We start from the raw sequence: 144179 nt of genomic DNA, 5'->3' as shown, positions 1-144179 counted from the left end.
TCTTGGATAGAATGTAATTGTCAGATGTAGAAGTAACTTCAGGTGTGCCCCAGGGAGGTGATTTGCGATCCTTGCTGTTCATGTTGTATATTAGTAACCTTGAATACAATTTTAATAGTAGCCTCAGACTTGTTACACATGATGCAGTTATCTGTAATGAATTACTGTTTGAAAGAAGCTGCATAAATATTCAGCCAGATGTTGTTAAGATTTCGAAGTGGTACAAAGGTTGCCAACTCACTTTCAATGTTCAAAAATGTAAAATTGTGTACTTCACAAAAAATTACAATACCCTATGACTATAACATCAGTGAGTCAAATTTGGAATTGGACAACTCATACAAATATCTGGGTGTAACACTTTGTAGGGATCTGGAATGGAATGATTACATAGGCTCAGTCATGGGTAAAGCAGGTGATTTATTGGCAGAATACTGGGGAAATGCAATCAGTCTACAAACAAGATTGCTTACAAATCATTCATGCAACTGGTTTCAGAATATTGCTCGAATTTTGCACAGAACATAATTTAATCATCACAAAAACTTGTTTGAAGAATCATGAAAGAAGGCTGTAGATGTGGAAGAGACCTGGAGACACCAGAAGGTTTTAGATTGATTACACACTATGTGGTCAAAAGTGTCCGGACACCCCCAGAAACATATGTTTTTCATATTATGTGCAATGTGCTGCCACCTACTGCCAGGGACTCCAAATCAGCAAACTCAGTAGTCATTACACATCGTGAGAAACCAGAATGGGGTGTTCCACAGAACTCACGGACATCAAATGTGGTCAGGTGATTGGGTGTCACTTGTGTCATACGTCTGTATGCAAGATTTCCACACTCCTAAACATCCCTAGATGCACTATGTCCTATGTAATAGTGAAGTGTAAACATGGACACATACAGCACGGAAGCATACAGGCCGACCTCATCTGTTAACTGACAGAGACCACCAACAGTTGAAGAGGGTCGTAACGTGTAACAGGCAGACATCTATCCAGACCATCACAGGAATTCCAAACAGCATCAGGATCCACTGCAAGTACTATGACAGGCTGGAGGTGAGAAAATTTGGGTTTGATGGTCGAGCGGCTGCTCATAAGCCACACATCACACCAGTAAATGCCAAACGATGCCTCACTTGGTGTAGGGAGTGTAAACATTGTACAATTTGAGCAGTGGAAAAAGTTGTGCGGAGTGACAAATCACAGTATACAATGTGGTGATCTGATGGCAGGGTGAGGGTACAATAAATGCCAGTGTGTGTAGTGCCAACAGTAAAATTTGGAGGCGGTGGTGTTATGGTGTGATCGTGTTTTTCATGGAGGGGGCTTGCACTCCTTGTTGTTTTGTGTGTCACTATCACAGCACAGGCCTACATTGATGTTTCAAGCACCTTCTTGCTTACCACTGTTGAAAAACAATTCGGGGATGGTGACTGCATCTTTCAACATGATCGAGTGCCTGTTCATAATACACGGCCTGTGGCGGAGTGGTTACATGACAATAACATCCCTGTAATGGACTGGCCTGCACAGAGTCCTGACCTGAATCCTATAGAACACCTTTGGGATGTTTTGGAACGCCGACTTCGTGCCAAGTCTCACCAACTGACATCGATATGTCTCCTGGCAGCACTATGTGAAGAATGGGCTACCATTCCTGAAGAAACCTTCCAGCACCTGACTGAATGTATGCCTGTGAGAGGGGAAGCTGTCATCAAGGCTAAGGGTGGGCCAACAGCATATTGAATTCCAACATTACTGATCGAGGGCGCCACAAACTTGGAAGTCATTTTCAGCTAGGTGTCCGGATACTTTTGATCACATAGTGTATAATAGTAAGACAGGATAGGTGTGGACTCTCACCACAATTGATTTGTTATGAACTGTAGATAAATACTGAAGAAACTGCAAAAAGGATAAGTTAAAAGAACCACAGGTTGTAGAGAGTTCCAGAGGAATCATTAAGCAATGGCTGACAAGAACACGAGAAATCAATACAGTAGAAGATGAACAAGTAGCTTTAAGAGATGAAATTGTACAGGCAGCAGAAGGTCAAATACATAGAAAGACAAAGCTTAGTACAAACCCTTGGATGACACAGGAGATACTGAATTTAACTGATGAAAGCAGAAACTATAAAAATTCAGCAAATGAGGCAAGTGAAAGGGAACACCCATTGACTAAAAACTGAGATTGACAAGAAGTAGGAAAAGGCTAAACAGTGATGGCCAGAGGAAAATGGCATTTGGAAGTGCGGGAATTTTTGAATCAAAGGATTACTGAACGATGGATCGGTCGCACTGGACCAAATGATTCAGCCTTACATTACTGGCCTCCAGGGTCACTGTTATGTGATTATTTCTTGTGAAGGTTTATAAAAGACTCTCTTTATGTGCTCGCATTACCAACTACAATGAATGAACAGAGACTTCGCATAACAGCAGCTGTGGAAGCTGAACCAACCCAAAACATGCTCACTGCAATGTGGGAACAGTTTGAATACTGCACTGACATATACTGTGTGTTTTACGGGGGCATATTTAACACCTATGAAAAGGTATGAAAAAACTTTTTGAGTTTCCTGTTCATCAAAAAACAAAATGTAGTGTGAGGAGGGCTATGTGAGAGGTGTTCAATAAATTCGAAAGTAAAGTTCTATCTACTGACTTGGCAGAAAATCCTAAGAAATTTCGGTAGGCGGATAAAAACAAAATGTCCAGACACTCTGTGACCGAAATGGTACTGAAACAGAGGATGACAGACTAAAGGCTGAAATACTAAATGTCTTTTTCCAAAGCTATTCCACAGAGGAAGACTGCACAGTAGCTTCCTCTCTAGATTGTTGCACAGATGACAAAATGGTAGATATCGAAATAGACGACAGAGGGACAGAGAAACAATAAAAATTGCTCAAAAGACGAAAGGTCGCTGGACCTGATGGGATACCAGTTCGATTTTACACAGAGTACGTGAAGGAACTTGCCCCCCTTCTTGCTGTGGTGTACCGTAGGTCTCTAGAAGAGCGTAGCATTTCAAAGGATTGGAAAAGGGCACAGGTGATCCCCGTTTTCAAGAAGGGACATCGAACAGATGTGCAGAACTATAGACCTATATCTCTAACGTCGATCAGTTGTAGAATTTTGGAACACATATTATGTTCGAGCATAATGACTTTCCTGGAGACTAGAAATCTACTCTGTAGGAATCTGCACGGGCTTCGAAAAAGACGGTCGTGTGAAACCCAGCTCGCACTATTCGTCCACGAGACTCAGAGGGCCATAGACACAGGTTCCCAGGTAGATGCCGTGTTTCTTGACTTCCGCAAGGCGTTCGATACAGTTCCCCACAGTCGTTTACTGAACAAAGTAAGAGCATATGGATTATCAGACCAATTGTGTGATTGGATTGAAGAGTTCCTAGATAACAGAACGCAGCATGTCATTCTCAATGGACAGAAGTCTTCCGAAGTAAGAGTGATTTCAGGTGTGCCGCAGGGGAGTGTCGTAGGACCGTTGCTATTCACAATATACATAGATGACCTTGTGGATAACATTGAAAGTTCACTGAGGCTTTTTGCAGATGATGCTGTGGTACATAGAGAGGTTGTAACAATGGAAAATTGTACTGAAATGCAGGAGCATCTGCAGCGAATTGACACATGGTGCAGGGAATGGCTATTGAATCTCAATGTAGACAAGTGCTGCAAATTCATAGAAAGAAAGATCCTTTGTCATTTAACTACAATATAGCAGGTCAGCAACTGGAAGTTAATTCCAGAAATTATTTGGGAGTAGGCATTAGGAGTGATTTAAAATGGAATGATCATATAAAGTTGATTGTCGGTAAAGCAGATACCAGACTGAGATTCATTGGAAGAATCCTGAGGAAATGCAATCTGAAAACATAGGAAGCAGGTTACAGTATGCTTGTTTGCCCACTGCTCGAATACTGCTCAGCAGTGTGGGATCCGTACCAGATAGGGTTGATAGAAGAGATAGAGAAGATCCAACGGAGAGCAGCATGCTTCGTTACAGGATCATTTAGTAATCGCGAAAGCATTACAGAGATGATAGATAAACTCCAGTGGAAGACTCTGCAGTAGCTCGGTACAGGCTTTTTTTGAAGTTTCGAGAACGTACATTCACCAAGGAGTCAAGCAGTAGTACATTACTCCCTCCTACGTATATCTCGCAAAGAGACCATGAGGATAAAATCAGAGCGATTAGAGGCCACACAGAGGCATACCGACAATCTTTCTTTCCATGAACAATATGAGACTGGAATAGAAGGGAGAACCAATAGAGATACTCAAAATACTCTCCGCCACACACCGTCAGGTGGCTTGCGGAGTATGGATGTAGATGTAGATTCACTGTGTATGTTTATTAGTTTCAGAAATATAGACATGCCAAATCAGATGATTCTTTTTGGTACTCCCTGTACAATGAAGATGCCATTGTCATTCAGCCACACAGTAGACTAGCATGCCCCTGGGAAAAATTATGGCTGTAGTTCCCCTTGCTTTCAGTCAATTGCAGTACCAGAACAGCAAGACCATTTTGGTTGATGTTACAAGGCCAGATCAGTCAATCATCTAGATTGTTGTCCCTGCAACTGCTGGAAAGGCTGCTGCCCTTTTTCAGGAATGACACATTTGTGTGGTCTCTTAACAGATACTCCTCTGTTATGGTTGCATCTACAGTACGGCTATCTGTATCACTGAGGCACCCAAGCCACCTCACAAACAGTAAGGTCCACAGTTCATGGGGGTGGGGGATGGGGTGGTGGAGTCTTTTCTACAACAAAAAATTACCTGATAATGCCAGTAAACAAATTTAAAACTAGTTTTGTGAAATGAGAGAAGAGTAAAGGATTTTACTCCGATTAAGAGATCTTTGAGGGTGGGAAAAGTTGTCCACATTATTTGTGAGAATGTATTATAAATAAACGACATATATTATTATATAAACATGTACATCAGATTGTGTAACATCATTTTATTACTCTCTCAAGAGTTTATTGTTATTTATATTTTTGATTATGTATTGTCTTTGACATTCTTTTTACTATGTAGTGGATTATCTCATTATTGCTCTATTACATAATTATTTATTGTTGTTGTCATTTACATAATAAGCAGTGTATCTATCCTGTGTTATTCACGTGTACTTAGTGACATTTGCTTATGTTCTTTTAATATTATTACTTTATTTAACTTCGACAACACTAATCGCTTATAAAGATGAATAAAGCATGTGTATTGCTATGTGTTACTTCCTGAAGCAGAATTAAACAAATCTATCAATTATATTTACCAGATTATGTACACCATGTGCACGTAGGACACAGACAGTAAATGAAACCTTATGTTGCTAGTAAAGTAGTTGGTTTTTCCTAACATACTGTTGGTGTGTTTTCTATTCAAAATGTATATATTGTTGCACAGCAGATCTGATTCCCAGGTGCACATATAAATTTTCAAAATTATCACTTGGAACAAATGGCTGAGAACAGAGTGTGGCTCATACCATGTGTCACAATCAGAATCTGGAGCACACAAAGAGTGCCAGTGCCTCAGAAGGCAGCACCACTCTCAGTTCACTGGCACGTTGAGCTGAGCTGTAAGTGAGAGCGCAAACGGCGCAGCGTGACGGCACCTGATACGTCATTTGGCGTGCCTTACGATACAGAATAATGGCACGTAACATTCTAGCTCAGCCACACCACGGCATCCTAGTACTGACGGAAGGTGTGAAGGCAGGGAAAACTGACAATAACTGAGGCACCACAAAGAGACAAGACTGCTGACACCTCAGGTTAATGACGCCAGATGACCACATCGCATGCCTTGTGCGATGTTTCGGCTAGTTCTTAAATTCTCTCTTCGCTGGTCTTCAGCTCCAAGCAGTTTGTGAACCCCCTGATTCATTGCTAAACTCTCATTACGTTTGTCGAAGAATTCTGTTAATGTCCAAAACAGAACTCAGCAACTCTGATTCCTATGAAGACTTTTATTATACCTGATCTGAATTTGATCAGTTTTGTACATCTCGTATGAACCGACTCCAATCTTCCAAAGCAAAAAACCAGAGTATATACATCAGCATTTACATTATTAATCTTCTGGTTACTTGTATTCCATGAAATCATGTTTCGTGCAGAAGATTCTCTGCCGCCGTCAATCACTCCGCACGTCGTGACATCAATCACAACTTTTGTGTTCCTGGGGGAGCACAAAGCTCATGCGGAAAGCCTCAGAAAGATAACAAAACACACAAAATGAGGCACGCTCCTTATCAAATCCTCCCACAAAGTAATTAGAGTTTAAACCTCTCTACAATTTTTCTATGTTCACTTATATTCAAAATTCGTATGAGATTTCCCTCTCAATCAACAAAATGATTTATTTTAAAAACTGTGGCCACAAAACATCATCAGGGAAATAACATACCTTCACGTATGCCAGCTTAATAATCCCCATTCAAGAAACCTGAGTCTCCATCTCAGTGTCTGGTCACCCTGTCTGCTTCTCTGATTCTGACAGAATGACTGTATTTCTAGAAGGTGTACAACTTTGCTTCCGCTGTTTCTTTCCGAACACTTGAGGCTTTAATGAAACAAATTGTTTACACATGTATCATTCAAAGTATTTTCCATCGTTTGCCACTACTTTCTCCCATCTTTCGGGGAGTGTATAAATCCCATGTCGAAAAAATTGTTCATCTTTTGAAGCGATCCAATTTGTGACTTCTCCATGAGATCGGAACTGTTGGTCAGCCAGGCCATGCGCCATTGATCTACACAGGTGACAGTCAGAGGGAGCAACATCTGGAGAATACAGCAGGTGGGGTAGGACTTTCGATTTTAACGTTTCCCAAATCACTTCATCGTGCCTCTCACTGTATTGTGGCCATTTTACTTTTAATGCTCTGCTCAAATGCAGTAATTGCATCCGACAATGAGTACCTGTGATTGTTTCACTTGGTTTTAACACCTCATAGTACACAACACCAAGCTGGTCCCACCTAATGCAGAGCATGATCTTGGAACCGTGAATATTTAGTTTGGCTGTCAATGAAAGGGATATCCCCATGATTTTTTGGGTTAGGGTTATCGTAATGAACCCATTTTTGTCCCTGGTCACAATGTGATGTAGAAATCCCTTTTGTTTTTGCCTCTGAACCAACTGTTTACAAACGCCATTCAATGTCTCTTGGTTTCAGCTCACACGGGACCCAAGTTCCTTCTTTCTGAATCATGCCCATAGCCTTGAGACATTTTGAAATTGTTTTCTGTGTCGCTCCCACTAATAGTATCAATTCTTCTTGACTTTGATGTGAGTCTTCACTCGGCAATGTCTCCGATTCCGCATCTTCGAAAACATTCTCTCTTCCACAACTGTGCCAGTCTATGACATTAAAATCACCATTCTTGAAGCATTGAAACCCCTCATGACACATTCTTTCACTAACAGCGTCCTTACCATATGTACTTGAGAGCATTTGGTGAGACTCAGCCGCCGTTTTCTTCATATTGAAACAAAACAGTAAAACCTCCAGCAAATGACGAGAATTAGGCTCGTAAACTGACATTTTCAATCAAGAACAACTTTATGATGCATACACAAATCGACTAATGTTTGAATGAGGTTATGTTGACCGAGGTCCAAGCCAACTGCCTGATGTCTGCGGTCTGTTTCTTTCGACCGCTACGTGCCGTTGCCGCCACCTATCGGCAAATGGTGGAAGCAAAGTTGTACACCTTGTAGTTACAGGGTAAGTTGGTCGGCGAGTCATGATGTGCTGCCTGTGTGAAAATTTCGACTCTGAGCTTGCAGCCAGTTCACTGCGACAGGACTTAGCCACTGACAGCTGACACTACTGTCTGGTCACATCCCTGACTGATTAGAGAAAGGTGGGGCTTTCTCTTGTGAAGAGCTGTCCCAAGTGATTCCAAGGCACTGCCTTCAACCTGTCAGGCGAGGCACCTCCTTTGGCTGTAGGCAGTGCCGCCCACTGGGGTCGTGAGCATCCGCCTTCGTGACATCTGCCATCCACAGTATGGTGTTAGTACACACCTAAACACATTTTGGAGAGTGCTGGGGCCCACTGCACTCCCTACTGCTGAGTTGCTGTAGGATCATGCCCTGCAGACTCCCTGTCCGGCTACCTGGATGTCAAGCTCAATACACACAGCCTCCAGAAAGTTTCATTCACAATCCTCGTTTTGCACGAGTGTGTGACTTAGTGTGCCTTTGCCATGCTGCAAAAGACAATCCGTGTTGTAATATCATGAACTACTACTACTACTACTACTACTATGTGATCAGGCCCAGTGGACCGTATGCATCTACAAATTTTCTCCTCCACTGTATTCTGTCCATTGCTGCTATCTGCCATCCGTTCACATCTATTGACGCTTGGATTAAATCTTCATGGAGTCCGTCCCTCCAACGCTTCTTGGGTCTCGCTGGCGGTCTCTTTCCTGTAGGTGTGAAATCCAGGAGCTTCCGAGGCCATCTGTGATCCTCCATCCGGGCCACATGGCCGGCCCACTGCATTCGTTTGGCTTTGACAGTTCCTGCTATGTTGGGCTGCTGATATAGTTCCTCAACCTCTCGGTTGTATCTGATCCTCCATTCCCCTGCATCCAGAACCAGACCGAAGATCTTCCGAAGCACTTTTCTCTCAAAAACAAGAACTTATGGAAGTCCTGTTTCCGGATACTCCATGTCTCAAAGCCATATAGAACAACAGGCTGGATCAGGGTTTTGTACAGTCGAATCTTGAACTGTCTGGAAAGATATTTGGACCGAAGCAGTTGTGCTAGGCTGTGGTAAGATCAGTTTCCTGCTTGTATTCTGGCATTGATATCTGCTTCACATGACGAGTTCTCAGTGAAAAGTGCCCCTAGGTATTTGAATTCTTGCACTCTCTTGTAGGACTGGTCCCCAACCTGCAGTGATTGTAGATGATCAGCAGTCTGACAATGACCACGCGTCATAACGAGGTACTCTGTCTTGGCTCCGTTTATGTTTAGCCCAAATTTGCTGGCAACCTCCTTTAGTGCTTTGGTCATTTGCTCCAACTCCTCTTCCGACCTAGAGAGTAAACAGGTGTTGTCTGCATAGGCTAAGTATGTCAGTCTCTTTCCTTCGATTTCAGTCCCTTCGTTCTCTTGGAAGGTCTCGCGTACGATCTTCTCGAGGGCAAAGTTGAACAGCATAGGGGACAACCCATCTCCCTGCCTAAGTCCTGTCACAATTTCAAACTAGTCAGTTACGCGATTTCCCATCTTCACCTTTGCACGTGTTTCGTTCAGACAGATCTTTATCAGATTGATGTGTTTCTCTGCTATGCCAAACTCCCTTAAACAGCTGAGCAGGCTCTTGTGATGTATGCAATCATAGGCCTTCTTAAAATCAACGAACAAAACTTGCAAATCTTTACCATATTCACCCAGTTTCTCAGTGAGCTGCCAGAGACTGAAGATGTGATCTGCTGTTGACCGTCCTGGCCGGAAACCTCCCTCGTACTCCCCAATCACCGATTCTGCCACTGGCTGAATTCTATGTATGAGGCAAGTGGACAGGATCTTATAGCATACGTTAAGCAGGGCAATTCCTCAATAGTTGTCACATTTCAGTTTGTCGCCCTTCTTATGTATTGGACAAATCAGAGCTGCTTTCCATTCTCCTGGTAGTTCTTCTTTGGTCCATATTGCCTGTACCAGTCGGTGTATTTTTTCTGCAAGTTTCTCTCCTCCTGCCAGGATATCATGAACAAAATATGTATTTTGAGACAGTGCTGTTCAACTGATGCCTTTGGGCACGTGACAGCCACCCTCACTGACTTCCCAATGATGATGATGATGATGATGATGATTGGTTTGTGAGGCACTCAAATGCACAGTTATCAGCGCCTGTACAAATACCCAACCTTTGCTCAGTCCAATCTCGCCACTTTCATGAATGCTGATGAAATGATGAGGACAACACAAACACCCAGACATCTCCTGACAGGTGAAAATCCCTGACCCTGCCAGGAATTGAACACGGGAACCCATGCTCGGGAAGCGAGAACGCAACCGAGAGACCACGAGTTGCGGACCCGACTCCCCGAGCTTGACAACCTTCACCTGTAACATCATCACCACCACCACCACCACCTCACCTGATGAGCCTCCCCTAAAAACTAAACTAAACTCCTCCCGAACAGGCCATGAAGGCCCAACAGTACTGACCATCCTCAGATCATAGGTGTCACTGGATGTGGATATGGAGGGGCATGTGGTCAATCAAGTAGCTCCTCAGTTTGCCTCACAAGGGCTGAGTGCACCCCGCTTGCCAACAGCGCTCGGCAGACCGGATGGTCACCCATCCATGTGCTAGCCCAGCCCCGCAGCGCTTAACTTCAGTGATCTGACAGGAACCGGTGTTACCACTGCGGCAAGGCCGTTGGCGATGAGCCTCCACACCCGCTACAAACCTGAACCAGAGAGGTGAGCACTAAAATAGTCAGAACATGGTCATGCCATTAACTGTTTACAGATCCTAAAATGTTTTATTTCATTAAAGCAGTTCTCACGTTGTGACATTCCCCTGCTTTATCCCTTCATTGATAGTCTTCAGTGTCGATGTACTGCACTGTTATACTGGTTGAGGGGGGGGGGGGGGGGGGGGGAAGTTCAACACTGTACTACTGTAAATGATGTAGTAGTTGCACAGTTGCGTTTCACAGTTCTTTACTTTCACTGTTCACAACCCACAATATTACACAGTTACCTGGCCAGTTCACTATCGGCAAATTTTGATAAGCCTCATTAATAGATTGCACGAAAACGTCAGTATACTGCTACAATAGTTTGCTGTTGAATATCTATGAGCAGTAAAGACCTAGCCTCACAGTTCGAGTAGAATAATAAGGTACGTGTGACACTACTTCTCAAGTAAATTGAACAGACATTATTACACATTCACCAATTACACTATAAAGACGGAACTAAAGTTATGCATCAGCCAAGAGCTTTTTAGCTACAATGGACTGGGAGCGAAAGGCTATTTACAATTTGTACAGAAACCAGATGGCAGTTATAAAGAGTCGAGGGACATGAAAGGGAAGCAGTGGTTGGGAAGGGAGTGAGACAGGGGTGTAGTCTATCCCCGATGTTATTCAATCTGTATATTGAGCAAGCAGTGAAGGAAACAAAAGAAAAATTCGGAGTAGGTATTAAAGTCCATGGAGAATGACATCGTAATTCTGTCAGAGACAGCAAAGAACTTGGAAGACCAGTTGAACGGAATGGATAGTGTCTTGAAAGGAGGATATAAGATGACCATCAACAAAAGCAAAACGAGGATAATGGAATGTAGTCGAATAAAGTCGGGTGATGCTGAGGGAATTAGATTAGGAAGTGAGACACTTAAAGTAGTAAAGGCGTTGTGCTATTTGGGGAGCAAAATAACTGATGATGGTCGAAGTAGAGAGGATATAAAATGTAGACTGGCAAAGGCAAGGAAAGAGTTTCTGAAGAAGAGAAGTTTGTTACATCGAGTATAGATTTAAGTGTCAGGAAGTCATTTCTGAAAGTATTTGTATGGGGTATAGCCATGTATGGAGGTGAATCATGGACGATAAATAGTTTGGACAAGAAGAGAATAGAAGCTTTCGAAATGTGGTGCTACAGAAGAATGCTGCAGATTAGATGGGTAGATCACATAACTAATGAGGAAGTATTGAATCGGATTGGGGAGAAGAGAAGTTTGTGGCACAACTTGACCAGAAGAAGGTATCAGTTGGTAGGACATGTTCTGAGGCATCAAGGGATCACCAATTTAGTATTGGAGGGCAGCGTGGAGGGTAAAAATCGTAGAGGGAGACCAAGAGATGACTACACTAAGCAGATTCAGAAGGATGTAGGTTGCAGTAGGTACTGGGAGATGAAGAAGCTTGCACAGTATAGAGTAGCATGGAGAGCTGCATCAAACCAGTCTCAGGACTGAAGACCACAACAACAATGGACTGGGGCCCAAAGTTTTGCTTCTATCCTAGGGTTGAGATCTCATATAAAAGAGGTGAATAATTGAAATGGGTTTGCTCATTTAATAATAAGTGGTTTTTTTGTGGTTTTAGGGAGCACAACTACAATGGTCATTAGCGCCCTGATAATAGGTGTGGGGATATACACATCTGTTGCTGAATTTCTAAAATTTCTAATTGGTTGAGTTTGGCCCCCTTTCCTCAGTGTGTAGGACTTTTACATCTATTGTGTATTTGTGGTTATTGTTCAGGCAATGTTCTGCAAAGGCTGAATCAGTTTTCTTCAATCTCCAGTTTCTGTGGTGTTCTTTAAGCCTGGTACAGACTGACCTCCCCCTCTGTCTAATGTAGCAAGGCTGGCACTCACAACATGTGATTTTATAAACCCCACTTTTTGTGACAGCTGGTTTGGCTTTTGCATTGAATGAGAAACTACTTGTTGTCTGACGAACACAGAAAAACATAGAGAAACCCTTTGCCTGCAAGATGTTAATTGATGAAAGAATAAAATATAAAAATGTAGTGAATGAAGCAGGCAAAAAGGAATACAAACATATCAAAAATGAGATCGACAGGAAGTGCAAAATGGCTAAGCAGGGATGGCTAGAGGACAAATGTAAGGATGTAAAGGCTTATCTCACTAGGGTTAAGATAGATACTGCCTACAGGAAAATTAAAGAGACCTTTGGAGAAAAGAGAACCACTTGTATGAATATTAAGAGCTCAGGTAGAAACCCAGTTCTAAGCAAACAAGGGAAAGCAGGAAGGTGAAAGGAGTTCATAGGAGGTCTATACAAGGGCGATGTACTTGAGGACAATATTATGGAAATGGAAGAGGGTGTAGATGAAGATGAAATGGGAGATACGATACTGTGTGAAGAATTTGATAGAGCACTGAAAGACCTGAGTCGAAACAAAGCCCCGGGAGTAGACAACATTCCATTGGGACTACTGACGGCCTTGGGAAGCCAGTCCTGACAAAACTCTACCATCTGATGAGCAAGATGTATGAGACAGGCGAAATACCCTCAGACTTCAAGAAGAATATAATAATTCCAATCCGAAAGAAAGCAGGTGCTAACAGATGTGAAAATTACCGAAATATCAGTTTAATAAGCCACGGCTGCAAAATACTAACGCGAATTCTTTACAGACGAATGGAAAAACTAGTCGAAGCAGACCTCAGGGAAGATAAGTTTGGATTCCGTAGAAATGTTGGAACACGTGAGGCAATACTGACCCTATGACTTACCTTAGAAGCTAGATTAAGGAAAGGCAAACATACGTTTCTAGCATTTGTAGGCTTGGAGAAAGCTTTTGACAATGTTGACTGGAATACTGTCTTTCAAATTCTGAAGATGGCAGGGGTAAAATACAGGGAGCAAAAGGCTATTTACAATTTGTACAGAAACCAGATGGCAGTCATACGAATGGAGGGGCATGAAAGGGAAGCAGTGGTTGGGAAGGGAGTGAGACAGGGTTGTAGCCTCTCCCCGAGGTTATTCAATCTGTATATTGAGCAAGTAGTGAAGGAAACAAAAGAAAAATTCGGATTAGGTATTAAAATCCAAGGAGAAGAAATAAAAACTTTGATGTTCGCCGATGACATTGTAATTCTGTCAAAGACAGCAAAGGACTTAGAAGAGCAGTTGAACGGAATGGACAGTGTCTTGAAAGGAGAATATAAGATGAACATCAACAAAAGCAAAATGAGGATAATGGAGTGTAGTCAAATTAAGTTGGGTGATGCTGAGGAAATTACATTAGGAAATGAGACACTTAAATTAGTAAAGGAGTTTTGCTGTTTGGAGAGCAAAATAACTGATGATGGTCGAAGTAGAGAGGATATAAAATGTAGACTGGCAATGGCAAAGAAAGCGTTTCTGAAGAAGAGAAATTTGCTAACATCGAGTATAGATTTAAGTGTCAGGAAGTTGTTTCTGAAAGTATTTTATGGAGCGTAGCCATGTATGGAAGTGAAACATGCACGATAAATAGTTTGGACAAGAAGAGAATAGAAGCTTTAGAAATGTGGTGCTACAGAAGAATGCTGAAGATTAGATGGGTAGATCACATAACTAATGAGGTACTGAATAGAATCAGGGAGAAGAGGAGTTTGTGGCACAGCTTGACAAGAAGATGGGATCGGTTGGTAGGGCTTGTTCTGAGGCATCAAGGGCTCTCCAATTTAGTATTGGAGGGCAGCGTGGAGGGTAAAAATCGTTGAGGGAGACCAAGAGATGAATACACTAAACAGATTCAGAAGGATGTAGGTTGCAGTACGTACTGGGAGATGAAGAAGCTTGCACAGGATAGAGTAGCATGGAGAGCTGCATCAAACCAGTCTCAGGACTGAAGACCACAGTAACAACAACATCTGTACCAACACAAATGTTTTACCAGTGGTTCTCTCTTCAAAAAATCAGTCTCTTAATTGTCCATGAACATTTCTGCCAGTAAGGCGGATGAAGGTGAGCTCATTGCCAGTCCATCTGCTTGCTGATAACAGCTCTCTCGGAAGCAGAAATAATTTTTATTTAAACAATATTCCACTGTACTAACAATGCTTAGCTGCTCTTCTGGATTTATGTTGTGTGAATACAATGATTGTGGTACATCTGTACAGCCTTTCACTGGAATACATGTGAACAAGCTATGCACGTCAAGAGAGACTAATGTTGCATTTGTTGGAACCTTAACATCTGTTAGCTTGTTAACTAAATCTAAACTGTTGTTAATGCTATATTTCCCTTTGAGGTTTATAAATCCTTCCCAAAAACTTAGCTTAAATTTCACTAATCAGAATAAATGTAGGGTTTTCACATCAGCATACAGCATGAGGTTAGTACCAAATAATAAACACAAAGTAGTACAGGTCATCAAAAACTTCAAATGAAAAATGTCAGCTGGCGTAGGTATGTCACTTACAACGAGTATTGGTTTGGAAATTGCAAAGCCATTGGCTCATATTGTTGATGTGTCATTCATTGACAGCATGTTCCCTGAAAGATTAAAAATATCAAAAGTGATACCTTTATTCAAGGGTGGAAATATGCTTAAAGTTGAAAATTACTGACACATTTCACTTCTCGCAGAATTATCTAAAGTGACTGAGATATTAATGAAACAATAAATCGGCAAGTAGTTAGGCAACCACAGTGTACTGGATAATAGCCAACATAGCTTTCAAACTGGCAGAAGTACAGGAAGAGCAATAATGATTACACTGACGAAAGTTAGTAATTTAGATAACAACAATAGTGTTATCGGATTTAATTTAGATCTTTCTAAAGCTTTCAATACAGTCACTGATGAAATCCTTTTACATAAGCTGGATGGAATGGGGATGAAAAGAACAGAAAAGTAGTGGATTCAATCACATTTGCAAAACAGATGACAGATTGCGTAGCTCCTATCAGCTCATGCTAATCATACAATCAAATTAGTATCTGAGGCAAGAAAAGTCGAAACAGGTGTACCATGATTGTGTTAAGTTCCCTACTGTTCCTTATTTATATAAATGATATACACACCTCAGACATTGTTGTCAAGATCACGTTGTTTACAGACAACACTAGTGTAATATTGAGTGAAGATTCAAGAACCTCTGTCCGCTGCAATTGATTAAGTCCTTAAGCCCTTGGATTCATGGTTCAATGTCAACAGGGTAATCCTAAATGTGAAGAAAACAAATGAAATACAGTTTGCAAAAATGAGTCAAAACTAAGATATCTACCTGGTATTGAATGGAAAAAGAGGTAGAAAGAGAACAGCGCACAAATTTTTTAGGAATGCATGTTGACTAAAACATAAACTGGAAAGACTATGTAAATAATCTTTCACAGAAACTCAGATCTGCATGTTTTGCTCTGAGAATTATTTCTAAAGTTTGCTCCCCAGACGTTGCTGTAATGGCTAATTTTGGTTACTTCTGGCCACTTTTAGCTTGCAGAATAGCTTTCTGGGGTAAAATTAATAGGCAGTTAAATGAATTTTCACGTTACAGAAAAGGGCTATTAGAATATTGTCACACAGCTCAGCTAGGACTCACTGCAAGCACCCATTTCTTTTCTGTTCCATTCATCCCCAACACATCCAGCTTATCTAAAAGGATTTCATCACTGACCGCATTGAAAGCTTCAAAATGATCTAAATTAGCTCTGATAACACTATGAACCATGAACCATGGACCTTGCCGTTGGTGGGGAGGCTTGCGTGCCTCAGCGATACAGATGGCTGTACCGTAGGTGCAACCACAACGGAGGGGTATCTGTTGAGAGGTCAGACAAACGTGTGGTTCCTGAAGAGGGGCAGCAGCCTTTTCAGTAGTTGCAGGAGCAACAGTCTGGATGATTGACTGATCTGGCCTTGCAACATTAACCAAAACGGCCTTGCTGTGCTGGTACTGCGAACGGCTGAAAGCAAGGGGAAACTACAGCCGTAATTTTTCCCGAGGACATGCAGCTTTACTGTATGATTAAATGATGATGGCATCCTCTTGGGTAAAATATTCCGGAGGTAAAATAGTCCCCCATTCGGATCTCTGGGCGGGGACTACTCAGGAGGATGTCGTTATCAGGAGAAAGAAAACTGGCGTTCTACGGATCGGAGCGTGGAATGTCAGATCCCTTAATCGGGCAGGTAGGTTAGAAAATTTAAAAAGAGAAATGGATAGGTTAAAGTTAGGTATAGTGGGAATTGGTGAAGTTCGGTGGCAGGAGGAACAAGACTTCTGGTCAGGTGACTACAGGGTTATAAACACAAAATCAAATAGGGGTAATGCAGGAGTAGGTTTAATAATGAATAGGAAAATAGGAATGCGGGTAAGCTACTACAAACAGCATAGTGAACACATTATTGTGGCCAAGATAGATACGAAGCCCACACCTACTACATTAGTACAAGTTTATATGCCAACTAGCTCTGCAGATGATGAAGAAATTGAAGAAATGTACGATGAAATTATTCAGATAGTGAAGGGAGACGAAAATTTAATAGTAATGGGTGACTGGAATTCGAGTGTAGGAAAAGGGAGAGAAGGAAACATAGTAGGTGAATATGGATTGGGGCTAAGAAATGAAAGAGGAAGCCGCCTAGTAGAATTTTGCACAGAGCACAACTTAATCATAGGTAACACTTGGTTTAAGAATCATGAAAGAAGGTTGTATAAGTGGAAGAACCCTGGAGATACTAAAATGTATCAGATAGATTATATAATGGTAAGACAGAGATTTAGGAACCAGGTTTTATGTTGTAAGACATTTCCAGGGGCAGATGTGGACTCTGACCACAATCTATTGGTTATGACCTGTAGATTAAATCTGAAGAAACTGCAAAAATGTGGGAAATTAAGGAGATGGAACCTGGATAAACTGAAAGAACCAGAGGTTGTACAGAGTTTCAGGGAGAGCATAAGGGAACATTTGACAGGAATAGGGGAAAGAAATACAGTAGAAGAAGAATGGGTAGCTCTGAGGGATGAAGTAGTGAAGGCAGCAGAGGATAAAGTAGGTACAAAGACGAGGGCTGCTAGAAATCCTTGGGTAACAGAAGAAATATTGAATTTAATTGATGAAAGGAGAAAATATAAAAATGCAGTAAATGAAGCAGGCAAAAAGGAATACAAACGTCTCAAAAATGAGATCGACAGGAAGTGCAAAATGGCTAAACAGGGATGGCTAGAGGACAAATGTAAGGATGTAGAAGCTTATCTCACTAGGGGTAAGATAGATACTGCCTACAGGAAAATTAAAGAGACCTTTGGAGAGAAGAGAACCACGTGTATGAATATCAAGAGCTCAGATGGCAACCCAGTTCTAAGCATAGAAGGGAAGGCAGAAAGGTGGAAGGAGTATATAGAAGGTTTATACAAGGGCGATGTACTTGAGGACAATATTATGGAAATGGAAGAGGATGTAGATGAAGGCGAAATGGGAGATACGATACTGCGTGAAGATTTGACAGAGCACTGAAAGACCTGAGTCGAAACAAGGCCCCCGGAGTAGACAACATTCCATTAGAACTACTGATGGCCTTGGGAGAACCAGTCCTGACAAAACTCTACCAGCTGGTGAGCAAGATGTATGAGACAGGCGAAATACCCTCAGACTTCAAGAAGAATATAATAATTCCAATCCCAAAGAAAGCAGGTGCTGACAGATGTGAAAATTACCGAACTATCAGTTTAATAAGCCACGGCTGCAAAATACTAACGCGAATTCTTTACAGACAAATGGAAAAACTGGTAGATGCGGATCTCGGGGAGGATCAGTTTGGATTCCGTTGAAATGTTGGAACACATGAGGCAATACTGACCTTACGATTTATCTTAGAAGAAAGATTAAGAAAAGGCAAACCTACGTTTCTAGCATTTGTAGACTTAGAGAAAGCTTTTGACAATGTTGACTGGAATACTCTTTTTCAAATTTTAAAGGTGGCAGGGGTAAAATACAGTGAGCGAAAGGCTATTTATAATTTGTACAGAAACCAGATGGCAGTCGTAAGAGTTGAGGGGCATGAAAGGGAAGCAGTGGTTGTGAAAGGAGTGAGACAGGGTTGTAGCCTCTCCCTGATGTTATTCAATCTGTATATTGAGCAAGCAGTAAAGGAAACAAAAGAAAAATTTGGAGTAGGTATTAAAATTCATGGAGACGAAGTAAAAAACTTTGAGGTTTGCCGATGACATTGTAATTCTGTCAAAGACAGCAAAGGACTTAGAAGAGCAGTTGAACGGAATGGACAGTGTCTTGAAAGGAGGATATAAGATGAACATTAACAAAAGCAAAACGAGGATAATGGAATGTAGTCAAATTAAATCAGGTGATGCTGAGGGAATTAGATTAGGAAATGAGACACTTAAAGTAGTAAAGGAGTTTTGCTATTTAGGAAGTAAAATAACTGATAATGGTCGAAGTAGAGAGGATATAAAATGTAGATGGCAATGGCAAGGAAAGCGTTTCTGAAGAAGAGAAATTTGTTAACATCGAATATAGATTTATGTATCAGGAAGTCGTTTCTGAAAGTATTTGTTTGGAGTGTAGCCATGTATGGAAGTGAAACATGGACGATAAATGGTTTGGACAAGAAGAGAATAGAAGCTTTAGAAATGTGGTACTACAGAAGAATACTGAAGATAAGGTGGATAGATCACGTAACTAATGAGGAGGTATTGAATAGGATTGGGGAGAAGAGAAGTTTGTGGCACAACTTGACTAGAAGAAGGGATTGGTTGGTAGGACATGTTTTGAGGCATCCAGGGATCACAAATTTAGCATTGGAGGGCAGCGTGGAGGGTAAAAATCATAGAGGGAGACCGAGAGATGAGTACACTAAGCAGATTCAGAAGGATGTAGGTTGCAGTAGGTCCTGGGAGATGAAGCAGCTTGCACAGGATAGAGTAGCATGGAGAGCTGCATCAAACCAGTCTCAGGACTGAAGACAACAACAACAACAACATTACTATTGTTGTTATCTAAACTACTAACTGTTTTGTTAGTGTAATCATTTATTGCTCTTCCTGTACTTCTACCTGTTCGAAAGCTATGTCGGTTATTATCCAGTATGCTGTGGTTGCCTAACTACTTGCCGATTTATTGTTTCATTAACCTCTCAGTTACTTTAGATAATTCTAGGAGAAGTGAAATGGGTCAGTAATTTTCAACTTAAAAGTATGCTGTGGTTGCCTAACTACTTGCCGATTTATTGTTTCATTAACCTCTCAGTTACTTTAGATAATTCTAGGAGAAGTGAAATGGGTCAGTAATTTTCAACTTAAAAGTATATTTCCAGCCTTGAATAAAGGTATCATTTTGATATTTTTAATCTTTCAGGGAACAAGCCATCAATGAATGAGACATCAACAACGTGAGCCAAGGGCTTTGCAATTTGCTAAGCAATACTCATTGTAAGTGACACATATACACCAGCTCACATTTTTCATTTGAGGTTTTTGATGATCTTTACTACTTAAAGTTTATTTGTTGGTAGTAATCTCACATTGTATGCTGGTATGAAAACCCTAAGTTTATCCTGATTAGTGAAATTTAAGCTAAGTTTTTGGGAAGCATTTATAAAGTAAACATTTATGTAATTATGCACGTCTTTTTCTGATAATATTGATATCATCATATTTGTACGAGTAATTTTCTGCTCTTCACGTATCTTCCCTGTTTCTCTTTTTACAGTAACTCACACAGATTTTGATTTGCTGTCCAACATTCTTATTACTTTAATCATTTCAAAGCATATTTGCCTTTGCAATTACCTATCTGTATATTTTCCTATAAGTCTTTACATATTCAATAAACTGGGGATCTGTGGCTCTTTTAATTTGAGAACTGAGAATTTTGAAATCCTGCAAGAAATCTTAATGTCGTGTATATCTGTTTTACCAATTTTTTTAAGAATAATTGTTTGCGTGTAGTCTTCCTATCTGGAGTTTACTGACTTAAGATTAAATGAATGCTTAAAAATAGAGAATAAATGAGCGTACATAGAAAATGTGAAAGTGCGCCAAATGAAGTGCATATGACTGCATAAGAATTTATTTTTTTCTCTTTTCTTTATTTTAATTTATTTGTTTTTTTTTTTTTTTCTTTTAATGCGACAAAAGTTGTGTTGTTGGTGTTCCCTCCTTGTACATACACAAACGTGTGACGAAGATAAGAGGTAGAGTCTGTGACCTGCTAACCAACTCTGATGACCGCAGTTGTAACGAGGCTCCTCATCAGGGACCCTGAACGTTGATGAGAGCACGACCGTTCTGAGAGTCAGGACATCTTGAATTGCTGAAAAGAGCATTTCAGCTCACTCATAAATCATAGTTCTACTGTTACCAATGACTTTTTTGAACACATCCCACACTATCCAACACAACCTAGTGTGGCAGTCCCACCGATATTTCATGAATTCGGCAAGGCTCTAGATAGCATGAAACCATGAAAGACACCCTGACCTGACAGCATTCCCCTCGAGATCATTAAAGTGGTGGCTTGTCTCTAAAAACCCGACTTTTCTCCCTGTTTCTTCTAATGTGGGAAACCTTAAGGTACCAGCTGACAGGAACTCCACAATTAGTCACCATCCTCTAAAAATGTTGGTTGGTTTGTTGGTTTAAAAGAGAGGGGAGGGGGGAGGGAGGGACCAAACTATGATGTCATTAGGCCCTTGTTCCGAAGGAAACGATGCCACAAGGGTGCGAAAAAGACAATGAGACTTCAAACATAAAACAGAATGAAAGGAAAAACCACAACAGTGACTGAAGGGCAACAAACACTGAAATGGACAAAAGGGGACAAGAAAACCACAAAGACACAAGAAACAGGTAGAAGAGGTTACAACAAGAAAGCAGGTTACCGTGGCTGGCTGACCATTGGTATAAAAAGGAAAAGCCAGTCACTCTGCACTCCACCCTGAAAGCACTACGGTGGAGGGCACACAGGGACAAAGGACATGTGCTAAAACTTAGAGCAAATGATAAAACTCACCCTCACAAATAAAACGTAAATCTAAAGCTGCTGTTGAGACATTGTCACCCAACACCGAAGGTAGAGTGCTGTTAAAAGTCCACCGCAGGGTGGCTAAAAGTGGGTAGTCCAGCAAGAGATGAACGACCGTCATTTGTGAGCCACAGGGACACTAAGGTGGGTCCTTGCGACGGGGGAGGCACCCGTGCATCAGCCATGTATGGCCAATGCAAAGCTGGCGGAAAACCACAGAGTTCCTGCAAGGAGCGTGCACAGAAGTCTTCCACACATTCATAGTTTCCTTAATGGGACGCAGCTTGCTGTGCGTACTGTTATGCCATTCCATCTCTCAAAGCAGCAAAACCTTGCAGCACTGAACTCAGGTCAGTTTCAGTGAAGCTGATCTCCATAAGTAGTTTCCACGTAGCCTGTTTGGCCAGCCTGTCGGCACGTTCGTTGCCTGGAATTCCGACGTGACCAGGGGTCCAGACAAACAACACTGAATGACTGGACTGTTCCAGGGCATAGATGGACTTCTGGATGGTCGCTACAAATGGATGACGAGGGCAGCACTGGTCGATAGCTTCTAGGCTGCTCAAGGAGTCAGTACACAGGAGAAATGACTCACCTGGGCACGAGCGGATGTGCTCAAGAGCACGAGATATGGCTGCCAGCTCTGCAGTGAAAACACTGCAGCCATCTGGTAAGGAGTGCTGTTCTGTATGTCCTCCATGAACATAGGCAACTCCAACGTGACTGTCAGCCATCGAGCTATTGGTGTAAACCACTTCTTGGCCCAGGTACATATCAAGAATTGAGAAGAAGTGACAGCGGAGAGTCGCAGGGTTAACTGAGTCCTTAGTGCCATGTGAATGGTCCAGGCGAAGCCACGGCCTAGGTGTACACCATGGATGTATAGATGGCAAAGACAATGACTCCAATTGGAGAGAAGGGATCACACACGAACTCAATTGTAAGCCCTGACCTAGGCTGCCGATGAGGAAGATGAACCACTGTGGGTGGGAAATGGAGACGGTAATTGGAAATTCAGACGTGCAACGTAACTGGAGAGCAATTTCGCATGCCCAACCTGCAATGGAGGGACTCTGGCCTCCGCTAGGACACTGGTCACTGGACTCGTCTTATAAGCTCCTGTCGCTAGGTGAACTCCACAGTGGTGCACTGGGTCGAGTAAACACAATGCTGAGGGTGCCGCCAAACCATAAACCAGATTCCCATAGCCAAGGCGAAATTGAACAAGGGTTCTGTATAGCTGCAGCAGCATAGAGCGATCTGCACACCAGTTGGTGTTGCTCAGGCAGCAGAGGGCACTGAGGTGCTGCCAGCACTTCCGTTAAGTTGACAGAGGTGAGGAAGCCAAGTCACTTGGGCTTCAAAAACCAGTCCTAACAAGGGAACCTCCCCATCGCACCCCTCACAGGTTTAGTTATAAGTTGGCACAGTGGATAGGCCTTGAAAAACTGAACACAGATCAATCGAGAAAACAGGAAGAAGTTGTGTGGAACTATGAAAAAAAATAACCAAAATACACAAACTTAGTAGTCCATGCAGAAGATAGGCAACATCAAGGGTATAGAGAGCTCAGGAGTGCCGTGGTTCCGTGGTTAGCGTGAGCAGCTGCGGAACGAGAGGTCCTTGGTTCAGGTCTTCCCTCCAGTGAAAAGTTTACATTCTTTATTTTCGCAAATTTATGATCTGTCCATTCGTTCATTGACCTCTCTGTTCACTGTAATAAGTTTAGTGTCTGTCTTTTGCGACCGCATCGCAAAACCGTGCGATTAGTAGACGAAAGGATGTACCTCTCCAATGGGAACCGAAAACATTTGATCGCAAGGTCATAGGTCAACCGACTCCTTCACAGGAAAATGCGTATGATATATTCTACACGACAATGGTGATGGCATGTGAGTCACATGACAGGAATATTTTGTCGACCCACCTAACTTGTACACTTGGCGAATGGATAAAAAGATTCTTCTACCTTGCCCGATTTAGGTTTTCTTATGGATGTGATAATCACTCCCAAAAAAGTTCACATAAACTGAAAATAAAAAATTAAAATTTTCTCTCAAGGGAAGACCTGAACTGAGGACCTCCCATTCCGCAGCTGCTCACGCTAACCACGGGACCACGGCACTCCTACACTCACTTTATCCTTGATGTTGCGCATGGCATGGCATGATGTTGCGCATGGACTACTCAGTTTGTATATTTTGCTTATTTTTTTCATAGTTCCACACAACTTCTTCCTGTTTTCTCGATTGATCAGTGTTAAGTTTTTCAAGGCCTATCCACTGTGCCAACTTAAAAACTAAATCTGAGGGGGGTGCAATGGGGAGGTTCCCTTGTAAGAATCGATATGTCTCCACTACGGTGTGTGGATCGTCATTAAGGTAAAGTTCTGGTTCCGGATGAGCGGTACGATGCCGACAGAACTGCATAACACACGACTTTGTGGCCGAAAACTGGAAACTGTGGGTTAGAGCCCATGACTGTGCCTTGTGGATGGCTCCCTGTAGGCACTGCTCAGCAGTGCGAAATACAGTCTGCATACAGAGAAGGTGAGACGGAGAGCCCTACAAATGATGTGAGACCATTAATGACCAGTAAATGTGGGGGGAACTATGGGAGGCACTAACTTGGACACGGAAAGTACAAAGTCACACAAAATTCTGGATAAAAATCGGGAGCGAGCCTCGGAGACCCCACTCGTATAATGTGGCAAGGATATGATGTTGCCAGGCCGTGTCATACGCTTTTCGTAAATCGACAACGACGGCAACCAAGTGTTGCCGTCTGGATAAGGCTGTCTGGATGGCAGACTCGAGGGACACAAGTTTATCAGTGGTAGAGTGACCCTGGCGGAAGCCGTCCTGACATGGAGCCAGTAGTCCACGTGACTCCTGGACCCAACCCAACCACCGACACACCATACATTCCAGCAGCCTACAAAGAACGTTGGTCAGGCTGGTGGGCTGATAGCTATCCATATCAAGCGGGTTTTTACCAGGTTTAAGCACGGGAATGATGGTACTCTCCCATCATTGCGATGGAAAGACGCCATCGCACCAGATCCAGTTGAAGATGATGATGATGATATGTCACTTGTATTCAGATGAGAGATATTTAATCATTTGACTGTGGATCTGATCTGGCCCAGGAGCTATGTCAGGGCAATGTGCAAGGGCACTGAGGAGCTCCCACTCTGTAAATGGGGCATTATATGGTTCACTGTGGCATGTAGCGAATGAGAGGACTTTCGTTTCCATCCACTGTTTGAGGGTGAGAAAGGCTGGGGGATAGTTCTCTGATGCAGAGGCTCGAGCACAGTGCTCAGCAATTGCATTTGCGTTTGTAGATAACATGCCATTGATGTTAATGCCAGGGACATCTGTTGGGGTCTGGTACCCCAAAAGATGTCTGATCTTCGCCCAGACTTGGGAAGGTGACGTATGGCACCCAATGGTAAATACGTATCTCTCCCAACACTCTTGCTTCCATCCTTTGATAAGTTGGCGAATGCGGGCACGGAGCAGTTTTAACCACCAAGGGACTGCCTTCTGTCGGGGGCACCCTAAAGAGTGAAGGATCACGTTTTCTGCCGCAGAAAGGATTGTTGTAGTCACTTGCCCAACCATGACATTGATGTTACTGTGTGGGGGAGAATCAACAGTGGCCACAGAGGTGCAAGTTTCCTAGACTGCCTTGTTTAAAGCCCATCTGGACAGGCGTCCTTGGGCCTGACGCCAGGGCAGTGACAGAAAGATGGGAAGTGGTCACTACCACACAGGTCGACATGTGCTCTCCAGTGGATATATGGGAGAAGTCCTGGGCTACAAATGGATAAATCAATGGCTGAGTAACTACCACGAGCCACACTGAAATGTGTGGCGGTCCCAGTATTTAAGAAGCAGAGTTCGAACGGAGACAGTAAAGTTTCAATATATCTGCCTTGGCCAGTAAGTACGGTGCCACCCCACAAGGGATTATGGGCGGTAAAATCTCCCAAAAGTACGAAAGGTTTAGGAAGTTGATCAATCAGTGCAGCTAATACATTCAGGGGTACTGCACCATCTGGAGGAAGATATACATTGCAGACAGTTATTTCCTGTGTCGTCCTTATTCTGACAGCCACAGCTTCAAGAGGGGTTTGAAGGGGCACAGTTTCACTACAGACTGAGTTTAGGACATAAACGCAAACTCCACCAGACACTCGATTATAGTCGCTACGGTTCCTGTAATATCCCTTATAACTTGGAGGGCAGGGGTCCACATTGCTGAGAACCAGGTTCCCTGGAGGGCAATCCAGATAGCAGGTGTAGAGCTTAACAGTTGCCGTAGCTCAGCCAGGTGGTGGGTAAAACCGCCGCAATTCCACTGGAGGAGAACGTCATCGTGAGACTGGGAAGGCATGGAACATTCAATGACGCAGTTTATGCCTCAGAGTCACCTGTTGCGACCTATTTATTGCCTGAGCAGTCTATATCCATTGTGTCTGAGGGTATGGCGAGATCTAGGTCCTCAGCGGACACCAGAGTTTCCACCTTATCCCCAAATGCAGAGCTTGTAGGTTGCGGTGGTGTGGGTGCCACCGCAATTTCCTGGGTCTTAGTGTAATGGATCTGGGAGATGTGTTATTTTCTACCGGATTTGTTGATACCAAATCTAATGGGGAGGTTGTAAATGTTTTCTTATATTTTTGTCAGAATATTTTTTTTGTAAATTGTAATTTGCCTTATTTTATGCTAATTTGCTTATATGTTTGAGAGTGACAGCATATTGATTCATATTAGTAGATGTGAGGAAGAATATCAAAGAGACTGGTTACAAGTGGAAGCTTGTGTGTTGTGTTAAATGTCTTTGACACTGGAGTCATCTTTGACCCGTAGTCAGTCGGCAGTGAACTATCGATGTGTGTGACGGTGGAACAATGTGCAGGTCGCCGTTATAATAATTTGCAAGTGAACAGGAAAAATGAATTATGTTACTACTTTTTTATATAAACATCAAGAAGGGAGCACGTTCAGAGAAATGGTATTTGAAGCACCAAAAATGAGGCAAACACATTGAACCAGGTCATTTCTGCAGCCGATGAAACAGCATTGTGGAATCATACTTTCACTAGACGACTGAAGCCAACACAGAAAGGTCAAATATCATCTTCTAAACATTTCACAGAAAAGTGAGTACTGTCATGAAATATGCTCAATTCAAGTACATAAAAATAGTGAGCATATTTCATTAGGCATCTTCTTTTTGGATTTGTCTTGATGCTCCTTGGGTTTCTGGTTTCTGTGGCTGGGAGGACTTCACTGATTCAGTCTCTGGGAATGAGGATGATCGTGAAGCCCTACGACCAGCTGCTTTTGGGCACTTCAGTCCCTGGCAGGCGTCATCTTTCCCATTAACTGAAACCTGGGAGGGGAGTGACCCAGAGGACCCCTTCCTGGCAACAGGAGCCAAAGGAGACTTATGCTTCTCCGGCTGAGGGTGGGGACTTGTGTCCCTGATGGTTGGGGAGGGGGGGGGGGGGGGGAGGGCAGTGCTCCTGAGGTAGGTGGAGCAGGAGCAACAGAGGGGGGGGGGGGGGTGCCCCCCACCATCAAGAGGGCAGGTGTAGCCTTCTGGCTCTGAGAGTTGACCAGAATTCGCGGAACTGATGGGGCTACAACTGTTCTCGTAGTGGCGGCGTATGAGATTGTCGTAGCCACCGCATGTAGGCGCTCATATTTTCTCTTAGCCTCAGTGTAGGTCAGTTGGTCCAGGGTCTTGTATTCCATGACTTTCCTCTCTTTCTGTAAAACCTTGCAGTCTGCTGAGCAAGGTGAATGACGCTCTCCACAGTTGACACAGATGGGAGGCAGGGCACATGGATTATTGGGATGTGATGCACGTCCACAATCTTGACATGTGGTGCTGGAAGTACAGCGGGAAGACATATGGCCAAATGTCCAGCACTTGAAGTACCGCATTGGGGGAGGGATATAAGGCTTGACATCACAGCGGTAGACCTTCTTGGGTAATTTATCACACTCGAATACCAAGATGAAGGCACTGGTGGCAACCTGATTATCCCTGACCCAGATGGACACTCTGCACGAAATGAACACTTTGGCACTCTAAATTGGCATGCAGCTCGTCATCAGACTGCAAAAGACAGTCCCTGTGGAAGATAATAACCTGGACCATATTTAAGCTCTTATGTGGTGTGATGGTAACAGAAACATCCCCCAACTTGTTACCAGTGAATAAATTCCGTGACTGGGCAGAGGACACTGTTTTTATCAAGAATGAACCAGATCACATTTTGGACAAGCCCTCCACCTTCTCAAAGTTGTCCTCTAAACGTTCTACAAAAAAATGTGGTTTCATCGAAACAAAGAAGTCCCCATCAGTTCTCGTACATACAAGGTATGAGGGTGAATAAGGTTTGCTGCCATCCTTAGCCTGGCGTTCTTCCCACGGTGTGGCCAGGGAGGGAAATGTTTTAGGGTTATACTTTCTTGTATATGTACTGAGACTTGGAAATTTAGAGACTGCTGGTGTTTGATCACCAGCAAGACATGATGTGGTACGCTTCATCACGCGTCATCCGCTCTGATGCCACCCACTCCGACCAGGGACCCTCCCCAAGTGCACCACCCAGCTGCAGCAAAGGCCACCTGGCAGGATGGCCATTGCTGGGAGTCCGGATGCTCCAGGATTACAGGCATCTACTCCTTCACATAAGTGGGGAGTTAACGGTGCAGGCTTCAGCAGAGCGATCCCTGTGTTGTCAGGGGGCTACAGCCAACAGGGTACATGGCAGCCCCACCAGAACCGACTGGCTACCATGCTGGATATGAGGTGCAAAGAAGTCCGTGCTCATCGTCGGTACAAAAAGTGACATTGCATAGTGCATGGTGGAAAATGTACCCCGGAAGGCGTATTCGCTCAAAAGATGGAGAATGTGTTGGACTGCAGTGCAACGACGAGAAAGTGTTGTTTTGTAGGGCGGGCAACCACAGCCAAACTTCGACATTTTTTCAACTTTTGCCGCAGTGGCTGTATGAATGATTTGCGACCGGTTTCACACCACTTATCCGTGCATCCTCAAGCAATCTGTACAAAAAACAATATAATAAGAGCTCATATAAACTATACAATCCCCCATTTATGAGGTGTAAATTAAACTTTTAAATAGCCAGTTTTCTGAATAAACAAGAAAGTACTCATATACGCTATTTGTAACATAGTAACGTTGAGCATTGCCCTGAAGCCACTCCCCACCATCCACGTCCAATATACCGTATTTGGTGAAAGTGATAGTTAAAATTTAGAAATGGATCTTAAAAAAAAATTTTAATCATGGGAGCGGCAATGACCTAGAAAATAAAAATAAAATACGATGCTGATAAAAATCCCCTAAATACGAACAATGAAGTGCGGGACATTAGCATGAACAAACAGCAGAAATAAGGTCATGTAAACATATCAGAACATACCGGGCAAGTTGAGAGGAGCCGTGCAGCAGTGCACACAGCCTGACTGACCGGCTGAAACCTGGAAAGCGCTCACGCAGTAGTGCAAGAATCGCCAGAGGCCGGATGATGTGTACAAGGTGTGAAGAGTGGGGGGTACTGAACATTTGATACACAATTCCTTATGCCTATTTTTTTTAAATAGTCTAACACCATACTGGGTGGCCAATATAAAAAATGGGCAGTTAGTTAAAACCATAAGAATAATAAATGCGGTGGTTCTGAATGCGTAAGACCCTGAGTACGCATAAAAATATATTGGACAGAACCAACTAACAAGTAAAGCTACCTCATTAAGTAATCAAAATTTTCTAAAAGACCCTTGAGCCTCAGATCAGTCTGGGAATTACATGAGGAACAATGGGATTTCTTCAGAACTCTGAAGATTTCTACCTCTTCCAAAACATTAAGAGTGTTGCCTTTACTTTCCAAGTGTAACACCCGCTTGTTGTTCTGGATTCCAGTGATATGGTGACCCGCTTCCCACAAATGCGCACTTACGGCTGATTTTAAGCCAGGTTGCTAATGTGCTCCTTAAAGCTGGTTTCAAAACTTCTTCCTGTCTGGCCTATGTGCTCCACATCACAGTCATCACAGGTGATACTATATACCCCCGACGACTTGAAACTATTCCATGTTGCAGCCTCCTTGTGCCTGAATTTCTGTCCATCATTTTTGGGAATATAAAAGGCAGGATTTATTCCCTTGGAACTTAAGCATTTTCCGATTCTGCTTGAAATGTTACCATAGAAATGTACCCTGTGGAATTTACGCCCAATAGCTAATCTGCTATTTGCTGGCTGTAGGGAAGTGAATGTACCGGGTGTGAGTGGGGTGTTATGATTCATGTTTATCTTCCGTAATACACCCTTGTTAATCTTTCTAACAAATCTGAGTCGTATCCATTTGAAAAGGCGATAAACTGTATTAATTTAAATTCCCGATCCCTGTCTTCTTGAGATAATGGGACCGTATGCATCCTGTTGGGTTGTTTTGGGGGAGAGAAATCACGGAAAACCTAAATCAGGATGGCTGGATGCGGGATTGAACAGTCGTCCTTCCGAATGCGAGTCCAGTGTGCTAACCACTGCACCACTTTGCTCGGTAGCATCCTGTGTAGTAAAGCCCTGAATATGGGCTTTTTGAATTGCAAAGTGTGATTTTTCTTTCAAGTTTCACTAATTATTTTGTGGAGAAAAATAGTGGTAGACCATTAGAGGAGATAGAAGAGGTATTGCAACTTCTCAAATTGGTATTAGGTTATAACTATTTTAAATTTGGGGATAGTACATACATCAAAAAACAGGGCTTGGCAATGGCATCTCCTCTGTCTTACTGCCTTGCCAACATTTTTATGATGTTTTTTGAGGATAATATGATGGTCGACTTCAGCAGGTACTCTGAAAGGATAATTTTTTGGGCTACATATGTGGATGACATAATTTTGCTGTATAACGGTTCTTTCCAGGATTGTAACGCTTTCCTGGGTGAACTAAACAAAATACACGAGAGGATCCAATTTACTAGGGAACAGAGCATTAATGGCACCCTTCCCTTCCTAGATCTATTGTTCGAAATCAATGGGAACTCGGTTAATTTTGATATTTTCTGGAAGCCCACCACTTCTGACGTCACGATACATAGATCTTGTAATCATTCTTTGCAATTCAAAAAGACCACAATCACTACACAGGATGCATACGGTCCATTATCTCAAGACACCAGGAATCGGGAATTTAAAGTAATACAGTTTATCGCCTTTTCCAATGGATACAACACGGATTTTGTTGGAAAGATTAACAGGGGTATTACAAAAGATGAACATGAAACATAACACCCCTCTCACACCCAGAACTCTCACTTCCCTACAGCCAGCAAATGGCAGATTAGCTGTTGTTGTTGTTATTGTCTTCAGTCCTGAGACTGGTTTGATGCAGCTCTCCATGCTACTCTATCCTGTGCAAGCTGCTTCATCTCCCAGTACCTACTGCAACCTACATCCTTCTGAATCTGCTTAGTGTACTCATCTCTCGGTCTCCCTCTACGATTTTTACCCTCCACGCTGCCCTCCAATGCTAAATTTGTGATCCCTTGTTGCCTCAAAACATGTCCTACCAACCGATCCCTTCTTCTAGTCAAGTTGTGCCACAAACTTCTCTTCTCCCCAATCCTATTCAATACCTCCTCATTAGTTACGTGATCTATCCACCTTATCTTCAGTATTCTTCTGTAGCACCACATTTCGAAAGCTTCTATTATCTTCTTGTCCAAACTAGTTATCGTCCATGTTTCACTTCCATACATGGCTACACTCCAAACAAATACTTTCAGAAACGACTTCCTGATACATAAATCTATATTCGATGTTAACAAATTTCTCTTCTTCAGAAACGCTTTCCTTGCCATTGCCAGTCTACATTTTATATCCTCTCTACTTCGACCATCATCAGTTATTTTACTTCCTAAATAGCAAAACTCCTTTACTACTTTAAGTGTCTCATTTCCTAATCTAATTCCCTCAGCATCACCCGATTTAATTTGACTACATTCCATTATCCTCGTTTTGTTTTTGTTAATGTTCATCTTATATCCTCCTTTCAAGACACTGTCCATTCCGTTCAACTGCTCTTCCAAGTCCTTTGCCGTCTCTGACAGAATTACAATGTCATCGGCGAACCTCAAAGTTTTTTCCTTCGTCTCCATGAATTTTAATACCTACTCCAAATTTTTCTTTTGTTTCCTTTACTGCTTGCTCAATATACAGATTGAGTAACATCGGGGAGAGGCTACAACCCTGTCTCACTCCTTTCCCAACCACTGCTTCCCTTTCATGCCCCTCGACTCTTATTACTGCCATCTGGTTTCTGTACAAATTATAAATAGCCTTTCGCTCCCTGTATTTTACCCCTGCCACCTTTAGAATTTGAAAAAGAGTGTTCCAGTCAACATTGTCAAAAGCTTTCTCTAAGTCTACAAATGCTAGAAACGTAGGTTTGCCTTTTCTTAATCTTTCTTCTAAGATAAGTCGTAAGGTCAGTATTGCCTCTCGTGTTCCAACATTTCGACGGAATCCAAACTGATCCTCCCCGAGGTCTGCATCTACCAGTTTTTCCATTCGTCTGTAAAGAATTCGCGTTAGTATTTTGCAGCCGTGGCTTATTAAACTGATAGTTCGGTAATTTTCACATCTGTCAGCACCTGCTTTCTTTGGGATTGGAATTATTATATTCTTCTTGAAGTCTGAGGGTATTTCGCCTGTCTCATACATCTTGCTCACCAGCTGGTAGAGTTTTGTCATGACTGGCTCTCCCAAGGCCGTAAGTAGTTCTAATGGAATGTTGTCTACTCCGGGGGCCTTGTTTCGACTCAGGTCTTTCAGTGCTCTGTCAAACTCTTCACGCAGTATCGTATCTCCCATTTCGTCTTCATCTACATCCTCTTCTATTTCCATAATATTGTCCTCAAGTACATCGCTCTTGTATAAACCTTCTATATACTCCTTCCACCTTTCTGCCTTCCCTTCTTTGCTTAGAACTGGGCTGCCATCTGAGCTCTTGATATTCATACACGTGGTTCTCTTCTCTCCAAAGGTCTCTTTAATTTTCCTGTAGGCAGTATCTATCTTACCCCTAGTGAGATAAGCTTCTACATCCTTACATTTGTCCTCTAGCCATCCCTGTTTAGCCATTTTGCACTTCCTGTCGATCTCATTTTTGAGACGTTTGTATTCCTTTTTGCCTGCTTCATTTACTGCATTTTTATATTTTCTCCTTTCATCAATTAAATTCAATATTTCTTCTGTTACCCAAGGATTTCTAGCAGCCCTCGTCTTTGTACCTACTTTATCCTCTGCTGCCTTCACTACTACATCCCTCAGAGCTACCCATTCTTCTTCTACTGTATTTCTTTCCCCTATTCCTGTCAATTGTTCCCTTATGCTCTTTCTGAAACTCTGTACAACCTCTGGTTCTTTCAGTTTATCCAGGTCCCATCTCCTTAATTTCCCACATTTTTGCAGTTTCTTCAGTTTTACTCTACAGGTCATAACCAATAGATTGTGGTCAGAGTCCACATCTGCCCCTGGAAATGTCTTACAACTTAAAACCTGGTTCCTAAATCTCTGTCTTACCATTATATAATCTATCTGATACCTTTTAGTATCTCCAGGATTCTTCCACGTATACAACCTTCTTTCATGATTCTTAAACCAAGTGTTAGCTATGATTAAGTTGTGCTCTGTGCAAAATTCTACTAGGCGGCTTCCTCTTTCATTTCTTAGCCCCAATCCATATTCACCTACTATGTTTCCTTCTCTCCCTTTTCCTACACTCGAATTCCAGTCACCCATTACTATTAAATTTTCGTCTCCCTTCACTATCTGAATGATTTCTTTTATTTCATCGTACATTTCTTCAATTTCTTCATCATCTGCAGAGCTAGTTGGCATATAAACTTGTACTACTGTAGTAGGTGTGGGCTTCGTATCTATCTTGGCCACAATAATGCGTTCACTATGCTGTTCGTAGTAGCTTACCCGCATTCCTATTTTCCTATTCATTATTAAACCTACTCCTGCATTACCCCTATTTGATTTTGTGTTTATAACCCTGTAGTCACCTGACCAGAAGTCTTGTTCCTCCTGCCACCGAACTTCACTAATTCCCACTATATCTAACTTTAACCTATCCATTTCCCTTTTTAAATTTTCTAACCTACCTGCCCGATTAAGGGATCTGACATTCCACGCTCCGATCCGTAGAACGGCAGCTATTGGGCATAAATTCCACAGGATACCTTTCTAGGGTAACATTTCAAGCAGAATCGGCAAATGCTTAAGTTCCAAGGCAATAAATCTGGCCTTTTATATTCCTAAAGCAATGGACAGAAGTCCAGGCACAAGGAGGCTGCAACATGGAATAGTTTCAAGTCGTCGGGGGTTTATAGTATCATCTGTGATGGCTGTAATGTGGAGTACATAGGACAGACAAGAAGAAGTTTCGAGACCAGCTTCAAGGAGCACATCAGCGACCCAGGCTCAAACCCGGCCACGGGTGTGCATTTACAGGAAACGGGTCACCATATCACCGGTATCCAGAACAACATGCGGGTGTTACACTTGGAAAGTAAGGGCAACCCTTAATGTTTTGGAAGAAGTAGAAATCTTCAGAGTTCTGAAGAAATCGCCTCACTCCTCTCTTAAAGCCCAGACCGATCTGAGGCACAAGGATCTTTTAGAAAATTTTGATTACTTAAACAGGTAGTTTTACCCCTATAACTTGTTAATAGGTTCTGTCCAATATATTTTTATGTGTACTCAGGGCCTTACGCATTCAAAACCACAACATTTATTATTCTTATGGTTTTAACTAACTGCCCATTTTTTTTATGTCGGACACCTAATATGGTATGAGACGTTTTAAAAAAAAATAGACATAAGGAATTGTGTATCAAATGTTCAGCACCCCCCACTTCTCACACACTGTTCATGTCATCCAGCCTCTGGCAAATTCTCGCACCATTGCACGAGTGCTTTCCGGGTTTCTGCCAGTCAATCAGGCCGTGTCCACTGCCGTGCGGCTCCTCAACTTGCACGGTATGTTCTGATATGTTTATATGGCCCTAATTCCACTGTTTGTTCATGCTAATGTCCCGCTCTTCGTCATTTGTTTAGGGGAGTTTTATCAGCATCGTATTTTATTTTTACTTTCTAGGTCATTGCTGCTCCTGTCCATTAAAAAAAAAATTTTAAAGACATCTCTAAATTTTAACTATGGCTTTCACCAGATGACAGCATATTGGACGTGATTGGTGGGGAGTGGCTAGAGGGCAATGTTCAATGTTACAAATAGCATATGTGAGTACTTTCTTGTTTTTTCAAAAAACTGACTATTTAATAGTTTAATTTGCACCTCAGAAATGGGGGTTTGAATAGTTATATGAGCTCTTATTATATTATTTTTTGTACAGATTGGCCGAGAATGCGCTGATACGTGGTGCGAAACTGGTTGCAGATTTAATGAAAATCATTCATACGGCCAGGGTGGAATTTTCTTTGGAGAAATCACGAGAAAGTGGGCTAAAGATCTTGAGGCACGATGGACATTATGCACCATGTAAGGTGCCCTTCCCCTTCTTTGGGAAAATTTAGAAAAATGGAGGTCAAACCCTACAGAGGAGCATCACATAAAGGCCAAAACGTGTAAGACTCCTTTTAGACGCCTCTTATGACAGGCAGCATTACCTTGGGCCTCTGCTAATCCCGGGACCTGTAGGGGTTTTTTAAGAAGGAGACCGAAGCATGTGTGGTAGCTACCATGACATATTCTTGCTCTCTGTGACTGGTAAATTTTTTGCTAGAATTTTGTCGAATCGCCTCCAGACTCTTTCCAAGATGTAGTTCCTCAATCTTAGAGTAGATTTCGCCCCTCCAGAGGAACTGTTGATATATTCTTCTGTGCATAACCAACTGCTGTAGAAGTGCCATAAGTTTTTATTATTTGTGTTCTATGACCTAGAAATGGCCTTTGATACAGTGCCCAGGAAAGTTATGTGGAAGGTCTGAAAGCGTTTTGGCTACCCTGAACAGTTTGTTAAACTGGTCCAAGCTTTCCACGTTGAATACCAGAATGAAACATCTGACAAATTTCCTAACACTAATGGGCCCAAACAAGAATGTGCCCTTCTGCCAACATTGCTTGCTCTGCTCCTAGCAGCCATTCTTTATGAGACATCATCTGTAATCAATGCAGGAGTAGAACTCAAACACAGATTTGATGGAGTGATATTGAATCAGTCCAGACTACCCTAAAAGGTTCACAAGCCTCATTCAGGTGACTGAATTACAGTGCACTGATGACACTGCTTCTCCAACTTACACACTCGCAAAGCTGCAGTTGTCTGTAAATTGCTTCAGTACTGCATATAAACAGCTTGGCCTCACTATCAACATCCAAAAAACAAAGATACTAGCACAGTCCGCACCTGGGAACTGCCTCTCCAGATCTCAATAGCTCTTTTTCCAGCACACCTTTGGAACAAGTACATCACTTCCTCTATCTAAAAAGTATATTATCAACCAATTGCTTGTCAGAAAAAGAAAAGAGAACAGGATTAATGTCACATATATTGCTTTTGGATGTCTCCTACATCGGGTCTTCCTGAGTAAAGATGCGACACTAAGCACCAAACTGATGGTGTATCAAGCAGTTGTTATCTCTACCCTGATCTATGGCTGTGAAACAGGGATTGTAATGATCTTAAGAAGCTAGAAAGCTTCAACCAACGGAAGCTTAGATACTTTATGAATATCAAATGGGATGACTCTGTATCAAACACTATGGTTCTTGAGATGCATAGTGTACAAGCCACCATTATTGGTCACCAACTCAGATGGACTGGGTATATCCAGCAGGCGAGAAACAAAAGACCTCCTCGAAAACTTTTATATGGTGAAGTGGGTACAGGTAGAAGGCCCCGCAGTGTTCCTCTGAAGTACTACAAGGACCAACTCAAGAAGAACATAAAGAGTCTAAACAATGACCCAAGTAATTGCTGCACCACAGCAGATTGTGAAAAATGGTGCACAATTACTTCAGCTGCTGTCTTACAATTTGAGCAGGAACGTCAGAGGCAGGGAAACGAGAAACAACAGATATGCAAGCTTTGCACGGCCCTGCCACACCCTTCACCTGCTATTGTGTGTCATGTGGTGGCATGTTCCATGCCAGGATTGGTCTGCTAAGCTATCATAGGCATCTCCATACCTGAACTGCCATGTAACAACAGAAATTCAGGAGAAAAATGAAAACTCCAATGCAAGTACCAGCCAACAATGACAAATACTCGCATATGGGCTCTCCATACGGAACAACCCACACTCAAAGACAAGTGAGCCACTTTGATGCTATTCTTTATAATACACTGCCAACATACATAAACAGGCTGGAGATGGAAATGGCTTTTCGATCAGAGTTAAAATTATTTCTTGTTCAGAAGAGTTTGTATAATGTAAATGAATAAGTTGGCTTATAGGATTACTAGACCCTGATTCATCACTGGGTACTTTTGATTCTGTTAACTGATGTACCATCAGCACTACGTTTGATTTTGCGAAGAATGTTTCTGCTGTTGGTATTCCATTTTCTCTGTTTGAGATGCAATGCAGGTTATATAGGCAGCAGTGCTCCAAATTACCTGAGAAAGGATCTGATGCTAACCTAATTCTGATGGTTATAGTATTGGCAAGTTTTTGTATGCTTGTACTTTACACATTTTAGCACTGCTATATAATGTGCTTTTGTTTTTTATTTTTTGAAGAATGTTTTGAATCAAAGTGTCATGTTTTACCTACGTCATTCACTGACTCATTGTGCATTTTCAAACAAAGGAAACTCGAAGTTGGAATATCAACAGTATTAGGAAAAGGATAGATCGCTACTCACTGAAAGATGGCCCACTGAGCTGCAGATATGCATAAAGAAGAGTGTTACACATTATAGCTTTCGGCCAAAACCTTCTTCAGCAAAGAAATGGAACTGCCAGTAGTAGTGAGTTTTGGTATGCTGGAGAAGTCTTTGGCTGAAAGCTACAATATGCAACTGTCTTTTCGTTTTCCTTGTCTGGGGTCATCTTTATGGTGAGTAGCGATCCATCCTTTCCTTCAATTATTGTGCATTTTGGGCTTTTCTGCAGTTTTATGTAATCTGTTCTCATGTTCTCACTTTTTCAGTATTGTTTTTATTTTGAATTTTTTTTTTTTCATTTATTTACTGATTGTGCATGTTGCACACTCAGTGTAGAAGAGGTATTTTGTTATTCCCCTTGCAATCACATACCGAGTGAGGAGACAGACTCCAGTCTTAATGTACTGTACTCACATTCAGGACTGAGATTTATCCCCGTCCGCTAATCCTGACTTGGGTTTTCCGTGGTTTCCCCTTGTCACTAAGGTGAATGATTTATTACACCACGGCAGATTTACTACCCTACCCTACTTTGTAAATGTTTTATTTGTATTTATTATTTCTGTATGTTTCTGAAATGTCTCATATTACTGTACCAAATGAACTATGGACGAATATATAAATAAATCTAAAATTCTCATCTGGTACTGTATCTTTCACTTGCCCTATACTACTGGTAGAACACTTGTGTCAGCTACAGATTGAAATAAGAACAACAAATTCTACATCTACCTGATTTGCGTTATAGTACGAGTTTTTCCTTGTGTCAGTTTGTCATCACGAGCAGTAATTTCAGATAGGGTCAATATTCCACTGTATCCAAGCAACTCAGCCTGCATGCAAAAGGTGCATTAATGCTAATGGCTGAAATAAGTGTTACTGACGAATAAGGCTGTAGCTGTGTTTGTTACCGTATTATAAAGTACTTCGAGTGTAACAATATTTCATTTTATAGAAGGGACACGATCATAATTTCATGGAGAAACGGCGGAAATGAAACAGCTACTTCAAAACACTCTATACGGAATTCGTGTATAGCTACCATTACGCGATTCCATTGCCTCTTTTACAGCTACGCAATTTTCTGCCTTACAACACAACGCATGGAAAGTGTTCTGACATATTAGTATTTTATCCCATGTAGTTATGAAATTGCATGCTTCAGTCGGCAACCGGACTATAACGATATATAAAGGATAAAAAGTGATAACAATTCTTCCGTGCGAGAATAATAAGCTTAGAAGTGTCGCCGAGACTACCGCAACTCGCACAAATCGCATCGACCACAAACAAAATCTTTTAAATTATCTTTCTCCGTGTACTCCAACAACAAACCACCGAAATATGATTGTAACTGAACGGAATATTCACTTTCGAAATTCCAATACAATTAGAATAATAACAATCAGAATGCAATTATTTTACTTTTCTTTTTAAACAATAAACGTAAAGTCAAAGATAGCACTAATCATTGAACCTCCTTGGTGCTTATCGTTCAATTAGCATTCTTGTGCATTGCCTAATTCACTTAATTATCCTTTTAGTACATAATAAATATTAACGTTCTTATAACGCAAAAAGTAAAATAAATTATAAACAACACCCAGAATCGTATCCAGCATGAGTACTAAATTTAAAATGCCACAGTAGACTAAACAATCCAAAGTTATTATTTACAAACTCCATGAAACCTTTGACCCGAAAAGATCTATTTGTAAATACTCGGTAGGCTTGTTTGCTTTCCGAACCGTGGTGGTGTTCGGTGCTCTAGCGTTACTGATTTGAAAAAAGGGGTTAAGTAGGTGGCAGTGCTCTGAATCACCGTTTCGTCAAAAGTTTACGTATCTGGGAATGGTATACTTGGAGGTTAAACTGTTCGTTTTGAGGGAGATACAGCCTCATGAGGAGTTCTTCTGGTCATTGAGGAAGAAATTCGTCGAGAACGTAAAAAACAAAATAAAACACCTGCAGGAAGCCTTTTCATTAACTTACACACCCCGTGCTTTGTTTTGTAAGAAAGGATGGATCGGAAGATCATCGTTTACGAAAGTTTAGTAATATTGAGACAAAAATAATCCCTGTTCCCATTTCCCACTCGATGTACTTACCTGTTGTTTATTTTTAAAGTATTTCAATAAGTGTGTAGTAGTTGAATCTAGAGCACTGTAGTTATTTTGAATGCTGCAAGTAGGTTACACTTTTCCTATACATCGTTGTTTGTTGGTGGAATGATTATTCGATTTTTAAATTTACATCGGGTGTATTTTTAATCTTGCGGTCTGGCGCTATATACCTTCTTGATCTGTAACAACTTGTTCTGCAAGGAAAAACAACAACAACACATTTCAAAGGTGGGTAAACACATCAATTATTAATGCTTCTTATCAGTTGAGTGGATAGATTCTAGAATGTTGTGTTTAACCTTCATAGTAACAGAAATTTAACTATCAAGTCCTACCTTACTCTCTTGAAAAGTAAATAAACAAGCAGGCAAGCCTGACTTCAAATTTTTCGACAGATGACACGTATTTAGATCTACACTCTTGCTCAAAATGACCACTATCCAAAATCTTCATATATCTCTATCTGCCCTTAAAATTTCAAATCCTGAAATAATGCCCTTATGATTTCTTTCAATTTTCTCTGCACATATTTGATATGCTGTATGTCTTTCCCCTGTACGCAATGCATTTTCTGCAGAACACAGATATCCTGGAAACGAAGTATATCTGAAACAACAGAATATTTGAGAAAGAGATTTCTCTTCCTTGTGCTTCACTATTGATGTAAGCATTATGTCTCAAATTGCAGTTGACATCATCTTTTCATTATGAAACTAGGATAAGCAAGCAAATAGTGGTAACAGAGACTAGTGGGAATACAAAGTGATGCTCTATGTGCGAATTTCCTGTGTATCCAGATGATAATACACTAATGAGGCCTCAGCATGTTGTCCAAAAAGCTCAGTTCGCCCTGCTTTGCACTAGGAAATCTCTCTCACTGTGTTGACCTACAGGCAAGTTTGGCAGCATACTGTGCCTTGCAGTTAAGGTGAAAATGTGTTTGCTCTGCATAAGCGTGCAACGAGAGTATTGTGTAAAGATGATGATAAAATGTCTTTGCTTTAATGACTTCCATCCCACCTCGCGTATCATATCTGTTACACTCTGCCCCCTATTATGTGATAATACAAAATGAGCTGCCCTTTTTTGCACTCTTTCGATGTGTAGGCAAGTCTTGCAGTGGGGGCAGTCACAGGAGTGGGAGACGTAGGGTAAGGAGAGGGGTGCAGAAGGAGTATATGGTCTGACAAGGAGATTGGGAAAGTGACAAAAAGTTATTTTAGGTGTGGTGGGCAAAGTCTCAGAAAGAATTAACCTCATTTCAGGGCATAATTTTTGGAGGTCGTAGCCTTGTCCAAATAGCTGATTAATACATTCCAGACCATAGTAATACTGGGTGGCAAGTGGTGTGCTCCTAACTTGTTTATCGGAGGGATCCGCAGTACGTACCAGCATTGGATGTGATGGTCTGGGAAATCTGCTTTTGAACTAGGCTGGTGGTGTAATTATGTCCACTGGAGGCTGAGGAGAGAATGGAGGTGTATTACTGTAAATTGTCTGCATCTGAAGAAATATGGTGCCTCAAATGCATGGGAGGACACATTTGACATGGAAAGGATGGGAACTGTCAAAATGTTTGTGGGCGTAATGTGAACAGAAGTGTAGCTGACCTTTGTTGAGGATGAGATCAACAGCGAGGTAACTGGTCACGTGAAATATAATTGGGAGAAGTATTTAGAAACTGTATTTAGAGATTCCTTTTCCTTCATCCCTCTTCTTCTCCTTCTGCCGGAAAAAAAGTAGCCACTGACTCTGAAGGCTTGCAGATGTTATTAATGTTCATATGTGTGTGTTCTCCTGCTGCCATTTAGTGAGTAATAAAAGAACGATTGTGGTCCATATGAAGCTGGAAGACGGTTTATAATAAGTTGCCAAACAATCTAATGCAATTCCAGATAAATCTCTTTAAGGCAAACTGAAACAATTGTTAACTGAAAGATGTTCATACTTATTTAAAGATTTCTGAGCTACATTATTGACAAATGTACTTTAGTATACTGCACTGCAATATATAAATGGTGGTAAATGTTTATATAACATTGTATAAAGTGCTACTGTATACAATATATTCACGTACATGGCATGATATTGTTAGAAAAAAAAAAAAATTACAATTTCCAAAACTATCAAGTTACTATGAACAAATAAAGATTATTAAGGGAGGAGCAGCAGTGGCTTTTTCAAAGTAATTTAAAGGTAATTATCATAATTTTTTTATAGTTTTACTGGATCAGCACTAGTCATAGTCTGTTGTCAGAATACTTCACAGAAGTAGTTAGCACTGGTTGCTTCCACCTACTAATGTATAATTTCACTAATTTTAATCCCTGAAGGTCCTCCTCCTTGATGGTGTTGATGGAACACAGTATGGATTGGCTTCAGAGCAGACAGTCATCATAGTGTTACACAAGTTTCTACAATCAATAATTACACTACTGGCCATTTAATTGCTACATCACGAAGATGACATGCTACAGACACGAAATTTAACCAACAAGAAGAAGATGCTGTGATATGCAAATCATTAGCTTTTCAGAGTATTCACACAAGGTTGACACCGGTGGCGACACCTAGAACGTGCTGACATGAGGAAAGTTTCCAACCGATTTCTCATACACAAACAGCAGTTGACTGGCGGTGTCTGGTGAAATGTTGTTGTGATGCCTCATGCAAGGAGGAAAAATGTGTACCATCACGTTTCTACCTTTGATAAAGGTCAGATTGTAGCATATCGCGATTGCAGTTTATTATATTGTGACATTACTACTCGTGTTGGTTGAGATCCAATGACTGTTAGCAGAATATGGAACTGGTGGGTTAAGAAGGGTAATACGGAACGCTGTGCTGGATCCCAACAGCCTCCATCACTAGCAGGCCACATGACAGGCATCTTATCCGCATGGCTGTAACGGGTCAAGTCTCAGTCCCTGAGTAAACGGATGGGGATGTTTGCAAGACAACCACCATCTGCACGAACAGTTTGACGACGTTTGCAGCAGCATGGACTATCAGCTCGGAGACCATGGATGCAGTTACCCTTGACGCTGCATGACAGACCTGCGATGGTTTACTCGACGACGAACCTGGGTACACGAATTGCAAAACTTCATTTTTTCGGATGAATCCAGGTTCTGTTAACAGCATCATGATGATCGCATCCGTGTTTGGCGACATCGTGGTGAACAGAGATTGGAAGCTTGTATTCGTCATCACCATACTGGCGTATCACCCAGCCTGATGGTATGGAGTGCCATTGGTTACGCGTCTTGGTCACCTCTTGTTCGCATTGATGGCACATTGAACAGTGGATGTTACATTTCAGATGTGTTACGACCCGTGGCTCTACCCTTCATTCGATCCCTGCGAAACCCTACATTTCAGCAGGATAATGCACGACCGCATGTTGCAGGTCCTGTACGGGCCTTTCTGGATACAGAAAATGTTTGACTGCTGCCCTGGGCAGCACCTTCTCCAGATCTCTCACCAATTGAAAACGTCTGGTCAATGGTGGCCGAGCAACTGGCTCGTCACAATACGCCAGTCACTACTCTTGATGAACTGTGGTATCTTGTTGAAGCTGCATGGGCAGCTGTACCTGTACACGCCATCAAAGCTCTGTTTGACTCAATGGCCAGGTGTATCGAGGCCATTATTACAGCCAGAGGTGGTTGTTCTGGGTACTGATTTTTCAGGATCTATGCACCCAAACTGCGTGAAAATGTAATCACATGTCAGTTATAGAATAATATATTTGTCCAATGAATACCCATCATCTGCATTTCTTTTTGGTGTAGCAATTTTAATGGCCAGTAGTGTATATGTAGTTGCAATCCAAAGAGATGCGATGAAATTCGCCTAGAGGCTAGCATACATGGGGCAACATATATAATAACAATAAATATGTTATGACAGCTTAAAGTCAATCCTTACCTCTCTCTCTCTCTCTCTCTCTCTCTCTCCCCCCTCTGTCTCACACTCTAATGACAGATAAAATTAAAAAATTAAACAAACTCCCAAGTCTCTCCAGGAAGTTGGAGTTATCATAACAGAAAATCGCGCCTCCTTCCATCTTCTAACATAAAGTATCACTTTCTCCACTCTGTAAATTAACTACAATACCCTTCCGCACTTTACCTCCTGATGCAAAGATTGTATCTCTCCACTATCTACCATTCCATGTAGCACTTGCAATGTCTTCCTCAATGCTGTTTTTAAACTCTCTTTCTTTCTCTCTTCACGGTCCGCACTTGTCACCCACACTACTGCCGCTCATCAGACTAACTACATCTGCCCGCACTCCCCAATGCTGTCATAATACTTTTTGACTTTTTACAAAACTGGAGCAACACTTTTACCAGTATAAAACACATACAACTGATGTCCTGTGGCCAATATTGTTCCATAATTACTCTGGCATCACAAAGCCTCCGTAGCAAGCATTACTGTGTGCAGGTTAACTTTACTGTTTGCTCTTGTACCTGATTACGTAGGTAGGCATGCCTTCTGATTTTATTATAATATTTTACTGCACAATACACACCTCTTTCAGCGGGGACCTTTACTCTCCCTATGGCCAAAATTCATCTGCTATGTGTACCAAGTTTACCCCATTTTGCAGGTAAGGGGGTAGCTTACTAAACCCTTGTTGGACCAGTATTTCAACACTTGCATATTGCTCACTAGTCTGAGATCTGTACCAGATAAGATTGGTAGAGGAAATACAAAAGATCCAAAGAAGAGTACTATTTTCATTCCAGGTTCATTAAATAAGTACACTAGTGTCAGAGAGATACTCATCTAACTCTGGTAGTAGACACTAAAAGAGAGGTGTTGTGCATCACGTTGTAGTTTACTGCTAAAACTCCGAAGGTATGTTTTTCGCCGGCCGCTGTGGCAGAGAGGTTCTAGGCTCTCCAGTCCGGAACCGTGCTGCTGCTGCAGTTGCAGGTTCCAATCCTGCCTCTGGCATGGTTGTGTGTGATGTCCTTAGGTTAGTTAGGTTTAAGTAGTTCTAAGTCTAGGGGACTGATGACCTCAGATGTTAAGTCCCTTAGTGCATAGAGCCATTTGAATTTGTATGTTTTCCTATGAGAGTCAACCAATATATCACATCCTTCTATGTATATCTCGCTAAAAGAAAAGGGTTAAGTTTCAATGGAACAGAAAGGACTCTCCACTACACACTATGATGTGGCTTGCGGAGTATGGATTTAGATGTAAGAATTCTTCCATCACTAACACTTTTATTCTAAACGTGCCTCTGTCAATTGTTCATTATCATCTTTTGTTTTTTCTATGAATCTTTATTGACCCTTTTGTCAAAGATATTGGAGTACCTGTTTGGTTAATGTGTTGTCATAAATTCCAGGTAAATGGCCAGATATGACACTCTTTCATATTTTACTTCCTGATACACTATGTGATCACAAGTATTCGGACACCCTCAAAAACATATTTTTTTCATATTAGGTGCATTGTGCTGCCACCTACTGCCAGGTACTCCATATCAGTGACTTCAGCAGTCATTAGACATTGTGAGAGAGCAAAATGGGACACTCCGCGGAACTCACAGACTTTGCACATGGTCAGGTGATTGGGTGTCACTTATGTCATACGTCTGTACGCGAGATTTCCACACTCCTAAACGTCCCTAGGTCCACTGTTTCCAATGTGATAGTGAAGTGGAAATGTGAAGGGACACATACAGTACAAAACCGTACAGGTTGACCTTGTCTGTTGACTGACAGAGACTACCAACAGTTGAAGAGGCTCGTAATGTCTAATAGGCAGACATCAATCCAGACCGTCATACAGAAATTTCAAATTGCATCAGGATCCACTGCAAGTACGATGACAATTAGGCGGGAGGTGAGAAAAACTTGGATTTGATGGTTAAGTGGCTGCTCATAATCCACACATCATGCTGGTAAATGCCAAACGATGCCTTGCTTGGTGTAAGAAGTGTAAACATTGGACAATTGAACAGTGGAAATACATTGTGTGGAGTGACAAATCACAGTACACAATGTGGTGATCTGGTGGCAGGGTGTGGGATTGTGAAAGGCCGGTGAATGTCATCTGCCAGAGTCAACAGTAAAATTCAGAGGCGGTGATTTTATGGTGTGGTTGTGTTTTTCATTGAAGGACACTTGCACCCCTTGATGTTTTGTGTGGCACTATCAGAGCACAGGCCTACATTGATGTTATAAGCACCTTGCTTCCAACTATTGAAGAGCAATTTGGGGATTGTGAATGCATCTTTCAACACAATCGAGCAGCTGTTCATAATGCATGGCCTGTGGTGAAGTGGTTGCATGATGATAACACCCCTGTAATGGACTGTTGTGCACAGAGTCCTGACCTGAATCTAGAACACCTTTGGGATGTTTTGGAATGCCAACTTCATGCCAGGCATCACCAACCGACATCGATACCGCTCCTCAGTGAAGTCTACATCTACATCTACATGACTACTCTGCAATTCACATTTAAGTGCTTGGCAGAGGGTTCATCGAACCACAATCATACTATCTCTCTACCATTCCACTCCCTAAGAGCGCGCGGGAAAAACAAACACCTAAACCTTTCTGTTCGAGCTCTGATTTCTCGTATTTTATTTTTATGATCATTCCTACCTATGTAGGTTGGGCTCAACAAAATATTTTCGCATTCGGAAGAGAAAGTTGGTGACTGAAATTTCGTAAAAAGATGTTGCCGCCACGAAAAACGTCTTTGCTGTAACGACTTCCATCCCAATTCGCGTATCATATCTGCCACACTCTCTCCCCTATTACATGATAATACAAAACGAGCTGCCATTTTTTGCACCCTTTTGATGTCCTCCGTCAATCCCACCTGGTAAGGCTCCCACACCATGCACCAATATTCTAACAGAGGACGAACGAGTGTAGTGTAAGCTGTCTCTTTAGTGGACTTGTTGCATCTTCTAAGTGTCCTGCCAATGAAACGTAACCTTTGGCTCGCCTTCCCCACAATATTATGTATGTGGTCTTTCCAACTGAAGTTGTTCGTAATTTTAACACCCAGGTACTTAGTTGAATTGGCAGCCTTGAGAATTGTACTATTTATCGAGTAATCGAATTCCAACGGATTTCTTTTGGAACTCATGTGGATCACCTCACACTTTTCGTTATTTAGCGTTAAGTGCCACCTGCCACACCATGCAGCAGTCTTTTCTAAATCGCTTTGCAACTGATACTGGTCTTCGGATGACCTTACTAGACAGTAAATTACAGCATCATCTGCGAACAACCTAAGAGAACTGCTCAGATTGTCACCCAGGTCATTTATATAGATCAGGAACAGCAGAGGTCCCAGGACACTTCCCTGGGGTACACCTGATATCACTTCAGTTTTCCTCTAAGGATGGGCCAACACGATATTGAATTCCAGTGTTACCGACGGAGGGCACCAGCAACTTGTCATTGTCAGCCAGGTGTCTGGATACTTTTGATCACGTATTGTACATTCCAACATTGTGTCTTAATTTCCAGGAGCCAGTTTTGTGTAGTGGATCCAGTATTTTTCTTATAATTCTTCTCTCCACTGTTTCTAGATTACCAAATTTGTAATTCAGTATCACGCAGTAACAGGAATATAGCCGCTGTGGTTTCAACAGTGTATTGTCATGCTTTACTTAATCTTGTTAAATAAGCATTCCTCACCATATTGTCTTGTGGAGCATTCCTCTTTAGAAAAATTTGTAAAACCAATTCTTTAATTATTTTTCCTAAATATATATTTTCTTTTTCTTTTCTTAATTTGATCTATGTTTGTTACTAAACATTTTGCAGACAGTTTACATGCAACTCTGTGCTTTCTCCCCAGTCATTACTGTATTATTACTCAGTGCATATATTTATTATTCATTTAATCCATTTGACATGATTCATGGTTGAATAGTAATGTCACCATGTCATTGTGGGATAAAAAAATAAATACATAAGTAGATTTTATTTCATTTAGATAAAATTATGGTAAAACCCTTTTAATTGTGACTGGTTTCAGACATGTGTTAATCTTCAGAAACTACAGTGACAAAACGAGAAAAGAAATCATCACATTACCTGTTAATGGAATTGACAAAAAATTTCTAAAAAGTAGGGTCTTAAGGTAGACATTTTCACTATTTTCTCTATTGTTCCTGAAGATGGACAATGTATGGCACAAACCACTCACAACTGAAAATATGTTATTACTGTTGGCTCTAAAACAAATGAAAAGAATGGTTAGTATACATACACATGCATAAGGTGGTAGTATGTACAAATAAATAACTTGTAAATTTGTAAGTCTGTATCACTGTGAACATTGTGCAACGAGTGGCAGTTGATCTCCTTAAAGCAGTGTGCAGATAGGATGTGCACATGAAGTGACATATACCATGATTTGTTTCCCATGATGAATTTTTCTCTTTCAGGCAATATATCTGCAGGTTCCCTTGGACATAATAGAGAAAATGAAAATCAGTTTTGAGTCTGATTCTGGAAGAAGCCAGACAGGAAGCTACCCCCTGTGGTCACTGCTAATTGAATCAGCCGGTTGCAAATACAGCAGCAAAATGGCATTTCTGCAATGGACATAATGTGAGTAGAAAACCATTTTTAAAATATATTGTAATTTGAGGCATATAAACCTCTGTTCAGAAAGTAACGAGATGAAACTGAAAGAGAAAATTACAACCTACAACCACAGTCTTAAAGTCACCTTGTGGTGTGTAGTGAAGGGTATCTCTGATACCACTCTTAATTCCACCATTCCCTGTCCCATTCGCAGATCGTTCATGGGAAGAACGACTGTTGAGCTCCAGTTTTCTCGGTTATTGTTCTGGAAGGTTTACCTTGAAGTGTGCAATCTCAGAATTTTAACAGCAAACCTTTCTGTAATGTATAGTGCCTCTATTGTGGCATCTACTACTGGGATTGGAAGAGCATCAGTGTAATACTTCACTGTCTACTAAATGAACCTCTGACAAAACATGCTGCCCTGCTTTCAAAATTCTATACTTTTCCTTTGATATTATCTATGTAGGATCCCAAACTGATGGGCAGTATTCAAGAATCACACAAATAAAAGTTCTGTAACCTTGAATTTGCAGATGAATTATGATTTTTAAGAATGCTTGCAGTAAATGCCAATCTGGCATCCACTTTGTTGTTGTTACTGTATATTTGTTTAGAGTGCTCAGCATCACGGTCTTTGGTGCCCTTACAATTACCACAGGAGACGAGTAGGGTTAAAACATATAAAGTAGAGATGTGCTAAAGAGTTATATAAGATAAGACTTGCTGTCATGCACTCATCGTCACATTAGCACACACGGTCGCTGCTAACAGTACAAAATTGAAACCCAGTACATATGGACCATTACAATATATTTACTAGACCATAAATACCATGGAAAAGCAAGTCAAGAACAAATGGTCACCAATTAATTAATAAATTGATATTCAAACTTTTTGATTGTTACATTTTTTTTGGACATCTTTTGTCAATTGTGTAATCAAAAAGGGATAGTTTATTCTATTCACTCATGTTTACTGCCCTTCCAATTAAAATATTTGTGGACGTTGTTGTTGTCTTCAGTCCTGAGACTGGTTTGATGCAGCTCTCCATGCTACTCTATCCTGTGCAAGTCTCTTATCTCCCAGTACCTACTGCAGCCTACATCCTTCTGAATCTGCTTAGTGTATTCATCTCTTGGAAATTACCAAGATATCATTTTAACAAATTATGGTTGGAAAATACTCACAAGAATTCTTTACAGAATAATTGAAAAAACTGGTAGAAGCTGACCTCAGTGAAGATCAGTTTTGATTCTAGGGAAATGTAGGAACATGTGAGGCAATGCTTAACCTACAACTTATCTTAGAAACATGTTAAGCAAAGGGAAACCTATGTTTATAGCATTTGCAGGCTTAGAGAAATCTTTTGACAATGGTGACTGGAATACCCTCTTTAAAATTCTGAGGATAGCAGAGATAAAATAATGAGCAAAATGCTATTTACCACTTGTGCAGAAACCAGATGGCAGTTATATGAGTGAAGGGGCGTGAAAGGGAAGCAGTGGTTGAGAGGGGCGGGCGTGAGACAGGGTTGCAGCATATCGCCTATGTTATTCAATGTTTACACTGTGCAAGCAGTAGAGGAAACAAAGGAAAAATTTGGAGTAGGAATCAAATTTCAGAGAGAAGAAATAAAAGCTTTGAGGTTTGCTGATGATGATGTAATTCTTTCAGAGGCAGCAAAACACTTAGGAGATCAGTTGAAATGAATGGATAGTGTCTTGAAAGGAGGATGTATGATGAACATCAACAAAAGTAAAACAAGGACAATGAAATGTAGTTGAATTAAGTCAGGTGTTGCTGAGAGAATTAGATTAGGATACGAGGCACTTAAAGTAGTAGATGAGTTTTGCTGTATGGTCAACAAAATAACGAATGAGGGCTCAATTGGAGAGTATATAAAATGTAGAATGTAAATGACAATAAATGCATTTCTGAAGAAGATAAATTTGTTAACATCGAGTATAGATTTAAGTGTCAGGAAGTCGTTTCTGAAAGTATTTGTATGGAGTGTAGCCATGTATGGAAGTGAAACATGGTCGATAAATTGTTTGGACAAGAAGAGAATAGAAGCTTTTGAAATGTGGTCCTACAGAAGAATGCTGGAGATTAGATGGGTAGATCACATAACTAATGACATGATACTGAATAGAAATGGGGAGAAAAGAACTTTGTGCACAAGCTAACTAGGAGTGATTGGCTGATAAGATTAGCTGGTAAGACACGTTCTGTAACATCAAGGAATCACCTAGTTAATATTTTGATATAAACATTGTAGAGGGAGCCCAAGAGATGAATACAGTAAGCAGATTGAGAAGGATGTAAGTTGCAGTAGTTATTTAGAGGTGAAGAGGTGTGCACAAGGTAGAGGAGCATAAAACCAGTCATTGAACTAAAGACCACAACAACATAACTGTTTGTCCCAAAATTGCAAGCAGAATGTCTATCCCATGCATTGCGCCTGCCCCTAACCATGTGTTTCTCCCAGGGGCCCACCAATACATCTGCATGAAGTACGGTGGTCAGTTTGTCTTCTCCAATATTACATTGAGATTTCCAATGTCTGCATCCTTGAAACAATGTTTGTTTTTGCAAACAGATGATGCGTGTGTTTGAAATACTGTGTTACATAACTGGTAATCTGGTAGCATTAGTGTGGCATTTCTATTCATCGATCCGTCCTGTGCCCTCTTACATCATCATTCACAGATCAGGTTCAAGGATGAGCTGCTATCTGCAGATATGCTGTCCAGTTGCCCGATTTAGCAGACCTGTGGTATCACACCACAAAGTTCGGTAGCCGGAACATTGCATATTGAGTGGACTAACTCGTGGCTCAAAACTCTAAGGTTAGGTTTTTCCTTTCTATAATATACTACAAATCCCAGGAGAGGAGAAAAGAGTAGTTACTGTGAAGAAATGCTACTCCTTTCTTCACTCCATTTTAGTTTTCTACATCTTTTATTTTCTGACTTGTCTGTTTTTTGCGATCATCCCTCCCTCCTGTGTTTCATACAATGCACTTAGCTTTTCACTCTTATTAACTCGTGGGCGATGTCTTAGTAGTAATCTCTGTGCTGCATATTACCCTGTCTTCCACCTTTAAGCTCTCAGGTTTTCAAATCTCGACCGGTGCAATCCCCAACAATCAGTCTTTCCTTCTCATACCATTTGGTAATTCTCCCCTGACCTGGGTTTCTGGGTGACTTTCCTGAAATGTACCTGTTTCCGTAAACCGATTCAGTCCTTTTCCTTCACCCCTCTTCCTTACCCTGCAACTCCTGTGTGTGTGTGTGTGTGTGTGTGTGTGTGTGTGTTTTCTGCTTGGTGAGCAGATGTTTTATCTATTCATTTACATTATAGTATCAATAATTGGTTATTTTTGTTGTGTAATTTATGTCAAGGATATAGTACGGTAGTTTTGTGGATGTGCCTTTTTCCAAAATCTGGACACGTTTTTTTTGTTTGAGGGATCTAAGATAGGTTATAGTTAGAAGAGGGGCAAACTCAGCTGCAATTCAGTATAGAATCTGACAGAGATTCCACCGGGGCCTGTAGCTTCGTTCGGTTTAAACAATCCCAGCTGCTTCTCAGCACCACTGACACTAATACTTATTTCATTCATCTTTTCAGTGGTACAAGGAATAAACTGGGACAATTCTTCCTGGTTTTCCTTTGTAAAGGAACATTTGCAAACAGAGTTAATCATTTCAACTTGTGCTTTGTTACTCTCAATTTCACTTCCTGTCTCATTCGAAGGGACTGGACTCTTAACTTTCGTGCCACTAACAGCCTTTACGTATGACCAGAATTTCTTTGGGTTCTGTGAAAGATCACATGACAATATTCTCAATATTCTGCTACGGTAGTCATTGAGGGCATCAGCCATTGCTCTCTTGACAGCCAAACACGTTTCATCTATAGTCCTACACTTTGCTTTACACCTGTTATGCAGCAATCTGTTTCTTTAGAAGTTTCTTTACAGTGACTATATACCATGGAGGTTCCCTCTATATGCTCTTTCCCTGTGCTGAACGTTTCAAGTTCCTCATTGAGATATGACACTACTGATTTTTTATCTAGTTTACTGAACATGTATATTTTTGTTTTAGTTGTCCTTTGTACTTTGGTAATCATTGTTGCCACAACCATGTCGTGGTCACTGATACCAGTTTCGATGTGGACATCCTCTAAGAGGTCAGGTCTATTTGTCGCCATTAGATCCAGTATATTTCTATCGTGAGTGGGGTCCCTAACTATCTGTTCTAGGTAGTTTTCAGAGAAGGCATTTAGTAAAGCTTCACAGGATGTCTTATCACGCCGACCATTACAAAACTCTTATTTTCCACTTGATTTTTGGATGATTACTGTCTGATTGGGGATATGATGTTCAAGTGATCTGAAGTTTTCTCTAAAGTGTATGGTTACATCAGGAGATGAGTCTGGTGTGTAACAGAAGGATCCAGTTATCATTTTATATCCACCCCTGACACCGAGTCTTGTCCAAACAATCTCATACGTGGCTTCAATTTCTATCTTGTCTACCGGAACAAATACACCACCTTCATTTCCCATTTGCCTGTCCTTGCCATATACACTTAAATTTTCTCAAAAAATCTCACTGCTATCAATTTAAAGTTTCAACCAGCTTCCTGTACCAAGTATTATCTGAGTTTCACTGCTTTTCAGGAGTGCTTCAAACTCTGGCACTTTGTTGGGAATGCTTCAGCAGTTAACCATTGGAATTTTAATACTCTCAGCTGTGAGAGGCATTTCTTTTGATGTTACACTGGTACTTCTCAGTGTCATACAGCTGTTGTTATCTGGATTGGATGGACAGCCGCCTAATCTAAAAAATCTCTGTGGGCACCCCACACACTGTCAGCTATCTGAGTAGCAGCCTCTGATGTGTAGTGCAGACCTGACATATTTAGGGGGACCCTACAATCCTCAACTCCGTTGTTGAATTGTGTTATAGAAACTGTAAAAACTAAATCTTAACTGTGATTTAGCATTGATTTGTTTCTTACAAGTTCAGTACGTGAAAGATTGTATATTTTACACTTAGTATCGTTCACTACCAAGATAGTGTCATCAGCAAACAAAAATATTTTGGAACCAACTGTCATATTAGGAGGCTTATAATTTATATGAGAGGCACTGACAATTATGAAGGCGTAAAGTACAGAAACTTTGAGAAAAATAGATGTTCGTAAATATCAAATTTATAGAGACACACCACTACTAAAAGAGGTCTGAATTTTTTTTTTTAACCAAGTCTGCACATCCTATACTGACTATGAAAAAATTAATGTACCCACTATATGTTATGAAATATTACTTAATATTTAAGATTATATTTATTGTTAATGTTAGTTCACTAAATTTCCATTTGTAGGCTAGTAACAATAGCGTCATTTGCATTTGTAGAGTATGTAATTAATGTGAAACCTGAATAAGAACATAAAGAACAGATAGTAAAAACACCACACACACACACACACACACACACACACACACACACACACACACACAATTATGACCTATTACAACAGTTCATGATACTCGTCATCATCATTTTCATTTCATTAAGGACTTTCTGGTCCTTGAGGTTCAGCAACCGATGTTGTTGTGGTCTTCAGTCCAGAGACTGGTTTCATGCAGCTCTCCATGCTTCTCTATCCTGTGCAAGCTTCTTCATCTCCCATTACATAATGTGACCTACATCCTTCTGAATCTGACCTACGTCCTTCTGAATCTGCTTAGTGTATTCATCTCTTGGTCTCCCTTTATGGTTTTTACCCTCCATGCTACCCTCCAGTACTAAACTGGTGATCCGTTGATGCCTCAGAACATGCCCTACCACCCGATCGCTTCTTCTAGTCAAGTTGTGCGACAAATTTCTCTTCTGTCCAATTCTATTCTATACCTCCTCATTAGTTATGTGATCTATCCTTCTAATCTTCAGAATTCTTCTGTAGCACCACATTTAAAAAGCTTCTATTCTCTTCTTGTCTAAACGGTTTATCGTCCATGTTTTGCTTCCATACATGGCTACACTCCACACAAATACTTTCAGAAATGACTTCCTGACACTTAAATACTCGATGTTAACAAATTTCTCTTCTTTAGAAACGCTTTCCTTGCCATTGCCAGTCTACATTTTATATCCTCTCTACTTCGACCATCACTTATTTTGCTCCCCAAGTAGCAAAACTCCTTTACTACTGTAAGTGTCTCCTCAGCATCACACGACTTAATTCGACTACATTCCATTATCCTCGTTTTGCTTTTGTTGATGTTCATCTTATACCCTCCTTTCAATTCACAGTCCATTCTGTTCAACTGCTCTTCCAGGTCTTTTACTGTCTCTGACAGAATTACAATGTCTTTGGCAAACCTCAAAGTTTTTATTTCTTCTCCATCGATTGTAATTCCTACTCCAAATTTTTGTTTCCTTTACTGCTTGCTCAATATACAGATTGACTAACATTGGGGATAGGCAACAACACTGTCTCATTCCTTCCCAACCACTGCTTCCCTTTCATGCCCCTCGACTCTTATAACTGCCATCTGGTTTCTCTACAAATTGTAAATAGCCTTTTGCTCCCTGTATTTGACCCCTGCCACCTTCAGAATTTGAAAGAGAGTATTCAAGTCAACATTGTCAAAAACTTTCTCTAAGTCTACAAATGCTAGAAACGTAGGTTTGCCTTTCCTTAATCTATCTTCTAAGATACGTCGTAGGGTCAGTACTGACTTATGTGTTCTAACAGTCCTACCGAATCCAAACTGATCTTCTCCAAGGTCAGCTTCTACCAGTTTTTCCATTCATCTGTAAAGAATTCGCGTTAGTATTTTGCAGCCGAACTGATAGTTCGGTAATTTTCAAAAGTAATCATACATTGTGAGACGAGACAGTCAGTTCCTTCATGGAAAAATGTTTGCAGTTGCCTGCAGAACAATGACTGTACCCAGGTGTGCACCTCTTCATCTGAAGCAAACCAACGGTCATGAATGTTTTTCTTTAGGGCTCCAAAAATATGGAAACTGCATGGGGAGAGATCAGGACTGCACAGATGATGTGTTAGGGCTTTCTAGCATTTCTTCTGCAGTTGTTGTTGTTGATGTGGTCTTCAGTCCTTAGACTGGTTTGATGCAGCTCTCCATGCTACTCTATCTTGTGCAAGCCTCTTCTTCATCTCCCAGTACCTACTGCAGTCTACATCGTTCTGAATCTGCTTAGTGAATTCATCTCTTGGTCTCCCTCTACGATTTTTACCCTCCATGCTGCCCTCCAATGCTAAATTTGTGATCCGTTGATGCCTCAGAACATGTCCTACCAACCGGCCCCTTCTTCTTGTTAAGTTGTGCCACAAACTCCTCTTCTCCCCTATTCTATTCAGTACCTCCTCATTACTTATGTGATCTATCCATCTTATCTTCAGCATTCTTCTGTAGCACCACATTTCGAAAGCTTCTACTCTGCTCTTGTCCAAACTAGTTATCATCCACATTTCACTTCCATACATGGCTACAGTCCATACAAATACTTTCAGAAACGACTTCCTGACACTTAAATCTATACTCGATGTTAACAAATTCCTCTTCTTCAGAAACGCTTTCCTTGCCATTGCCAGTCTACATTTTATATCTTCTCTACTTCGACCATCATCAGTTATTTTGCTCCCCAAATAGCAAAACTCCTTTACTACTTTAAGTGTCTCATTTCCTAATCAATTCCCTCAGCATCATCTGACTTAATTCAACTACATTCCATTATCCTCGTTTTGCTTTTGTTGATGTTCATTTTATATCCTCCTTTCAAGACACTGTCCATTCCGTTCAACTGCTCTTCCAAGTCCTTTGCTGTCTTTAGCAGAATTACAATGTCATTGGCGAACCTCAAAGTTTTTATTTCTTCTCCATGGATTTTAATACATACTCCGAATTTTTCTTTTGTTTCCTTTACTGCTTGCTCAATATACAGATTGAATAACATCGGGGATAGGCTACATCCCTGTCTCACTCCCTTCCTAACCACTGCTTCCCTTCCATGCCCCTCGACTCTTCATAACTGCCATATGCTTTCTGTACAAATTGTAAATAGCCTTTCACTCCCTGTGTTTACCCCTGCCACCTTTAGAATTTGAAAGAGAGTATTCCAATCAACATTCTCAAAAGATTTCTCTAAATCTATAAATGCTAGAAACGTATGTTTGCCTTTCCTTAACCTTTCTTCTAAGGTAAGTCGTAAGGTCAGTATTTCCTCACATGTTCTAACATTTCTATGGAATCCAAACTGATCTTCCCCGAGGTCGGCTTCTACCAGTTTTTCCATTCGTCTGTAAATAATTTGCGTTAGTATTTTGCAGCTGTGACTTATTAAACTGATAGTTCGGTAATTTTCACATCTGTCAACACCTGCTTTCTTTGGGATTGGAATTATTATATTCTTCTTGAAGTCTGAGGGTATTTCGCCTGTCTCATACATCTTGCTTGCCAGATGGTAGAGTTGATCATGACTGGCTCTCCCAAGGCTGTCATTACTAAGCATATTTGGGATGTAATTCTTCATGCTTTCCCGGCGATCTGTTGACATCTTGGATATTCGGAAATCCAGCCGGATTTTCGCGTCGTTCTCGCACGATATTTCAACATCGTGCCTCACTGTCTTCTTCAGGTGCTACCTGAGAGTCTCAGGTAGCACCTGAAGAAGACAGTGAGGCACGATGTTGAAATATCGTGCGAGAACGACGCGAACATCCGGCTGGATTCCCGAATATCCAAGATGTCATATTTGGGATGCATTGCAATGTGCTGTTCAGAGATCTTCACACCCTTGTACTCTTACGGATTTATGAACAGCCCTGCAGGGTTCATGGTGTCAGTTTCCTCCTGCACAACTTTAGACACTAAGTCGAGTCCATGCCATGTTGTGTTGCAACACTTCTGCATGTTCATGGGGACCCTACATGATATTAGGCAGGTGTGCCAATTTCTGTGGCTCTTCGGTGTATAAAGGTTGAAAATCTGACAAAATTGAAGACTTTTTGAAATAGTAATATAAATATTGCTTTTAGAATGACAAATAATGCAAAAACACAAATAGGTATAAATTAACAAAGATAGAGAACAAGTGTGAATGTTCGGGACTGCATAAGCTTTCATGCCACGACTGTGATACAAAATATGTAGTCCAGACTTGTAGAAAGTTTAATAATATAGTTTAAAGAATAACCCTACACAAGTAATAACACCGCTATAGGCATGGGCGTACCGAGTGAGGGATATTTGCAGTTTTTCACTACTTTACTGTTTTATTTAGTAAGAAAGGAGGATATAAGATGAACATCAACAAAAGCAAAACGAGGATAATGGAATGTAGTAGAATTAAGTCGGATGATGCTGAGGGAATTAGATTAGGAAATGAGACACTTCAAGTAGTAAATGAGTTTTGCTATTTGGGGAGCAAAATAACTGATGATGGTCGAAGTAGAGAGGATATAAAATGTAGACTGGCAATGGCAAGGATCACGTTTCTGAAGAAGAGGAATTTGTTAACATTGAGTATAGATTAAAGTGTCAGGAAGTCGTTTCTGAAAGTATTTGTATGGAGTGTAGCCATGTATGGAAGTGAAACGTGGATGATAAATAGTTTGGACAAGAAGAGAATAGAAGCTTTCAAAATGTGGTGCTACGGAAGAATGCTGAAGATTAGATGGGTAGATCACATAACTAATGAGGAGGTATTGAATAGAATTGGGTAGAAGAGGAGTTTGTGGTACAACTTGACTAGAAGAAGTGATCGGTTGGTAGGACATGTTCTGAGGCATCAAGGGATCACCAATTTAGTATTGGACGGCAGTGTGGAGGGTAAAAATTGTAGAGGGAGACCAAGAGATGAATACACTAAGCAGGTTCAGAAGGATGTAGGTTGTAGTAGGTACTGGGAGATGATGAAGCTTGCACAGGATAGAGTAGCATGGAGAGCTGCATCAAACCAGTTCCAGGACTGAAGACCACAACAACAACAAAATGTTCATGTCTGGGGAGTTTGGTTTTTAAACTCAGAAGAGTTTGCAATTTGTGGAAGGGTTGCACTTCTGTCACATTGAACGATTCGCTTCAGTCGTCATTGTTCTGGTTCTTGCAAGATCTTTTTTCACTCATAGTGATGTCAGAGATTTACTGTTTTACCAGATTCCTGGTATAGTACACTTGTGAAATGGCCATATGGGAAAATCCCCACTTTATCGCTACCTCAGAGATGCTGTGTTTCATTGCTCATGTGCCGATTATAATACCATGTTCAAAACCCCTTAAACCTTGATAACCTGCCGTTGTAGAAGCAGTAACCAATCTAACAACTGTGCCAGACACTTCCTGTCTTATATAGGCATTGCTGAACACAGCACCGTATTCTGCCTGTTTACATACATCTGTATTTGTATATTCGTCCCTATACCAGTTTCTTTGGTGCTTCCGTGTATTTCGCGGTGGTAATCTTTCTTTTCTCTGTGGATCTAGAGTTTGTGAAGTGTTACTTTTCTTCATACTGTTGTCATACATACATGAAGTTGACTGGTTTTTGGATCACATTCAATATTATGAGCAATCCATCATAGAATGCCCAGTGTCTTCATTATCTCTGATTCCTCTTCAGATACAACAGCTCTGTAGGTGTGTTATGTTTGCTAGTTATTTATATGTTTATTCTGTTGCCGTTTTTTATTTGCAAAGAAATGTGCTTTATACTGTGAATGATACTTGATGAGATTATTTCTTCTGCTTCCACGATAACTTCAGATCGCAAGAAGGGAAATACAGTTCATAGTGCGGGCAGTAAAATACTAAAGAAGCTTATAAAATTGTGTGGTTGGGAAGCTAAGGCAGGAAATTCTAAATCTCTAATGAGGCAAAGTAATCTGTGTGCTGCCAGTTATTCTGGCATGCTACAGAAATTCTAAAAGAGAGATTTTTCACTGGTAAATCTAGCCTGTGGCTCTAGATCCTGGTGAAAAGATTCCGGGGCTGCCTTTCCTGCCACAACTCAATATTTGTGCCGCTGTTATCAGATGGTAGTTCACCAGAATGGAAAATGCTCCTATCACAGCACAAAAAAAGTGAATATGCCCTGGGCACAGCTAGGGATGTAAAAGAAAGGAACTAGCTCTTTGACTTATCTGGCAGCTTCAAAGACAGTTGAATGAAAACATCTTGACATATTTGTTCTTTTTTACTTGTTAGTATTTGTACACGTCATGTAACTTAATGCATCACGTGAGGTAAAGTAGCATCATACATGATGTTATGTCAAATAACATGCCACTATATCATCCAACGTGGCATTTGTCCTGCCGTGTAATATGATACTATGTCTTATCAACCAATGTTAACTACACCATAATTTTGACACTAGACTGCCGTAGCTTGGCAGCTGATATAGATTTTGTTGACTTGGGCAGCGACTGATATGGTATAGACTTTTTTTTGTCTTTCAAACCATGTTGCTTGAATTGGGCATCATTAGCCGGGATCTTCTGTGATTACGTTCCTGGTGTATTGTTGAAGCTGTCCATTACAGCCAACTGCGTCCTTGGAGCATGAGCCTCACCACTACATCAAGGTCAATGTCTGTGGGAGACATTTTTTGTTTCATTTTTTCCAAATTTTCATTATTGTGTTTAGTTTTATATTTTTAGAATTTTGTCTATTTTTTTGCATTATAGCTACATATGTTTTATTCATGTATGCCTGAGACTGTGTATGGAATCATATGAAAGATAACCATAAATACTTAAGTACACAAAATAACAGGATGTAAATAGTTTACATTACATAGATAAACTTACAAAACAGCCGTAGGGCATAGATAAACTTAACTATATCACAAGTTGAATGATTTGCACAACAAATAATAAACTATTGAAAATACCTCTGGTTATTATCTCATATTTGAAAACTCTTGTCATGGTTTATTTAATGTACGCAATAGTAAAAATCGAAAATTAAGAAACTGCTGCTAGAAAAACTCAAGTAAATAATTTTTGCACAAAATGTTGCAACAGCCAGTCCAAATTAAGTATGAATGTGATTGGCTGAAATAAGCAGAACAACTGGGAAATACTGTATGCATGATAAAATACTATCAACTTTTCTATCCTGTACGAAAATTGATGAACTTAAACTTGTTTTATCCAAACATAAATTTTCTATAAGACAGCATAGTAGTTCCAGAAGAAAATGTAGTAAAACATTTTCTATTGGTTAGAAATCAGGTGATCACCTTTGTGACAACTATATTTATAGTAATTTTCAGGTTAATTTAATTTTCTGCGTGGTCATTAATAAAGCTTTAAATGCTCAGTCAAACAGTACATCATTTTGCACAAATGATTATTGACTGTAACAACCAGTTTTTTTAATTATGTTCAAATACAGTGCTTGAAACGAAACACATTTCTAGCAAACACAGTTTCATGTGCAAATCTGAATTATGACCGATTTTTGCAAATATTCTCACAATTACCATAAGGATATGCAAATTTTTCATTATAATCTGTATCACATTAAACCATCTCAGCATGTGTGATTTGTGTAAAACCAGGTTTTCACGTGCAACTTTACCACTATATACTGGAATGGAAAAATATTTTTAGAAAACGACATAACAACCATTACTTACACACATTTGAATACCTTTCTAAAAAATTAGAACTGTTTTGCGCAAGCCTGAAATATAGAAGTGGTGCGTGTAAAAAAACCTCACAAAACGCATATTTTTTGCATGTAAAATTGAATGAAGCTAGATTTTTGAAAGTGGGTTTTCAATTTTATCATAAGAATTCATTTTTATTTATTTGATTCACTTTAAACCATTTCTATGCATTCAGTTCACATACAATGTCCTACATTTAGCTTAGTTTAAAACATTGTATATCGACAACAGATAAATATTATTGGATAAAAAAACTGCTATTGACTATCCATTTATGTACCTTCATGCAAAGTTTGAACCAATTCGTACAAGTTTAAAGTATAGAAGTGATGTACAAACAAGATTTTTCAAAAGGTTAAAACTTACCTTGGACCAAGAAGGTCTGATACACGTGGCCCTCAGTCCTACTCCAGTCTGGAGTTGTCTAAGGGTGACTGTTTTTGCATGTAAAATCCAAACAAGGATGACTGTTTTTGGATTTAAAATCCGAATGTTGCACATCGCACATACATTTCATTTATCATTAATTTTGCCCAATTACAAACTTTTGCAAAAGGAATTAACCGGTTCACACAATTTGCCTGGTTCATTGTTCAAACCTTGCTTAATACACTGTAACATAGCTACAGAAAGACAGATTTTCGAGTGGCTGTGATAATGGCCAATGATCGGGGCTCTAGACCAAAAAATTTTTAGCCCATGTTTCTAGTTCAAATAGGAACTGAGCACCAAGGCCCCCCCCCCCCCCCCCCCCACACCACCCACCCCCCGTTCCAAACTGTGTATCTGTGCGCAGTCTTTCCATACATGTTTGTTATAGTGCCTCTGTGCTGTAACAATTGTCGATAGCTACATCATGTGCAAAAAGTCTGAGGTTACTATTAATGTTGTCTGCAAGATCATTAAATACAATATGAACAGCAACAGATTCAAGACATCTCCCTGAGGCACACATGAAGAAGTTACTTTTACATCTGTCGATGACTCTACATTCAAGGTAACATGCTGTGTCCTCACTGCCAGTAAGTCCTCAATCCAGTCACAAATTTTGCTCAACAACCCATATGGAAATGAGCGTTTGGCGTCATTGGCCGGGAGGCCCCTTACGGGGCAGGTCTGGCCGCCTTGGTGCTGGCCTCATTACATTCGATGCCACATTGGGTGGCCTATGGATGAGGATGAGATGATGATGAAGACAACACAACACCCAGTCCCTGAGTGGAGAAAAACCCCGACCCAGCTGTGAATCGATCCCGGGCCCCTTAGGACGGCAAAATAACAGCTTGGTGCAGATGTAAGTAGCCTGTGTGAGTATAAAGGAAAATCAGTGAAATCACAGAAACAAAGAGCTGAAATTGACCTATTTATTTAGAGTGAAAAATACATTTATAGAAGATGTTGAAAGTGATCCCTGCAACATCAGTACACAGTTGTGCATGTCGTAACATATTGAGATGCACTGATGTAAAGCTCGGATATTGATGGCAGCATTTTCATGGCAGATGCTGTCTTTCAGTTCCTGTGTAGTGTGTGGATTTGTTTCATAGACCTTGCTCTTCAAGTGTCCCCATAGGAAAAAAAAATCACATGTTGTTAGATACAGTGAATGTGGTGGCCATAAATGTTTGCTGGCAATTTGTTCCTCAGTGAAGGCATCATGGACATATCCCAGGGATACCTTAAAAAGACATGTCCTGTTGCCCCATCTTGCTGGAAGAAGCAGTATTGTCTTTCATATTCAGAGAGTTGAATACAAAATGTATCAAAAATTGCCATATGTGCAACTGTATTGAGGGCACTGGCAAAAAATATTGGTCCAATGGTGCGCGTTCTCATTACACTGCACCAAATGCCGATTTTTTCATTGTGGAGTGGTTGCTGACAAACAGTGTTAGGGCTCTCTGTTGCTCAGTACCTCATGTTCTGCAATTTCACATGACCGGAAAGATGAAACCATCCTTCATCACATTGTGATATAATGGAAAGGTTCTAACAAACCATCGTTGATATTCACAAGCCGCATGTAGTAATCTACATGTTTCTGACTGTCATTCTTCATTAATTGCTGCACAACTATCACACGATTTGGCTTCATATTAAGACTTTTCAATATCCGCTAGCAACTCATTCCATTTACATGTGCCTGTCGGTCAGTTTACGTGTTCACTCCTTTAGGCCCTGCATAATTCTTTCAAGAATGTCTGCAATAACTTCTGGTGTATGAACTGAAGGAATTCTGTGTCGTTTTACATTTTGCACAGGTCCATAGGTGTGCCAGTTTTTATACAGGCTGTGTATTGCTCTCTTTGCTGGTAGTGCTCTATACAGATATTTGGCCCCAAAAATTTCATGAGTTTCCTTGACTGAACCTGTCTTCACAAATGAATCCACAATTTCGATTCTTTCTTCTTTTGAGAAAGTCATTTTGAGAACTGGAAAGAAAAACGTCTAACTTCACTGATGAAAGAAACTAAAATGCTGACAGAAGAATGCTAACAATCAATTATTGCATATAAAACTGTCTACTCATTTCAGAAATTGAAGTACTGCTTTTGCGTTCAAAGGAGGGAGGAGGGATAAGCTACTTTTAACTGCTCCATCCTGTACTTTTGTTAGTAAACATTGATATGATAGTGACTTAAATGCTCTTTGGAAGTCTAGAAATACTGCATCCACCTGACAGCCACGATGTGCAGCTTGCAGGATGTCAAGTGAGAGGCCATTGCAATGTCTGGCCCTGAAAAGCTCTGCGCCGATTGAAAAAGGTTATACCACCCTGCCAGTGTTCTATTAACTCCACACAAAACAGAGAAGGAAACACATTTGTTTGAATGTATTGAAATATTGCTAATGTAAATACATTGAAATGTAAAATTGTTCTTTTTACCTTATATCACTCAAGCATATAAAGAAGCTGTATTTGCCATCACTATCTGCAACCACAGGCTGGAAGATCCAAAAATCTCCATTCTTTGTTGCAGAAACACCAGAGCACAAGACTCTGTGAGAAATGCTGCCCCCAACTTACGTTCCGGGTTTCCACGATGAGGAGGCCGTGAGGGCGATGCGGTACAATGACCTCGGCACGACGGGCCTCAAGGTGTCCCACCTGGGGTTCGGTAGCGGCCCACTGGGGATATATGGGTGAGTGGTGCTTGTGAAGTGTGCTTTGTTGTGCAGGAGATGTGACAAAATTTACTATGAAATTTATTTATATAGCTAATAAAAAAAAAATTCATTATTTTTGCCTGTATTGATGTGATACAGTTACACAGTATTCAAAATGGCAAAGAGCAGCAATCAGTTGTTGTTTCTGTTGTAGCTTTATTAGAGCAGATCCAGATTTCGGCTGGTAACTAGCCGTTATAAATTCGGTATTTCGGAGTTGTTATACTTGCCCAAATATGTCTACAACCCATAACTAATCATTATCAATCCAGTATTTTGGAGTTGTTACACGTACCCTGTTTTACAGGCATATATGTACTAGGTACGTATTACTATTTTCGGGTAAATGGGCAAGTTTGTGTAAGGACGGACTCGCGACGTTTACCATGTACTCTACACAATAGGAAAGGTCGCATTGGACAACGCTGCTTTGTAGGATGAACACGATATGAGAATATATCTGTGTCTCATAAACTATTTGCCTAAATATTATGATATACACATTTAAAACCATCTTTTGAAGCCCATCATGTTACGCTAAAATTTAACATAGGGTTCCATTTAAAAAAAATCAAAGATGGCCTCGTATCTCTGTAATAAAAAAATAGCACAAACATGAAATGTGATATATTCAGGTAGCCCCTGTCCCTGCAATTCACTGTCCAAAAGGCATCTTTGTATCTACACTACTGGCCATTAAAATTGCTACACTAAGAAGAAATGCAGATGATAAATGGATATTCATTGGACAAATAAATTATACTAGAACTTATATATGATTACATTTTCACACAATTTGGGTGCGTAGATCCTGATAAATCAGTACCCATGAGAACCACATCTGGCCATAATAACGGCCTTGATACTCCTGGGCATTGAGTCAAACAGAGCTTGGATGGTGTGTACAGGTACAGCTGCCAATGCAGCTTCAACACGATACCACAGTTCATCAAGAGTAGTGACTGGCGTATTGTGACGAGCCAGTTGCTCGGCCACCATTGACCAGACATTTTCAGTTGGTGAGAGATCTGGGGAATGTGCTGGCCAGGGAATCAGTTCCAGCTGCTTCTTTTTTTTTCTTTCTTTTTTATTTTAATTTTATTTTATTATTATTTTTTTTCCTAACTGCTGTTTACTTCTTTGTATGTTGGGCCATTTACAAAACGTTCATCTGCTGGAGAGCTGGTTTTCCCCAAATTGTTTACTAGTTTGGGGTAGTTCAATAAACCATCAAAATATTCTAGTGATAATAGTAGCATTGATATGTTGAAGATCCACTGTCCACAGCTGATCTCCGTAACTCGTCTTATTCGCGGGGCCTTATACTTTGTGAATGATGTTAATGTTTACATTTCGAATGGTTGACTACAGCTTTTTACAGTGTTCTCCAGAAACTTCTACTTGAAACTTCTGCTTATCTTGTACAAGAAATGCATTAGATAAACAAATTTCTGCCTTCCTAGATTTGGTGACTGAACGGAAATGGATGTCCACAAAGTTTGTTTCAACAGAGTTGTAATGTAATGATGAACTTCATCTTCTGCATGTCATTAAACTACTCCAAATTATGTTAAATAATGATTAATGTGTGTAGCAGAAAGAAACATTGTAGTGAATATATATCAACATTATAAACATATCACTTACATCACTAGAAGCACATATTGTCTACTCTTATGAACACTGACGAATTGATAACGGGTATTTCTTCAAGTAGTTGTCTCATGCCAGTTACAGCTGAAACAGTTGTCATCTCTGCATCCAACAAAAAATGAACAAACATTGTATGGAATGTTTTACTGGATTTAGTCTACATTACTACCTACTAAAATATTTACTGTTCTTCTTGAAACACCCTGTATAATATTACAATAGGCCAATATATGACCTGATATATTAATTCACAAAGGTAAGTCAACTCCACTGCAATGACACTACATGTGCTGTTGTAGGGATTACCCTGAGGAGGATGCGATTGCGGCAGTGCGGGAGGCGATCCGGCAGGGCATCAATTACATCGACACGGCACCCTTCTATGGCCTCGGGAGGTCTGAAGAAGTTCTTGGCAAGGTGAGGTTGAGTTGCAGTAGGCCTAATCCACTCATCAAGGATGGAAACTGCTCTTGCCATTTTCCCGTGTTTGAGTGGTGTGTATGCACTGTTGCTTAGGTGGCTTTCATGGGGCAATTTGAAGTTATATCCCAGCCACCACTGCACCACTGGGGTATGTTATCATTTACACCCTCTATGTGGCAAAACACACACACACACACACACACACACACACACACACACACACACACACACACACACACACACAGAAAGAGAGGCACACACTCTCTCTCTCTCTCTCTCTCTCTCTCTCTCTCTCTCTCTCTCTCTCTCTCTCTTTGTGTGTGTGTGTGTGTGTGTGTGTGTGTGTGTGTGTGTGTGTGTGTGTGCGTGTTCTTTGATTCCAGAATATGTTCCATACAGCTCTGCACTGTTGTTTGGAGATCAGCAGGTTAGCTTCCGAAATATTAGATCAGATTTGTGGCTAGATTCAGAATTTCTTTGCAGGTGCAGCTCAACACTCTTGAGAGAACAAAATCGACAGGTGTAAAGATAATTTCTATTGTACCAAAAGGAAGTGTTATAGTGGCTGTACAAATGATGATGTAGGTAATATCAAAACCTCCCTGAGGCCTTTCGCAGATGATGCAGTTGTCTATACATTGTAAAATAGTTGGAATCCTGCCTCTGTTATGTTTTCTACCTCGATGAATAAATAAATTTTTTCCTGCAACGGAAAGTCCGGGATGGAATTTAAAAATACACTACTGGCCATTAAAATTGCTACACCAAGAAGAAATGCAGATGATAGATGGGTATTCATTGGACAAATATATTGAACTGACATGTGATTACATTTTCATGCACGAAATCAATGCCCAGAACAAACACCTCTGACCATAATAATGGCCTTGATACGCCTGGGCATTGAGTCAAAAAGAGCTTGGATTGCGTATACAGGTACAGCTGCCCGTGCAGCTTCAACACGATACCACAGTTCATCAAGAGTAGTGACTGGCGTATTGTGATGAGCCAGTTACCTGGCCACCATTGACCAGACGCTTTCATTTGGTGAGAGATCTGGAGAATGTGCTGCCCTGACTCAGGGATCGAGACTTGACTGCACGATCCGTTACAGCCATGCGGATAAGATGCCTGGCATGTCAACTGCTAGTGACACAAGGCCGTTGGGATCCAGCACGCCGTTCCGTATTGCCCTCCTGAACCCACTGATTCCATATTCTGCTAATAGTCATTAGATCTCGACCAACACGAGCAGCAATGTCGCAATACGATAAACCGCAGTCTCAATAGGCTACAATATGACCTTTATCAAAGTCGGAAATGTGATGGTACGCATTTCTCCTCCTTACGCGAGGCATCACAAAAATGTTTCACCAGGCTACACCGGTCAACTGCTGTTTGTGTATGAGAAATCGGTTGGAATCTTTCCTCATGTCGGCACGTTGTAGGTGTCGCCACCGGTGCCAACCTAGTGTCAATGCTCTGAAAAGCTAATCATTTGCATATCACGTCATCTTCTTCCTGACGGTTAAATTTCGTGTCTGTAGCACGTCATCTTCATGGTGTAGCAGTTTTAATGGCCAGTAGTGTATTGTGGAAAGCATAGTTGCTACTCATGATATAGTGGATATGCTGAGTCACAGACAGGCACAACAAAAAGACTGTCTGAAAGTGAGCTTTCAGCTAACATGGCCTTTGTCAGAAACACACACACACACACACACACACACACACACACACACACACACACGCACACACCTCACTCACTCACTCACTCGTAAATCAGTCTCTGTCTACTGAAGCCACACTGCAAGTACCAGTGCATGATGACAGAAGCAGGTGGGTGGTGGAGGTAAGGAGGAGTCTGGGGCAGGGAGTTGGAGGGATAGCAGGGTAGGGATGGGGGTTGATGAAGTGCTGCTTGGGGGAGCATACAGGGACGAGGCAGAGAGAGGGTAGGGTACCTAGGGACAGTCGGCAATTGAAAGTTTTACTATGTTAAGTAATGTGAAAATGAGGTATTGTTAGCACTCAAGAGACATTCAACTCATTCCAAGAACATATTTTAAATGATCTAAACCTAATTAACTTACGAAATGATTGACACTGAAAGCTTGGACCATCATAATTTGAATTATCTGTTTTGCCTATGTGTTTGCTAGATTCTGAACTTTGACACTGTACTTTTGTTTTTATATTTTTTCCATGTCAAATGATGCCCCCTCACCACTTAATTAACCCATTAAGATTTGTGTAAAATATCCTAATGTAAAATTATCAGTGGATGCCTTAGTTGTACGAATTGTATTCCCACTACGGAACCATTACAATGTTGCGTATACTTTTGTAATATACTAATCTTCAACTTCTTTCATAAAGCAGGTAACAGTTAAATCCATCCAAAGTAACAGGATCTAATGCAGCCAATTTTTAAAAAAAAAAAAAAAAAAAAAAAAAAAAAAAAAAAAAAAAACATTATGTAGTTTCCAAGATTATATTACATTCTTATGTTGGTCGTTAAACAGCCAGCCACTCCCTCACCAGCATGTACCCTGACATTAAGCACTTAATAGCTATGAATGTGTAAACAGTATGCTACAACATAATATATTTGTGTCTTAATGTCCGTGCATCAGATTAAACACTTAACATCTCTAATGTATATTCATGAAAGCCTGAAGCCACTGTAGTAAATACACGATATTAGTGTGTTAATGTTGAACAAATACTATCCTCTGGATACTGTAATTATTTTTGGTGATCCTACTGCAAATTACGTTATGTGCACAGTGATTTTATATTTCCATTAATGCAAGTCATACCACTGTGAAGTTCTACGATTATGATATCACTGATTACTGTCTGAACATTGGAGATAATCAGCTTTAGGTAATTTAGAATACACTACTGGGAGACTGGGATGCTGAACATTGTCAGTGTGGGCCAGTATATGGAATTTTACTGATTACACCACAAACTTTTTCACATCTCTAACTACTTCAGTTAACTTCATTTCTGAATTATGAGTGCCCTAATGAAAATGGAGTCAAAACTATCAGATTAAGAATCTGAATAACAAATTCCAGTGAAATTAAGTATAAATAAGAGTGTGAGATTCCTTTGTAGTTGCTGGTAAAATAAATTAGCAAAAAGAATTTGTTTATTTATGGCTGTAGAAAAACATAAAAGGTGGGAAGTATCCACCTTGCTGTGTCAGAAAGAGTTGGTCAAAAATATTACTCCTCCCCCCCCCCCCCCACATACATTTTTCAAAATGTCCACAATGAGAAAATCAGAGAAATTAAAGAATTGTTTGGTGGTTTACTGACACTTGTTCTTCTCCTGTGCCATTTGCAAAGGGAACGTGGTAGTGGTACCACTCACCATGAGATGAGTTGTGTAATACAGATTCTGGTGTAAATGTAGAAACATTTCATTTACTTGGAAAGATTTATTTACTAGAGCTGTGGTAATGAACTCTATATATTATTATTACTGCAGGCTTTTGCACAATAGAAATTTTCCTCGTGTAGCATAAATTATATTGCAGTACTGTGCAAAATAACATCAGTCAGTAATAACGTGTGACTTGCACAGAATTGTATGTGAGAAGGAAAATCTGTGTGCTAGATCAGTATTTGGATGCAGATATATCTAGAATCTTGATACCTGTCAGGCCCACTGTTTCAGCTTGTCATTTACAATCATCACAGTAAATGTGAAACTCGAGTTTCTCCCGGTGAATAAAATATTCAACAACTTACGGGAATGCAGCCATGATGTCTTCAATGACCGCCAATATTTTGACAGGTCAGTGTCCCATCATTTTTGAGACACAAATGTAACGAGGAAGGTAATGTGACAAAAATAAAGTGCACATTGTGATCTCACTCTTTTACTGCAATGTTCATCTAAATTGTAAAGTTACCAACCTGTGTGTCGTGAATTTTGTTGATGTTCACCTTTGAGAACTTTCTTTAGCTAATGAATAGATTTGTTCACTGTAAAGACTTACTGTCAAAATACAACCATGTCCATTTGTTTAATACATTGCATTTATTGCTTTAAACGTACAATGATCAGCTTGTAAGTAAGTAACTTTAACATTTATATATAACAAGTGAGTGGTTCAAATAATCCATGAATGGTTTAAAGGAGCTTTTTGTGATATTGCAGATAAACAAAATAGAAACTTTACATGAACACTGACTGACATAGTGAATGTACCAACTGCAGATGCAGATCAGAACATGATGCCCATTTCTTGACAAGCCTACAACAGAAAATCACAGTGGCAAAATACTAAGATATATCATTTCACCTATTAACATAAAAGACAGTACAATTAAGAGACGAAGATACACTGAACAGTAAAGTAAGTTTGTCTTAACTACTTGCTCCAGTAGTAGAAAATGGCAAAATTATTGGTATTATGTTATGGCATTGGATCTCAGTACGCACAGAGATTCCCAAACTTCACCAAATAGCTTCTAGACAGTGAAATTTTCTTATTGGAGTAATTAAGAAACTAATAGGGTATTTTTTGGAAATAGAAATAGCAGTGCTACAAAACTGTGCCATTGTATTTTAGAAAGAAGTACCTTTTAAGGTTCGAACATTCAGAATATAAAAATACTGAACAGGAATAGTTTTTGAAGTAATATGTTTTTGGAAGAAATAAAATGTTGCTTGAAAAGTGAAAACTAATGGACTTGTGAATGAGCTGTGTTAATTTAAATAAACAATTTTTAGCCTAATGGCACTGTGTTTGAAATACACATAGTCTACAACTATGGAAATTAGGAATATTTCTGTAAATAAAATGTTTTCCTATGTTCCAGATGTATTACTGTCATTGGCAATAAATTATACAGTGAGTAATAAAGTTTAATGAAATAATGCCTGACTGAGGCTTTAGAAACTTTGTGCAGCTGTTGTATGTGTACTACTACTGGAAATTTGTGTGAAACAGAAAATTACATTGGCATCATTAGTTCTATAAGAACATATATTAAAAACAAAGATTCCAAGACTTACCAAGCGGGAAAGCGCCGGTAGATAGGCACAATAAAAAACACACAAACACACACACAAAATTTCGAGCTTTCGCAACTGGCCGTTGCTTGTTCTATAAGAACAAGTAGAGTAGTGCCAGGCTGCTCTGTTACAAACTTCTGCAAGTAACAATACAAATGGTAAATTTCCTCCCCCCCCCCCACAGCTTTCTCTCATGTTTGTGCATAAAAAAATCACCGGGATTTCATCTCTCACAGCTTTCTCTCATTACCTTTGTGCATCGAAAATCACCGGGGTTTGATCAGTCAGCATATCAGTGTTTATCAATGATGTCACCTGTCTGTATTCCCGTAAGATGTTTGAACACTGCAGCAGATACTTGGCTTCAAGTAAACGAACTGGTCAACCAGAGTTTACAGTGCTTTTTACATTTGTCCACTGTCATCTCTTTTGCAGGCCCTGAAGGGCATACCTCGTCAGGCGTACTACATCGCCACCAAGGTGGGCCGCTACACTATGGACCCGCGCACCATGTTTGACTTCTCTGCACAGAAGACAAGGGAGAGCTTCGCGAAGAGCCTCAAACTGCTGCAACTGGACTATGTGGACATCATACAGGTGATAAGAGACTGGTCTCCACTGACAGCTAGAAACATGGCAGGGATGGTTAGGTGCATTGGATGTACAGTGAAACCTCTTTATAACATTCCTCCATACAATGTTTTCCTCTCTGTTACATCTGTTTTTTTCAGTCCCGACTAAAAGCCCATATAAACAATGTTAAATTTTCCTCTTTATTGCGTTTCCTCTATATTACAATTTCCTCCATGTAATGCTCATATTTTTGGAATCCTGGTCAATTATTTACCTCTTTATAATGTTTAAGTGACTGGATGTAGACGCATCGTTTTCCGTTCTGTGGATCCACAGTTTGCACCGGCTCGGAAAGCCTGCACTCAGCGTGTTTCGTATGTCAGCGGCAGAACCTGGTCACGTTACATGTGACGCACATTCTGCTTGTGATCTTTTCGGCGCCATTTGCTTTCACCCATCCACCTACCGGGCCCCATGTTTTAATTACAAAAAACTAATCATTTGATACATTGATCATTTGCAATGAATATCATATTACAGTATTGTGAAAATTTAAAATGTCATCTATGGCACCATTTGTCACAGCTGATTAGTGGTATCCCGATCTTCAGTAATGCCCTATAATTATTATTTGGAAGCCTTCCTCTTTATAGTGTTTTCCTCTATACAGTGTTCAGAATTTGTGGTCCCTTGAAAAACGTTATATAGAGATTTCACTCTAGTAGAATAGTTGTATGTAGGGACAGGAAAAAATCATTTGATTTTATGGACAATTTCGGTACTGTTTTTTTACTATTTCATTATCTTTTTTTGCCAAGTACTGTGTTATTTTTGAAGAGCTTATTTTTAAGTATTAATGTATTTTTTATGTCATTGTTTCTTAGCATTATGCTAAAACTGAAAGTAGAGCACAGTCAGAAAAAGAAACATTTACATTAAACCCATTAAGTTACTCAGTTAAAATGAACACTCTGCAGCACACGCTAATGAAAGTTTTTGAAAAGAAAGCATGGTCATAATTCAACTCAGACATTGTTCTACTGATTTGCTAATGCCTCACTGTAGTGTGAAAAAGCTGTTTGGAAATTATATTAAAAAATGGAAGACAAATTGCATTCAGCACAAGAGCAGGTATTTAACAATGTCCACATTTGCTGCTGGCATTGAAAGTTGCTTTGCCACTAACTAAATTTCTGCATAATAATGCTGCCATCTTTTAAGGTGGATTATGAGATGCGGCAAGTAATTAACAAGACTGGTGTCAGAAACGTGATTACAAAGTTACAATTAACTTTTATCCCCTACAACATAGTCCACTCCCGTATCTATACATCACTCTGCATACATGTCTTCCATTGTTCAAAGCAATGATGTACACTATGTGATCAAAAGTATCCAGACACCCCTAAAAATATAGGTTTTTCAAATTAGGTGCATTGTGCTGCCACCTACTGCCAGGTACTCGATACCACTGACCTCAGTAGTCCTTAGACATCGTGAGAGAGCAGAATGGGGCACTCCGTGGAACTCACGGACCTCGAACGTGGTCAAGTGATTGGCTGTCATTCATGTCATACGTCTGTACGCGAGATTTCCATACTCCTAAACATCTGTAGGTCCACTGTTTCCAATGTTATAGTGAAGTGGGAATGTGAAGGAACACATACAGCACAAAAGTGTACAGTCAGACTTCGATTGTTGACTGTAACAAAACCAGAGAAGGAAAGTTGCCACTCACCATATAGTGGAGATGCTGAGTCGCAGTAGGCTCAACAAAAAGATTCACACAATTATAGCTTTCAGCCATTAAGGCTTTTGTCAGCAGTAGACACATAAACACACATGCACACGCGCGCCCACTCACACACACACACACACACACACACACACACACACACACACACACACACACACACACACACTGACAGTGAAGTGTTGCAGGTTAGACGGACGTCAGGAGAGAAGGTGTGGAGGGGGATGAGGTAAGTTGTGAAAAGGAGAGAAATAAAAAGAAATTAAAAACTGGGTGTGGCAGTGAAATGACTGCTGTGTAGTGCTGGAATGGGAACAGAGAGGGTGCTGGATGGGTGAGAACAGTGACTAATGAACGTTGAGGCCAAGAGGGTTATGGGAACATAGGATGTATTGCAGGGAAAGTTCTCACCTGCACAATTCAGAAAAGCTTTTGTTGGTGGGAAGGATCCATATGGCACAGGCTGGGAAGCAGTCATTGAGATGAGGGTTTCTTGTACAAAAACAAATCTCCCGTGCCTTATCTTTCCTGTCTCCCACCACCTCCCAAAGTCCCACAGTCTGGCCACAGAGTAGCATTCCCCTCATACCTCAGTACCATCCGTGGCTGGAGCAACTGAATTACATTCTCTGCCAGGGTTTCGATTACCTCTCGTCGTGCCCCGAAATGAGGAATGTCCTGCCCACTATCCTTCCCACCCCTCCTACCGTGGTATTCCGCCGTCCACCAAACCTACACAATATACTCGTCCATCCTTACACAAACCCTGCTACCAATCCCTTACCTCAGGCTCATACCCCTGTAATAGACCTAGATGCAAGACCTGTCCCATACATCCTCCTACCACCACCTACTCCAGTCTGGTCACTAACATTACCTATCCCATCAAAGGCAGGGCTACCTGTGAACCCAGTCATGTGTTACAAACTAAGGTGCAACCACTGTGCTGCATTCTATGTAGGCATGACAACCAACAAGCTGTCTGTCCGCATGAACAGCCACCAACAAACTGTGACAAAAAAATAAGTGGACCACCCTGTTGCTGAACACGCTGCCATATCCCTCATCACAATGACTGCTTCACAGCCTGTGCCATATATTCCCACCAACACCAGCTTTTCCGAATTGCGCAGGTGGGAACTCCACTGCAATACATCCTACGTTCCTGTAACCCTCCTTGCCTCAACCTTCGTTAATCACAGTCCTCACCCATCCAGCACCCTCCCTGTTCCCATTCCAGAACTACACAGGTCATTTCACTGCCACACCCAGTCTTTTAATTTCTTTTTATTTCTCTCCTTTCCGCTACTTACCCCCTCTCCCCTTCGCACCTTCTCTCCTGCCCTCCGTCTAAACTACAACACTTCACTGTCCGCCACTCCCACCATACTATCCCTTCCCCCTCCCCGCTCCAGCCTCCTCCTTACCCCCACCCAGTCGTCACTCCCATCATGCACTGGTGCTGCTGCTCGCAGTGTGGTTTCAGTTCTCTGATACTGCAGACGTGTGTGCAAGTTGCATTTGCATGAGCGCGCGCATGTGTGTGTGTGTGTGTGTGTGTGTGTGTGTGTGTGTGTGTGTGTGTGTACTGTTGACAAAGGCCTTAACGGCTGAAAGCTATAATTGTGTGAATCTTTTTGTTGTGCCTATCACAACTCAGCATCTCCACTATATGGTGAGTGGCAACTCTCCTTCTCTGGTATTGTTACATTCCATCCTGAATTTTCCATTGTTCGATTGTTGACTGATAGAGACCTCAGACAGTTGAAGAGGGTCGTAATGTGTAATAGGCAGACATCTGTCCAGATCATCACATAGGAACTCCAAACTGCATTAGGATCCACTGCAAGTACTATGACAGTTATGCAAGAGGTGAGAAAACTTCGATTTCGTGGTCGAATGGTTGCTTATAAGCCACACATCATGCCAGTAAATGCCAAACGATGCCTCAACTGTTGTAAGGAGTATAAACATTGGATGATTGAATAGTGGAAAAACGTTGTGTGGAGTGATCAATCACAGTACACAATGTGGCAATCTAATGGCATGGTGTTGGTATGGCGAATGCCTGGTGAACGTCATCTACCAGCGTGTGTAGTGCCAACTGTAAAATTCACAGGCGGTGGTGCTATGGTGAGGTCGTGTTTTTCATAGAGGGGGCTTACACCCTTTGTTGATTTGCATGGCACTATCACAGCACAGGCCTACATTGATGTTTTAAGTACCTTCATAGTTCCCACTGTTGAAAAGCAATTCGGGGATGACGATTGCATCTTTCGACACGATCGAGCACAGCCTGTGGCAGAGTGGTTACACGACAGTAACATCCCTGTAATGGACTGGCTTGCACAGAGTCCTGACCTGAATCCTGTAGAACACCTTTGGGATGTTTTGGAATGCCGACTTCGTGCCGGGCCTCACTGACCGCCATCGATACCTCTCCTCAATGCAGCACTCCTTGAAGAGTGGTCTGCCATTCCCCAAGAAACCTTCCAGCACCTGATTGAACATATGTCTGCAAGAATGGAAGCAGGCATCAAGGCTAAAGATGGGCCAACACCATACTGAATTCCAGCATTACCGATGGAGGGCGCCACGAAAAAGGTCAATCACTAACACCCTCTTCAACAACTCTGCCATTTTTGCTTTTATCTCTTCGACAGACTGAAAATGTGGTCCCTCCAATGTACTTTTCACTTTTAAGAATAGATAAAAGTCATAGGGAGCCAGATCCAAGGAATATGATGGATGTTCAGGTACAGACATGTGCCTGTCTGCTGAAGACAGTTTCACAGGCACAGTACTGTGTGCCTGCACTTTGTCCTGGTACAGAATACATGAATCGTTCCAGAAATTTGGTTTTTTCTTTCATACTCTTTCCTTCAACTTGATTAGAACTTATTTGCAGTATTCCTGACTAAGGACTTGTCAGATGTCAGTTGTTTTGTGTAATCTCATTAATGTTCTTTATGTTTGCTTCAGTTGTCAAACTCGCAGATCAACTGAGGCATTTGCCTTCAATCTCTTCTCGCCCTACTGAAAACAGTTTTTGGGATTCAAAAATTCGTGCACATTATCATCAAACACTTTATTTAACATATAAAAACAATCCCCTGTTTGTGACTCAAGATTAATGTGGTGCTCAATTTTTAAGTTCACTGCTCTCGTGATAAACAACGTCCTCTAAAATCGAGGCTCAAAACCAAACTAAAGCCAACAGAAAGACGAAACAAATGGTAGCTGCAACTACATCTCAGTACCAGCCTCCTCCCGTGTAGCTACGCAACGGGAGTTGCACAGTCTCATTATTTAATCACCACACTTTGTAAAAGTAATAACTTTATCTGCCGACATCTCATTTCCCAAAACGTTTGGACAGCAAATCGTGCTAAATTAGTGAATATAAAGCTGAAGTATCGTACTTAGTTTTTTTCTTGCATTTACACTTATGTTCTGTGGAAGCACTCAGTTTAACAGACACATCACATTTACAATCTCTGAAAAGTGCTTGAGTTTCGGTACAATTTGTTGTACAAAACTATCAGAAAAATGTGATGCTGTGAAATAAAACTGCACATTCTAACAAAATGTATGTAATGTCTGGTGGAGTGTATAAGCATTTACTTCATTAAACATAATACAGATGTAGAGTATCACTTTACAAAAGTATTTCATAAAGCTGAAAGTGCAGGTTGCGAGTTGTGCTCGGATAGCTCAGTCAGTGGAGCATTTGCCTGCAAAAGGAAAAGGCTGCGGATTCCAGTCCTGGTGTGGCACACAGTTTTAGTCTGTCATGAAGTTAGTTTATGTTATTGTGCTCCTCCACGAATGTGGAAACATTCCATTACATTTGATGTCAGTGAGTAACTCAAAAACTTTTCCACTCTCACGTTTCCAGGTGCACGATGTGGAGTTTGTTCAGAACCCAGATGTAATTATCCGGGAGACTCTTCCAGTGCTGCAGGAGTTCGTGGCAGTGGGTAAAGCGAGGTTCATCGGCATCACGGGGTATCCTCTCGAGCCGCTCCGAGAGATCATCGAGAAGAGTGCCACCGTGAAGGTGGACACAGTGCTGTCGTACACCAGAGACACTCTCGTAGATGACACACTACAGCGGCATCTGCCATTCTTCAAGGTGTGTTTGGCCATCAGTTTTGATTTAGTGTGCTTAACTCATTGATACATTTACTTGTCATGCTCCACTGATTCCTAAGTGTTATTGACAAGTTTAAGTTCAGCTTCTCGGTTTTCCTTTGGTGGTGCAAGTTACGCCCCCTTGCCGAGACCTGTGCATTAATGATGAGTGTAGACATGTCACTACTCAGTAGGTTTAAGATTACAGTGGAAATTTTTCTGCCTGTCTCAGTAGCTTTTCAGCTTTGGCAGCTGAGTTGTGGATGGCTACATTGTTGTGATCTTATCATCTGTTCTATAAAGGAAATGACAAGGTGTCAGTGTTGTATTAAGTGCAGATTGTGGAAATACTTATAAAGAGCAGCACTGAGAATGAATTATTCGATGCCAACTTAATTGATAACTCCTGAGCAGATTCTTAAAGAAATAGCCACCTACGTCAGCTGGTGAACAACAACAGAAGTAAATAATAGTTCTTCCAAGTCCAAAACATCTAAAAATGATTGGAACTTTAAAAAGGGGTTATCCAAATTGGACCGGGGAAAAAAATAATTAAAAAAACCGTCTTTGCGACTCTGCAGATTTGCAACAACCATAAGTTTGCATAGCATCTCCAAAGACAGAAACTAATTTTTACACCTACAATAATGTTCATCTTAGGGGTGAAAATCTTATAGCAACTGGAGGAGACATCACATAAAGCATTCCAAAAATATTGGGCACAGAGCAAAGCGGGCTGTTTGGATAGCTCTGGACCAGATATACGCCCCCCCCCCCCCCCCCCCCAAAAAAAAAATGGCGATTGCAAACATTAAGAGTGTTGCTTTGTAGCTTTTTGTAAAGGACTATAAAGGACCTGTAGGTTTCACTTTTCAGACGTAGTTACTTTTGTTTTAAAATTGTCATTTATCATTGCTAAAAATAAGGCATCCCAGAAATTGATGGAGTGATTTGTATACAGCCATCATCTGAAGAAATAGAAGTTTCTCATGAAACTTTTCATTGTATACGCTTTTTTGTGATTTTCACAATGACCTAACTCCACAACACTATAGACCAGCCCAGTAGTGCCATTTTGCTGATGCAGTTACACATTGGTGTATTGGGTGTGTAGGAGGTAAAAACTTAGTTATGATGAGACGATCATCAGATGAGAATCCTCTCATTGTGATGTGAAGGGGCATTATCAAGCAATAGAACATCCTTCTGTGGAAACCCCTTCTCTTCTCGAAATCACCAAACTTGGGGTACAAAATGTGTGTGGAACCTGTTTTTGAAAATTTCACTATCATTCCATGCTCCTCTTTTTGGTTGTAATAATGCAGAGGGAGATCCTTAGTTATGGTATCCTTGAATGCATGGGTTTATAGTGTTTTCCAAACACTAGTAGTTTAACTTTGTGGTTCCCAGAAGCATTAGCACACAAAATTGAAATGCATTCTTTAGACAAATTTTGGTTAGCAGCTATTTCCAATACAGACCACTTTTGTCTGTAGGACATCTCTTGCTAGTTTTTGACTAAACCATTGCAAAACAGCAGTACCTAATCTATCAAATGGAGATCTCTTCTTGCTTTCTCGTTCAAATGGTCCAGAACTAAAATCTCATTTCCTGACAAAATCCTGTATTTTCTGCTTATTCTTTGTAACGACCCAAACAGTCTGCATTCCAATACCATAATCACCATTTAATTTTGCAGGCAGTTTTCTCCTTCCTAAATCCTTTAGTTACTGTAATTCTAATTTTTGTTTTAATGTTTTTGTTTTCAGTTTAATGTTTTCGATACAAGACTAGTTTTTGTGTACTCTAATAACCTTGACCAGCAATTTGATATTTATCCTGAACATTGTAAGTGCACATGCTCAAGCATGTGTAGTTTGCTGTGCTTGCATGAACTTGCACAAATGAAAATCAATCAAGCATCAGGCAGCTTGAACAATCATAATGCTCGAAATTATCCCACGTATAGTTTTGTATGCTTGAACATAGTGTTCGATTGTGAGAGCCCATTTGCAGTTATCTGTGTGGCTGCCTTTAGGCATCATTGCTGGTCTATGGAAAAAATAACAACAATAATTCTGTAACTATACATATTTAGATGAGATACATGGTGTATACTGGCATCACATTATATCTTAATGTTTACTTTGTTAGAAATTACAGAACTGTCATTTAGCATAACTCTTATTCTTTCTAAGCTGTACGTGTGTTTTTTATGTTCGTTATCCTTTGTCTAAGCGTTAGTTGGTCCACGTTGTAAGATTTCATTTACTTGGATGCGACATTTTTGCATTTCATTGCACATTACCTTACTGCTACAATCTAGTTGCCTGTGCACTGCATTTGACTTGCTAAAGGTTAACTGATTGGGGGGGGGGATAGATCATGAGAACTGTAATGGGCTGGTACATTGGGATGATAGGGAGGGAGTTTTCTTAGTGTGTGTGTGTGTGTGTGTGTGTGTGTGTGTGTGTGTGTGTGTGTGTGTGTGTGTTTTATATCATACAGAGAGGAAAGTGCCCGAATCTGGATCCCTGTTTGGTTTTATGATAAATATTGAAAATTGTTAAATAGCTATCATTTTAAGCATATCTATACTTTATCATGTTATTTATTACTTATGAAAAAATATCTACATCTAAATACATGCTCTGCAAAACACTGTGAACTACATAAAACTTCAGAAAAAATATAGCCAAAGCCATTAAAATTCATTGTAAATTGAACTTGAAAAAAACTGCAAACAACTGTTAACTGATAATTTATTCATGAGCAGTTGCAATTATTAAAGCAGTATCTTCAAATGGTCCTTCATAGAAAAGAAAGCATCCTTGTAATATGTATATTTTAAAAATTCGATTAAGAGCAGCCAATAAAAGTAAATCTAAATAAAACTACTTATAGCACTGTCACACAGATTAGCACATGGAAATGCAATCAATATTCATAGTCACAGAATGCAACTCCATTAAGAGGTAAGTCGTGAAGCTCACGTAATACTAGGTACAGAAAGCTGGTTGAAGCCTGAAATTGATAATGGTGAGATTTTTGGGGAAAAATTAAGTGCACATCAAAAGGACAGGCAAATGGGAAATGGGGTTGGTGTATTTGCCACAGTAGGGTTGGTGTATTTGCCACAGTAGACAAGAAACTCAAATGTACCAATAACCTTAACATCAATTTGTTGTAGACTCTTAGAACATATTGTGTGATCAAACATATCAAACTATCTTGACCTCCTCAATGCCAACCAGCAAGGATTCTGAAAACATCAATCAAGTGAAACCCAACTTGTACTTTTCTCGCAAGACATACTGCAAGCCTTGGATCAAGGCAGTCAGGAAGATGCAGAATTTCTTGAGATCAAAAACGCATTTGACCCAGTACTATATCTATGCGTATTATCAAAAGTATGATCATATTGGGTATCAAGTGAAATTTTGGACTGGATTGAGGACTTTTTGGCAGGTAGGATGCAGCATGTTATCTTGGATGGAGTGTTATAAAGTGTTTTGGGACTCTTGCTGCTCATGTCATATATTGATGACCTGCAGATATTTTTAATAGTAATCAATGACTTTTTGCAGGTGATGAAGTTTTCTATAATGATTTACTGTCTGAAATGAGGTGCATAAATATTCAGTCAGATCTTGGTAAGTTTCCAAAGTGGTGCAGAGATTGACAACTCACTTTAAATGTTCAAAAATGTAAAATTGCACACTTCACTAAATGAAAATACGTAGTATCCTATGACTATAATATCAGTGACTCACTGTTGGAATTGGCCAACCATACAAACACCTTGTTGTAATACTTTATGAGGATATGAAAGGGAATGAATCACATAGGCTGTTGTGGGTAAAACAGGTGGTAGACTCCAGATTGCTGGTATAATATTTGGGAAATTCATTCAGTCTATAAAGAAGATTGCTTACGAATCACTCTAGATTACTGCCCAAGTGTGTGGGGCCCATACCAAATAGGCCTAACTTGGGATATTGAACATCTACAGTGAAGGGCAGCATGAATGGTCACAGGTTTGTTTGATCCACGGGAGAGACTGAAGAAACTGAGCTGGTGGTCTCTTGAAGATAGGCATGAACTATTGCAAAAAATTCTACTAGCAAAGTTTCAAGAACTGGCTTTAAATGATGACTCTAGGAATATACTACAACCCCTATGTATTGTTCACATAGTTATTGTGATGATAAGATTAGAATAATTACTGTATACATGGAGGCATTCAAACAATCTTTCTTACCACACTCCACATGTGTGGCAAAAAGAACTGTATTTAATGTAATAATTATGATTAAAATGTAATACAAGAAGCATAAAATAAGACATTATCAGTGTAGCATCTATCTGGAAATCTTAACCCATTAATCAGCCCTATTACCACAAAGATAAAATTCCCAGATGGAAAAAGTTATGCAAGATTAAAAATTGGGAAGTGAGAAGTTAATTAAGCTGTTGGGGTATACATGTGCATCCATGTGCAAACTGAATGCAGATGAAGGTCTCAATGTATTAAAAAATCTTATAAGGTTGTAGGCCAGGGCTTCACAACATACGTGCTCGCGGAGCAAGCTGTGAGCAGCAGGGTGCGAGCACGGAGCAGCGCGAGCATGCTACCCCCACCACCGAACCAGAGCGGAGAGTGGGGAGAGCCACGTGGGGCACACAACAGCTGCCGCCAGTTAATGTAAATCCGCAGCCACCTGCAGGGATATCACTCACGAATTATTACTGCAACAAATGAAACAAATAAAGGAGAATGTACACGTGCCACATAATTTTATGTATGCCTCTACATTCATATTAATTTGTGAACTGTTACAAAATAAAAGGTGTCACTGAAGTGTGGGATTCTCGGTTATCTTGTACTTTTTGCCCTTTACAATTGCGTCTATGTTCGGAGTAATTGTTCTTGTGCATTGTAGGCGCAGCGTGCAGTTCAAATTTCAATCAATCAATGCGCGTCTTGTTACATTTCATTGCAGAGAGCAGCTGTTCACAAGCATACGTGGAACCGAACATTGATATTATTGTAGCCGCCAGTCTGTGCAAACGAGGAAATCTATTCTGGGGGAAGTGTCTGTAGAATTCCAAATGCTTTTCTTGTTCTGAAATTTGTTTCTGTGTTCTCTGTCACACTGCAGGTCAGTAATTTCTAGTTGCAGCTCAGGACGAATCTCTTCAATATTTGCTGAATATGGAGAGGAGAGCAGATCAAAATCACTCTCTAGTGCTGTCAGATCTTGAAAGCTTTGATCAAATTCTTCCTTAAGGGCAACTAAACTATGTGAATAACGTTCACAGTGTTTGTGAACATCTTGCGTGGATGATAATTTAGGAAAATGAGCTAGATTTCCTGTTCCCAGTTGACTCGCCCAAAGTGTCAATTTCATTTTAAAAGCTCGTATTCGATCTATGAAATGAGTAATTAGCAGATCTTTGCCTTGTAGTGAAATGTTCAAAGCATTCAGATGCCTAGTTAAATCTGCTAAGAACGTGAGATCACATTTCCATGAAGGCTCTTTCAATTCAGGAACACGCATGTTATTTATTTCCATGCACACATTTATCTCATCTAATAGGCAAAAAAATCGATTTAATAATTCGCCACGACTAAGCCAGCGGACCTCGCTGTAAAGCTACCATACTGGCTTTCTACATCCTCAAGAAAGCTTTTAAATTGCCTGTGTTGTAGCCCATGCTTCCTTTATATAATTGGTTGTACGAACAACAACACACATTTTTTAGAGTGCTACTCTTTGCACATAAGTTTTCCTGGTGGATCACACAGTGAACGCTCCTTATTTCATTTGGCATGGTCAGTTTTTGCATTTTCTCCTTCAACAGAGCAACGAAACCTAATTTTTTCCCTTATAATCGCTGGTGCACCGTCTGTAGACACTGAAACTAAATAATTCCATGACAATCCTATATTTTCAACACTTTCTTCAACACTACTCAAAATATCACCTCCGGTTGTAGTGTTCTTCATGGCTACTACATCGAGGAGCTCGTACCTCACCTGAAGATCTCTATTAACACCTCTAATAAATATGGCAAGCTGCGCTGTTCCAGAGATATCAACACTTTTGTCCAGAGCTAGAGAATACGCCATAAAATCTTTACAGATATTTGCAAGCTGGCTCTGAACGTCGTCTGCCATATCCTGTGTGCAACGCATAATGGTCATGTTAGATAATGGCACAATCCGAAACTGTTCAACTTGAGATGGACACAAATGTTCCGCTGCAACTACCAAACATTCTTTTATTATATCGCCATCAGTGAAGGGGTGCAGGGATTTTGCTAAAAGCAAAGAAATTTTGTAACTCACTCTGAGAGCTGCCTCAGTTTATTTTTCTTAGTCTTCTGGATCTTCTTTGGGTAGCTTCCTCTTAAGTTTAATAACTTCCTGTGCACAATCTGGTCCATCACATTTTCCACTTCCGCAGTCTTTCGCGTGGTACGACATATAATGTCGCCGCAAATTAAATTTCCTAAAAGAATTCAGTGTTTTGTGACATACTAAACATTTTGCAACACCATCTTTTTCTGTAAACAGATAGAATTCCTTCCAATGGGGGTTGAACTGCAAAAGCACGGTTAAGGTTACACAATGGCGACTTGACATGATTCCTAACCAGCGAAATGACTGTTAGAGCTGATCGCAGTACTTTAAACGTTACACAGTCGGTGCGAATTCAATAGGCACGCTGCGGCCCAATATTCAAACGTGCACACGCATTTCCCCTCCCTCCCTACTCCGCGACCTTGCACCTGCTCACGAGTACGTGCCTGAGCAGACGCGAGTACTCGCGCTCAAAACCGGCCACTTGTTAAGCCCTGTTGTAGGCCATGTTTAAAACACTTATCAATAACAAACTAGTCAGAACCGAGAATGAACATCAGATAACTAGGGACCCTGTTTACAATGGCACATCTAAGAAATGAAAAGAACAGAGCAATAAAAAGTTTAACCTAACTTGAATGTCCAAATATAGAAATACATGAAATTTGCATACCCTGCAGTCGGTCGTCGTGCGTGCCGAGTACTAGGGCTGTCAGCTGTACACTAAACTGGTGGCGATGTCTGTATAACCGGAGATGCTAGTGTGCAATGCAAGATGCATATGATGGGTGGGGTGAAATTTTGTGCTCCAAAGGCTGGGAAGCTCCTTAACAACGGACCACTGTGAAGTGCATAGTAGAGGCCACTTCCCATATACCAGTCATTAGAGCTTCTTCCCATTCTGTTCACATATGGAGCACAGGAAGAATGACTGCTTAAAATGCTTATATGTGCTTGGTAATTAGTCTGGTCTTGTCTTATAATCCGTGTGGTGCGATAGGTAGGGGACTGTAGTATATCCCTAGATTCCTATGTTAAAACTTTGAAAGATGGCTCGCTTGGAACAGTTTGCACCTGTGTTCAAGAGAATGCCAGTTCAGTTCTTTCAGCATCTCCATGATAATCTACCACACCCCAAACAGACTTAGGACAGTGCTACTCTTCTTTGTACGTGTCCAGTAATTCCTGTTAGTCTCATTTCTTACAGGTCCCACACACTTCAGCAATATTTTGAGGATGGGTTGAATGAGTGTTTGGACAACCATGCCTCCATCCTTGCTACCCTCCCTGTTTTCCTTCCCCTGTTGCTTCATAACCTGGGTTGTGAGTAACTAAATCCACTTTCCCTTCTTCCCTTTCTTTCCCCTCTCTCCTCCCTGATGAAGGAACATTTATTCCGAAAGCTAGGAACTTAAATTTTCGGTTGTTTTTTGTGTTTCTGTCGGCTGTACTGAGCTGAGGTAAGTACTGGCCAGCCCCTCTATCTCTTTGTTAGTAATTGAATGAGTGTTTTGTAAGAAAATACCTCTGTAGACTGACAGTACTTCCGAGTATCCTACTGATGGACCATTCTGCCATCTGCCTCACGCACGAGTGGGCCTATGCAATCATTCCATTTTGTATCCCTTCAAATTGTTACACTCGGGCTGCTAGGTTTCTTACCGGCAGATTCGAACGACACGTAAGTGCTGTGGTGTTGCGTTGAGAATTCAAATGGGAATCCCTGGAGGGAAGACAAAATTCTTTTCGAAGAACACTATTGAGAATATTGAGGCATCTGGCATTTGAAGCTGACTGCCAAACGACTCTGCTGCCGCCAACATACGTTGTGCGTAAGGACCACAAAGATAAGATACCAGAAATTAAGGTTCGCTCGGAGGCATATAGACAGTCATTTCTCCCTCATTCTGTTTGTGAGTGGAACTAACTACTAGTAGTACAGGGGTAGCCTCTGCCACACACCTGTGGAGTATCTGTGTAAATCTAGTTGAAGATCTAGATCTGCAAGACTCGCCCAGTTCCAATTGTGATTTGTTGATGTAATCATAGGATACTGTGCTTTTTTCATTTTGTGGAGTGCAGCATTTGACATTTGTGAATATTTAACCCTTCACTGAGCGTGATGTTTTTTTTTATAGCACAGGCAGGTGTGCAGCATATTTTGTACACATGTAAAGAATACTTGTTTTCATATTACTGAGACAAACACGCACAACCAGAATCACAGTTCAACCCTGCATACTGTAAATCATGTATTTTGGTATGCTTCAAATATGTTGTAGAGACATTTACCCCGAGTACCTGGCCTTAGCAACGGGCCTTGGTTTTTGAGAAAATCGATTTTGAAGTTCATTATTGCGTGCTTTGTACACCTGTAACATTAGATGTATTCTGAGCAAGTCAGTGTAGTGCAGCGATAAAGGTTCACGGCTGACACGCCGGAGGTACCGTGTTTGAATCCTGCTCCCATATGTTTATGTATGCAAGAACCGTCCAGAAAATTTGGTCCTAACATCCAAAAACGAGTAGATGAATTAACTGGGAAATACAGAAATGTAGTTGTGTCCTGCACAAAACCCGGTGAGTTCATGAGACTGGTGTATGAAGAATTTTTGCGTTCTGTAATTCTTCCGTACGTGGGACAGAAAAAAGTTTTGTACGTTATCAGTTCATGGGGAGGGCAAACCAATTCAACTTTATATGATCATCTATTCAGTGATGAAAGGAAAGCAAGCACCTGCACCCTAAAAGTGGTTCCACCAAAGTGCACTCCTTATTGGCAGTCCTGCGATGTTTATTTTTACTGGAATTATTCAGAATGCTCCCAACTTGATGAAAGACAATAAGAGAGATCAGTTCTAGGTAAGATTCGATAAAATTACATTCGCTAATCTTACCATCAATTCAGTGCACCTAATTTTGAAAGCATGATTAGATACGCACAGTTAGCATCGAAATTAGCGGATGAAAGAGAAATCTTTTTAAAAGCAAAAGAATTGTGTTTCCCGGTATTGCTCAGGAGGAAACCTGCAAGACAATTGCTTTCATAAACTACACGTTGTGCTGTGAAAATTTTTGCTCCGGTAGCTTCTATGATAAGTATCACCCACAATATTGTTCTGGCACATCAAGCAATGTGGACAGATTTTGTAATATTGTATGAAAGAAAATATTAATAACTGAATATATCTTTATAATTTCGCACACCTTACACCGTTTGTTCATAATCTTTGAAATAAAATTGAAAAATTCGCTCGATTTTGGAAGGGGGGGGGGGGGGGGGGTTACACGAGCAGGATTCGTACACGACACCTCCAGCGCAGTGGCCGTGCACCTTTACCGCTGCGCTACGCTAACTTGCTCAGAACATATGTAATGTTACGGGTATTCAAAGCACGCAGTGAGCTTCAAAATCTATTTTATCAAAAACCAAGGCCCGTCACTAAAAAACCGGATAGCCAGGTACTCAGGGTAAGTACCTCTACAACAAATTTGAAGCGCATCAAAATCCATGATTTACAGTATGGAGGGTCCCCTTGTTAGTTTAATTAAACAATGGTAAAATAAACATACATATTGTTGTTGTTGTTGTGGTTTTCAGTCCTGAGATGGGTTTGATGCAGCTCTCCATGCTAATCTATCCTGTGAAAGCTCCTTCATCTCCCAGCACCTACTGCAACCTACATCCTTCTGAATCTGCTTAGTGTATTCATCTCTTGGTCTCCCTCTACAATTTTTACCGTCCACGCTGCCCTCCAATGCCAAATTTGTGATCCCTTGATGCCTCAGAACATGTCCTACCAACCGATCCCTTCTTCTAGTCAAGTTGTGCCACAAATTTCTCTTCTCCCCAATCCTATTCAATACTTCCTCGCGGTATTCCTGCCTGTCGTAAGATGTGACTAAAAGGAGTCTCAAACGTTTTGGCCTTATGTGATGGTCCCCTCTTGGGTTTGACCTGCAATTTTCAAAATTTCCGTTGTTAGTGCGTGCCATTTGGGGAAGGACACCTTACGTGGTGTTTTTCTATTGGTCCATCGTGCACCACCATCTTGCATGCTATCTATTGTCGTGTGGCAGGATTTACACCCCGTGTCTTCTGGGTTGCCTCCTCGTCTTGTGCGCAATCCCCTTCTTAGCGCCCACGACAACCGTGGACCCTTTCAACACGTAAAATCCAGCACGGTAGCCAGTCCGTTGTGGTGGGGTCGTCATGTACCCTCTTGGTGGTAGCCCCTTGACCACGCAGGGATCACACTACAGATGCCAGAGCTGTTTCCTCCCCATGCATGCCAAGGAGTATGTGCCCATCTTGTCTGGGGCACGGAGACTCCGGGCAATGGGATATCGGCCAGGTACCCGTTGCTTTGGCTGGGTGGCGCCCTTGGGGAGAGCCCTTGTTCGGAGTAGGTGGCATCTGGGCGGATGTGGCGCAATGAAGCGCAATAAATCTCACCAAGCTGGTGGTCGCACTGCCACCAGCGTCTCTAAGCGAGGCAGAATTGAATTTGATGCTGCACACTATGACGCTCAGTCGTTCCCCTCATTGGCTGCGCCGTGGGAGGGACGCAGATCTAGTGCCAAGCTGGAGCCTTATGTACCACAATACCTTGTCTGCAGCAGGACTGATGGTGACTCCTTCCTTATGATTAAGCCTCTGTTTTTTGTGGAACACCTGGAGGATAAGTTTGGGGAAGTGGCGTGGTTGTCTAAAATGGGGAATGGGTCCATCCTCCTCAAGACGTCTTCCCCAGCCCAGTCACGGGCGTTGCTCTTGTGTGATAAGCTGGGAGACGTCCCTGTTACCGTCAGTCCCCACAGTAGCTTAAATATGGTCCAGGGGATTATTTACCATCGCGACCTCTTGTTACAGTCCGACGACGAGCTGAGAGCTGACTTGGAACGACGTGGTGTGCATTTTGTCCGTCGTGTACACAGAGGACCCAAGACTAACATGGTGGCCACCGGTGCCTTTATCTTGGCCTTCGAAGGTGCTGTATTGCCTGAGAAGGTCAAGGTAATGGTTTACCGTTGTGACGTCAAGCCATACGTCCCTCCCCCGATGCGGTGCTTCCTGTGCTGGAAGTTTGGGCATATGTCCTCCCGTTGCCCATCCAGCGCCACATGTCGAGATTGTGGACGCCCCTCTCATCCTGATTCTCCATGTCCGCCTCCGCCTGTCTGTGTCAACTGTGGGGAACACCACTCTCCATGCTCGCCGGACTGCCCAGTTCTTCATAAGGAGCGGAAGGTAATGGAATTTAAGACCCTGGACCGGCTTACTTATTGCGAGGCAAAACTTAAATTCAAAAGGTTGTATCCTGTCCCACTTCGAACATCCTATGCTGCAGCCACGTTATCGTCGCCCTCGCGGGCGGCAGTTGTCGCCTCATCTGTGCCATCTTCAGTGGGCCCTCGGGCCCGTACATCTCTGTCTGCCCCCCTCGTATCTGGGGGCAAGCCTTCCTCTGTTGCCCCCTTAGCAGTTCTGTCACTCCCCCCGCACATGCTTCAGGAGTGACATCTGCTCCAAAACCAGGGGGCTCAATCCCTCCCCCTCCCCCTCCCCCTTCTCTGCCGGCGTCGTCTGCGCCGGCGTCGTCTCTGCCAGTTCCTCTCTCGCGGAAGGGGTCCCTCGGGGCCCTCCCTTCTTCCGTTTCTTCTCCTACCCCGGCGGATGTCAGCCAGTGGCTGAAGGTTCCGCCACCTGCTGGTCGTAGGGCTTCTGCGTCGTCGTCGGCCTCCGACGCTCCTTCAGAGAAACTCTCCCAGCCCTCTAAGCCAAAGGACAGACACGAGAAGAAGGAACGGAACGTGTCCAAGAAGAAGGACGCTCCGGCGGTTTCAGTACCGCCTGCTGTACATAGTTCTGGCTCTGGGGATGAGGTGGAGATCTTCGCCTCTGCCGCGGATCTCGCCCTCACGGAACCCTTGGGGGCCTCTCCTATGGACACAGCTGCCTCTCGCCCAGTGGCGGCCGTTGACTCTGCGGCGCCGTCTGCCTCTTAGTCGCCTTCACGCCCTCCCAGTCCCTTCCTGCTTCCATTCTCCAGTGGAACTGCGGCGGTTATTTCCGCCACCTGCCTGAGCTCCGGATGCTTCTGAGTGTTTCCCCTGTTCTCTGCATTGCTCTTCAGGAAACTTGGTTTCCAGCAATGCGGACCCCTGCCCTTCGCGGTTATCGGGGATACTATAAGACTGTCAATGAGCTTCAGGTGGAGTTTGCCTCTTTGTTCACCACTCTGTCTGTAGCTCGCCATTGCTGCTTCTGAGCGATTTCAATGCCCACAACCCTCTATGGGGTGGGACTGTCTCTGATGACCGCGGTCGTGCCGTGGAGCATGTGTTGGCTCAGCTCGACCTTAGCCTCTTGAACACCGGTGCTCCCACGCATTTCAGTGTGGCCCATGGCTCGTTCTCAGCCATCGATCTCTCTATTTGCAGCCCCAGACTTGCCCCATCCCTCCACTGGAGAGTGCATCCTGACCTGTGTGGTAGTGACCATTTTCCCATCTATTTGTCACTGCCCCAGTGTCATTCTTCTGGGCGCCTGCCCCGCTGGGCTCTCAACAGGGCTGACTGGCCGGCTTTTGCTTCCGCTGCCACCATTGCTTCTCCCCCACAGGGTGACATTGACGAGGTGGTCTGTGTCTTGACCACGTCAATGACTTCTGCGGCTGAGGCTGCCATCTCCTGCTCTTCTGGACTCCCTCGGAGGAAGGCTGTCCCCTGGTGGTCGCCAGAGATTGCTGAGGCTATTCGCGACCGTAGGCGGGCTCTCCAGCGTCATAAGCGGCACCCGTCTCTGGAGACCCTCATCGCCTTTAAGAAGCTCTGTGCCTTGGCCCGTTATTGCACGGCGTAAGCAGGAGTGCTGGGAGAGGTACGTTTCATCCTTGGGCTCCCGTGTCTCCCAGTCGCTCGTGTGGTCCCGCATCCGGCGGATTTATGGATACCCTGGAATCTCCCTGGACGGCGCTGTCTGCACTGACGCTGCCGCCATTGCTGACCACCTTGCCGCGCACTTTGCTACGAGCTCTGCGACTGCAACTTACCCTCCCACCTTTCGCTCTCTAAAGGAGCGCACCGAGCGGACGCCGTTATCATTCCACACACGTCGTTCTGAAAAATACAATGCTCCTTTCAGTGAGAGGGAATTCCTCGCTGCCCTCGCCGATTGCCCTGATACGGCACCAGGACCAGACTGCATCCACGCGCAGATGCTGAAGCATCTCTCCAGGGACTGCCATAGACACAACCTCACCATCTTTAACCGCATTTGGAGCGAGGGCGTGCTCCCGTCGCAATGGCGAGAGGGTGTTATTGTCCCCATCTTGAAGCCCGTTGCGGACCCTCTGGCGGTGGACAGCTATCATCCCATTACCCTCACCAACGTTTTGTGCAAATTGCTCGAATGTATGGTGGGGCGGCGTTTGTGTTGGGTCCTTGAGTCCCACGGTCTCCTCGCTCCATCCCAGGGTGCCTTCCGTCAGGGCCGGTCTGCTGCAGACAATTTGGTGCGGCTGGAATCTGCTATCCGTACGGCCTTTGCCCGCCGTCAGCATCTCGTTGCTGTATTTTTTGATCTGCGGAAGGCATATGACACAACATGGAGGTATCACATCCTTGCTACATTGCATGAGTGGGGTCTTCGTGGTCAGCTCCCAGCTTTTCTTCAAAACTTTTTATTGCACCACTCTTTCTGGGTGCAAGTCGGTGCTGCCTCTAGTTCATCTTATATACAGGAAAATGGGGTCCCACAGGGCTCGGTGTTGAGCGTTTCCTTATTTCTAGTGGCCATTAATGGTCTGGCTGCAGCCGTGGGGTCGTCAGTGTCTCCTTCTTTGTATACCGACGACTTCTGCAACTCATTTAGCTCAACGACCACGGGAGTCGCCGAACGTAGGCTGCAAGCAGCCGTTTGCAAGGCGGCGTCATGGGCTCTGACTCATGGATTTCAGTTCTCTGCAGCCAAGACTCGAGTTATGCACTTCTGTAGGCGTCGGACGGTCCCCCCTAATCCGGAACTTTACCTCGACGGTCACCTACTTGAAGTGGTGGACACTAGCCGCTTCTTAGGACTCGTCTTTGATGCCCAGCTCACGTGGGTTCCTCATATTACTCAGCTGAAGCAAAAGTGCTGGCAGCACCTCAACACCCTCCGCTGCCTGAGCCATGCGTCTTGGGGTGCAGATCGCAGCACGCTGTTGCGATTGTACAGAGCCCTTGTGCAGTCCAGGCTTGATTATGGGAGCCTGGCCTATGGGTCTGCATCGCCCTCAGTGTTGACGTTGTTGGACCCCATACACCACTGTGGGGTTCAGCTTGCAACTGGTGCTTTCCGTACGAGCCCCGTGGATAGTCTGCTGGTGGAGGCCGGGGTTCCCCCGCTGCGGATTCGCCGCCACCGACTGCTCGACGACTATGCTGTCCACGTGCATTGCTCACCGGGCCATCCCAATCATCGCCTGCTTTTCCCTGCCAGGGTTCTCCCTCTGCCCGACCGGCGACCTAGGTCTGGGCTTTCCATTGCTGTCCGCGTCCAGTACCTGCTGTCTGAACTGGGGTCGTTCCCTCTTCTGCCGCCCTTCCGGGTCCGTGCACCCACGCCTCCCTGGTGTCTGCCCCGGCCGTCCGTCCGCCTGGACTTGGCACGGGAACCGAAGGACTCGGTTCCGCATGTGGCCCTCCGTCGCTGTTTTCTTGCGCTCCTCACCTCATTTTCAGGCTGTGAGCCTGTCTACACTGATGGTTCCCTGGTGGATGGTTGTACTGCCTACACTTTTGCTCATGTTGCCCATGTTGAACAGCGCTCCTTGCTGGCTGGCTGCAGTGTTTTTACTGCAGAGCTGGTGGCCATATTGCGCGCTCTTGAGCATATGCGTTCCTGCTCAGGTAAGTCCATCGTCATCTGCAGTGACTCACCGAGCAGCCTCCAGGCTATCGACCGCTGTTATACCTCTTCTCCTCTGGTATCCTTTATTCAGGAGTCTGTTTTTGCCATTACCCGCTCTGGTCGTTTGGTGGTCTTTGTTTGGACACCAGGTCACGTTGGCATCCCAGGGAATGAACGTGTCGACAGGCTGGCGAAAGATCGACGCCCCCACTTCGGAGATTGGCTTCCTGGCTCGTGATCTGCAGCTGGCGTTGCGCCGTAAGGTGCTTGGGATGTGGCATGACGAGTGGTGTAGCCTGACTTCGCCGAATAAACTGCGGGCTGTTAAGGAGACGACCGATGTGTGGCGGTCCTCCTTGCGGGCTTCTCGCAGGGACTCTGTCATCCTGTGTCGGCTCCGCATCGGCCATACCTACCTGACGCACGGACATCTTTTGTGTCAGGAGGCTCCCCCCCTGTGTCAGTGCGGGTCCCGCTTGACGGTCGCCCACATTTTGTTGGAGTATCCCCGACTGCGCACCCTCCGGCAGTCCTTTAATCTACCGGGCACATTGCCTTTGGTTTTTAGCGACGATGCCTCCATGGCTGACGATGTTTTAAATTTTATCCGTGGTAGTCCTTTTTATGGTTCCATTTAGCGGGGTCCTGCCCCTTTCCCTTTCTGCGTCTCTTGTCCTCGAGTCTCTATTTTTTGTTCTCATGGTCAGCAACCAGTCTCCGGCCCTCTTCTTTTCTTCCGTTTCTTTCTGTCCGGTGTTCGTCTGTACTCTTCTTGTCTCTAGTGTTCGCTGCCACATTGGTGTTCTTTCAGTGACTGGGGGGGAGGGGCATCTCCTCCCCCCTTGGGGTTTTACCTGCTCCGTAAATTTTGTTCCGCCTGTTTTTGGAATGGGGGACTGATGACCTTAGCTGTTAAGTCCCCCTTAAACATCCCAACAACCACCACCACCACCAATACTTCCTCATTAGTTATGTGATCTACCCACCTAATCTTCAACATTCTTCTGCAGCACCACATTTCGAAAGCTTCTATTCTCTTCTTGTCCAAACTATTTATTGTCCATATGTCACTTCCATACATGGCTACACTCCATACAAATAGTTTCAGAAACGACTTCCTGACACTTAAATCTATACTCGATGTTTTCAAATTTCTCTTCTTCAGACTTGCTCAACATACAGATTGAATAACATTGGGGATAGGCTACAACCCTGTCTCACTCCCTTCCCAACCATTGCTTTCCTTTCATGTCCCTTGACTCTTATTACTACCATCTGGTTTCTGTACAAATTGTAAATAACCTTTTGCTCCCTGTATTTTACCCCTGCCACCTTTAGGATTTGAAAGAGAGTATTCCAGTCAACATTGTCAAAAGCTTTCTCTAAGTCTACAAATGCTAGAAACATAGGTTTGCCTTTCCTTAATCTTTCTTCTAAGATAAGTCGGAAGGTCAGTATTGCCTCACGTGTTCCAACATTTCTACAGAATCCAAACTGATCTTCCCCAAGGTCAGCTTCTACCAGTTTTTCCATTCGTCTGTAAATAATTTGCATTATTATTTTGCAGCTGTGGCTTATTAAACTGATAGTTTGGTAATTTTCACATCTGTCAACACCTGCATTCTTTGGGATTGGAATTATTATATTCTTCTTGATGTCTGAGGGTATTTCACCTGTCTCGTACATCTTGCTCACCAGAAGGTAGAGTTTTGTCAGGAATGGCTCTCCCAAGGCCGTCAGTAGTTCTAATGGAATGTTGTCTACTCCCGGGGCCTTGTTTCGACTCAGGTCTTTCAGTGCTCTGTCAAACTCTTCATGGAGCATCGTATCTCCCATTTCATCTTCATCTACACCCACTTCCATTTCCATAATATTGTCCTCAAGTACATCGCCCTTGTATAGACCCCTCTGTATACTCCTTCCACCTTTCTGCTTTTCCCTCTTTGCTTAGAACTGGGTTTCATCTGAGCTCTTGATATTCATACAAGTGGCTATCTTTTCTCGAAAAGGTCTCTTTAATTTTCCTGTAGGCAGTAGCTAGCTATCTTACCCCTAGTGAGATAAGCCTCTACATCCTTACATTTGTCCAGCCATCTCTGCTTAGCCATTTTGCACTTCCTGTCGATCTCATTTTTGAGACGTTTGTATTCCTTTTTGCCTGCTTCATTTACTGCATTTTTATATTTCCTCCTTTCATCAATTAAATTCTATATTTATTCTGCTACCCAAGGATTTCTACTAGACCATTTTTTTTTTTTTTTATTTTTATTTTTTTTTTTTTTATACCTACTTGATCCTCTGCCTTCCCTACTTCATCCCTCAGACCCCACCCATTCTTCTTCTACCCTTATTTCTTTCCCCCATTCCTGTGAATCGTTCCCTTATCCTGTCCCTGAAACTCTGTACAACCTCTGGTTCTTTTAGTTTATCTTTAGTTTATCCAGGTCCCATCTCCTTAAATTCACACCTTTTTGCAATTTCTTCAGTTTTAATCTACAGTTCATAACCAATAATTGTGGTCAGAGTCCACATCTTCCCCTGGAAATGTCCTACAATTTAAAACCTGGTTCCTATATCTCTGTCTTAACATTATATAAGCTATCTGATACCTTTTAGTATCTCCAGGACTCTTCCATGTATACGACCTTCTTTTATGATTCTTGAACCAAGTGTTAGCTATGATTAAGTTATGCTCTGTGCAAAATTCTACCAGACGGCTTCCTCTTTCATTTCTTAGCCCCAATCCATATTCACCTACTATGTTTCCTTCTCTCCCTTTTCCTACACTCGAATTCCAGTCACCCATGACTATTAAATTTTCGTCTCCCTTCACTATCTGAATAATTTCTTTTATTTCATCATACATTTCTTCAATTTCTTCGTCATCTGCAGAGCTAGTTGGCATATAAACTTGCAGAGTTATTGAACGCAGTTTTCCGAAATTCCTTCACCAAGGAAGACGAATGGAATATTCCAGAATATGAAACACGAACATCTGCTAGCATGAGTTTCTTAGAAGTAGATACCTTAGGGGTTGCGAAGCAACTCAAATCGCTTAATACGGGCAAGTCTTCAGGTCCAGATTGTATACCGATTAGGTTCCTTTCAGATTACGCTGATACTATAGCTCCCTACTTAGCACTCATATACAACCGCTTGCTCACCGATAGATCTGTACCTACAGATTGGAAAATTGCGCAGGTCGCACCAGTGTTTAAGAAGGGTAGTAGGAGTAATCCATTTAACTACAGACCTATATCATTGACGTCGGTTTGCAGTAGGGTTTTGGAGCATATACTGTATTCAAACATTATGAACCACCTCGAAGGGAACGATCTATTGACACGTAATCAGCATGGCTTCAGAAAACATCGCTCTTGTGCAACGCAGCTAGCTCTTTATTTGCACGAAGTAATGGCCGCTATCGACAGGGGATCTCAAGTTGATTCCGTATTTCTAGATTTCTGGAAAGCTTTTGACACCGTTCCTCACAAGCGACTTCTAATCAAGCTGCGGAGCTATGGGGTATCGTCTCAGTTGTGCGACTGGATTCATGATTTCCTGTCAGGAAGGTCGCAGTTCGTAGTAATAGACGGCAAATCATCGAGTAAAACTGAAGTGATATCAGGTGTTCCCCAGGGAAGCGTCCTGGGACCTCTACTGTTCCTGATCTATATAAATGACCTGGGTGACAATCTGAGCAGTCCTCTTAGACTGTTCGCAGATGATGCTGTAATTTACCGTCTAGTAAGGTCATCCGAAGACCAGTATCAGCTGCAAAGCGATTTAGAAAAGATTGCTGTATGGTGTGTCAGGTGGCAGTTGACGCTAAATAACGAAAAGTGTGAGATGATCCACATGAGTTCCAAAAGAAATCCGTTGGAATTCGATTACTCGATAAATAGTACAATTCTCAAGGCTGTCAATTCAACTAAGTACCTGGGTGTTAAAATTACGAACAACTTCAGTTGGAAGGACCACATAGATAATATTGTCGGGAAGGCGAGCCAAAGGTAGCGTTTCATTGGCAGGACACTTAGCAGATGCAACAAGTCCACTAAAGAGACAGCTTACACTACACTCGTTCGTCCTCTGTTAGAATATTGCTGCGTGGTGTGGGATCCTTACCAGGTGGGATTGACGGAGGACATCGAAAGGGTGCAAAAAAGGGCAGCTCGTTTTGTATTATCGCGTTATAGGGGAGAGAGTGTGGCAGATGTGGTAAGCGAGTTGGGATGGAAGTCATTACAGCATAGACGTTTTTCGTCGCGGCGAGACCTTCTTACGAAATTTCAGTCACCAACTTTCTCTTCCGAATGCGAAAATATTTTGTTGAGCCCAACCTACATAGGTAGGAATGATCATCAAAATAAAATAAGAGAAATCAGAGCTCGAACAGAAAGGTTTAGGTGTTCGTTTTTCCCGCTCGCTGTTCGGGAGTGGAATAGTAGAGAGATAGTATGATTGTGGTTCGATGAACCCTCTGCCAAGCACTTAAATGTGAATTGCAGAGTAGTCATATAGATGTAGATGTAGATGTACTACTGTAGTAGGCATGGGCTTCGTGTCTATCTCGGCCACAATAATGCGTTCACTATGGTGTTTGTAGTAGCTTACCCGCACTCCTATTTTTTTATTCATTGTTAAACCTACTCCTGCATTACCCCTATTTGATTTTTTATTTATTTCCTTGTATCCACCTGACCAGAAGTCCTGTTCCTCTTGCTACCAAATTTCACTAATTCCCACTATATCTAACTTTAACTTATTCATTTCCCTTTTTAAATTTTCTAACCTGCTTGCCCGATTAAGGGATGTGACATTACACGCTCCGATACGTAGAACGCCAGTTTTCTTTCTCCTGATAACGACATTCTCTTGAGTAGTCCCCGCCCAGAGATCCGAATGGGGGACTATTTTACCTCCGGAATATTTTACCCAAGAGGACGCCATCATCATTTAACCATACAGCGGAGCTGCATGCCCTCGGGAAGAATTACGGCTGTAGTTTCCCCTTGCTTTCAGCCGTTCGCAGTACCACCAAGGCCGTTTTGGTTAGTGTTACAAGGCCAGATCAGTCAGTCATCCAGACTGTTGCCCCTGCAACTACTGAAAAGACTGCTGCCCCTCTTCAGGAACCACATGTTTGTCTGGCCTCTCAACAGATACCCCTCTGTTGTGGTTGTACCAACAGTACGGCTATCTGTATCATTGAGGCAATCAAGCCTCCCCACCAACGGCAAGGTCCATGGTTCATGGGGGGAAAACTTACATTATATGAGCTAAAACACTATTTAATTAAATAATAGTCAAATAAACTGCCGTTATATCATCCTGTTGTCACTCACAAAAGTTACCCCACAGTAATGACCCACTCATAGCATTAAACAGTGGTGTTGCAGCAGATCCGAGACAACAGCTTATTCAAATGCTAATTATTTCATAGGGGCAGCTACCTATTTGTGGAATTGTGCTGCTAGCTTGGAACTTATTTCATTTTCTTGCACAGATCATAATTTTTTTGTCACATAGCTCATTGTTTATATTACTGCTGGTCACTTGAACGTATGAGAGTACAACTTATCACTGTGTTAGTAGGAGCAATAATGAAGGATTAGGTACGGTGTTGCAAATGCATAACGACAGTGGAATGGCACAAGACAATGTTATTTGTGGTTTGCGCACTTTACGCATAGGTGTGCCCGCTGGAGGGTTGAAACAAGCTCCCAGTCGTTGCACCACTTGGAATTCTTATCAAGATCCAACTTTATATTTAAGCAGCCTTTTCCAGACAGTACTACATTAGAAATAACCACATCACATGTGAAAAGTCTCAGTTAATGTTGTCTGAAGATCATTTGGATACAGAATTAACAGAAAGGATCCCAACATACTTCTGGGGAACTCCTGAAGGTACTACTATGTCTATTGAAGATTCTCCATCCAACATATGCTGTGTCCTCACTCCCAAGAAATCTGCAATCATCACAAATCTCGCCCAGTACCCCAGACATTCATACTTCTGATTATAAACATAGGTGAAATGTGCATTGGGTTTCATAAGAACAATGTTTCCAGAATCCATATTGTTGGGCATTGATATCTTCAAGATGTCTCATTTCTTTTGCGTTCAGGATAGATCCTGGTGTTCTACAGTGGGTGGATGTCAAGGAAATTGGGTGGTAGTTTTGTGGATTACTTCTGCTAAACTTCTTGTAGATGGGTGTTACCTGCACTTTCTTTCAACTACTAGGCTCAGTTTTTTTGCTCGAGGAATCTAGAATATATTATCATTGAAAGAGGGACTAACTGAGATGGAAACTTGTTATAGAATTTAATAGGGATTGCATCAGACCCTGGGACTTTGTTGCAGTTGTTTCGCAATGTCACAGACACTAATGCCTAGTTCATTCATCTTTCCACTGGTGTGGGAATTAATCTGGGCCATATTCCTTTGTAAAGGAACGTTTTCAAATGATCAGCAATTCTGCTTTTGCTTTGGTCATGTATGTTTGTTGTCACTGAGGCCCCCACATGATTAAACTGATTTATCAAATTTGCTCTTATCTATATACAGACCTGTTGGACAAGCTTGTACACAATCCAGCAAGTTTGTCAGTTGAACTGCAGTTTTGAAGCAGATGCTGTTCGTGTACGCTGTATTTTGACACTAGTGGGAGAAGAAGAAGAGGGGGAGGAGGAGGAGAAAGACAGCACTGGTCCAGAGTATGGTTTAAAATGAAAGAGAAATATGCACATGAGAATCTGTTGAAGAACTCTTACACTCGGCAACCTGATGGTTTCATCAACTTTCTCCAAATGGACAGCGAAACTTTTAATAACATATTTACGGCTACTTCCCTCTTGCATTGAAAAAGAAGACACAAGAATGCAAAGATTTATTTTCTTCTGTTTGTTTCTGTAATGAAAGTTCATTAAAGTACCACAACATGGTTTGTCAGTTGAACTGCAGTTTTGAAGCAGATGCTGTTCGTGTACGCTGTATTTTGACACTAGTGGGAGAAGAAGAAGAGGGGGAGGAGGAGGAGAAAGACAGCACTGGTCCAGAGTATGGTTTAAAATGAAAGAGAAATATGCACATGAGAATCTGTTGAAGGACTCTTACACTCGGCAACCTGATGGTTTCATCAACTTTCTCCAAATGGACAGCGAAACTTTTAATAACATATTTACGGCTACTTCCCTCTTGCATTGAAAAAGAAGACACAAGAATGCAAAGATTTATTTTCTTCTGTTTGTTTCTGTAATGAAAGTTCATTAAAGTACCACAACATGGGAACATATGGCCAGCATTGTCCATGGAAGAACCCGAGAAATTATTATTGTTATTATTATTATTATTATTATTATTGCACTTGAGGGTGTATGTTGTGCCTAGAACACTGCCTTACTTCTCAACCTCTTCCTGTGCAGTATTTGGCTTAGAAAGATTGTGACACATCTGCTATTTTATTAATTCTCAGTGCACTTTTATTTTATTTTATTTTATTTATTTATTTATTTTGTGATCATATTTTCGTTCCAACTATAATCATTTCTGTCAAATGTGGTCTAGTACAAAATAAACCAAAATAGACTAAAAATATGAAAAAGGTTAAAATGAGTGAAATTATTATAGAATTTGAAAACTTATTGAAGTTTTGCGTCCTGTCCTTGCTAAATCTGAGGATTTCACTGTAGAATGCTCTGGTAGACTTTGTTTTGACAATGTTATTTTGCAGCTTTTTAGCCAAAGACCAGTCCATTTTTTCCAGCATTTCACATTTGAAAGAGTACACTATGTTATTATTATTATTATTGTTATTATTATTATTTACTAGCTTCCTTCCAATCTTTCTCCTTTCCTCAAATAGCAGCTTTTGTCACGTCAGACAGCCTTGCCCATGTTATTTGTTACAGTGTGCTTGCCAAAATAAGCCTTATCTGGTCAAAAAATCTGCCTACGAATGCTCAGGAACAATCAGGAAAATTAAAAAACTGCTACACTTAAAGCACTTTCTTCATTGGGAAACCAGTTAATGATGGTCTGTCATGGAACAATGGAAGCAGATGAACCCCTGCAAAGTGGTACAGATCGAAGACAATAGTCAACAGCACACTTGGTCTCAGGAGAGACCAGGCAAATGCACAGCCAGGAGACTGGGGCTCAGCCTTATGTGGAGATGCCTGAATTGGGTATGAGGAAGGATTTTAAAATAATGCACAATAATGTTTTTCTCCCCTGGTATTGCAGCTGGAACGTTGAAATTTCACGGCAATATAGTTTGCAGTTTACACTTCATGTACAGCTCTAGCAAGAAAGGCATAAACTATGAAACAGGTATGGCACACACGTTACTGTCATCAACTTGTGAAGAGCAGTGAAGCATAGTTCAATATTTGTGGGCCAAAGGTCATAAACTGAGTTCAATTCACAGAGACGTGTGGGGACAACTTTATGGACTGTAGCAGTGTCTCTAGGCAGTGTGTATTCTTCCAAGAGAGCCGTGTGAACCTCAGTGATTCCCCATGCTCCAGACAGCTGGTAACAGCTGCAAACCTGAAAATGTCATTACTATTGAGGCAGTAAGTTTGGACAAACAGCGTGTGCAACTGCAAGCCTTATGACAGCAATTCAACATTTCCTATGGTGTCATGTGCAGTGCTGTTCGTGACACTTTGAAATTTCATAAAGTTAGTGCTCACAGGGTGCCTGAGAACCTCACAGACGGTCACAAGGGTCAGCAAATGATGACAACCTTGGATCACTCACGTGTTGTGCCATAGAAGGGCATGAATTTTTCAAAGGAATTGTCACCGGTGATGAGTCGCGGGCATACCACAACACACGTGAAACTGAGCAGACTTCCATGGAGTGGAAACATGGTGGTTCCCCAGTATGAAAAAAAATCCAAGTTACTCAGTCTGCTAGGAAAATGCTTGTGTCATTGTTTTGGTTTATGCGTGGTATGTTACCAGTGGACCTGCTGAACACAGGTCCACTGTGAATTGCATCATGCCCTTCGTGACCAACACCACAACATTAATGCTGACAATGTCAAACTTCTTTGTGACAATGCTCGCCCCAATGTTGCTGCTCCTGTTTGTGAGGGGAGGGGGGAGGGGGGGGGGGAGACTGCTGCAGTCTCTAGCACCATACATTCCAGACCTTGCACCATTGGATTTTCATCTGTTTGGTTCCATGAAGATATTTCTGGTCAGCCAACACTGTGACAAATGCAGAACTGAAATCAGCAGTCTGCAGGGGGATGTACTCCTCACAAATGGACTTCTACCAACAGGGCATATTGAAACTGGTACCACAATGGCAGAAATGTGTTGAATACATTGGTGTCTATGTAGAGAAGTAGGTAAAAGATGTAAATTCATGTGTAATTTGTTTTGTTACCTATTAAGCTTTTTGATAGTAAAATTATTGTGCATTACTTTTCGATCTACCCTCGTATTATTTTCCTTATTTATTTAATTTTTTAAATTTTTTATGGTGAGTTGTGAAGCAGTGGAATTATTGTGTGTTTCTTTTAGTGCTTTTTTGGTCATGATACCCTGTTTACAGTTTCCTTGACAGCCCTCTGTACGAGTTGTTTAGTGCCGTCATAACTTGTTTTCAGTTGCTTTAGGGAAGTAGGCTGCAGTGGCTGCCACACTTCGATTTCTTCCACATCCTCAAAAGCTCTTATCATTCCGCCCGATGTGTGAGTGAGTGAACGAAGTGACCTGTTTTCATCCCTTTCACAGGAGAAGGGCGTGGGCGTGATCTGTGCGGCAGGCACAGCGATGGGCCTCCTGAGCAGTACGGGACCGCAGCCGTGGCACCCTGCGCCCCAGAAGCTGCGGGATGCGTGCCGGGCGGCAGCAGACTACTGCAAGGTGGGTGCGAAGCAAGAACGTGAGTGGTGCACATGTAAAGTGGTATCAGGATAAAGATGCATGTGGTATGTAAGGAGCTAAGTGGAGAGAAAAAGGTGAAACAAACAATACACTCAGGTGACAAAAGTCATGGGATTCCTCCTAAAAAAACAGTTCGACGAAGAGGAAGAAGTCACAAAGAGCCAATCAGGTGAGTAGTGTGAGTGGGAACACTTGTCATGTTTTTTCTTGCCAGTGATTCCTTCACAGTGAGATACTTGTATGTAGATGCATTATGATGATACAGAAACCAGTCTTTGTACTCCGACAGGATGTATACACCCTGCTACAACTGAAAAATCTGGGATTTTTTTCATTCAGAAAAAACAGGAATTTTTTTTTAAATTCTGGGATTTTTTTAGAATTCCGTGAATTTTTCATTGTTCTAGTTTTCAGTTAATTTTTTTGTAATTTTGACTCATTAGAAGTTTTTTTAGTTTTAGTTTAGTCCACTACAGTAGAATAAACAACAAAATATAGATGTAAAGAAAATGTGCCAATTACAACAACAAAACAAAGTGCACACACAAGCATCTGCTGATAGCAAAATGTGTCAAAGGCTTTAGGACTTTGTAACAATAAAATGCTTTCAATGAGCATGGCATCACAGCTGGTTATATTTCTATTAGCTCGCACGAAAATATTGCTGGTGGCAATTTGAGAAACTTTACTTTCAAAGTAAATATCCTTTTATACAAAATGAATTATGATACGTGAGAGAAAGTGCAATAAAGTTCTTAAAGCACAATGCATTTTGAATCTCACTCAAAACTTAGCAGTATGAGGACCAGTAACTTAAAAATATTTTGGGCCTACAAGACTGCTCGTTTATGCCATTATTTTAAATGTACCAGCATAATTGTGTTTGATACATCTGAAAGGCTAACACACACTAAAAGAGATCAGGTTTCAAGGTTACTTTTTCGCATTTATTTTAGTTGTTTCTTAGATAACAAATTATGCAGTAACAATGGAAAAAAGTATAATTATCCTTCACAAAAGCCGAGCTGAATTCTTGAGCAATTGCACACATAATTGGCTTTTCTATGGAAATGTTGAAGTGCTAGACAGAACATGTATTCAGCCAAGTAACCCACAAAATATTCGGTGCACAGCAGTGAAATTTACAATTGTGCTTGTCAGAAATATTCAGTTGCTGTGATTTAAGGATCCTACCCAACCACACTCCTGGAAAAATGCAAGAAATTTTTGACGACCATATTATGTGTGAAATCTTAACTTTTCTTGTAGCTAAACATTATGCATGGTAATTTAAACCATTAACGTTTCCTATCTGTGTGTTGGCGCTACTCAGTTGATGTTGCTTGGCTGACTACATCATGTGTCCTATGCTCTGAATATCTGCAGTCATTGGCCGGTGTTCACGTGACATGAGTTACGATTGGCGGACAAAAGCACATCACAATCTCAATTCCAGTGCTTCGGAAGCTACCATGGCATTTTTGGTGCAAATCGTATTTATACTTTTGTAATACACTACTGGCTACACCACGAAGATGATGTGCTACAGATGCGAAATTTAACTGTCTGGAAGAAGATGCTGTGATATGCAAATGATTAGCTATTCAGAGCGTTCACACAAAACTGGCGCCGATGGTGACACCTACAATGTGCTGACATGAGGAAAGTTTCCAACCGATTTCTCATACACAAACAGCAGTTGACCGGCATTGCGTGGTGAAACGTTGTTGTGATGCCTCGTGTAGGGGGGAGAAATGCGTACCGTCACGTTTCCGACTTTGATAAAGGTCGGATTGTAGCCTATCGCGATTTCGGTTTATCGTATCGCGACATTGCTGGTTGGTCAAGCTCCAATTTTTGTTAGTAGAATATGAAATCGGTGGGTTCAGGAGGGTAATACGGAACGTTGTGTTGGATCCCAACGGCCTCGTGTCACTAGCAGTCGCTATGGCACGCATCTTATCCGCACGGATCTAACGGATCGTGCAGCCACGTCTCGATCCCTGAGTCAACAGATAGGGACGTTTGCAAGACAACAACCATCTGCACGAACAGTTCGATGACGTTTGCAAAAGCTTGGACTATCAGCTCAGAGAGTGTGGCTGCGGTTACCCTTGACGCTGCATCACAGACAGGAGCCTGCAATGGTGTACTCAATGACGAACCTGGGTGCACGAATGGCAAAACGTCATTCTTTTTTCGGACAAATACAGGTTCTGTTTACAGCATCGTGATGGTCGCATCTGTGTTTGGCGACATCGTGGTGAACACACATTGGAAGCTTGTATTTGTCATTGCCATATTGGCATATCACCCGGCGTGATGGTATGGGGTGTCATTGGTTACACATCTCGGTCACCTCTTGTTCGCATTGGCGGCACTTTCAGCAGTGGACGTTACATTCGATCCCTGCAAAACCCTACATTTCAACAGGATAATACACGACCGCATGTTGCAGGTCCTGTACGGGCCTTTCTGGATATAGAAAATGTTCGACTGCTGCCCTGGCCAGCACATTCTCCAGATCTCTCACCAATTGAAAACATCTGGTCAATGGTGTCCAAGCAACTGGCTCATCACAATATGCCAGTCACTACTCTTGATGAACTGTGGTATCGTGTTGAAGCTGCATGGGCAGCTGTACCTGTACACACCATCCAAGCAGCTCTGTTTGACTCAATACCCAGGCGTTCTGTTTGACTCAATGCCCAGGCGTATCGAGGCCGTTGTTACGGCCCGAGGTGGTTGTTTTGTGTACTGATTTCTCAGGATTTATGAACCCAAATTGCGTCACGTCAGTTCTAGTATAATATATTTGTCCAATGAATACCCGTTTATCATCTGCATTTCTTCTTGGTGTAGCAATTTTAATGGCCAGTAGTCTACAAAAATATGCCATGTACATATTGCCACACATCAAAGATCTTTCCAAAATGCATTGTTTTTGCTGAGTTTTGTTTACTAAATTCAAGGAAGTTCGACGCTGGTGTATAAAACCTTTACCACTCAAAGCATTTGTGTTTTTACAGCTCCAACAAAAAGTATACAGTCACTTAACAAGCAAATAATGTACTCTCACCTAGGATATAGCATATATTTACCCATAATGTAGTGTATTTTCACCTGGGCAAAAGTGTGTTTTCACCTGGGAAATCTACGAAGCAATGGGGAATTTTGTTGTTGTTGTTGTTGTTGTTGTTGTTGTTGTTGTTGTTGTCGTCCATGTATACACCCTGGTCCCATCTACTAGGCCATTTTCATCCAATATCTTCCCTCAGTCTCCTGAGTTCATCGCCATGGACTTTCCTGAGACTCATCGACCATATTCAAGAAATTCCTTAGCGACAGTTTCATAAATGTCAAAAGAAATCAATAGGACTGATTCAATGTTCCTGTGAACTTAGCACACTTTCTTGGGCTATGGAGAGGACGGTGTCTTCCATGCCAAAGACTGCCATGTTGTTTCAGAATTGTGACTGTACAGCAAGAATTCATTGGCAGTTATAAATCTGGGCAGGAAATTTCGATCATCTCAAATTCCTGTTTCCATTTCACTACACACCTGATCCCAACAATTTCATTGGTGTGTGTTCTACATACAAGGAACAAAATTCAATGCATTTTGTCTCATTTTCAGTTTATCAGCTATAACGTATCAACATGTCTCGCATGAAATACCAAACACGGATTGTCTGCATTGCATCCTTGTTTGTCACTTCGTGCCGTTTCATGATCATTTTGGGAATTGTCTGTGATGACAGTAGGCCCAAGTGTTTGACATCCTCTACAGGCTCCTGGCCATCTTTAAATAATCAGACAACTCAAATGTTCTTGTTTAGCCAAAACTTGTGCACCAAAACCATCATGTAGCCCACAGTGGATGTCAGTTGCAGTACTGGTGAGCTTAAAATAAAACTTAATGCATATTCTTTGTTCATTCAAGTTAGCCATTTTGAAATTTGCAGATACAGTAGAAAAAGGTTTAAAGACATCAGCAACAACTTTTACACTCATGCACTCACTATGAAACCATATGGCAGACTGGCAATTGGAACACACAACTAGTTACACCTAGTGATGGAAGTTTGTACTGCTGGGTGCAGTATTCAAATTCTTGTAAAGCAAAAATTATTGCACAGAACATTCTGCCACATGCATGAAAATTATAGCAAATTCAAGTGTGCTGCTGGAAGGGGTGGCGGCTGCCAAACTGACCAGCAAGCAACAAAATGTACACCAGTCTGTGCAACATACCTGTTCTGCCGCTATATCCCTCAACACCTATGCTGATGACCCTTCTTAGGCTTTCCTCTCCTGCAACTACCCCTCAGATGATAGTCACAAACCAGTGTCCTCTTCTCACTCTGTGACTAATGCTGCTCCTCTTCCAAAAAACTCAGGAGCATCCCCCTCGTCACCCACCTTGAATGCCTCAAGACTGTACTTGGTTGAGGCTACAGCTTTTTGAATGTGACTCAATGAAATCCTGTCCCTCTGATATCCTTCCCAGATGCCCTCATTACCTCCAAAACATCCTGGTAAAATGTTATGACACCCCCAAACAATGCCTGCCTCCGTAGCCGAGTGGCCAATGCGACAGATCGTCATTCGGGGACCCTTGTTCGATTCTGTACTGTCAGGGATTTTTCCTTGGTAGTGGGACTGGGGGTGCTCTCAACCTTGTAAGTCAATTGATGAGCTACCTGGTTGAAAGGCAGCAGCTTGAATCTCAAAATGTTGACAACGGCCGGGAGTGCGGTGTGCTGACTACATACCCCTCTATACCATATCTGGTGGCGAATGACTGAGGATGACACGGCAGTTGGTCGACTGTCACGTGGTCTTCAGGTCCTGACCGCAGTGTTTTCTTTCCTTTCCTCCCAAATGATTAGCCCTTACCTCACAGTTCCTCCTCATTCAGTTGTTTTAAATACTAAACATACTCTTAATGAGTAGATAATGACAGCATTTTGAATTTTTAAATTCAGTCAATAATTAGATCAAATATTAAAAATAAAATTTTTCTTGCTCCTGGAAGCCTATTAGATAGCCAACATGTAGCTGGTATACTGAGTTCCAAGACAGTTGTTTACTAATGTAGATTACAGCCAGGCAGTTGTTTACTACTGTAGATTACAGTCTTTATACCAATATTGTTTCATGCGTTGCAGCATGACTGATCTCGTGATGAGTAAAACAGTAACACAGTAATTGCAACTGAGATGGCTACAGCCTTACAAGTTTTTCTGGTTTATTTACTGGATAAATGCAGACACAGCAGAGATCACTCTGCAGTATGATTATATTAAGATTTTAATTATGTGCATTGCAATAATCTTTTTAATGAATGTCACACTCTTGCTGACTTGCATTGCCAGTGTGAACTGATAGCCTGTCTCATCTTCGTAGGAGAGGGGTGTCGAGCTCGCCCGACTGGCAATGCACCACGCTTTGACGCGCGAGGGGCAGGCGACACACGTCGTCGGAATCAACAGCACACAAATACTGCGCTCCAACCTGCAGATCCTGCGTGATGGGCTGACTTCTACAGAACAAGAGGTGCTGCGTGACGTCCAAAAGAAGTAAGGCCGCTTCTGCTGTGTGCTGCATGTTTTCCCCTGGTATGTCTAGGTTGAGTCACTGTGCTGCCAGGTTCCGAGAAGAAGTCATTTTTGTTTGTTCTAAAGGTTACTTAAACAATCTGCAGAAATTTGATCTTGTGGGGCAACATTGTCAGTCACAAGAGTTGCAGCCACATGCAACATTGCCAACCACTGTTGCACGGCAGTGTTTGTAGCAAGTCATTTCAGAGCCAAAAGCATTCACACAGTTGACAGTACAGCTGTGGAGTGGATGAAAGGTAGCTCCTACAAGTGAATTTGTCTCTGCTGCCTGCAAGGAAAAAACTTAGCAAGGAGAAATACAATTTGGGCCTAATGGATGCGTTCTTTTTCAAGTCCACAGACTGCTTTTGAAACTTTTTAACTCGTGAACTGATGGTTCCTGTTCCAGAATATTGAATCAGAACTTCAAATATATCAGTGTTATAAAGCAGTTGGTCTGAGAATTGGTAAGACCACTACCAATATGAAAGATTGTACGTTGCCAGCTGGGTATACTGTACACGACCTGACTTACTTTGCACACTATCCAGTAAGTTCCAGTAAGTGCCCCACGTGGCTGGTTTTGGAAGTTCTGAGTAAAATGGCTGCTTAGATACGACATAGTGAACTTTACTGGTAGGAAAACTGTGATTGTGTTGATCCCTACATCATCCTCCTGGATGATAAATGTAGTTAAATGGACATGAGTATTTTTATGTATTTTACATTGTCTAGAAAATCCATTGCAGTGTAATAGTTATGTTCTAGGTGTAAATACCACAACTTACAACTCTTGCATTCTGTTCTGGGTCTTGAATTCTTGTGATGTAACATAGTTTGCACCCATTTATTTGTTGTTTTCATTTCTGTGAGAAATCTATGCCTGCTTTGACTGTTCATTCCATTTACTGACGACGATAACATGTTCTTACCACATGACTCATATTTTATAGCCAGTGTTACAGTATGACAATTGTCAAGACTACAGAAGGAGAGCAGACACGTCAATGACCAGATAGAACATTCAGAATTGTGTGTGTGTGTGTGTGTGTGTGTGTGTGTGTGTGTGTGTGTGTGTGTGTGTGTAGGGGGGGGGGGGGGAGCGGCAGGGAGGGGGGGAGAAAAAAAGAGGGTCATGATCACGAGGGAGATTTGAACACGATTCTACCACTTTGCAGTCCAACGCTGTGACCACACAACTACGACGCCACGGTTCTTACAGTCCTCCCGATGTTACACATCTTGACATTGGACCATAAACTGTTTCTATTTGGCTTCTTTTTTCACAGTTCACTATATCTTCTTCCTGTTTTCACGTATTCTGTGTTCATTTTTTGAAGAACCATCCACTGGCCTCTTTTACCACTAAATCTGAGGGCGGGGGTTCAATGGGTTTCCAGTTGATATGAATACATCCAAGTTTTGTATTCTGTTATGATGTAGTATATGGATTTAGAATTTCGTCAAATTTACTTGGCATTTTCTCTTAGTCAATTGATTCAAGTCTGTTTCTGAGGCCAAGTGAAACTGTGCTAAATTATCTATTTTATAAATTACCATCACTGTGGAACCAGTAGGTGATTATAAAATTTTACTGCTAACACAGATACAAGAGTGGGCAGTAGATACTAAAGATTGACTGTCCTTGCTCTAGAGCCTTAAATGTAACCGTACGCTGATGTAGAATTAGTGACTAAGATACAGTCTTGACATGCCAGAGGTTGAAGTTTCCAATTCAGTCAAGATATTTCAAGTTTTTATGTTTAAATCTTTTTTTGAAATGACTTTCATCATTGTTTTTATTCTGGGCACTTCACAAAAATTGAAGCTTTAAGTCCAAACACCCAGGAATCTTGACAGATGGTGTCATTCTCTTGCAGGATAATGTCCAACCACGTACTGACATTGTCATTTAGACTACACTGCAGAAGTTTCACTGGGAAGCTCTTATACATCCTTCATACTGTTCCAATCTCTCCTCATGTGATTTCCATATTTTGGGAGCTCGGATGAAGAGGTGCACACTTGGATAACTTGGATACAATCATTCTGCAGGCAACCGCAAACATTAAGGTGATTGGACCAAACTAATGAGGTCATTCGTCCCTAGGCTTATACACTACTTAATTTAACTTAAAATAACTTTTGCCAAGGACAACACACACACACACACCCATGCCCGAGGGAGGACTCGAACCTCTGATGGGGGGGGGGATCCATGAAGGTATTGACTGTCTTTATTTCACAGTGGGATAAATGTATTAGCAGATTAGAAGTTATGGTGATTATTTTTGAAACAACAAACAGTTTACTTACTTTTTTCCATGTGTCTCATTTTCATTAAACTGCCACTTTATTTATAATTGTTATATAATGTTATTGTGGTCTTCAGTCCTAAGACTGGTTTGATACAGCTCTCCATGCTACTCTCTCCTGTGTGTCGTTATATATAGGACCATTTATAATTTGTTTAAACCTAAATTTGCATTATTTTGTCCATAGTGCAACAAAAATTTATGTTTTAAATGTTTGGCCATTACTGTCCAAAAAATGTATATCTTGCTATGAACAGTTCATTTTTGGCACATCTAGAGGCTGTAAATCATTAAAACAAACACGTTTTTTCTTGAAGTGAGATCTGTTCACAAAATTTCAGTTATCACTTTTCTCCTACAAATGTGAAATTATTTTGACACACACCTACTTAGGGGGAAATGACAGTCATAATGGAATTACAGAAATCAGAGGTCTCGCAAAATGGTTTACATATTCATTTTTTGTCATGTGCTGTTTAAGAGTAACTTTAGAGAAACAATTGGATGGTGGCTCGAGGAACCCTCTGTCAAGTATTAAGTGTGAATTGTGGAGTAGTCATATCCAACAGCAAATATAAATGATTATTTTGTCTTTTGGTTTTTTAACTGATAGATAGCATTTGCAAACATTTAAATATTGTGATAAATTAATAAAAATATGCCAAAGATTCAAATGAAAAAAGAATAATAGGAAGAAAAAATGAGAGCAAATAAAGAAGTTAATATGATGATTTAAATGACTGAAGCCAATTAACTGAATAAAAATAAAGTCATTTTGAAAAGAATTAAAAGTAAAAATTTATAAACACCAGATGAGACCATATTCACAATTTTCAGCATGTCATGAATGTATCCTTAACCTCCCCCTCCCCTCCCCGCGTTCTTTTGGGGCACAACCAAAGTACATTTAAAACTTTTGTAACACCACTACACATGATTTCTTCCTAGATGCAAAAATGTTAACAGATAAAAGTACATAATTCTTAAAAAAAAAATTATAGAATGACTGAGAAAGGCTATGGGGTTGAATGGCTGTAGGCTGTTTGACGCCTGAGACCTTAACGTACACCGTTATTGTAAAATCGATCCCAATAATTGGGACCTCCACTTGTAAAACAGTGAACTTGCTGCTTAATATATTCTAGCAAATGGCTCTATTCTTGAAACTTCCTGACAGATTAAAACGGTGTGCTGGACTGAAACTCAAACTCGGGATCTTTGCCTTTCGCAGGCAAGTGCTCTATCAACTGAGCAACCAAAGCACGACTCACGACCCGTCCTCACAGCTTCAATTCTGCCAGTACTTCTCATTCTGTCGCTATTCTTAAATAGTTGCTCATAATTAACACTATTCACTTTCTACATAATGAGTTTGGTTCTTTCTAGGTTTGTATCTGTTACTACTCTCTATCTTAAAGAGTCTCTAATCACTTCATATTTCAGAGTTTGTAGTTTCTTTGTTATTTGGTAATATATGGTAGTCAAGTTCCTTTTGCTCCTTGTCATGTCATTTTTCTCTAAGATTTCTTCTGGAGAAATTTTTTAAGGATACACAGTATTCTTCTTAATGAAAATTCTGCTAAGGTATGATCTTAGTGATTTCTGGTACCATACTCAAAGCTGCTTCCACCTAAAATTCACCCATTATCCTATTGTAGTGGAATTTGCTGTCATTTGTTAACATATCTTTCTTTTCCTAGAGATCTTCTACCGCTTCATTTTGATGCATAGCTATTAATGGTTTCCATGAGGTGGTTTCTGTTTATTTTTTAAACATACCTGACTGTTCTGTCTGTGATTCTGTCATAATTATTTTCAATATTCTATTTTACAATAGTTCTTGCACCATGATTTGTCCTTAGCTCTGTTCCTTTGTAGTAATTATATGTCTTGATTATAGGTCTGTTTGATCTCCATTTTTGTGGCACGTCTGTCAATACCGAAGTGATGCAGTTAATTATGTCTGTATGAAAAATAGGAAAAGCAGTTGTGTTTGTAATGCCCTGATCATTGTATGTTTATCCAAATATGGAGTAGCAAGATGTGACCTCTGAATTAGTCTAATGCTGCCAGTTGTCTCTCACCTGGATTGAAATGGCAATATTCCAAGAACTCACAGCCTCGGACAACTCAAAGCACAGCACACTAGCCTGCCAAAAAGTAAAGACTATTTTCCCTCTTCCATATGCCTCTCATTTCTACTTCCTTTCTATTCCAATTTCTTTATCCTTTCAACTTTTCATTTCTCTTCCTCTTTTGGCCCATCCTTACTATTCACTTGCTTCCTTCAATCATTCTGTGTACAGCATTAAACAGTATACTGATAGTTTATTGTTAGTATATTATTCAGACTAAGTTTCAATGATGTCTTTGTCTTACATTAACCCCTTCAGACCATCTGGCTACAACTGTGTCATAGCTGCAACAAAGGTATTTTTTTCTTTTCAAAATGGAAACCTGTGTAACACATTTGTGGATGTTCAACTTTTTCATCATGCGCAAGTGCTGCCAGTTGTTGGGTATCACTGCGAAAATATCAGCAAGTCACTGTAGCAGTGCACAGGAGCTTGTGACCACCAGAATACATGGATGTGGTTGCTTCAGTATATTCCACTGTGTAATTGGATCTTGTTATTCTTATTTTGTATGGTAAATGTTGAATGAACACTGGTCAAAAAATAAAAGATATACAAAACTAAAAGAGTGTGAAGAAAGAAAGAGCTACTGTGAATAATTGTTGAGACTGAAGAAATTAACATAAATTAAGGCTAGGTCAGTAGTAAGAATTGAGGACATGTTTTAATAGCAGTTCCCACCTGCAGAGTTCTGAGACACTGGTGTTTGAGGGAGAATCCAGATGACACATGTGGTGATCACATTCATCCTGACTGACAACTATAGTTCAATTCTTTTATCTTGGCAGTTCGCGCATGCCCGCCCAGAAGCGGGAGATTGCTGTGTTGCCAGTTGACACGCCAAAAGAAGCAGCGCCATAATATGGTTTGCAAACTTATGTTTAGAGGGGAGCGCACAATTTATGAAGTAAAGCCACCACGACCGCATTAACCCTTTCGCTGCTACAGAGACGTGCTCCCCGCATTCCGTGATGTGCGCGATTTTGTCATCATTGCACTGCTCGCCTGTGCAGGCACATGCTGTTTAGACTGCTTTGACACACTTTATCATTCGATTTCACAAAAACTATTTGGCCCAAAAATTAGATTTTTACACATCTTCTTGACTGATACCTTCCCCCCATAAATGACTTAATTTTGTTTCGATGTTCAACACAGTTATTGTGTAGCATTAGATGTAGTAAACCATTGCACAAAATTTTGAAGAGTTTGCAGAGGTAAAAGTGCATAGCGTATACTTTCCTTATGGTTGATTTTAGTTGCCACTAGAAATTTCAAAAAATTACATTCAAACGAATAAAATTCATTAAGTAAGACACTTCGATATTGTTTTTAAATAAAGAAAATATTAAGCACCGACCAAGGTTTGAACTCAGAACCTTTCGCATAGCAGCCACAGACATTAACCATTGCGCTAACGCAGCTCGTCGTTCGATAGATCTCTCGGAGGACTTTAAAATATCACGCAACATACCGACAAACACTGTTGGTATGATTATGAATTACTCATGTTTCGTCGAAGTACAATAGGAAATAAACAATTTCCGCTGTGAAAAAGCGGTTAGTGAGAATGATACAAACACCTTTCCTTGCTATCGCCTGAATTGGGAGGCTTATTGCTTATTTGGTTTAATTAATTAATAGAATATGAAGCAATTGGTATAAAGAATGCTTTTTCCAAACTTTTTATAAAAGAAAGTCTGCTATCAAGACATTACTTTTGTTCAATTACTTTATTTATGACTGAACATTTCTAAAACTGAAGACGCTCATCCGTAACTGAAGACGCTCATCCGTGCTCTGCACTGCAGTCGAGCTCTGGCAACGTCGTTCTCTGTTCATTGGCTGACTGTGTTTTGTGACGTCAGATGCGCACGCAGAACGAACCTAAATGCGGCCGCTGTCATAAATGATGCGCACTTTAGGTAGTAGTCATGCCAATGTAAAAGACCGATCAGCATTTACTTAACAGCTGATATATGGTGTATTTTTTCACATGTGGGACTCCCTTTGGTAGTGTATGCTTTGTAAGTTAAGAGGGCTGGTATAGGTGGCGATAGGAGGATGCACAGGGAGAGTCTTAAAGCGGAGCTGGTCTGATCAGGTATTGTGGAGAGCAATAAAATATTCTAGATGTAGTGGGCAAAATGGCAGACAGATAAGACCTCATTTTAGGGGATGATTTTAGGAAGACATAGCCTTGTCAGAGTAGCTGATTAACACTATCAAGATCACGATAATACTGGAAGACAAGAAGTGAACTCATAAGTTGTTTTTTGGAGGGATCAGCTGTACCAGGACTAGATGTGACAGCCTGGGAAATCTGCTTTTGAACTATGCTGGTAGGGTAATTACTTCCACTGAGGGTTGAGGTGAGGCTGGTGGTGTATTGCTGCAAAGAGTCTGCACCTAAACAAAAAATTTGCCTTGAATGCCAAGGATGCATGAGAGGGAACATTTAACGCGGAAAGGATGGCAACTGTCACAATGTAAGTAATGTTATTTGTTAGTGGCTTTAATGTGAGCAGGAGAGTGTAGCTGACCTTCACTGAGGATGAGATCAACATTGAATTAAGTGCCATGGGATTCAGAATAGGACCGTGTGAAATTTAATTGGGAGAATGTATTTAGAGATTCTAAGAATTTTAACTGGTCAGCCTCCGTGTGAGTTCATATGGCAGAGATATCATCAATGTAATTAAACCAAGCCAGCATTCAGGACGACGACGGTTAAATCCCGCGTCGATTTAGGTTTTCCATGATTTCCCTAAATCGCTCCAGGCAAATGCTGGGATGGTTCCTTTCAAAGGGCACGGCCGACTTACTTTCCCGTTCTTCCCTAATCCGATGAGGCCGATGACCTCGCTGTCTGGTCTCCTTCCCCAAAACAACCAACCAACCAAACCAGACAGGGGATGAAGGTTTCTAGATCCCAGAAAACCCCTCCAAGTGACCCATGAAAAAGTTGGCGCAGGAAGGAGCCATCCTTGTTCCCATGACCAAGCCCCTTATGTGTTTGTATGTCTGCTCCTCAAAGGCAAAGTAGTTTTTGGTAGGTGTAAAGTTGATTAAGGTGAATTTTTTAGTGGGAACTGGCATTACATGATGTCCTTTGTTCTCACCACCCATTTGGCATTAATTTCTTCATTCTCAGCAGTTCTTCTCGGTAACTATTCCTTTCTTCACTCCTTTTAGTTTACTATATCTCTTATTTTATGACCTGCCCTGTCCTGCATCTGTGGTGTTTTGTCAGTAATCTCTGTATTGCATATTACCTTATTTTTCACCTCTAAGCTCTTAAGCTTCCAAATCTTGTCTAGTGCAGTCCCGAATAATCGGCCTTTGCTTCTCATCCAGTCCAGTAAGTCCCCTAACCTGAGGTTCTGTGCTACTTTTACAATCTCTCCCCATTTCCTAAACTTCGCTAGCCCCTTTTCTTCATTTGTCATTTGGGAAGATTGTCAGGATGGTTTCACTGAAATGGACATGATAGGTTTTCTTACCCTTTACAAGTGTACACACACACACACACACACACACACACACACACACACACACTCACTCACTCACTCAAATTACATCACCATCAATAGAATGTTAAGTACACTCATTACCCCTTTTCTTTTGCAGGTTCTTCGCTCAGCTGCCGGTGCGCCACTGGGAAGGCTTGGAGCTGACAATGCTGAGGGAAGAGTGGCGGAAGCTGGGGATGCTATGAGTTGCGAGGCCTCGCATCGTGAAATGCAGGGCATTGAAAGCTGTTTGTGTTGCCTCTCTGCTGTCCAAACTATCCCTTCAAAAATTCACCGTCTGCTCCTCTGCCAGTGGCTGGTGCCTCTGTAGCTCGAACGTACTGCAGTCAGCGTCCTGAACGGGCTGAGCTCGACCATCCGTCCAAGTTTCGGTCACACTCGAGTTGATATTTTTGAAAGTTGCTGTGTGGAATGTGTATCCTATATTTGTATAAATGTGTACTCGCACTGATTGTCAACAGTATGAAAGGGGATCTCACTGTCAAAGATGGGTCTTTTCACACTAGACAGAACATCAATATAAAGACACTTTGTTATGTCTCCTTCATGCTCTTCACACCACACTAATTTTCTTAAGTGATAGCATTTCCAACAGTGTTTCCTCCATTTCTCTTCAATTACGCACATTGTATGAACTATGTACTACATGAAAATTTCTACTTTTTGCATAAAATGTGTGCTGCTCTGCTTTGGTTGCATTTTTTGTAATTCATATGAGTCTCTATTTTATTTACATTCTTTTTTTATTCCCCGCAGTTTTACTTACTTTCTTTTGTATTCCCCTCAGTTTTACTATATTTCCTTTTCTTCCTTCATTCCTCTCAATTTCAATATCTATGTTTTCTGCAATTTGTTTTCATTCAAGAGTATACATGAAACCAAACAACAAACACAAAAAGAGTAAAGAATAAAACTACATATCTGTATTCAAAAAAGAAACAATTATCATGTTGCTACCATATTTATAATTTCTCTCTCTTAATCTGAAGATTAATCCTACTTAATTATATCAGTGTGTCATCATTATGTTACAATCCCGCACACAGAATAACTGAAGCCTTCTATACAGCTTTGCCAATTCGCAACGTCACCACAACCTATGTTCCAAAATATTATATAGATGGAATAAAAGAGAAATCAGGGTTTTGTTCTCTTCCTTTTTGCACATGTATGATGTCACACAGCACAATGTTGTTACATCATGGTGCAAAGCCAACATCCAGTACCAGTAGCTTCAGTTGATCCCCTTATGCAAGGGGTCTTCTTTAAAGACAATGTAATACTTTCATTGCAATGGTGGCTTTTCTAAAACTGCAAATGCCCACTGCATCTAGATTATTAAAGATATATTCAGTAAATAAAAAGTTTATCTATAATCCAGAACTCACCCATTTTATTGATTTTGTATCAATATCCGCCAAATATACATAAATGTTAATTCTCAGTACAGTCTGCAAATCTTAGAACTCAAACGGGAGTGTGCTTCAGTATTGCACCTATGCAGTTCCGCTCAAACAGAGTAAGTGTTCTTCTTCATTTTATTAAACAAGAGAGTGAGGAAATTCACTTTCACATCTCTGCCATGAGACAGTATGCTGTAAACCCAGTGATTAAAATGCTTGTTTTATGCTAAGATTTTGTCCAAATCTAACAGACTACCCGGCGGAGAATTATTTTGGCTGTTTCTTCCCATGTGGTGTGGGAATATCGCAGTTTCCCTTAGCCCATTACCAAACAGTGAAAATGAGGTTATGAGATACCATCAGTGATACGTAGTTGGAATACAGAATCAGAACTAAGGAACTAGCAGTAATAAAATTTATCAATGACCAAAGTAAAAATCATAAAGAATGGTCTTGACTGAAGTTGCACTGTACAACTTAACACACAGCTGAGAGATGGTACAATAGGGAAAGTGTCATCCAAACATTTTAGAATGTCAGCATCTGCTTGATCGATATAAGTATGTACAAACACACTAAACAATATTTCCAAGACAATGTACAGCACATTTTTACTTTATCCTCTGTCTTGCTCTTCCCTCCCCATCCCTCTTTTCTTACCTGCCAAATCATGAAAATCTGATTTTTCTCCTGACTAGTCCTTTCACTACTGAGAAAAAAAGAGCGTTACATTTGTCTCATTAGTCTATATTGTAAGCTCTATTTGTCTGGGTATTGTTAAAACCTAAATTATTTTTCCATTTCACACTTGTAGGTAAAAATGTACAAGTTGTCCTTCAACCTTTCACGAAAGCAATGCAAATATTCAAGTAAATTTTAAAAAGGCAAAATATCCACGCTACCAAGATTCCGCAAATGTCAAAACTCTTTCCCGCGAATAGTTGACGGTGACGTTCTGCTTCATTCCATTCCATTCTGTTGGCATTTCAGTGTTAATCGACTTAAAACAGGCAGAACAAATTTAATGGTTGTACTAGTTTGTAAAGATTGTAAAAATTAAAAGCATAGAGGGAGGAAGAAGTAATCGATTCACAGGGAATTTCCAAATCACATTCAGTCTCCACTTCTAGATTATTGTAATAGATCCTGCAAGGATCTGAGAGAACAAACAACACACAATTCCCTCAGATCCTGAAAGAATGCTTGCCATTGTTCTTCATCTCTGCTGCTACCTACTGGTTTAGACACAGCACATTTACACAAAAGAAGTCAACATTACGCCACCACAAGCCACCGTAGGTTGTGTACCATTGTCACCCCCCCCCCCCCCCCCCCCCCGTCTCCCCCCTTTCATTCCTGTAGCAAATGATGCGCAGGAAGAACAACTTTTTGTAAGCCCCCACCTTAGCTCAGATCTGTCTAACTTTACCTTCATGGTCTTTTTGTGAGATATACAAACGAGTAATCAGTATACAGGTTCATTTTTCTATGAAGATATTCTTTTGGGTTTTCAATAGTAAACCACAACACACTTGCACTTCCTGAACAAGCAAGTGGTGAAGGATGCTGAGCTCTTCTTTGAATGTTACCTCCCTGCTACATTATTTACAATTGGTAAGAGCTATAGAGATGGATGAGGAGTACTTGTGAATCGTGAGTTTGAAAATGGTTCCTCTGCCGAGAAATGAGTCTGCTCTTCCCCCACCTTTGATTGACCTGGCCTTACGCCCCAACTGGAACAAAGCAGAAGTGTGTGCAGAAATTTGAAAACTGTGTGCCAGACTGGGACTCGAACCTGCTGAGCTATCACAGAACGACTCACATTCCGCTCTCAAGGCTTTTATTTTCTCCAGTACCACTTCTCTGACCTCCCTGAACAAGACTGTTCTGGATACAATGTGGGGCTGTCACTTCTAGAAGAAAGGATAGACAAGAGAAGTGGCTAGGCTGCAGCTGAGGCAATGGCTTCACTCCACTGTGTAATCAGGAATTATACAGAAGCTACTAATCATGAGGTGTACAATTTAATATCCAATCCCAAGTACAAATTGCAGTGCATCTTGGCAACTCTGTGAATGTGTCGCACAGATTTGTGGTAAAGGAGTTTTCACTGATGACTCAAGTACAACCATTAAGTTTGCTGCTGTAGCTCATAATTATTAGGTCATACTGTACTGGAACAAACTATCATAAGGTTTTATCAACTTCTGCTGACTGCAATAGAACAACTCTTAAGTACCAAAGTGTTACATCGAGTACGTGTTGGATGGCAGTGTGGAAAATAACTTGTCCATACTGCATTTTTCCTACCATGGAGGATATGCAGTTCTCAAAGTTATTGACTGAGGCCTCTTGCTGTTCTCAGACTTGTGTTTGTATGATCCTCGCCTCTCTAGAGTTTACTGATGTGGTACAAAACTTATACCCCTTTAAATAAAGAATTCTGACTTTCAGCAGTCGAAGGAACTTCAGTTTGTATTTTTGTCAGTCTGTATGTAATTTAAGAAACTAGGATGACACCTCATCAAATATTAGAGGTGCTAAGTTGTTGTATGGCTCATAAATGAGAGAAAGAACTTTACTATTAGCTTTAAGATGAATCCTCCTCAAGTCCCCTGCCTACTCCACATTATACAGCCCCTCAAACAAGTTGTGCTGCTGTGTGCATGCAAATGCACGTGTGTGTGTGTGTGTGTGTGTGTGTGTGTGGGCGCGCGCGCGCAAGAGAGAGAGAGAGAGAGAGAGAGAGAGAGAGAGAGAGTGGGGAATTGCACTTTGGGATTTGTCTGGAAGCTAGGAAATTCCTCTCTTTCCTTTATGTGCCTTTTGACAACTCAGTGTCTCTAATATTCAGGTGGTGTTTCCCTTATTGCTTGAATTATTTATATTCCCCCCAAGACCTTCCATTACCAGTTTTGTCAGTCTGGACGGGAAGGGGGGAATCTTGTACAAATGTGGGCATCGTAAAAATTGCCATTGCTTTTATCCACTGTCCATTGGCGACTGAGTATATGGTGAACTAATTTTAAGAAGTTGGTGGTAGGTCACCTTTCGATATTCTAATATGTGCTGTGTTTGAACATAACAGTTCTCATTTTTTAGTGTTTATAGTAAAATGATTTTTTAAAAAAAAATCTTAAAGTAAAAGGACATTGAATGTGAGCAGAAAGTGGCCTCTGTTTGCCCAGAAATTTAAAAAATAATGAAAGTAATCTTTTATACATATTGTTGAACACCCGGCCTGTTTGATCAGCAGTGACCAGTTTTTCCTCCCTTTTGTCTCTGCAACCACTTCTCCCTACATTTGATAATTTGTGTAAATCGCAGTGGAGAGGTGAGTCTGCTGTGTTGATGAAACTGTATTCCATCAGTCGGCTCTTCCCCTTTGCCCGAGGCTGTACAGTTTTCTGTACACACAATATCAGGGATGTCGGGCACACAAGAATGGCTACGAGATGGCGGTGCCAAACTAAGCAGATGATATTGTCTGTAGAATCACTGTATATTAGTATTTTGTTATTCTGACTGTAGAGATTTCAGTTTCATCTGTACAAAACTGTGTAAGCAGTCACTACCTCTGTCTGAAAAGCACAGGTACTCAGTGCTTTTTATGCTGCCTGCAGCGTTTGTGGGGGCAGTAGGTTCTCCCATCCCCCCTTTTGTGCACATAGTCATTTGTAATGCTCCATAGAGAGCAGTTCATCATTTCCACAACAACAAAAGACTTATTTAATTTTCTCTCTCTACTGCCAATACCAGTTACCTTAATTCATACTTTTTCTATATATTTTAATTGTCTGACTGCTTGATTACTTTGTTAAATAAAGTACATAATCTGACAACATTTTGTGCTTTACTATTGGAACCAGCTACACGCCACTTCCTTTAATCCCACTGCGACGTTTCCTTCAGAAGTGACACATTCTTTTCCGAGTATCTTCATTCAAAGTTATTCCATTGAGTGAAGTCAGTTTCAGCACAAGCAAGCGAGTGAGTTCAAAGTCACACACAGTCCTAGCTACTGCCTCCTGTGCAGTGGTAGGCAGCAGTGGCTGGGATGGGAATGTGCATTAAGAGAGTACTGATCATAATGTATGCAGTAGTCTCAGCACCTGAATAGCTAATGACACAAATATAATTGTATTTAAAAACAGTCACAGTTTAGAAACCAAAACTCAGTAATCAGTCAGTAATCAAAAAGAGAGTCTACAGTGACATACAGTAAGGTGACAAAAGGTGGGATACCTCCTAATAATGAGTCAGACCTCATTTTGACCAGTGTAGTGCAGCAACTCGATGTGGCATGGACTAGACAATTCATTGGAAGTTCCCTGCAGAAATATTGAGCTATGCTGCCTCTATAACTGTCCACAATTGTGAAAGAGTTGCCAGTACAGGGTTTTGTGCGCTAACTGACCTCTTGATTTCGTCACATAAGTGTTCAATTTGATTTGTGTTGGGCAATCTGGGTGGCCAAAACATTTGCTCAGATTGTCCAGAATGTTGTTCAAATCAATCATGAAAAACTGTCGCCTGGCGACATGCATTGTCATTCATAAACATTCCATCATTTTTTGGGAACATGAAGTGGATGAATGATGGCAGATGGTCTCCAAGTAGCCGAACATAACAATTTCCAGCCAATGATCAGTTCAGTTGGGCCAGAGGACCCAGTTCATTCCATGTAAAAACAGCCCACACCATTATGGAGCCATCAGCAGCTCACACAGTTCCTCATTGACAATATGGGTCCGTGGCTTCACAGTGACGGCACCACGCTTTAACCCTCTTAGGTACAGAAATTGGTACTTATCTGACCAGCTCGTGGTTTTCCATATGTCTTAGGTCCAACCGATATGGCCATGAGCCCAGGAGAGGTGCTACAGGCGATTTTGTGCTGTTAGCAGAGGCACTCGCATCAGTTGTCTGCTGCCGTAGCCCATTAACTACAAATTTAGCTGCACTCTCCCAACGGATACATCTGCCCTAAAGCTGACATTGATTTCTGCAGCTATTTCACAGTGTTGCTTATTTGTTAGCACTGACAACTCTACACAAATACCACTTTTCTCAGTCGTTAAGTGAAGGCCATCGTCCACTGTTTTGACCGTGGCAACAGGTAATGCCTGAAATCGGTATTCTTGGCACACTCTTGACCATGTGGGTCTCGGAATACTAAATTTCCTAATGATTTCTGAAATGAAATGTCCCATGCATCTACCTCCAACTACCATTCCGTGTTCAAAGCTTGTTAATTCCAATTGTGCAGAAACCTTTTCAACATGCCCAGAAATGACAGCTCCGTTAATGCACTGCCGTTTTATACCTTGTGTACACGACACAACTGCCAGGTATATACATGTGTATCACTATCCTATTACTTTTGTCACCTCTCTGTATATTAATAAGTTCAGTTATTGCTAATCTGTGTTGCTATCATTTTGCCGTTGTATTGCCTAACACTATTCGGCCATGTGTTGAGGCTGTGTAGCCACTGTAAGCATTTGATGTGTGAGGAGCACACAGATGCATTGTGTAAAAACTTGAACACAAGATATCCCCCATAAGCAAAATGGAAAAAGATGTTGATGCTGAAATTCTCAGAATACAGTACTATGGACTTTCACTGCCACATTTCACAAAATGAGTCTGTTAACAATGTAAGTAGTGTTTAACCAACCAGAGTGAAATGTATTATGTACATATTAAAATAAATAGAGTATGAATTAAAGAAGGAAGCAGCATAAAATTTTAGGAATTATTACAGAGAAGCATTTGACAGGAGGGGAGCGGAGAGATGTCTTGTGTAAAATGAGGAACTCTCAGATTTACCTCAAAACGGTGAACTTTGTTGGTTATAAAGTTCTCAGAATAATGTACGACACACTTGTTCTCACATCTGCCTAAATAAGTCTAAAACAATGCATGCAGCATTTCAAACGATGTAGAGTGAGATATGTAATGTACATCTACATACACTGCCTGACAAACCAAAGAAAGAACCCAGACGACACAGTTGGACACCGTTCTAACTCTGTACATGTACACACCACCAGCAGGCATGTAACTGATTTAGAGTTGCCATTCTCCTTGACAGGTAGACAGCAACAACCAGAGTGCATTAACGCTGTTTGTGTTTAGTGATGTTACAGGGACTGGTAAGTGTATAGGGGGGTGAATATTGTAAGCTGCTGAGTGATCTCTGTGGAGCACATGAAGATGCCATGTACTCATCTGTGACAGTGTAATCAGCACCTGACACAGTCTGAAAGGGGACTCATTGTGAGTCTTCATTTGGCTGGCTGGTCAACCAGACTTATGGAGCATTCATATGTGACAGTGGCCCAATGCTGGACTGCACGGGAATGTGCATTGTCAAGATTCCACTCTACCACATCTGAGCACTATAGGGAACGACAGCTGCATTGTGCACATCATACATTGTGAACCCTTCACACGTGTGCTGCCGCCCGAGAAAAAGTAACGAGTCTCTGCAACATCTCCTGCCGTCGTACACCATTGGTCAGGGACCAGTGCAGCTGGGCTAGGGACATACAGTCCAAATGCATAGGCTGTCATTAACACAACACCACAAACATCGCATTGGGAGTGACGATGTGACCAGGAAGCACGGCCTGTCGATGAATGGCACCGTACTGTGTTGACTGATGAATCGTGGTTCTACACTACTCGTGATAACCATTGTCAGTATATCAGTGACCTGGGAATTGGTCCTGTTCTTCTGATGTTTTGGAGGGACACAGTAGCAGTACTCCTGGCCAAGTGGTATGACTTCAGGTCACAGCTGGGATTGACCGTGACAACTCTTATGGAACAACAGTACATCTCTCATATTATACTATTGTGGTGTCACTTGTCAACAGGTCAATTCTTGACCACACGTGGTATGTGTGTCTATGAACTGTCTGCATGATGTTGAGGTACTCTCGTCTACGTGGGACCAGGTCAGATGTCAACTCCGATCCACTGCCAGTAGCCAGGGTATAGAGGACCAGTTACAACGTCTGTGGCCTATCTTGCCTCAGGAGAGCATACAATGGCTTCATAACAACCTCCTTCAGTGAATCTGTGCATGCATCCAGGCCAAACAGGTACAACAGTATACTGATAAGTGACTCGTACTGCTCAGTTCTCTGTAAATTTGACAAAACTTCGTAATCAATGAAATAACATCACATACTCTCTCAACCTATCAAGTTTCATTTCAGTTCCGCCTCCCCTTCTGGATGCTCCACGTTTGTGTCAGGCAGTGAGCACTGAATCAATTTGAATCAAACGTGGAACATATTTACCATCTGGAAACAAGCACTGTGTAAGAATTATCTACCTTTCATAGGGATTTGGGGGGCGGGGGCGGTAAGATGAGGTGACATATAGAGGCGTAACTCAGGAATATTTAGAGCAATTGCACTCAAACTTAGTATATACATGACTATTTCCATAATGAAAAGGAAAGTTGCCACTCATTATATAGCGGAGATGCTGAGCCACAGACAGCCACACACACAAAATGATATGAGATATGTGTGCCCAGATTGCTAGAAATTGCACCACACACACACAAATAAACCTAGGGGGCGAAACACCTTCAGGACTTTAACCAGTGAGCCTAGGGATCCAAAAAATTGTGGATTCAGTACTAATATTGGTTGTTACCAAATATTTTTACATGTCACCACTTGCCATCCCCACACCCACTGCCTACCTGCAACTCAACATCTCCGCTATATGGTGAGTGGGAACTTTGTTGTTGTTGTTGTGGTTTTCAGTCTTGAGACTGGTTTGATGCAGCTCTCCATGCTACTCTATCCTGTGCAACTTCATCTCCCAGTACCTATTGCAACCTACGTCCTTGTGAATCTGCTTACTGTATTCATCTCTTGGTCTCCCTCTATGATTTTTACCCTCCACGCTGCCCTCCAGTACTAAATTGGTGATCCCTTGATGCCTCAGAACATGTCCTACCAACCGATCCCTTCTTCTGATCAAGTTGTGCCACAAACTTCTCTTCTCCCCAATCCTATTCAATACTTCCTCATTGAACTATTTTTTCATAATACTGTTACATTCCATCCTGGACTTTCCATTGTTTCATTATTTGTATAAAAATACTGTGAGGGTAGTATACCTGCTCTTTCTTCTCCTGGAGGTGGGTGTGAGGATGACAATCTCACAAAAGCCTTTGACTCTGTAAATAATGCGCTGCTCATCTATAAGCTTGACAAGTATGGGATCAAGGGCAATGTTCTTAATTGGCTTACTTCATACTTATCAAATAGGAAACAAAGAGTGATTGTCTCATCAAATGCAGCAAATTACTATTCAAATTGGGAAACAGTAGCCCAAGGTGTCCCTCAAGGCTCGATTCTAGGACCTATTTTGTTTTTGTTAATGTTTTACCGAACAATATAAATGCTCCATTGATGTTATTTGCACATGATACATTTGTATTAATTGAAAACTAGGAGCCAGCAAACATCTCTCTCTACATAATAAACACAATGAACAAACTAGAAACATGGTTCCAACTGAATGGATTAAGATTGAACATCCCCAAAACCCACGTGGTCCAATTCAGAACAAAACAGTCAATGCCCCAAGAAATTAAAATAACTCATAAAAATCAGGATATAGAAGAAGTGTATTCTGTTAAGTTTTTAGGGTTAAACCTAGATAAAAATCTAAATTGGAATAAACATGTTGACTACCTGTTAAACAAATTATGTAGCTTTGCATTTGCTGGTGCAACAGACATGAGCACAAGGAAAATTGTATACCACAGCTACTTTCAATCAGTTGTAAGGTATGGTATTATTTTTTGGGGAAATTCAAACAATATATTGCACATACTAAAGTTACAGAAAGGAATAATAAGGAACATGTGTACTGACCATCCAAGAGACATCATGTCACCCACTATTTGAAAAACAACAGTTATTAACAGTTCCCTCCTTATACATCTAGGATATTATCATCTTTCTATACAGCAATTTAGAGTTATTTGAGAAAAACAGTTTCAATCACATGTATAACACGAGAAACAAAGACAATTTTAGCTTCCCATTCATCACTTAAAACTATATGGCAGTATCCTTAGTATGAAAATTCAAAACAAGCTGAAAGGAAAGAATGTTCTGAGTATGAACCTAGAGACACTGAAAACAAAGCTATATAATATACTTGTCAAACGCTGCTACTACATTGTTGAGGAGTTCATGAAGGATGGATGAACTGAACATTTGAGCAGGTCTTGTCTGTAGATGTAGCTGTCCTTCACAAAAGGGAGGAGAGAAAAATAAAAGTTTATATTAATGTTAATATTCTTTGTACCAATTAGGCCTAAGTTGTGTTATCCATTTTTTGACATGTCTACTGCACACTAAACATATGATTAGAAATTGTATGTTATGAGATGAATAAAACACTATTCTCAAGTGATGACATGTAAAAATGTTTGCTTACAACCAATATTTGTTGTGAATCCACAATTTCTGGTGTCACTATGCTCACTGGTGATAGCCCTGAAGACATTTTATTTTGCCCCCAACGTTAATTTTGTGTGTGTGTGTGTGGGGGGGGGGTTTGCAATTTCTAGCAAACTGGGTACACGTATCACTTGCAATCTCGAGAGAAATTACTGTGATGGTAAGACCCCACAGTACTCATGCAACTGATGCTGTTTGTGGAAAGGGGTGACGTAAACGCATAACCCAGGGACCTGTGCAGCAATTTCAACCAAATTTTGGTATACACAACTCACTTTTTGTATAAAAGTACTGTGGAAGTAACATATCCTACTATCCTTAGCAAGGGGATGGAGATGACAAGAGAGAGGCTGATGTGTAAAAGTGTTCTAGAATGACTTGTTGGTATTTTTTTTGTGCATTTGGCTGACTTGCAATACTTTAAAAGTATGAAGTCCAATTTATCTCTGACATGTGTTGCAAAATGAGCCGTTCTCAAGCTGATAATTTCATAAACACGATTTGGGAACTAGGATTGTGCCACACTGTTGAATACCACAAATAAATTGAACATGTTGTATATAGTCGTGTAGTGTAAAACTACAGAGAATCAGACATACATGTACACAACACATGTGACATACCATATGTGGAAGAGGCTGTGGGTAGAAAGTGAGTATTAAAATAAAAGAGTCACTACTGCGGAAGGAAGCAACACAAAACTCTTAGGAAACGCCTTTGCCGTGGGTGGAGCACATTGAAGCACTGTGTAAAAAGGTGTACACACAGATTTTCTTCGAAAACAAAACGGTAAAATTGCGGATGATAAAGGTCTCAGAATAATGTACTACAAACTTGTATTCCCACATCTGTTCAAATGAAAATAATACAACATATGTAGTGATAATGACAATATTGTGAAAAGGATAGGTTGCTACACACAATGTAGAGAATGCAATGAATCATAGACAGGCACAACAAAAGGGTGCTATAGATTTAAGCTTTTGGCCATAAGGCGTTCTTCTGAAGTAGAGGACACACATACATACTCATAAAAGCGTAACTTACACACGATCTCTGTCCGGCCACTGTGGGCAGATACAGTGGTCATGCAACCTCTAACTGAAATGAAATTCTTCTGGTGTGAAGATCAGGTTGCCTTGTCATGAAAGCCTCAGTGGAATTACACTCGAAAAATGCCGTAAAGACTCAACTGAAAATATTCTGTAATAAAATTTTACACAAGTATCCTAAATATTCCTAGTTTGATTGGCTGTCCTGTACAATTCGTTCCCCTTCTGTGGATGTGGTGGTCATATGTATTTGTGGTTACACGCAGTTCCATGGGCAGACAGGTTTCCCAGAGGGAACTTATAGTCTGTGGGAGGAATTTCTTACATTTTCTGTAGTGTTAACACAGAAGAATTTACATATAACTACATTTCAAATTTACTTAATGGATTGTCACAATGAATTAATGTTCCAAATATTGGTAGGAATCACATGATATCCATCTACTGAAATTTTATGCAAAGTCAGTGAAACAATAGGTTACATCATTCCATCTCAATTGAGACATTTCAAATAAGAATGATAACATAAATGGAAGATGAGTAAAATATTAGGTTAAACATCAGTTTCTACTGCAAAAGAAACACAACTAAAATGTTTTATTTGACTAACATATATAATCCCAAAGGGAATTACAGCTGTAGCTGGCTTGGTATGATCCAACAGCATCATAAAATAATTCATAAGTCATCACCAACGAAGGGAGACAAAATGTCTTCCAACTAATTTACTTGGAAAAAAATTAATGAACCGCTATTTGAGTCTTATATGCTAAGAACAAAATGCTAAGCTGCTGGCTCAATATATGAAGTCAACTCATGATGGTGAAACCTAAGAAGGGGTAATAGTTGAGCACTCCACAAAGGGAGGTGCAATGCCTCAGCAGGCACTAGAAGACAAGGTAGAAAAACCATTACTGTTGGAAGGATTCAGCATGAACTGTCCCTCTTTTACAGTAGAGGAAACACAGGATACCATCAGTGGCACAGCAATAGGGTAAAGCATAACACCGCGGCACTCTCAAAATTAGCTGAACAGTGTCTGGAGGCAATCGCCCACTGATAGAAAATCAGCATGCAGGTCGGCGGCAGCCAGGAAAATTGGTGTCCGACTGTTTCAGTGGTGTGAAGAAACTGCATCAGTGAAATATGTTCAAACTAGTGCTAGTTTGTCATAGGAAAGACAAAGGCAGGTGCCCAACCCAAAAACTCAGAATTGGGCCATGAAGGAACTGAGGAAGGGGCATGAAGTGATGACACTCAGCTTGAGACTACATTAATATTAGAACTAAAATGCAGCAGTCCTTATACGTCTAATGATCCTGATCAATTAGGCTATGATAGGCCGTATTAACATCTATTGCAAATGTATGAACATGTCTTTAGCACTACCAACTTGTCAAAAAATTAATGACCTGCTTTATGCATAAGATCCATTTAAATTCCACAATTCTTGTGTACATGTATATGTTTAAGATTGGAAAGGTACCTTTCAATAGCTGTGGACACTTATTAACAAATGAGAATGAAATGTGACATTAAATAATTGTCACTTAACTGCAATGAACATTAATAAACTGTCTATAGATAAACTATGACTAAGAACTTAAATGTACCAAAGACAAGGGCAAAATGAGAAATGGTATGTTTTAAACAAATAAATACACTGAACATAATCCTACAACCACAGTATTAAAAATGAATTAAGAAGCTTCCAATATTTATCAGTAACACACTTACTCTACAACAGGTAAATGAAATGCAAATGTACATTAAAAAAAATGCACATTTGCACATATGTCAAATTGGCAAGAGTCGACCATGAGTTATGTGGCAAGGGAGTCAATGAGGAGTTTCTTCAGTTTTAATCTACAGTTCATAATCAATATATTGTGGTCAGAGGTCACATCTGTCCCTGGAAATGTCTTGCAATTTAAAGCCTGATAACTAAATCTCTGTCTTACCATTATATAATGTATCTGTAACCTTCCGGTGTCTCCAGGCCTCTTCCACATATTCAACCTTCTTTCATGATTCTTAAACCAAGTTGTTAGCTATGATTAAGTTAAGCTCTGTGCAAAATTCTACCAGGTGGCTTTATCTTTCATTCCTTATCCCCAGTCCATATTCACATACTACTTTCCTTTCTCTAACTTTTCGTACATTCGAATTCAAGTTCCCCATGACTATTAAATTTTCGTCTCCCTTAACTGTCTGAATAATTTCTTTTATCACATCATACATTTCTTCAATCTCTTCATTATCTGTGGACCTGGTTGGCATATAAACTTGTATAACTGTGGTAGGTGTGAATTCGTGTCTACCTCGGCTACAATAAAGCGTTCACTATGCTGTTGATAGTAGCTTATATGTGTTCCTATTTTTTTACTCATTATTAAACCTACTCCTGCATCACCCCTATTAACCTATCCACCTAACTTCAATCTCTGTCTTACCATTATATAATGTATCTGTAACCTTCCGGTGTCTCCAGGCCTCTTCCACATATTCAACCTTCTTTCATGATTCTTAAACCAAGTTGTTAGCTATGATTAAGTTAAGCTCTGTGCAAAATTCTACCAGGTGGCTTTATCTTTCATTCCTTATCCCCAGTCCATATTCACATACTACTTTCCTTTCTCTAACTTTTCGTACATTCGAATTCAAGTTCCCCATGACTATTAAATTTTCGTCTCCCTTAACTGTCTGAATAGTTTCTTTTATCACATCATACATTTCTTCAATCTCTTCATTATCTGTGGACCTGGTTGGCATATAAACTTGTATAACTGTGGTAGGTGTGAATTCGTGTCTACCTTGGCTACAATAAAGCGTTCACTATGCTGTTGATAGTAGCTTATATGTGTTCCTATTTTTTTACTCATTATTAAACCTACTCCTGCATCACCCCTATTAACCTATCCACCTAACTTCAATCTCTGTCTTACCATTATATAATGTATCTGTAACCTTCCGGTGTCTCCAGGCCTCTTCCACATATTCAACCTTCTTTCATGATTCTTAAACCAAGTTGTTAGCTATGATTAAGTTAAGCTCTGTGCAAAATTCTACCAGGTGGCTTTATCTTTCATTCCTTATCCCCAGTCCATATTCACATACTACTTTCCTTTCTCTAACTTTTCGTACAGTCGAATTCAAGTTCCCCATGACTATTAAATTTTCGTCTCCCTTAACTGTCTGAATAATTTCTTTTATCACATCATACATTTCTTCAATCTCTTCATTATCTGTGGACCTGGTTGGCATATAAACTTGTATAACTGTGGTAGGTGTGAATTCGTGTCTACCTCGGCTACAATAAAGCGTTCACTATGCTGTTGATAGTAGCTTATATGTGTTCCTATTTTTTTACTCATTATTAAACCTACTCCTGCATCACCCCTATTAACCTATCCACCTAACTTCAATCTCTGTCTTACCATTATATAATGTATCTGTAACCTTCCGGTGTCTCCAGGCCTCTTCCACATATTCAACCTTCTTTCATGATTCTTAAACCAAGTTGTTAGCTATGATTAAGTTAAGCTCTGTGCAAAATTCTACCAGGTGGCTTTATCTTTCATTCCTTATCCCCAGTCCATATTCACATACTACTTTCCTTTCTCTAACTTTTCGTACATTCGAATTCAAGTTCCCCATGACTATTAAATTTTCGTCTCCCTTAACTGTCTGAATAGTTTCTTTTATCACATCATACATTTCTTCAATCTCTTCATTATCTGTGGACCTGGTTGGCATATAAACTTGTATAACTGTGGTAGGTGTGAATTCGTGTCTACCTTGGCTACAATAAAGCGTTCACTATGCTGTTGATAGTAGCTTATATGTGTTCCTATTTTTTTACTCATTATTAAACCTACTCCTGCATCACCCCTATTAACCTATCCACCTAACTTCAATCTCTGTCTTACCATTATATAATGTATCTGTAACCTTCCGGTGTCTCCAGGCCTCTTCCACATATTCAACCTTCTTTCATGATTCTTAAACCAAGTTGTTAGCTATGATTAAGTTAAGCTCTGTGCAAAATTCTACCAGGTGGCTTTATCTTTCATTCCTTATCCCCAGTCCATATTCACATACTACTTTCCTTTCTCTAACTTTTCGTACATTCGAATTCAAGTTCCCCATGACTATTAAATTTTCGTCTCCCTTAACTGTCTGAATAGTTTCTTTTATCACATCATACATTTCTTCAATCTCTTCATTATCTGTGGACCTGGTTGGCATATAAACTTGTATAACTGTGGTAGGTGTGAATTCGTGTCTACCTTGGCTACAATAAAGCGTTCACTATGCTGTTGATAGTAGCTTATATGTGTTCCTATTTTTTTACTCATTATTAAACCTACTCCTGCATCACCCCTATTAACCTATCCACCTAACTTCAATCTCTGTCTTACCATTATATAATGTATCTGTAACCTTCCGGTGTCTCCAGGCCTCTTCCACATATTCAACCTTCTTTCATGATTCTTAAACCAAGTTGTTAGCTATGATTAAGTTAAGCTCTGTGCAAAATTCTACCAGGTGGCTTTATCTTTCATTCCTTATCCCCAGTCCATATTCACATACTACTTTCCTTTCTCTAACTTTTCGTACAGTCGAATTCAAGTTCCCCATGACTATTAAATTTTCGTCTCCCTTAACTGTCTGAATAATTTCTTTTATCACATCATACATTTCTTCAATCTCTTCATTATCTGTGGACCTGGTTGGCATATAAACTTGTATAACTGTGGTAGGTGTGAATTCGTGTCTACCTCGGCTACAATAAAGCGTTCACTATGCTGTTGATAGTAGCTTATATGTGTTCCTATTTTTTTACTCATTATTAAACCTACTCCTGCATCACCCCTATTAACCTATCCACCTAACTTCAATCTCTGTCTTACCATTATATAATGTATCTGTAACCTTCCGGTGTCTCCAGGCCTCTTCCACATATTCAACCTTCTTTCATGATTCTTAAACCAAGTTGTTAGCTATGATTAAGTTAAGCTCTGTGCAAAATTCTACCAGGTGGCTTTATCTTTCATTCCTTATCCCCAGTCCATATTCACATACTACTTTCCTTTCTCTAACTTTTCGTACATTCGAATTCAAGTTCCCCATGACTATTAAATTTTCGTCTCCCTTAACTGTCTGAATAGTTTCTTTTATCACATCATACATTTCTTCAATCTCTTCATTATCTGTGGACCTGGTTGGCATATAAACTTGTATAACTGTGGTAGGTGTGAATTCGTGTCTACCTCGGCTACAATAAAGCGTTCACTATGCTGTTGATAGTAGCTTATATGTGTTCCTATTTTTTTACTCATTATTAAACCTACTCCTGCATCACCCCTATTAACCTATCCACCTAACTTCAATCTCTGTCTTACCATTATATAATGTATCTGTAACCTTCCGGTGTCTCCAGGCCTCTTCCACATATTCAACCTTCTTTCATGATTCTTAAACCAAGTTGTTAGCTATGATTAAGTTAAGCTCTGTGCAAAATTCTACCAGGTGGCTTTATCTTTCATTCCTTATCCCCAGTCCATATTCACATACTACTTTCCTTTCTCTAACTTTTCGTACATTCGAATTCAAGTTCCCCATGACTATTAAATTTTCGTCTCCCTTAACTGTCTGAATAGTTTCTTTTATCACATCATACATTTCTTCAATCTCTTCATTATCTGTGGACCTGGTTGGCATATAAACTTGTATAACTGTGGTAGGTGTGAATTCGTGTCTACCTTGGCTACAATAAAGCGTTCACTATGCTGTTGATAGTAGCTTATATGTGTTCCTATTTTTTTACTCATTATTAAACCTACTCCTGCATCACCCCTATTAACCTATCCACCTAACTTCAATCTCTGTCTTACCATTATATAATGTATCTGTAACCTTCCGGTGTCTCCAGGCCTCTTCCACATATTCAACCTTCTTTCATGATTCTTAAACCAAGTTGTTAGCTATGATTAAGTTAAGCTCTGTGCAAAATTCTACCAGGTGGCTTTATCTTTCATTCCTTATCCCCAGTCCATATTCACATACTACTTTCCTTTCTCTAACTTTTCGTACATTCGAATTCAAGTTCCCCATGACTATTAAATTTTCGTCTCCCTTAACTGTCTGAATAGTTTCTTTTATCACATCATACATTTCTTCAATCTCTTCATTATCTGTGGACCTGGTTGGCATATAAACTTGTATAACTGTGGTAGGTGTGAATTCGTGTCTACCTTGGCTACAATAAAGCGTTCACTATGCTGTTGATAGTAGCTTATATGTGTTCCTATTTTTTTACTCATTATTAAACCTACTCCTGCATCACCCCTATTAACCTATCCACCTAACTTCAATCTCTGTCTTACCATTATATAATGTATCTGTAACCTTCCGGTGTCTCCAGGCCTCTTCCACATATTCAACCTTCTTTCATGATTCTTAAACCAAGTTGTTAGCTATGATTAAGTTAAGCTCTGTGCAAAATTCTACCAGGTGGCTTTATCTTTCATTCCTTATCCCCAGTCCATATTCACATACTACTTTCCTTTCTCTAACTTTTCGTACATTCGAATTCAAGTTCCCCATGACTATTAAATTTTCGTCTCCCTTAACTGTCTGAATAGTTTCTTTTATCACATCATACATTTCTTCAATCTCTTCATTATCTGTGGACCTGGTTGGCATATAAACTTGTATAACTGTGGTAGGTGTGAATTCGTGTCTACCTTGGCTACAATAAAGCGTTCACTATGCTGTTGATAGTAGCTTATATGTGTTCCTATTTTTTTACTCATTATTAAACCTACTCCTGCATCACCCCTATTAACCTATCCACCTAACTTCAATCTCTGTCTTACCATTATATAATGTATCTGTAACCTTCCGGTGTCTCCAGGCCTCTTCCACATATTCAACCTTCTTTCATGATTCTTAAACCAAGTTGTTAGCTATGATTAAGTTAAGCTCTGTGCAAAATTCTACCAGGTGGCTTTATCTTTCATTCCTTATCCCCAGTCCATATTCACATACTACTTTCCTTTCTCTAACTTTTCGTACAGTCGAATTCAAGTTCCCCATGACTATTAAATTTTCGTCTCCCTTAACTGTCTGAATAATTTCTTTTATCACATCATACATTTCTTCAATCTCTTCATTATCTGTGGACCTGGTTGGCATATAAACTTGTATAACTGTGGTAGGTGTGAATTCGTGTCTACCTCGGCTACAATAAAGCGTTCACTATGCTGTTGATAGTAGCTTATATGTGTTCCTATTTTTTTACTCATTATTAAACCTACTCCTGCATCACCCCTATTAACCTATCCACCTAACTTCAATCTCTGTCTTACCATTATATAATGTATCTGTAACCTTCCGGTGTCTCCAGGCCTCTTCCACATATTCAACCTTCTTTCATGATTCTTAAACCAAGTTGTTAGCTATGATTAAGTTAAGCTCTGTGCAAAATTCTACCAGGTGGCTTTATCTTTCATTCCTTATCCCCAGTCCATATTCACATACTACTTTCCTTTCTCTAACTTTTCGTACAGTCGAATTCAAGTTCCCCATGACTATTAAATTTTCGTCTCCCTTAACTGTCTGAATAATTTCTTTTATCACATCATACATTTCTTCAATCTCTTCATTATCTGTGGACCTGGTTGGCATATAAACTTGTATAACTGTGGTAGGTGTGAATTCGTGTCTACCTCGGCTACAATAAAGCGTTCACTATGCTGTTGATAGTAGCTTATATGTGTTCCTATTTTTTTACTCATTATTAAACCTACTCCTGCATCACCCCTATTAACCTATCCACCTAACTTCAATCTCTGTCTTACCATTATATAATGTATCTGTAACCTTCCGGTGTCTCCAGGCCTCTTCCACATATTCAACCTTCTTTCATGATTCTTAAACCAAGTTGTTAGCTATGATTAAGTTAAGCTCTGTGCAAAATTCTACCAGGTGGCTTTATCTTTCATTCCTTATCCCCAGTCCATATTCACATACTACTTTCCTTTCTCTAACTTTTCGTACAGTCGAATTCAAGTTCCCCATGACTATTAAATTTTCGTCTCCCTTAACTGTCTGAATAATTTCTTTTATCACATCATACATTTCTTCAATCTCTTCATTATCTGTGGACCTGGTTGGCATATAAACTTGTATAACTGTGGTAGGTGTGAATTCGTGTCTACCTCGGCTACAATAAAGCGTTCACTATGCTGTTGATAGTAGCTTATATGTGTTCCTATTTTTTTACTCATTATTAAACCTACTCCTGCATCACCCCTATTAACCTATCCACCTAACTTCAATCTCTGTCTTACCATTATATAATGTATCTGTAACCTTCCGGTGTCTCCAGGCCTCTTCCACATATTCAACCTTCTTTCATGATTCTTAAACCAAGTTGTTAGCTATGATTAAGTTAAGCTCTGTGCAAAATTCTACCAGGTGGCTTTATCTTTCATTCCTTATCCCCAGTCCATATTCACATACTACTTTCCTTTCTCTAACTTTTCGTACATTCGAATTCAAGTTCCCCATGACTATTAAATTTTCGTCTCCCTTAACTGTCTGAATAGTTTCTTTTATCACATCATACATTTCTTCAATCTCTTCATTATCTGTGGACCTGGTTGGCATATAAACTTGTATAACTGTGGTAGGTGTGAATTCGTGTCTACCTTGGCTACAATAAAGCGTTCACTATGCTGTTGATAGTAGCTTATATGTGTTCCTATTTTTTTACTCATTATTAAACCTACTCCTGCATCACCCCTATTAACCTATCCACCTAACTTCAAACTCTGTCTTACCATTATATAATGTATCTGTAACCTTCCGGTGTCTCCAGGCCTCTTCCACATATTCAACCTTCTTTCATGATTCTTAAACCAAGTTGTTAGCTATGATTAAGTTAAGCTCTGTGCAAAATTCTACCAGGTGGCTTTATCTTTCATTCCTTATCCCCAGTCCATATTCACATACTACTTTCCTTTCTCTAACTTTTCGTACATTCGAATTCAAGTTCCCCATGACTATTAAATTTTCGTCTCCCTTAACTGTCTGAATAGTTTCTTTTATCACATCATACATTTCTTCAATCTCTTCATTATCTGTGGACCTGGTTGGCATATAAACTTGTATAACTGTGGTAGGTGTGAATTCGTGTCTACCTCGGCTACAATAAAGCGTTCACTATGCTGTTGATAGTAGCTTATATGTGTTCCTATTTTTTTACTCATTATTAAACCTACTCCTGCATCACCCCTATTAACCTATCCACCTAACTTCAATCTCTGTCTTACCATTATATAATGTATCTGTAACCTTCCGGTGTCTCCAGGCCTCTTCCACATATTCAACCTTCTTTCATGATTCTTAAACCAAGTTGTTAGCTATGATTAAGTTAAGCTCTGTGCAAAATTCTACCAGGTGGCTTTATCTTTCATTCCTTATCCCCAGTCCATATTCACATACTACTTTCCTTTCTCTAACTTTTCGTACAGTCGAATTCAAGTTCCCCATGACTATTAAATTTTCGTCTCCCTTAACTGTCTGAATAATTTCTTTTATCACATCATACATTTCTTCAATCTCTTCATTATCTGTGGACCTGGTTGGCATATAAACTTGTATAACTGTGGTAGGTGTGAATTCGTGTCTACCTCGGCTACAATAAAGCGTTCACTATGCTGTTGATAGTAGCTTATATGTGTTCCTATTTTTTTACTCATTATTAAACCTACTCCTGCATCACCCCTATTAACCTATCCACCTAACTTCAATCTCTGTCTTACCATTATATAATGTATCTGTAACCTTCCGGTGTCTCCAGGCCTCTTCCACATATTCAACCTTCTTTCATGATTCTTAAACCAAGTTGTTAGCTATGATTAAGTTAAGCTCTGTGCAAAATTCTACCAGGTGGCTTTATCTTTCATTCCTTATCCCCAGTCCATATTCACATACTACTTTCCTTTCTCTAACTTTTCGTACATTCGAATTCAAGTTCCCCATGACTATTAAATTTTCGTCTCCCTTAACTGTCTGAATAGTTTCTTTTATCACATCATACATTTCTTCAATCTCTTCATTATCTGTGGACCTGGTTGGCATATAAACTTGTATAACTGTGGTAGGTGTGAATTCGTGTCTACCTTGGCTACAATAAAGCGTTCACTATGCTGTTGATAGTAGCTTATATGTGTTCCTATTTTTTTACTCATTATTAAACCTACTCCTGCATCACCCCTATTAACCTATCCACCTAACTTCAATCTCTGTCTTACCATTATATAATGTATCTGTAACCTTCCGGTGTCTCCAGGCCTCTTCCACATATTCAGCCTTCTTTCATGATTCTTAAACCAAGTTGTTAGCTATGATTAAGTTAAGCTCTGTGCAAAATTCTACCAGGTGGCTTTATCTTTCATTCCTTATCCCCAGTCCATATTCACATACTACTTTCCTTTCTCTAACTTTTCGTACATTCGAATTCAAGTTCCCCATGACTATTAAATTTTCGTCTCCCTTAACTGTCTGAATAGTTTCTTTTATCACATCATACATTTCTTCAATCTCTTCATTATCTGTGGACCTGGTTGGCATATAAACTTGTATAACTGTGGTAGGTGTGAATTCGTGTCTACCTTGGCTACAATAAAGCGTTCACTATGCTGTTGATAGTAGCTTATATGTGTTCCTATTTTTTTACTCATTATTAAACCTACTCCTGCATCACCCCTATTAACCTATCCACCTAACTTCAATCTCTGTCTTACCATTATATAATGTATCTGTAACCTTCCGGTGTCTCCAGGCCTCTTCCACATATTCAACCTTCTTTCATGATTCTTAAACCAAGTTGTTAGCTATGATTAAGTTAAGCTCTGTGCAAAATTCTACCAGGTGGCTTTATCTTTCATTCCTTATCCCCAGTCCATATTCACATACTACTTTCCTTTCTCTAACTTTTCGTACAGTCGAATTCAAGTTCCCCATGACTATTAAATTTTCGTCTCCCTTAACTGTCTGAATAATTTCTTTTATCACATCATACATTTCTTCAATCTCTTCATTATCTGTGGACCTGGTTGGCATATAAACTTGTATAACTGTGGTAGGTGTGAATTCGTGTCTACCTCGGCTACAATAAAGCGTTCACTATGCTGTTGATAGTAGCTTATATGTGTTCCTATTTTTTTACTCATTATTAAACCTACTCCTGCATCACCCCTATTAACCTATCCACTTAACTTCAATCTCTGTCTTACCATTATATAATGTATCTGTAACCTTCCGGTGTCTCCAGGCCTCTTCCACATATTCAACCTTCTTTCATGATTCTTAAACCAAGTTGTTAGCTATGATTAAGTTAAGCTCTGTGCAAAATTCTACCAGGTGGCTTTATCTTTCATTCCTTATCCCCAGTCCATATTCACATACTACTTTCCTTTCTCTAACTTTTCGTACAGTCGAATTCAAGTTCCCCATGACTATTAAATTTTCGTCTCCCTTAACTGTCTGAATAATTTCTTTTATCACATCATACATTTCTTCAATCTCTTCATTATCTGTGGACCTGGTTGGCATATAAACTTGTATAACTGTGGTAGGTGTGAATTCGTGTCTACCTCGGCTACAATAAAGCGTTCACTATGCTGTTGATAGTAGCTTATATGTGTTCCTATTTTTTTACTCATTATTAAACCTACTCCTGCATCACCCCTATTAACCTATCCACCTAACTTCAATCTCTGTCTTACCATTATATAATGTATCTGTAACCTTCCGGTGTCTCCAGGCCTCTTCCACATATTCAACCTTCTTTCATGATTCTTAAACCAAGTTGTTAGCTATGATTAAGTTAAGCTCTGTGCAAAATTCTACCAGGTGGCTTTATCTTTCATTCCTTATCCCCAGTCCATATTCACATACTACTTTCCTTTCTCTAACTTTTCGTACATTCGAATTCAAGTTCCCCATGACTATTAAATTTTCGTCTCCCTTAACTGTCTGAATAGTTTCTTTTATCACATCATACATTTCTTCAATCTCTTCATTATCTGTGGACCTGGTTGGCATATAAACTTGTATAACTGTGGTAGGTGTGAATTCGTGTCTACCTTGGCTACAATAAAGCGTTCACTATGCTGTTGATAGTAGCTTATATGTGTTCCTATTTTTTTACTCATTATTAAACCTACTCCTGCATCACCCCTATTAACCTATCCACCTAACTTCAATCTCTGTCTTACCATTATATAATGTATCTGTAACCTTCCGGTGTCTCCAGGCCTCTTCCACATATTCAACCTTCTTTCATGATTCTTAAACCAAGTTGTTAGCTATGATTAAGTTAAGCTCTGTGCAAAATTCTACCAGGTGGCTTTATCTTTCATTCCTTATCCCCAGTCCATATTCACATACTACTTTCCTTTCTCTAACTTTTCGTACATTCGAATTCAAGTTCCCCATGACTATTAAATTTTCGTCTCCCTTAACTGTCTGAATAGTTTCTTTTATCACATCATACATTTCTTCAATCTCTTCATTATCTGTGGACCTGGTTGGCATATAAACTTGTATAACTGTGGTAGGTGTGAATTCGTGTCTACCTTGGCTACAATAAAGCGTTCACTATGCTGTTGATAGTAGCTTATATGTGTTCCTATTTTTTTACTCATTATTAAACCTACTCCTGCATCACCCCTATTAACCTATCCACCTAACTTCAAACTCTGTCTTACCATTATATAATGTATCTGTAACCTTCCGGTGTCTCCAGGCCTCTTCCACATATTCAACCTTCTTTCATGATTCTTAAACCAAGTTGTTAGCTATGATTAAGTTAAGCTCTGTGCAAAATTCTACCAGGTGGCTTTATCTTTCATTCCTTATCCCCAGTCCATATTCACATACTACTTTCCTTTCTCTAACTTTTCGTACATTCGAATTCAAGTTCCCCATGACTATTAAATTTTCGTCTCCCTTAACTGTCTGAATAGTTTCTTTTATCACATCATACATTTCTTCAATCTCTTCATTATCTGTGGACCTGGTTGGCATATAAACTTGTATAACTGTGGTAGGTGTGAATTCGTGTCTACCTCGGCTACAATAAAGCGTTCACTATGCTGTTGATAGTAGCTTATATGTGTTCCTATTTTTTTACTCATTATTAAACCTACTCCTGCATCACCCCTATTAACCTATCCACCTAACTTCAATCTCTGTCTTACCATTATATAATGTATCTGTAACCTTCCGGTGTCTCCAGGCCTCTTCCACATATTCAACCTTCTTTCATGATTCTTAAACCAAGTTGTTAGCTATGATTAAGTTAAGCTCTGTGCAAAATTCTACCAGGTGGCTTTATCTTTCATTCCTTATCCCCAGTCCATATTCACATACTACTTTCCTTTCTCTAACTTTTCGTACAGTCGAATTCAAGTTCCCCATGACTATTAAATTTTCGTCTCCCTTAACTGTCTGAATAATTTCTTTTATCACATCATACATTTCTTCAATCTCTTCATTATCTGTGGACCTGGTTGGCATATAAACTTGTATAACTGTGGTAGGTGTGAATTCGTGTCTACCTCGGCTACAATAAAGCGTTCACTATGCTGTTGATAGTAGCTTATATGTGTTCCTATTTTTTTACTCATTATTAAACCTACTCCTGCATCACCCCTATTAACCTATCCACCTAACTTCAATCTCTGTCTTACCATTATATAATGTATCTGTAACCTTCCGGTGTCTCCAGGCCTCTTCCACATATTCAACCTTCTTTCATGATTCTTAAACCAAGTTGTTAGCTATGATTAAGTTAAGCTCTGTGCAAAATTCTACCAGGTGGCTTTATCTTTCATTCCTTATCCCCAGTCCATATTCACATACTACTTTCCTTTCTCTAACTTTTCGTACATTCGAATTCAAGTTCCCCATGACTATTAAATTTTCGTCTCCCTTAACTGTCTGAATAGTTTCTTTTATCACATCATACATTTCTTCAATCTCTTCATTATCTGTGGACCTGGTTGGCATATAAACTTGTATAACTGTGGTAGGTGTGAATTCGTGTCTACCTTGGCTACAATAAAGCGTTCACTATGCTGTTGATAGTAGCTTATATGTGTTCCTATTTTTTTACTCATTATTAAACCTACTCCTGCATCACCCCTATTAACCTATCCACCTAACTTCAATCTCTGTCTTACCATTATATAATGTATCTGTAACCTTCCGGTGTCTCCAGGCCTCTTCCACATATTCAACCTTCTTTCATGATTCTTAAACCAAGTTGTTAGCTATGATTAAGTTAAGCTCTGTGCAAAATTCTACCAGGTGGCTTTATCTTTCATTCCTTATCCCCAGTCCATATTCACATACTACTTTCCTTTCTCTAACTTTTCGTACATTCGAATTCAAGTTCCCCATGACTATTAAATTTTCGTCTCCCTTAACTGTCTGAATAGTTTCTTTTATCACATCATACATTTCTTCAATCTCTTCATTATCTGTGGACCTGGTTGGCATATAAACTTGTATAACTGTGGTAGGTGTGAATTCGTGTCTACCTTGGCTACAATAAAGCGTTCACTATGCTGTTGATAGTAGCTTATATGTGTTCCTATTTTTTTACTCATTATTAAACCTACTCCTGCATCACCCCTATTAACCTATCCACCTAACTTCAATCTCTGTCTTACCATTATATAATGTATCTGTAACCTTCCGGTGTCTCCAGGCCTCTTCCACATATTCAACCTTCTTTCATGATTCTTAAACCAAGTTGTTAGCTATGATTAAGTTAAGCTCTGTGCAAAATTCTACCAGGTGGCTTTATCTTTCATTCCTTATCCCCAGTCCATATTCACATACTACTTTCCTTTCTCTAACTTTTCGTACATTCGAATTCAAGTTCCCCATGACTATTAAATTTTCGTCTCCCTTAACTGTCTGAATAGTTTCTTTTATCACATCATACATTTCTTCAATCTCTTCATTATCTGTGGACCTGGTTGGCATATAAACTTGTATAACTGTGGTAGGTGTGAATTCGTGTCTACCTTGGCTACAATAAAGTGTTCACTATGCTGTTGATAGTAGCTTATATGTGTTCCTATTTTTTTACTCATTATTAAACCTACTCCTGCATCACCCCTATTTGTATTTATAGCCCTATATTCGCCTGACCGGAAGTCCTGTTCCTGCAGCCATCAAACTTCACTAATTCCCACAATATCTAACTTTAACCTATCCACCTAACTTCAACCTCTTCATTTCTCTTTTTAAATTTTCTAACCTACTTGCTCCGATTCCTAACCTACTTGCTCCAATCCATTGAATGCCAGTTTTGTTTCTCCTGATAACAATGTCCTTCTGTGTACTCCCTGCCTGGAGATCCAAATGGGAGACTATTTTACCTATGGAATATTTCTCCCAAGAGGATGCCATCATCATTTAACCATAAAGTAGAGCTCCATGTCCTCAGGTACAACTATCTGTATCACTGAGGCACACAATCCTCCCTTCCAATGGCTAGGTCCATGGCTCACAGGTGGTATATATGGAATATGTTACAAAAATATGTAGCCTTTGTGTATCCGGATGTTCATTAGAGTACCATGTAAAAATTAGTAGTAAATCATTCAAGAAGTTTTCAAGATTTTCGGTAATGAAGTTTCCACTGCAGAAATGCAAAACTGAACACAATTTTGTTTTGC

General features: G+C 40.8%; 1 protein-coding gene and 1 pseudogene across 2 annotated transcripts; one reads left to right on the top strand and one right to left on the bottom strand.

Annotated features, from left to right (window-relative positions):
- Positions 1-10355: 10355 nt before the first annotated feature.
- LOC126295509 (5S ribosomal RNA) lies at positions 10356-10473 on the bottom strand (annotated as a pseudogene).
- Positions 10474-39192: 28719 nt separating this feature from the next.
- LOC126295442 (uncharacterized) lies at positions 39193-121695 on the top strand. Of its 2 annotated transcripts, XM_049987940.1 has the most exons (9): positions 39193-39868; positions 48081-48246; positions 63928-64090; positions 66067-66184; positions 71663-71824; positions 77452-77688; positions 102710-102841; positions 108272-108444; positions 116546-121695. In XM_049987940.1, exons 3-9 carry the CDS (start codon positions 63957-63959, stop codon positions 116631-116633), a joined length of 1044 nt encoding a protein of 347 aa, XP_049843897.1. In that variant the 5' UTR covers positions 39193-39868; positions 48081-48246; positions 63928-63956; the 3' UTR covers positions 116634-121695. The 2 variants fall into 2 exon arrangements, with proteins under 2 accessions (XP_049843897.1, XP_049843898.1); XM_049987941.1 differs by lacking the exons at positions 39193-39868; positions 48081-48246 and adding an exon at positions 50966-51074.
- The last annotated feature ends 22484 nt before the right edge of the window (positions 121696-144179 follow it).

The sequence above is a fragment of the Schistocerca gregaria genome, chromosome 11 (assembly GCF_023897955.1).
Source record: "Schistocerca gregaria isolate iqSchGreg1 chromosome 11, iqSchGreg1.2, whole genome shotgun sequence".
NCBI lineage: Eukaryota > Metazoa > Arthropoda > Insecta > Orthoptera > Acrididae > Schistocerca > Schistocerca gregaria.
Note: the sequence above shows the minus strand (reverse complement) of the source record. Positions and strands in the feature narration are given on the sequence as shown.

Coding starts and splice junctions, on each gene's coding strand:
- LOC126295442 (XM_049987940.1), top strand. CDS start 63,957: ATGCTGCCCCCAACTTACGTTCCGGGTTTCCACGATGAGGAGGCCGTG. Junction 102,842..108,271: donor CGGCAGCAGACTACTGCAAG/GTGGGTGCGAAG, acceptor TCATCTTCGTAG/GAGAGGGGTGTCGAGCTCGC. Junction 108,445..116,545: donor CTGCGTGACGTCCAAAAGAA/GTAAGGCCGCTT, acceptor TTTCTTTTGCAG/GTTCTTCGCTCAGCTGCCGG.